Genomic DNA, 144179 nt, shown 5'->3' on the forward strand with positions numbered 1-144179 from the left:
TAATCCAGGATGAGAGTAGAGGACAACTCAGTTAACAAATACAAATATAAATTAGTATTCTCCATACTGTGATTAATTTAACATACTGTGAAAATAAACATGCTGTTAAATGAAGAAAAGGCAATATTATTAAAATTAAAATTTGTTATGGTTTTGTGATTTTTGTTGTCGGTATTCCACATCATTACATCATGTAAAGCACGGGCAGTTAAAGAGTTAATTCCCTGGTTACTGCAAACTGCCTTTTTTGGTGTGTGTCCCTGGAGGGGGAAGGGAGGAGGTGCACTCCCCAGGGGTGTTTGCATTGGAGGGGGCGAGGGGTGAAGCCGCCTGGGAGACGTGGGGTGTGTTTCTTCCTGCCCAGTGGAGAAAGGACGTGGTCCTCCTGCAGTTCACTGTGTAAGATTTTCAGCCTGTAAACTCTCTGTTACAATTCTACTAGCCTCATTTTTGATTTATTTATTAAAATTACTTGTTCCTCCTCAGATTGGTGCTGCTGTTTTTGTGTTAGATCCGCCTAGGAGATAAATTATCTGTCTCTATCAGTATTCTCATTGGGTTATTTACCCACCTTGAATGGGGAAAAATCTAAGCAAGAAAACAAGAAACTATTCAAACAAATATATTTAATCACACTGTGTAAAGAGCTTTAGCATTGTACTTTCTGTTTTAACTGCTTTCTAAGATATTGTACATAGTTCAATCCTAGAGTCTCTGAATCCTGGTATATGGATGGAAGTATGCAGCATCAAGGAGGAAATAGCACTGGATCCTGGTCAAATCTTCTCTTCCTAAACTCTTACAGCAGAAGAACATGAAATGAAAACAAAATGAAAATTAAGTACTGTGATATATGGGGTGTTATGTTGTCCTTCTGGCAGCTACTAGTCGGTCTGATGTTGTGAGAAATGGAGTAAGAGAATACAGGTAGTCCTACACGACAAGGATTGAGCAAGAGTTGGGAAACCAATAACTCTGGGGAAGCTGTGGTCACAAAAATTTTAATGTTGACACTCTGCAACCTTGAAGATTAAGACTAGGGTGTTTTAACAAAGCAGAACATTCTTGAGGGGATGCCTTAGAAGGGGATATATCAAAAACTCAGCCTCGGATAGGCTTTAAATCCCATTGTATGTGGTTTGGGAAACTGGGGTAGGGAACTGTGGTCAATGATAAGGGTATAAATACTTGCTGATTGTTTGTTATGGTATGTGTCTACCCGTTCGGACACTTACTTTTGCAAAAGTTTCTGAATAAAGTATGTTTGACAGAGAATCCTGCCTAAGCCTGGATTATTGGACACAAGCATTGCTCACATTACATTTGATCTTCTACCTTGTAGAAAATAAACAGTAAAAAAATACATACTAAACTATATTTGTAGTAGAAGTTTTTTGTCTTCAGTTGCAAAACAGTAATTTTCTTCTAGTAGCTAGATACATAGAGGTTAGGTTTACAGGGTCTGCCAGAACTACCTTCAGCCTGAAAAATTTGAACTGCTAGACAATACAGGGAGAAAGAATCTGTTATTTGAATGATTCAGAATACAAAACACATCGTAGGGGCCTTGAGTTTTTCTCTGAGGGAATGTCTAAGGAGTCTGAAAGGTCTAGGAAGACTTATTCCCCTAAATTAAAGTAAGTCTTCATTTTTTTTTCCCCACTGAGAATAATCTTAGTAGCAACAAAAGCTTTAATTATTGATTAAACTTCAATCACTAGAAGTATATTCCAAAATCTATTATAATATCCTACACACTGATAAATAATTTAGTAAAAATATTATTTATTGAGATGGGGCTTAGTTTAGTGCAGCAAAGCACATAACCATAAACTTTAAGAGTAAAAGTCAGTAATACTCATGTATGAGAATAAACACAATAATGAATAGTGTATCACAATTATGAATTAAGGGGAAAAATATTTAGAAACTCTTAGAAGGTAATCTTATGAAATGAAAACAAGTGAATATGCATATTTAGATATTTGCTTGAGAAATATCTTCTTTTTTACAACAAGGAACACAATTTTGGACTGACTTATTTAATGTTTTGTACCTTAGAGAAGTTTAATAAATCTATGAAACTTGTTTTAAATGCAAAGTAAATATGATTTCATATACTGTAGCACTTGTTATTCAGATGACATATAAAAAAAGTAAATATTAGGTACAATTGTTTGAAAGAATGTGCGTGTTTATAATCTCCCCTTTTCATTCAGCTTGATTAAGTCAAATCTGGATGTTATGAGTTTTAGCTAGATAATACTTTCTAAATTGGAGGAAAATATTTAGTTATATATATGCCTTTATTATTAAATCACATACATTTTCCTATGTAAATATCTGAAGGCAGAGAACAGTGACAGTAACACCAGATTTACAATAACATTTTAATGATGTACAAGCCAGGAACAAGTCTTATCTGTTACAGTTTACTAAACTGAAATGTCCTGTGCACTTTGCAGGAAATTCATATTCAGTGCAGATATAGCTAATATCTCATGCAATCTATTTTAAAAGATTTCACAGAGTAATTGGTGGACTTTTTACCTTTCCTGAAACTCTATTGAAAGACACCAGGTTAAGATTACTTGTCCAAAATATATATTTTTTAAAAAGTTGCATTTCTTCAAGTATGAAAAAAAGCAAAAGTACAACTTGGAATCTGGGTGAGGAAAACTGCTGGAATTTGTAACAAGCATTGGAAACACTACCACAGAGATAAAGTCTATCACTAAAAAGTCCAACCATGCAGCAAAATCAATTCATTTAATAAAGCTATTTCTGAATACTTAAGTCTTCAACTGATCCAATACTGAAAAAAATGTTTTCTTCTCATAACTCTTTTTTTAGTAAGAGCTTTGAGAGATTTAGACAGAATTTTCAACCTCTTATATTGCTTAGTTTTGATCTGTGATGAGAATCTTAAATCAATGTTTTATTAATACGAGGGAGTCACTGTCATGATTTGCCTCTAGAGATAAATATCAGAGCTAATGCATGTGACTGTTATCTTTGTTTTTACATTTAGGATGTGTGATCTTTGAGAAATGTTATTTTCTTCTCCACTGTTATATTGATAACATTCTCAATGAAGTCAATAAGATTTTACTCATTGACTTCAATTACAGAAGACTGAGGTTTGGTTTTTTTCTCCTGTCTGAAATTCTCAGAAGCTTTTGTTGTAGTGTTTACGTATGACATGCAGAATTATCTGCTTACATATTGCATATGTATGAACAACAAACATCAATGTTGGAAAGGAAGGTAAAAATGCAAAAATAAAAAAAAAGCCTTGTTATATTCATGAAACCATAAAATATTCCAAGCTGAAAGCAACTCACAAGGATTACGCAGTCTGTCTCCTATTGTTATATAATGAAAAACCATATTGAATTAAACACATCTGCAGCACTAAAGATATCACAAATAATATTTGCCATGGAAAAAAAATAATAATTTGAAGAAGCTTTCAGAGTCTCTGGAAAGTTTAAAAGCTTTCCTGCACTACATCCAGATAAAAACAAGACATCATTTGGGGGATTGAGGATGAAGGCAGGAGGGGAAGAATAATAAAAAGAAAAAAAAGGAAATAATCTATGCATTATACTAACAACACAAAACACTAAAGCATCAATATGAGGGAACAGACCCAATATGATTCATATCAAAATCCCTCTATTTCTCTTTTTTTCCCCTACTTTCTCAGAGAGTTTCAGGCTTTTCAAAATGAATATCTTTTTTGTTGATATGAGGGGCTCATTTACTCTTAGAGCTCTTCAACAATGCATAAATGATTGGATTTTCTTTGGAGAAAGGAATTGCATCAGTTCCTTGGTCACCAGACCGCCTAATAAATCTCCTTAACTCCTTCTGTCTTTATATATTTAGTAACTGCAGCAGGACATTCATACTAGCATAAGACGTGAGCACAAAATTTGCTAGCACTGTAGATGTTAAATTCAACATACCTGAGTTAGTGAAATAACTTCCTCACTTCCAAATGAGCAATCCAAACTTCTACTACAGCCTCATAGTAGTACTTTTTAGTTCCTAGTGTTTAGATCTGCCATGCCAAGAATGGCAAAGAACATCATCCTTTGAAGCTGTCAGCATTTTACATTAATGTGCAGTCCTTTTCCAATCTTAGTAAACGTATATTAGTCCACTTAGACTGAAGAATTCTGGAGTTTCAGAATCATGCAAGAAATCACAAAAGGTTTTCCTTCCACCGTATGAGAAGAGTAAATATCTTTTCTATTTCTGATCAATATTATTTAATGCATTCTTGTGTTTTCTGGAAAGCGGCAGCCACCCTGCTTCACTCAGCCCCTGCGAGGCAGGCAGCGGTGGGTGATGCTGTGCAGGAAGCTGGTGAACAGCACTATCCACACACTCTGTGTGGTGTTGGTGGATGCGGGCAGAATAGCAGCAAAGTGATGCATCTATGACTGGGTGGCAGCTGTCAGAAACCCCAGCTACAGGAAGAAAGAGTTGCTTTACCCCTAATCTGGATGGACTGAACTAGATCCTTAAGTTCTGTATAATGAACGAGGCTGTTCAAGCTGCAGGACTTCACATAAGACAAGTTGCTGGTCTTTGCATTTCACCACAGAGAGCTACTTTCATTACATGGCGCAAGAGTATAGGGAAATATTTAGTTTTTTTTTTTTTAAAAAAGAAAAAGGATAGGCTGGGTCAATGGAATGAGGCCAATTGTATGAAGTTCAACAAGACCAAGTGTTGGATCCTGCATTTTGATAACAACAAACCCATGCGATACTATAGGCTTGGGGCAGAGTGGCTGGCAAGATGTGTGGAGGAAAAAGACCCAGAGTACTAGTTGACAGCCAGCTGAACATGAGCCAGCAGTGTGCCCAGGTGGCCAAGGAGGACAATGGCATCCTGGCTTGTATCAGAAATAGTACAGCCAGCAGGAGCAGGGAGGTAATCATCCCTCTGTACTAACTACTGGCGAGGCTGTACCTCAAGTACTGTGTTCAGTTTTGGGCCCGCCACTGCCAAAAAGACATTGAGGCTCTGGAGCATGTCCAAAGAAAGACAACAAAACTGGTGATGAGTCTAGAATGCAAATCTTATGAGGAGAAGCTGACAAAACTAGTGCTGATTAATCTGGGCAAGAGGATGCTCAGGGGAGACCTTATTGCTCTCTACATCTACCTGTAAGGAGGTTGTGGCGAGGTGGGGATTAGCCTCTTCTCCCTTGTAATAGTGACTGGACAAGAGGTAATGGCTTCAGGTTGTGCCAAGGGAGGTTCATATTGTATATTAGGAAAAATTTCTTCCCAGAAAAAGTGGTTAAGTATTGGAACAGGCTGCATAAGGAGATGGTGGAGCCATCACCCCTGGGGATCTTCAAGAAGCATTTAGATGCGGCACTTAGGGACATGGTTTAGTGGGCATAGTGGTGATGAGTTGATGACTGGACTAGATTATCAGTGGTGTTTTCCAGCTGTAGTGATTCTTAAAAATCTCCACAACTGCTCAAGCAATTTCTTCTTAAGCCTTACCTACAATACCTACTAGAAAGTTTTACATTTTTTTCCTAATGTTTAACTTACAGGGATTTTTTTGTTACAATTTACTTTTTTTTTGTCTTTTCCACTAAAACATGAAGAAACTATTTTTGTTACTTTTTCAGAAGCCTTTTGGATGTTTCAAAATAGTTATCATATTCCTTCTTGATCTTCTTTAGAACAATGACTGTCGTTCTTTCAGGATTCTGTCAGATGGTGTGTTTTGATTATTATCAGTCTCCTGTGCAATCAGCTTGGTAAGTCCATGACTTTATGTATTTCTCTAGATCAGCCTTAGAGGTGTACAATGAAGTGGAGAGATAATTTTATGTTTCATACTGTTTACATAACCCAGCATGACTTTTCAGCAATATCATTTCATTTGTTGACTTGTTTATAGACTGTGGTCTGCTCTAACATTTGGACTCTATCTTCCTAATTTTTGCCATCTTGTGTTTGTTCAGTCTTCATTCCTATCTTGCTTTTCTGTCTAGTGAATATTATTTTTAAATTTTATTTCTGAGAAAGTACCTTGAATTTTTCAAGATCATTTTGAATTCCCATCTATGCTTGTGGTAATATTCTTTCTGATGAAATTTACTAAACTGATGAACATTATATCCACTTTTATCATTTACCACCAATATTTCTCACTAAAAAAATGTCCCTCAGTACAACAGCTTTTTGAACACTGCCAGGGACGATGACTCTAACACCTTCCTGGGCATCCTGTTCCAGAGCCTGACCACTCTCCTGGAGATTTCCTAACATCCAACCTGAATCTCCTCTGGCGCAACTTGAGGTCATTCCCTCTAGTCCTATTGCTAGTTACATGGGAGAAGAGGCCAACTCCCACCTTGCCACAACCTCCCTTCAGGTAGTTGCGGAGAGTGATAAGGTCACCCCTGAGCCTCCTCTTCTCCAGACTGAACAATCCCAGTTCCGTCAGCAGCTCCTCATAAGGCTGTGCTCCAAACCCTTTACCAGCTTCGTTGCCCTTCTCTGAACACACTTCAAAGATATTCAATGATAAACTGCTATTTCATCATCTATACTCCAAATTGCTGTAAAATGAAATCTTTGAGGCCTAGTCAACTTGATTACATTGGATCTATCAAACTAACCAAGATTGTACCAGGCTGATGTATTGTCTCTCTGTCAATGATAATAACGGTCATAATTGACAGTTATCTTTTTAAGTAAATATATATATATATGAAAAATGAGTTCATACCTTTGGCATTAACTATCAATAGCTTTCCTTCTCCACTGAGTGGCACATCAGCCTAGCTTTCCCTCATGCTACTTAATTGCCTTCAGGTTACAATTATATCTTTTGTTTGTCTCTCAGAGCTTGTAGTAAACATCTTAATTCACTTCCATGATATATTATACATGTTGCGATTAAGATGTATATTGAGCTCATCTTTTAACCTGAATGTTCTTTACTATCTTACTAAATCGATCCGTTATTGCTAACTGGAAATAAACATAGTTTGTTGAGACATACTATCTAAAATATTATTTTTTATTATTTTACATAATTCTTATTTCTGGATAAAATTTCATGTAAACTCTTATTTTGTTGTTGTATTTATCCAAGTTACAATTCACTCCGACATTCACTAAGCTCTTTTGCTTTGTAAAAGCTATGTTTTCATCAAACTACTTTAGCCATAGCAAAGATCAAGAAGTATTTCAAGAATGCCCTCCCAAAGTTGCTGGACTGTCTGTTCTCTTTTGGTTCTCCTTTGAGTAGATGCTTAGGTAAAGTTCTTTCTCTGTATATCTCTCTTTGTTTAAATCAATTTCTACCTTCAAGCTCAGAAATCGTAAATCTGGATATTGTTCAGTAGTTTGGATGACTACCATTTTTAGAGAGATTTAATATATGACATACTAGATGTTTGGAATAAGATGTATGCTATTTTTCTATCAAAGTTGCCAGACATCATACCTGAGATATGTTGATCTGTAATATAAAGGAGATATCAGGTAAGGATTGAAATACCTAGACAGTCAGTTTGGAAAAAATCGGAAAATTCTATGTTTCAGGATAGCTTGCCATTGGTCTAATTGTAGTATAATCTCCCTTAAATGTGCTAACAACATTGACTTTTTTTTACAAGAAGGAAGGAATGCTAACATTAATACTAAAGCAGACCCAGTATTTCCTTTTATTGCTGAAGGAGACAAATTTGGAATCTGAACCCAGCACAGAGATTGTGGCTTAATTCTTTTTCTGTAGGGAGATTAATAAGGTAACTTATGACAGTTAAGGCATCCACTGTTCAATATTCCTTCCCACAAAAGGAAAAGAGAAAGAAAACTGACTCAAACAGACAATAATGGAAATGAAAAGAGTATTCTTTCTGAGACTAGTCCTCACCTGTTTTTGTCTTTGTGGGTAAGTGTCAAGACTACAAATGAAAAAACACAAAATGAAACCTGCATGCAGAAAAAAAAAAAAGAATGAGGATATAGAATCAATCTTTATCCTCAAGTAGCCATTTAAATGTTTTTTTATAGACTTAAATAGCTCCAGGAAGGCCAAGAACTTTTTACAGTTCTGAAATCTGGATATTTCACTGAGAGGTAAGTGATTCAAATTTGAATTTTTCCCACACTTGAATTCATATATCAAAACGAAGTTGCAGAAGTACTGATCTTATTGATACATCAGTATGTGATCTGTTGTGCTGATGCGCACTCTATGATTCTAAATTTTTCTTTCTTCTTCCCTGGTGAAAAGATAAATGCCTCTACTTTATTCAAAATTACATAAAAAACAAATTGCAATACTTCAGAATTGTTTAAGAAACAGGATTCTTATCCTCTAATCAACTGTTTAGAATTCTCAAGTTGTTTATATTATTTAATGTCCTCTTAGGTTTCTTATCATATTTTGAAACAGGTTTATTTTCTGTATTATTTTCCTAGGATGAAAATAATAGGAAATTTGAACAAAGAAAGTTAAGAAAAGGGCATGGACAGCTCGTTGGCAAATTGGTTTAGCACTACATTTTTTCAAGAAGGCTTGACAAGAAGCATTTTTTACTACAGTAAGCCATTGCCAAATCCTGTCTGTTCTCAGATCTGTGGATGCAATAAGAGGTTTTTGGCAACCTGACAACTAAAAATTAAAGTAGTAGCAGAACAAATTCCTTTCTTAGACACTTACTGCTTCCAACTGGCAAGGAATTGTAGTCCTAATGAGAAAACAGGTCTTAAAAGTAATGAAGCTTCTTGATTTCAGTTGTTTACTTTAAAAAAGTCTCATTCTATGGAGTGCTTATTTTCAGTTCCAAGTTTTAAAAAATACCGTTTGTATCACTGTTGGACTTGTACCATTATTTAAAAAGATAAACATTAAATGATATTAGCTTTAGAGAGGAAGATTATCTCAGTTCTTAAATTACATCTGCTCCTAAATCTTGATATTAAGGTAGACAGTAGTTACAAGGAAAATAAGCATGCTTCATACCCACTCTTTTCTGTCTTTGAAAGGAAATATGTCTTCTGTGGAAATGCTGACATACTGGCATTAATAGAAACTATCATATAATTAAAATAACACACTAAATCTTATACATGAATTTATTTAAACACACGGAATGATTTGTTTTCATTTGAACAGTTATATTTAAAGATAGCTGACATTTTATCTTCCTTAGTATGGTAATGTGCTAAAATTGCAACATAAAAAAGTGGGTTTTGTTGTTTTTCATTTCTTCAACCAACAACACAGATAATTGATCTTTTATAAATTGACTTAAAACAAGTTTCAGTGACAGCATACTAAAAGTATCAACTTCTGAAAAACAATAAAGCAAAACGAATAGAGGAAATGATTTGAAATAGTATTTCTCACTTTTATCGCTTTTTGTTAACTTCACAATGTTGTTTATCTTCACTTTACTAAATCTTTCAACACTGTCTTCCATAACATCTTCATAAACCTACTGATGAAGTACAGACTATATAAATGAACGATAAGGTGGAATGAAAACAGACTACTGCTGGATTCATAGGATTCAGAAAAGCAGCATGAATTGCAGCAGGAAGCCAAACACCAGTGGGGTATATCTGTAACATGGAATCCTTTGACTGACAACTTATTTCAGGAGTGAAGGTTTCTGGGATTGTGGAAGGAAATATTATGGAGGGCTTGTGATCCTTCTACTAACTTATGACTGCTTGTTCATAAACTCGTGAATTGTTCTATCTCCTAAGTAAAATCTTCTTGTATTTCCAATCTATGGAATAACTAGGATTTTTTCACTACAATTGTGGCCAACCAAAGTTTTTTTGAGTTTCTAAGGGGGACAAAAATTTTAATGAATAGGACCTAGGAGAGCCAGATTTTCTTCTTTGCTGATTAAGAATCTCATCCAAAGTCTATTTTGTATGGGCTATTGGACAACTGACTCCAGTGTCCTTCAGATCTTATTTTAATTTCTTTTATTCCTCCATTCCTCATCTACTCATTATATATTCACTCTCTTCCTTAACTGTTTCCAGTCTTGTTCACTTAGGGGTCAAGCTGTTTAGAGATTTTGTTCTAGCACGACATGTGTTCTCTTTAAGTGTCTGTATGGTGCCTGAGACAACATTGTTTGCCATACATTACAGCATTATTTAAGTGTTCCAAACAAATAAGCTCTTATTATAATAAGAACCACACAAACAAGGAAGAATGCAGTGTCGTGGCTCAGAACATTGTATAGTTGAATGAGATAAGATGCACAAAAGGTGAAAAGTGAAATATTCAGAGATAAACCTAAGCAAGACGATTTACACAAGACAACAGGAAAGCCAGAAAGATAGTCCTATCTGCTGGAGCATACTCCAGCTAATTCTGTATTTTCAGGTCAAATATTATTGATACCGTGTAGGCTACTGTAAACTTTCATTATGTTCAAACTGGTGATAATAGCAGTATAATAGCATCTTTTGGTACAAAAACTTTTTGCAATTTAAAAAAAAAAAAAGCAACTATTAAGTTACTGAAATATGAAGAATGTTTTATAGAAACTTGTAATGAGATAGCTGAAAATTTACTGTAGCAAGAAACTTTAATTTGGCTCATTTTTTGAGTCTCCATAAAGAAATAGCCTTCAGGTTTTTTATCATAGATTTTTTTCAAGTTATCATGAGAAACATTTAATGTTGTCAACTTCCAACATGTGCAATGAGATCTTTAATGACTCTTTCTAGCTTGAGATGCAGTCTTGGGTTTCAGAGTTTAGAGTTTTAAAACTTTTAACTCCATCAACTTAATTCAGACTTTTGCCAGATTATTAGAAGATTTCAACTCATGAGACAAACTTGAATCAGCCATCCTTGACACAAGTTTCAGAACTGATGTGGTATCAACAGTTTACGGGCCTGTTCGGCCCAGTTCCTTGACTAATGGGGTGGGGGGACCCACAGACCCACGCACCGGGAAAGGGGAGAATGGAAAAGGGTAGAGATGTGGGCCTAAAAACAAAACAGCAGCAACGATCTGAGGAGGAAAGCTAATTTACTAAATAAGATATTGGAATGCAAGATAACACAATATAATAAAATATAATTGGAATTGAGTCTAATAAATCAAATAAAATGAGAGGTGTCCAAAAAACCAAAGGCCTTACTCTAATGCTGAAGACTAGATGTCCAGAGAACAGACACTCAGCCAAGATGAGCAGAAAAGAAAAAGGGCACGTCTCGTGATCCACAAACAGTTTTATCTTTCCCTCTGAGCGGGAAAAGGAAACAGAACAACACGAAGTCCTCTGGGGTATGTATTCTTCTTGTATTCTTCTTCTGAGAACCAGGTACCTGGAACTATCCATGACCCATGGTACTGGAGCATTAACTCTTTAACTCCCAGAACACTACATGATGTTATGATGTGGAATACTGATAAGAAAAATCATAAAACCATGACACCACTTTACCCACTGAGGGCTGCCTCTTGAACCTTTTCTTTGATGAGGAACTCAGATGTTGCCACTCCATGGACTGTCATTTTGATTCCTGCTTGTAGTGATGACTCTACATCTCATCATCAGTGAAGATTAAATCCAAGGTACAGTAACCTCCAGCCTCATATTAATTCAATTGGCTAACAAAATTGCATACAATTTTCTTTCTGCTCCTGTGTGAGCTTTTGTAGGATCAATGTGAAGCTTCGCAGCATTCCAACACTGCCACCATATTTTCCAATGTATTGAAGTTGATATTCATCTCTATACACAGTTCCCTGATTGTAACCCACAGATTTGTGCAGGTGAACTGATTGAGAATCTCTTCACTTTGTGGTGTGACAGCTGCTCATGGCCATCCAGAATATGTCTTATCTTTCACATCACTGGTGTCACTGCTGGAATGCACCACCCACCACCTCACTATGCTGACATCTACTGTTTGATCTCAACAAATGTTCAGCAAGCACTGATGAATATCAGTAGGCACAGTTTTTTCCACATAGAAGAATTCAATTATACATTTTTGCTTTGTACACAATTCCATGTGAGACATCATTTTGTCAGACTGTCCCCCTACATCTAGATCAGGTTGTTCAGAGCCCCACCAAACCTGACCTTGAGTGTCTCCACCAGCTCTAAGAGTAACCTGTTCTAGTGCTTCACCTGCTTTATCATAAAAATGTTTTCCTTCTATCCAACCTAAATCTCCCCTCTTTTAGTTTGAAACCACTTCGCCTTATCCTACCACAACAGACTGCTAAAGAGTCAGGTTAATGTAAATGCATGTTTATGATTCCAGAAGGATAAATTACTGGGCAGCACAAAGGACCCTTAGCTGCTGGTGCCATAGCTTGTAAGGTGATATAGTAGTAACTTGGGCAGCATCTGGGACTTCATCTTGCAGCTCTTTACCCAAATAAGTAATCTATAGTATTTTTTGGCTTGTCATTGTGGGCTGGAATAGAATTATCCCACTGATACACATAAATCAAACTCAAACTGAGTGTTTCTCAACTAGAATTTGTAAATTGACCTGTCATTAGCATCACCCATATCACAGACCATTAAATAAATAAATAAATAAATAAATAAATAAATAAATAAATAAATAAATAAATAAATACAGGCAACTTAAAAAAACTTATTTTCTGGCCTTTCTTCCAATAGAACATCATACAGTAGTAAGTGACTAGAAATCCTCTTCTTTGGCAGTGCTCTTGCAGTTACTAAGGATATGAAAACTTGAACATAATTCTACTCCTCGTGTACAAAGACTGTAATAGTGAAAGTCTTTTATTATGCCAAAATAGTAACTATCAAGAAAGGATAAAAATCCACAATGATAAACCACTGAAAGTAAAAATAATAATTAAAAAAAAGAAAGATGGAAATTCTGTAAAATCATGAACAAAATAATACCAGTTAAAAAATAATTATTTTTATATGATCAACTCTATGGGTTACATCATTCCTAGAGCCTTCCAGACTCTAGTTTTGCCCTATAGCACATGTTGCAATCTTCAGAGAAGCCTCTACTAATTCACACAACCCATCACAGGTATGATATGAAATTTGCTGCCATTTCTAAAATGTAACATCTATGTTTGCAAAAAAAGGCTACATCTTACTGTCTCAGCTTTGATCCTGGGAGGGCCTAAAATCAATAGAGACAGATACTCAGTTATTTCTATGATTACTACCTGATCTTTCGATAAGCCTCATATGTCTCATATGCTCTTATGTGCATAACCTCACCTGATTCTTGCTATTGTTGTTAGCATCAGGAAAATTATCTACTTTAGAAGATAATCAGTTCTACTTTCAGCTAAGTACACAATAAGTCTTTGTTTGAAGAACTGATTTTATTCTATCACATTCCTTACTAGAATTGACACTTCATTTGCATAATAGTTTTTTTTTTCTTATCAAATATACTGATAGTGCTGCTACCTACGTATTTGTAAGGCTGTCAAGATGATACAGTCCTGTAATGTGCAAAGGCAGTGAAGAATATAAAGTTTTCCTCTTGAACAATTGACATTTGAGAAAAAAATAAAATTTCATAATCTTATTTATAATAGAATTTTCACTATTTTTGCTCTCACATTACCAAATATTACCATTGCCAAATACCAAAAGTGAAAATATTAAGAGAAGAAAAGCCTTCACTGTAAGTCATGTTACGCACTGTTTTCTGTTCTTCAACAGACAAATTTTTTAAAGAATTTTATACTCCAGGTTGGAAAAGTAAATTTTGGGAGTGTTTGACAGGGATGTGAATTTCTTTCAGATTCCTGCTTGATGATAGAAAAAATTGTTTGGGGAATATTTCTCATTCAAAATTCAGAACTCGAATTTCAAACGAGAAATCAGAATTCAACTTCAAAAAACAGCAATATTATACCTATCTGTGAAAAGCAAAGTGCAAATCGTAATCTTTGATGACTGTTATTGCTTACAGCAAATACATCCTTAGAAGTGGCAGGGCAATTTGAAACCTCCAGTTTAATTGCTGCCTTACTCAATTACTGACCTACTTTGGAGTTAAGCAGACACAAATACCTTCTTAGCTAAAATGCTACATCACAGGAACTCTCCAATCCCTGAAATGAAGTATAATCTGGGCTGAGGAATGCTATGTGCATTAAATAAATAACTGTCCTATAGAAGACGTCTATCAAAGGAAAATCAATGTGACATTAGCCAATGAAAGTCAATTTAGGCAATATTTAGAGTACGATTGTTACATTGTTTTCTAGCAGTTTGTTAAAAACCCAGCTTGAACTGAATGTGGCTAGGGATGCCAAGAAGAACAAGAAAGGCTTCTACAGGTACCTCAGGCAGAAAACGAAAGTCCAGGAGGGCGTACCCCCACTAGTGAGTGACACAGGCAAGCTGATAACCACAGACAAGGAGAAGGCTGAGGTACTTAATGACTTTTTTCTTCAATCTTCTCTGATGACTGCTCACAACACAGCCCTCAAATGTTTGGTTTGGTAGGAGGGGATTGGAGAAGCAATGTCCCTCCCTCTGTAAGTGAAGATCAGGTTCGTGACAGCCTGAGGAACCTGAACATCCACAAGTCTATGGGTCCCAACAAGATGCATCCCAGAATCCTGAGGGAAATAGCTGTTGTAGATGCCAAGCCATTCTCAAAGATATTTGAAAAGTTGTGGCAAACAGGTGAAGTCCCTGGTGATTGGAGAAAAAGCAACATCACACTTATTTTTAAAAAGGGTAAAAAGTACGACTCTAGGAACTACCGACCTTTCAGTCTCACCTCTGTGCCAGGGAAGATCATGGAACACATCCTCCTGGAAGGTATCTTAAGGCACATGTAAGGCAGGGAGGTGATATGGGAGAACCAGCACGGCTTCATTTATGGCAAATCCTGCTTGACCAACCTAGTGGCCTTCTATGATGGTGTCACTGCACCGATGGACAGGAGAAGAGCCACTGATGCCGTCTATCTCAACTTCAGTAAGGCCTTTGATGTGGTACCCCACAGCATCCTTCTCTTCAAATTGGAAAGATATTGCTTTGATATTTGGACTGTTCAATGGATGAAGAACTGTCTTCAGAATCGAGTCCAGAGAAAAGTACTCAATAGCTCAATGTCTGGATGGAGATCAGTGATGAGTGGTATCTCCAAGAGGTCAGTGCTGGGGCCGAAACTCTTTAATATCTTCATCAGTGACACTGACAGTGATGTCAAGTGCACCCTCAGCAAGTTTGCGATAATGACAAGCTGTGGGGTTCACTCAGCACACCAGAGGGACGGGATGCCATCCAGAGGGACCTAGACAGGACTGAGCAGTGGGCTGAGGTGAACGTCATGAGGTTCAACAAATCCAAACACAAGATCTTGCACCTGGGTTGAGGCAATCCTCATCACCAATACAAGCTGGGGTATGAAAGGACTGAGCTCAGCCCTGTCGAAAAAGACCTGGGGGAACTGATGGATGGGAAGCTAGACATGAGACAGCAATGTGTCCTTGCAGCCCTGAAAGCCAGCTGTATCCTGGGCTGCAACAAAAGAAGTGTGGCCAGCAGAATGAGGGAGGTGATCCTGCCCCTCTACTCTACGCTGGTGAGGCCTCACCTGGAGTACCGAGTCCAGATGTGGAGCCCTCAGTACAGGAGAGACATAGACCTGTTGGAGTGTGTCCAGAGAAGGGCGACAAAAATGATCAAGGGGATGGAACACCTCTCCTATGAGGACAGGCTGAGAGAGCTGGGGCTGTTCAGCCTGGAGAAGAGAAGGCTGCGAGGTGACCTGATAGTGGCCTTTCAGTATTTAAGAGGGAGCTACAGGAAAGGAGGGGACAGGCTCTTTAGCAGGGTCTGTGGTGATAGAACAAGGGGAAATGGCTTCAAGCTCAAAGAGAGTAGATTTAGATTAGATATAAGGAAAAAATCTTTTACAGTGAGGGTGGTGAGTAACTGCAACATGTTGCCTGGAGATGTGATTGATGCCGTCTCCCTGAAGACTTTGAAGGAGAGGCTGAATCAGGCCCTGGGCTACCCGATCTAGCTGTGCATGTCCCTGCAGGGGACCACAGGGAACCACAGGAGGTTCGGACTTGACATAATGAAAAATCTGTTTACTCTGAGGATGGGCAAACACGCAGCAGGTTTCTAAAGATGTGTCTGATTCCCCATACCCCGTGTACAAGAGGCCTTTGGATAATATCCTCATTAATATGATTGAACTTTTGGTTAGTCCTGAAGTGATCGGTCTTGGTGATCTTTGAATGTCTTATCCAACTGAACTAAACTGTTTTATTCTATTCTGTTCTGTTTTACTGTAGGAAGAAGAATGTTCTGATGTCCCAATTGATCTTACTAGCAAAGCAGTAGTAATTCAGAAAGAGGAACACTATGAAATTCAAGGCATAAATTCCAGCTTCTTACTAGGCTTCCTGATTTTTCCTGTGGTGTCACTGAACAAAGTAAATCAATTTTTCTCTTACTAAATTCATGTTTTATATATAATTTTATTTCATTTTATTAGAAAATCTTTCTAGTAAAAAAAAATAATTCTGAATTTCATTTCTTTTTTTTTTTCCATATAATAAAACTTCAGTCTTCATGTTCTCCTTTGCTTTTCTTGTTAAATGTTATTTTGAACAAATATTTGAATTCCTAGACACCACTGAAGATAAGAGATGCAATTCTTTTTATCCAGGATAACATTTGAAAGCTCTATACAATTAATTTAATCAAAGTTCAAACAAATTTAATTAGACTTTGGCACTCTTGTGCCTACATTAAGAGTGGAACAAAAGACATATTCGGAAAATGTTTGATAAAGAGGTCTAGAAAAACTTTTAATATATCAATATACCCCACATTAGTTTCACAAAAAATGATATGGTGAAAGTCTTGGTTAGAAAGCGAGATTGCCAAGTAAGTTTGAGTAGTAGTTTTCTTTCCCTGGTGTACACCTACAATGTATTTTCTTAACTGCTTATAGTTGCCAGACTTGCACAGATAATTCACTGCTGCAAAATGAGATACATGTTAGTTAAATTTTATTAATTAATTAATTTATGTAAGGTACCTAGATTAAGGAGACTAATTCTTTCAAAAGGACTAAGAAGAAGGACTACTCCCAACAAAATATTTTCATCAAGCTTTCTAGCTATCTGATAATCTATTTCAGCTCCTGAAGACAGTTTCTAGATGTGATCAGTTTTGCTGTTGGTTTCCTAAATAAACTTTTAAGTACAGATATAAGACAAAGTAAACGATATATCAGGAAGTTTGCTCCTTGTTTAGTAATGGAAGCTGGAGGATGGAGACAGATCTCAGTATTTCAGATCTACCTGGGTCTGAGTTAGCTCATCCATACCTGCAGAATTCATCAAAACCATGTTAAGCAGATTGGAAAAACTCAAGCTCTATATGCAAAATTTAGTTTTCTCAAATAGCTGTAGATAATCAGAAAAGTGAAGGTAGATTGTTTAATGAAATACATTTAGTGGATAGTATTGTACAGAATTGTTCACATGGAGATTTGAAAATAAATATGCTTTGAAGTTTAAATATAAAATTGCAGAGATGAGCAGTGGATTTATAATTACAATGCCAATGTACTTGCATGTCTTTGATCTATAGATAGAATAATAAATATTGATAATAAAACATGCAAGGTTAACATACTCCATACTCACCTACAAATAATTCTATGTAAATCTGGGCTGCTTTTATCAGAAAAATGATATTAATATCATACATGTTAGTATCTCAGATAGAGACACTGTTAATGTCACACAGATTAGGGGGAAGTATTAGGATGGTAGAAAATGAGTGTTAAATGATATAAAACCAAATGAGAAGACACCGAATTTCAGTTTTGATTCTAGGTAGTTTATGCTGTCTCATACATTTCTTAATTCCATGAAGTTTGTTGTGGTTTAGTCCTGCAGGCAGCTAAGCACCACATTGCCTAGTGGGATGGGGGAGACAAATCAGAAAAAAAAAAAAAAAAGAAAAAGTAGAACTCATAGACTGAGGTAAAAACTATTTACTAAGACAGAAAATGAAGAGAAAAATAATAATAATGACAATAATATAAATGTAGCTAACTTTGAAAAATAATGCCTCCTACTTATTTCCATGGAAATTGCAACTGATACAAAGAGCAAAACAACACTGTCCAGTTGAGAAAATTCTCAGCTATACATTGGAGTAAAAAGCTTTAAAAATAGAACAATTAAAAATGAACTGTAATAAAATTCATATGACGTGTAAATTATTAAGCTTTTTCTACTTTCTATAAAATACTTAAAGAAATGTAAAAAGGAATGTGAAGAAGAAATGCAGTTCTTGCATGATGACTTCCCATTCATTGCATTTTCTGCACTTCCTGACTCCCATATTCCTGTTTATTCAGCATTTTCATTAATTAGGCATTGACAGAGCTGACCTACGCATTATTATTCTAGACTATATTGCTATGAGTGCTCAAAGTCTATTCTGTTATTGAGGTTTCTGGCTTTAAAACAAATGTCCAGCCATCTGGGGGATAATATTAATATCCCTTCCTTAATGCAGGAAATAAGTCTATAATGTTTCTAATTTCAAAGGATATAAAGTGGCTTATAATAGGTGTTTCATTGGTTTTATGCCATTCTACCCAGTATGCTTCTCAACACTCCATGATCATAATTAGTTTTGCATTTTGCAGTTTTATGTTTGTACAAGGCTAGCAATTACTGAATCTAATTGACTTTACTCATGTCTGCAACCTTTTCAATGACGGTTGCTGCTAACATAAATATAAACAAAGAGTTTTAGGAAACAGAAGTTTGTCTTTCTATCTTTTCATTCAAGTTCAAGGTAAAGCAATCTTTGCTGTTGATGTTCTCATTATGTGTTGAGTAGATGTGATCTTGAAAAAAAAAGACCTTGTATCATCCAACCACATTATTTTCATATATTATTTAAAATAATAATGTAATAATCACAGAATCATACAATGGTTTGGCCTGGAAGGGACCTTTAAGATCATCTAGTTCCAAGTCCCCTGCTATAGGCAGGGACACCTCCCTCTAGACCAGGTTGCTTAAAGCCCCATCCAGCCTGGCCTTGAATGCTTGAATGGGAGAGGGCATCCACAACCTCACTGGGCAACATGTTCCAATATTTCACCACCCTCACAGTAAATAATTTCTTCCTAATATCTATTCTAAATCTACCCTCTTCTAGTTTAAAATCATTTTCCCCTGTCCTGTTGCTACATGCGCTTATAAAAAGTTCCTCCACAGCATTCCTGTAGGACCCCTTCAGGTACTGGAAGGCCTCTATAAGTTCTCCTCAGAGCCTTCCCTTCTCCAGGCTGAAGAACCCCAGCTCTTTCAGCCTGTCCTTGTAGGGGAGGTACTCCATCCCTCTGATCATTTTCATGGCCCTCCTCTGGACCTGCTCCAACAACTCCATGTCCTTCTTGTGTTGAGGGCTCCAGAACTGGACACAAAACTCCAGGGAGGGTCTCACAAGAGCAGAGTAGTGGGACAGGATCACCTCCCTCAACCCACTGGTCATACTTGTCTTGATGCAACCCAGGATACAGTTGGCCTTCTGGACTGCAAGCACACATTGCTGGTTCATGTTGAATCTTTTACCAATCAATATGCCCAAATCCTTCTCCTCAGGGCTGCTCTCAAGCCATCCTCTGTCCAACCTGTATCTGTGCTTGAGATTGTGCCTACCCAGATGCAGGACCTTGCACTTGCCTTGTTGAACTTCATGAGACTGGCATGGGCCCACCTCTCAAGCCTGTCCAGGTCCCTCTGGGTAGCATCCCTCCCTCCTTGCCCTGTAGAGAAGGACTTGGGGGTCCTGGTGGACGAGAAGCTGGACATGAGCCAGCAGTGTGCACTTGCAGCCTGGAAGACCAACCATGTTCTGGGCTGCATTTAAAGAGGAGTGGCCAGCAGGGAGAGGGAGGTGGTGGTCCCCCTCTACTCGGCTCTTGTGAGGCCCCATCTGGAGTACTGCGTCCAGGCCTGGGGGCCCCAGCACAAGAAAGACGTGGACCTCTTGGATCGAGTTCAGAGGAGGGCGACTAAGATGATCAGAGGGCTGGAGCACCTCTCCTATGAAGAAAGGTTGAGGGAAATGGGCTTGTAATAACACCAAACAGTAAACAAATAAATACAGGAATTTCTAATTCAACTTTACCCTTCTTCTCCTGGGAATTTTCCTTCTAATACTGGCCAGAACCAGACGTAGTATATCATTCTTATATATTCTTAGGTGCTGCTACCCAACAAATGTAAATGAGAACCAGATGATGCAAATTGTGGTGGTGATGGTCTTGCTAGGCACTCAGTATTTCCTTGACAAACACAATGGGAATTTGAAATGGAGGCAGGATTTTACTGGAGAAACCTAATAATTAGACCTTACTGAGTAGTCCAAATCTCCATCTTCTGCCTGAATACCTTTTCATGAATAAAAGTCAGAACAATTCTTTAAATCTGTTAATTTTCCTTAAAGACTTTCCTTATTTTTAAAAGTTTGATTTAGAACATTATATATAAATGCTGAAGCTATCATAACTATTTATGTGTGTATAGTTAAGTGAAAATTATTCAGAAAAAAAGGTATTAAATGTAGTAACAGTTAAAAGAAATTCTGAATATCAAGCAAGAGTAGATCACATATTTCTAAATGTCTTTGTTAATTAGCATAAAACAGTTTTCAGCATTGCCTAGTTAAAAATTCAGAAGCTCTGCACTTTCATGTTGTTGAATGAAAAAACTTTCTTACTAAAAATATTTGTGAAGTGCTCACAGTTCACCTTTGAAATCTCTGGGATTTTTTTACAAATTCCTAAAGCGTAGCCTTGGAAATTCTCTTGGAGGTTTCTTTCACTACTCTTCCAAAATATTTCAAGGTGTTGGACTACAGTCTTGAGCTTGCTTGTGGCAGTCATGTCAGAGATAATTCAGTTTCAAATGTTCTGACATTGTTTTCTTCAATGACATAAAATAAAATTGGAGAAAAGGAGAATTTTAAGATCTATATGTTTCTTACACATTTATTTTTTCATCTTATGACTAAACTAGTTCTAAATGGATTTACTCTGAAATAAAATGTTTCCATTACTCACTGCTGATATCCCAAATACTCATTGCTATTTAATGTGTTGAGCAGCATTCAATGTACAATGCATCCTACAAGCACTGGAAAAAAAGAAAAATGACCAAATAGTTACCAGTATCTAAAGTTGTGTCATAAAGTTGTGATTATAAGTTCAAAACAGATCTACTGATTGTTCCCAGTTATTGGATTTCAGATTGAACCACAAAGATGGCTTGAGGCTCACAAATTACATTTCCCTTAGATGAAACTAGACTAGATGATGCATCCCAGAAGCATACCTAATGTATTCTTGGCATTAATGATCATTTATCTCTTTAGATCAGACAAGGGCTAATCTGATGACACCCCCCCCCCCCTTGAAATGCAGATGTTAAATATTGGATCTTCAGTAGAATCTGTTTTGCTCTATAGATTTTTTTTCTCTAAGGATGAAATAAGTTAAAATGTAGACATATTCTAAGATTTTTGTTTTCTTCTCCTTCTGTTCCTTTGGCATGGTCCCTTAACATCTGTTTCCATCATTCCACAAATTAGATAGAGGTATAGTCTCTGTGTTACATAACTTACAAACTGTATCCAGGCATGAAGGATTTAGTGGCCAAAAGATGGCTAAGAGATCATATGTACTGTTTGGAGTATTTAGCATCTTGGAGGTAGCTCTGACCTATCAGCTGGCTAGTTGTTGTTAGGAGTTAATCATGCAACACTCCTCTCTCCTCTTAGGAGAAAGGCTAGGGGAAAGAAAAAGGGAAAAACCCGACTGAGATAGGATAAGTTAATTTATTAAAAGGAATGTGAGATAATAGAGAATAATTAAGAGTAATGAATCAAAGCAAACCAAAAATAAAATTGGAGAAGAGAGAGAGGCCATCTGAATCTTTATCAACTCCAGTCCACTGTTCACCTTCCAGAAAAAGACCAGAGAGCTCTTCCCCTGTCACCCGGAATCAGAAATCATGTATAGGCTCCTGGGAAATGCAGTACATCCCAGTGTATCTTCCCCTTGGAGAGGCAGAACTCACGTGAGACCACTAGAGACAAACAGGAAGCACTGCTCTGCAGTGCACCATGTTTTCTGCACCCAACAACCTGTCGCATGATGTTATGATATAGAATACTGATAAAACCAGGACACTAGTTGAGAAACCTATGTAATCCTGCTGGTTGGAGATATAATTACTTTAACAAGTACTGATAACTCATCACTACAATCACAGTTTTTAAGTGCATACAGAAAAAAAAAACTGTGATCTTTGAATTCCTATGCAGTGTAAGTGGAAAGGTTTGTGACATCCCCAAGCATTTTGTCAGTTTGTGATTTACTCCATATAATTAAATACAATAAAATGTTTCCCTTTTTTTTTGAAGACACCATGGGTGATTTTTTAGCATATTAATAACCTTCTCTAAGATGCCTATCAGCTTAGAAAAGAGTAGTGAAGAATTTAATACCAAAGGAAGGAGAAGAATAAATGGAGGTTATCAGGAGCAGTCAACATGAGTTCACCAAGGGTAAAACAAGTTTGACCAACCTGGTAGCTTTCTGTGATGTCATGACCAGCTGAACAGATAAGGAGAGAGCAGTAGATGTTGTGTGCCTTGACTTCTGCAAGGGTTTTTACATAACATTCTCATAGGTAACCTTAGGAAATGTGGCATAGACTAATGTACAGTGAGGTGAATTGAGAACTGGCTGTCTGGCAGAGCTTAGAGGGTTGTCATCAGTGGCATAGCCCAGTTAGAGCCTGTAACTAGCAGTGTTTCCCAGGGTTTAGTACTGGGTCCAGTCTTGTTTAACATCTTCATCAATGACCTAGATGAAGGGTTGGAGTGCACCCTCAGCAAATTTGCTGATGATACAAAGCTAGGAGGAGTGGCTGATACACCAGAAGGCTGTGCTGCCATTCAGCAAGACCTGGACCGGCTGGAGAGTTGGGCAGAGAGGAATTTGATGAGGTTCAACAAGGGAAAATGTAGAGTCTCCACCTGGGGAGAAAAAAACACATGCGTTGGTACAGGTTAGGAGCTGACCTGCTGAAAACAAGCTCTGCAGCAAAGGACTTGGAGGTCTTGGTGGACAGCAGGTTGGCCATGAGACAGCAGTGTGCTCTTGTGTTGAAGAAGAACAGTGGTATCCTGGGGGTGCATTAAAAACAGTGTGGTGGTCAGCAGGGCAAGGGAAGTGATCCTCTCCCTCTATTCTGTCCCAGTGAGGCCACATGTGGAGAACTGTGCCCAGTTCTGGGCTCTCCAGTTCAAGAAAGACAGTGATTTTATAGAGAAAGTCCAGCGGAGGACCACAAAGATGATTTGGGGCCTGGAGTATCTCCTTCATGAAGAAAGGATGAGAGACCTGGGACTGTTCAGCCTGGAGAAGACTGCAAGGAGATCTTATTAACACTTTTGCATATCTAAAGGATGGATGCCAAGAGGGTGAGGCCAGGATATTTTCAGTGGTGCCCTGACAGAACAAAGGGCAATGGACACAAACAGAAACACAGGAAGTTCCATCTGAATGTAAGAAATAACCTACTTACTTTGAGGATTACAGAGCACTGGAACAAACTGCCATCCACTGGTGATAGTCAAAACTAATCTGGACACTTTTCTGTGTAACCTACTCTAAGGAATATCCTTTTAGCTGTGGGTTGGACTAGGTGATCTCCGGAGATCTCTTCCAACCCCTTTGCTTCCATGGTTCTGTGATTCTATATAGCAGAATACAAAATAATAGTAAAAAAAAAAAGCACGTCAGTATTTAGATGCAGACTGTGCATTGTAAACTAAATATTAATTCCATCTGTATACCCTGAACACAAAGGTGGCGTGTTCAGCTAGTATTATTGGCCATTTTAAACACCTCTTCTATGAAGAAAGGTTGAGGAAACTGGGCTTGTTTAGTTTGGAGAAGAGAAGGCTCCAGGGATACCTCATTGTGGCCTTCCAATACATGAAGGGAGAGTGTAAACAGGAGGGGAACAATTGTTTAGAAGGATGGATAGCGACAGGACAAGGGGGAATGGTTTTAAACTGAGACAGGGGAGATGTAGGTTAGATATTAGGAGGAAGTATTTCACGCAGAGGGTGGTGACGCACTGGAACAGGTTGCCCAAGGAGGTTGTGGATGCCCCATCCCTGGAGGTATTCAAGGCAAGCCTGGACATGGCTCTGGGCAGCCTGGTCTAGTGGTTGGCAACCCTGCATTCAGTAGGGGCATTGAAACTCGATGATCTTTGAGGTCCTTTTCAACCCAGGCCATCCTATGATTCTATGACAAATAGCATCGACTTGGTCTTTTTTCACAAACATACATCGAGGATTTTGTAGACAACTATTCCCAATCTCATTACTGATGTGCTCATTAGGTTGCAGGAGGTGGTACAAAAAGGCTGTAAACCTTGTGATTACACCTTTTCCAGCTCTTCCTGCATGGCCATATTTTTCCGCTCTGAGTACAAGGCAAAGGATAAAGGAAAGGTATAAAAACAATGGATTAATCAAATAATGTTATCATTATTTGGTCTCTAGACACAGCTCAATCTGCAGCTGTATGAGATTCGTAAAAAGTATAGGCAACAGGTAAGAGAACTTTGCAGGAATTGACAGTTATCTAGGCTTTTGTTTGGTGGTTAATGTTAACATCTTTTTTGCCATTGTCAGTTTACTCTATGAAGTCAGCATTACTTTCTGTTATACTTCCATGGAAAAGTAATGGTTGACTTCCTAATGTTCATCTTCTCATAATCATCAGTACTGGGATCTTCTGTAGAAAAAAACTTGGCTTATAACATTCTAACTGTGTTATTACATTGAGGTGAATTACAAAGGAATACCACTGCAAATTTTCCACCTGAAGCTGTTATGTGTAATATTGTGTCCTGATACAACAATTGAAAACTTTTTCTCTCATTTTTCCATTTATCCTCACATTCTTATTTATTCTGCACTACAAAAAGTGGCTTTGAAAAACAGGTAAGGAGACAAAAGCTCTGAAATTCCATAAAGAAATGAAAAGATCTTCATAGATTTGAATGATAGAATCACTGAATCATGTTGGACAAGACCTCCAAGATCATCTAGTCCAACTGCAGACCTATTTGACTTGTCAGATAAAGAAATAAAATTAAAAAAAATTAATTCCTGAAGAAAAAAATATGTCTAAGTAAATCTTCGAGAGTTGATATTGCAAATGAAGGAGCAAGAATAAGTCTCCGACAAGATGTTTCAGTAGATTACTAGGTAGAAAAGAGTTTAGTGAGATGAATAAAATCACAATGAAATGTAAATTGAAATTTTTAAAAAACACTTTTAAAAATATTTTTTTTTGCCTTTTTTGTTCAAATTTATTTGCTACCTAACATGCTCAAAACAGACTTCCGTTAACAAAAGGAACAGTGACACTTCCAGAGCTTTATTCTAGACCCTAGTGGAAACAGAATTATGAAATTTTCACCAGTACAGGCAATTGAGTGAAGCAGTTGCGAAGGCTGTATTTGGAAAGAAAAGCAGCTTCAAAACTGGCTGAATATATAAAAAAAAAAAAAACTTAATTCCCGTAGAGAAGGAGTTTCTTGTGGCAAAGTACCAAGGATGAGAAAGAGGAGAAAACCATATCTACCTGCAGTTTTGATAGAAACAGTATAAAAAGAAAGGACCAATTTGAAAAGCTACAGAAGTAGTGTTTCGTATTTGCTTTCATAGAAACTACAGCAGATACAAATAATACAATAATGTTATTTGATAGAACAAATTCCCATCTACGAAACACTATTTTTCAACATAGTAACCACAATTAGCTATGCATTTTTGCCAACACTGAACAAGAGTCCGAATGCCATGCCCATAAAAATCTGCATGGCCATCTGGAACAAAATGTGTCTTTCATATCTTTGTCACCACTGCTGAAACATACAACCCACATCTTCACTGTGTTCGCATCCACTGTTTGGTCTCCATAATCATTCAGCAAACATCAACAAATGTCAATGGTTGTAATATTTTCCACATGGAGGAATTTAATTCCACACCTTTGCTCATACACATTTCCACGTCAGAATCCAATTTTTCAGACTGCCCCTTTGCTGCCATCTGTCACCTGGCAATGAAATGTAACAGAATATTGTTGGTAAGGTTCAAACCTTACGGTCATACCACCAACATCTGCCTCTAATATTGGTGGACCAACACAGTAAAATAGGAGGCATTACTTTTGGAGCATCCCTTATATCACTTAGGCCTCTAATATTATTGACTGGTAATTCACCTCCCTTAATGTATAAAACCTGTCACTAGGGAGCAGAGCAACCCAGTACTGGTGCAAACAGGATGGGCAAATAGAGCCTTGACAGTGGGGCTGAGTATATCCTCAGCAAGTTTGCGATAATGACAAGCTGTGGGGTTCACTCAGCACACCAGAGGGACGGGATGCCATCCAGAGGGACCTAGACAGGACTGAGCAGTGGGCTGAGGTGAACGTCATGAGGTTCAACAAATCCAAACACAAGATCTTGCACCTGGGTTGAGGCAATCCTCATCACCAATACAAGCTGGGGTATGAAAGGACTGAGCTCAGCCCTGTCGAAAAAGACCTGGGGGAACTGATGGATGGGAAGCTAGACATGAGACAGCAATGTGTCCTTGCAGCCCTGAAAGCCAGCTGTATCCTGGGCTGCAACAAAAGAAGTGTGGCCAGCAGAATGAGGGAGGTGATCCTGCCCCTCTACTCTACGCTGGTGAGGCCTCACCTGGAGTACTGAGTCCAGATGTGGAGCCCTCAGTACAGGAGAGACATAGACCTGTTGGAGTGTGTCCAGAGAAGGGCGACAAAAATGATCAAGGGGATGGAACACCTCTCCTATGAGGACAGGCTGAGAGAGCTGGGGCTGTTCAGCCTGGAGAAGAGAAGGCTGCGAGGTGACCTGATAGTGGCCTTTCAGTATTTAAGAGGGAGCTACAGGAAAGGAGGGGACAGGCTCTTTAGCAGGGTCTGTGGTGATAGAACAAGGGGAAATGGCTTCAAGCTCAAAGAGAGTAGATTTAGATTAGATATAAGGAAAAAATCTTTTACAGTGAGGGTGGTGAGTCACTGGAACTTGTTGCCTAGTTGTGTGGTTGATACTTTGTCCCTGAAAACTTTCAAGGCAAGACTGGATCAGGCCCTGGGCTACCTGATCTAGCTGTGCATGTCCCTGTTCATTGCAGGGGAGTTGGACTAGATGGCCTTCAGAGATCCCTTCCAACTCTAAAGATTCTATGATTCTATGATTATATGTGATGCTTATACTGGATAACAATACTATGGGAAATTTTTACTTATGTTTAAAAGCATCAGTTTCCAAATATATTCCCAGAATATTCTTCTTGAAGAAAAGACCGTATGGCATAAGTGTTTGACACACTGTCCCTAGAATTTTTGAGAGCCTCAAAAATATGATTTTAGATTAACTTAGATTCACACAACTGAAGCAGCAGGAGAATACTTCAAATACTTTATTCCCCCAATGCATACTGGAGGACATTTCCAGCCCTTTAACTTTCATTTGCTCTTCGTCAAACCACAGAGCAGAGAGAAGCATATTATCCAGTGTTCATGATAAAAAGCCTAATTTGGAATTCACAGCATTCACTTACAATATGTTTGATACTTTAGTCAGGATAGAGGTGTCTAGAGATTAAATCTACAGCTGTTGGAACATTTTGGAATACTGGGTGAAAACAAATTATTAAATACAGCTCGAAAGTAGAACTAAGCCTCTCATGTTTAAGGCTTTCCTACTGTGGTAATCTATATTTGCATATGAAACAAATCAGATGATAATTTAACTATTAAAGCCATCAACTAGTTTTGCCTTTTTTATCTTTGCAACGGCATATGGATAGACTGGCTTCTGGTTTCCTGATTTTAGCTGAGGGTAATTGTAGAGTCACTGGACAATTTTTTTAAAAACTCCTTTTGAGTATACTTAATCATTCCACTGTAGTAGTGTCAACCGAAATCCAGAATAGAGGTAGAAACAAACAAAAAGGTACATTGACTTAGAAGTTCTAGGAGCAGATTTTTTTCAATTTAATAACTGACTACAAAATTAAAAAAAAAAATTCTGGCTTTTGTTTTACATGGTGACCTCCTCTGTTTAAATTAAAAAATAATTTGGAATATCATTTCAAGGATAGCTTTTTCTTGCACTCTAATTCCTACACATGCAAAGTAAAGAAGGAGCAAGCTTCCTACTAGTTAACATTGCTTCAGGCTTTTACTTTCAGATAAAATATGTATGAGAAGATCACACATGCCTAAGAGCTAACTTGTTTTCTCAGACTCTGAAACTGTTTTTCAGTGGGTTGGGGTTTTTTTGTGTTTTTTTTTTTTTTTTTGTAAGTGTATTTTCTTCATAGGGAATGCTAATTTATTCTCATTATCTGAAATAAATAAATGAATAAATAAAACAGAAAAAAAAGGGTGTAAAATGTTCCTCTCAAATGCAATATCTTAATATTTTTACCACTCATTATAGAGTTTTAAAATTCCAATAAACACAATTGCCTTCTTATTTGATTACATAATTTCTAATTTCTTATATTGTATGCTTTGTTTAAATATTTTTGTTGTAATAGTCATACAAAGTAATTTTTCAACTTTACCCAGACTGCCATCTAATGGTACTGTTGTCTCAAATGGAGAGGGAAAAAGAAAAAGAACAGCTTATATTTAATACAAATAATAATTGTCAAAGTAAATAATCATCAGTTATCAAATAATTATCAATAAATTGGATTAGTGTGTGCTAGAATGAAGCCACTGATTTGTTCAGCCAGTAGAACAGATCAAACTGTAGTGACTATTCTCCATACTGTTTTCTCATGGGATTTAATTATCAACACAACATAGAATATCTTATTTTAGTGAAACAGTAAGACCATAATATTTAGGAGGAGGTGAAAAGTGAAAAGCAGTGCTAAAATAATCTCATTGTCTTTCCCTGCATCCTCCTTTTCTCTTCTCTTTTAGGTTACTATCATTTTCTTTAATTCTGATTGTCATTTGACTCTAATCCAGCAAAGTGTTTAATGCTAAGCACAAACTTAAATTCAGCTCCTAGAGTCTATGTAACTGAAGCCACTAGAATTTAAACTTTGGTAATTCATTTTTTTTTTCTGTGGATTTCAAATATGTGGACTCTTTAATTTTTAGTATTAATGATGACTTATAGCTTCAGCTGGTGCTTATAATGGAGACCAAATGAATTTCCTCAGTTTTGCACAGATTCCCTTGGCTTGACCTTCGATGTCTTGTTAGGGCTTGCATTGACTGTAAGTTTTAAATATACTAACTCTCATGGTAACATGTCAAGCTCACTTGACTTTGAGACAAAATTTAGCTTGAAAAGCCCTGTAACCTGCATAAAACTTTGGCCCATTATACTCCATTTACTTTTATTGCAGTCAGAGAGAGCTGAATTCAGCTCACAACTGGCATTGGCTTCAAAGAAAAAGTGCAGTGCTAATACTGCATTTTACATTTGTCCCCAGATAATGGTTTAAAAATTGAATTGATTTTTTTATCACATGCAATTTTATTATTCTCAATATAAGATGTACATTGTTGAGACTGAAAAGGTACAGCAGAGGGCAAACAAAACTATTCAGGTTCTGAAGTCCTGAATTACAAAGAAAGGTTTGCCTACTTAGTTTAGAAAACAGAAGTCTAAGCAGAGATATTGTAGAGAAGGAAAGAATTCAAGAGAAAGGAACACAATGACTCTGACATACACACAGAGGTTAATAATGAGAGAGAAAAAAAAAAAAGGCCCAAATGGCAGAAGACAGCAAAGAAATTATATGATTCAGAAGTTGTACCAAATACTTACATCTGTTGAGTAAAATAAATTAGTTCACTGAAGTAACTGACATCTAGAAGAGTCAAAAATGGAAGGTGCTCTGTTAATGGAGTAATATAAAAATACACTAAGCTGTTGTATACCAGGTTGTCATGAAGATGATTACATAGATGCCAACAGCAGTTGGACAAGAAATTCTGTACATGTGGTAATCTTAAGCTTCTTTCACTAACTTATCATGCCTTTCATAGGTACTCAGAAAGCAAACTAGATGAATTTTTCAAGTGCATGCCGTTTACCTAAGTCCAAATGTAATCTTAATTTTATATTTGTATGTATATTGAAGCATATTTAATCCCTGAAGGATTCATATTCATTTTATTATCAGCATTTTGAGCTAGAAAAAGACAGGTGACAAACAAACAAACATTCCACCCTCATCCTTTTCCTTCATAGTAATTCAGTTTGAGTCTCAATAGTTTTCTTATATATGAGTATAACCATTACAAGCTTTTCTCTTTGCCCACGGGTGCACTTATAAAATGGAGAGTACTTTTCAGATTCAACATAAACATTTTAGGAAAAACACTATTCCAGGAACAACAACAACAAAATCCAGCTGTCCTACAAGAGGAACATATCCTAAGCTTTGTTTTGGATAGTTGTGCAGACTGAAAATTTCCTACAGGACAAGGGAAATTTTACAGCTCTTGGACTGTATTTCCAAAACTGCATCGTGTAATAGATAAAGCCATATTTTGAGCTTACTGTACACTTTCAAATCCATTAGATTTAGTTGCATTTTTCTCAGTGAAAAACAAAAAAACAAACAAACAACAAGAAAAACAACAACAACAAAAACAGAAGGAATAAGAAAAAGATGCAATGAATTTACCCATGGATAATTTTGTGACAGGGTGATTTTATTTTTTTTCTTCAAGAAAGATATCCTTGCTGCATAAGACTGCAGAGTGATTTTTCATCTTCACCTCAAAGTGTAACAAGGGCTTGAATAATGATCATAACTTATTCCAGAAATGTATAGCTAGTTGTCCTGGACTACTGCTTGTTATTTTGCTTATCTTTTGATTGAAAAAGCTCTTAGAGGAAATGGCCCATTACCTTATTGTGACATCTGTTGAAGTTTTTTTTTTCCACGTTATTTTTTAAAATTAATCATCATAGACTTAGTTAAATATAATAGTGCTAGATACCTATTTATATGCAGTTCACTGTTAAAAATCTGACAATTTGGATGCAGAGCTGGTCACTAATTCTCCCCTCATAAAAATAAAAAAAGGACAGTTTTTTTTTCTCAAGATGATTTTAACCTTACACTTTAAGGATGACTGAGACTAATTTCACACTTTCTTCATCTGGTGTCAGCTGTTTGCCATTTAATGTAACACTAGTTACTCTGTTGAGCACAGGTGGGAAGTGAAATGGAAAATGCTCTTGCATGAAACAAGAATTCTTGCATTCATACAAGAATTTCCATGTCTCTGCTGTTTGTTTGATTACTATATCTCTGTTTTTTTTTTCTTTTCCCTCACGTATAATTGAAACCTGTTGCTCTTATGGGTTGAATGTCCATTAAGCACAAAGAAACAATCAAAAAACTAATTTGTTGGGATCTTTTGAAGTGGGTAGATCTTTTGAAGTGGGCAATTCTTCCTTGCTTAGGGAATTGAATCTCTGTAACAGGATGGATGATCAGAGTGATAGGAATTTGTTGCAAGAGTCCTTGCAGTGGCATTCAGCTGGATTGGGTTAAACTACATACTACATCACTAAAGAATCTCATCTATGTACACAGAATTGTCGAAAGAGAGCATTTCTGCATCTGCAAGAACTATTTCTACTGATTATTTATAAATACATTATTTATGTGCAATTTCATCTGTTTTACATGAGGAACTGTCTATCAAAGCCTTTGGGGTGGCTAGATACTCCAACCAGGAGGTCAGTCAACAATTTCAACTCACAAAAAGTGCTTGCCTGTTGTTCCAGGTGCAACAGAAGCTGCTTTGAGGTATTTTTGAGGCATCTGAATCTCATGATTGTAGAGGAGTCCTTTGTTTCAGGTCAGTTCATTCATATATTCTATGTAGAAAGGCAGGTTGCTCCTAGATCATCCAGGAAATCAATAACCAAGTGTACTGATTGCACACAGGCACTGCCCTGGTAACTCACTGCACCACAGTTATCACTCAAATTCTGTAAGTTTTGACAAAAGATCACTCAGTTCTAGAAGGCTGAGGAAGATAGTAATAAGAGATCAGAAAAAAAAAACAGATGAAATTTTTGTATCAGAGATGCCACTATTAACCCTCATTTCTGACTCATTCCTATGCACTAATCTCCTTTGCTTCCTTTGTCCTTCAAGAAAATCAGATAGATTCATAGTTGTTTGTGCTGAACAACAAATCAGAGCAATGTATTTCTTTTTAACATTTTCCCAGTGTGAACAGTATGAAATTCGAAACTTTGATTCAATGGCAAAGTTTCTACCAAAAAAAAAATCTTCCTATTTAACATAAAGGCAATTATTTCTGAGAAAGGATTCTTTAGGAAATCTTTTCTACTGTTTCCACTGTTGAACATAGATAACTTAAGTATTGTCTTTAACAGCAAGCAACAGAGATATTTTGCTATAAATCCTTTGATAAGAAACTTCAGAAACTCTAAATAAGCTTCAGAAATACTAGTATGTGAATATATATCATCTCAGGTTATAAAAATAGGTGTGTACAGAAATAAATGAATCAATAAGTTAAAACGGGATTGAAAGGCTATAAATTCCAATACTTCTTATGTTTACAGGCTGATTTACATTGATGCCATAAACAGCTTTATTTCATATTTTGTAGCTCCTTTAAACCATAGGATGCTATAAATGCATATAAAAGAAACTGCAAGTAGAGTCAAAATCCCAAAAAGACACGTCCTAAATATGTTGAAATAAAAGCTGGAAATTCCATTTGAGCTCAGAAGGATAGCCATATAAACTGCTCACAGCTCTGAGAAGTGAAGTCAGGGCATGAGATGAAAACTGTGAGCTCTGAGCAATTACAAACCCTGATAAGGTGTTTGCCTCAAAAGAATATGAAATTACTCTTCACTGTAATCATTGTTTTTACATGCCTCACCTGCCAGCTGAACATGGTATTGTTTTTTGTTGATGTTCTCCATTCTGTGAATACTTCATACTGTTGCAATGTAGACTGAAGAACGTATTCAATACGAAAAACATGAATAAACTATTTTGGATGGACGAGCAGTTACCATAAAGCTCCATCATAAATTATGTGGGTTATTAAATGCAGTAGGTCAAATTTATCTATGGTATAACATCTTTAGTACGATAAACTATTATGACACCAATGTAAGTATTTATTAAGTCAGTACTATTCCATCTGCATCTTACTATAGATTTTACATTGGATACATACCCAAGTGTTCACAGATTCTTAAAATTATAGTGAGTTACAGAAAAAAATGTACTATAACTGTCCATTAAAAATGACTGAATCTGCAAAGGACTGAGAGATCATGTTTTCATCAAGCCAATAAGAACCTTATGAGAACCTAACACTCAGCTATCAGTTTCATTTATTTCTGTTTTAAATTTTGAGTTTGTAGACCTTTATCCAAACCTACTCACTGTTTACTTTTATTTCTTGTTAATGTCTTTGTTATTTCTACTCTTATTTTTTTTCTGTCAGTACTTCTAAGATGCACACAGACATAAAAGATATTGCATTTTTAAAAAATATTTAATATTGATCAGTACACTTTGGTATCAGTCGCACTATGATTACAACACATATGACAGCAGATGAGGAGCAAAAGAAGAGCAGATTTTAAAAAATATCATTATAGGAAATAAGGTGATGCTTCTGTGAACATAATGCATTGATTCCCAGGCACACTGTTATATATTCATCTATTATATGCTTAGACTGGACTTCTTCGTAGTTTGTGTGATTAAAATTATTAAGGAGGTAATGGTTACCATTTTTCTTGCAGATGCTTGCAAAGATCATTTTGTCTGCTGGATTTTCATTTTTTCTCTCCTGCATATTAATACTCTGAAAAGAGATGGATAGACGAGCAATTCAGATCTTTGCCACAGAATTTGTCTGACTTCTTGGTGCAGATAATTTCCCATTGACATTTTTTTCCGTCATATTTTTCTCTCCATAGTGAACCTCTTACATTGATTCAAATTACAAATCTTCATTGTTTTCACAATGTTATTTTAACATTCCTGTTTAACTGCACCCCTTACAAAGCAGTCTGCATTATTCTTCTTGCATCTTAAATATTTCTGGAAAAAAATATTTTTTTCTGTATTTTAAAGACAGCTGAGGAAAAACATTGATTTGTTTTGTTTACATTTGTTGTATATATTTGTTGCATACATTTGTTGCATATAATGTTAATTGCTTTAAGTATAAAAAGAGAAACTAATATCATCTTGAGTAGTTACTGTACTTACAATGAGACTAATTCTGAGCTTAATTTTGGTTTGGTCTAATTGATAACACTATAACCTCACTAATTTTCTTGGAATAATTACTGACCTGTGATTTATATAAAATTGGAATTAAGCTTCAGAATGCAATATTAATGATACTGATAAAGAAAGTCATTGTGTTTTGGATTTATTTTTCAAAAAGAATCCCAACAAAAAGTATTCTCACCTCCACCTAACAAGGCTATGAAATCTTAATGACAGCTTATCCAACCATTTTATCAGTTACATGTTCTGTTCACTTTGTTACCAAATTACCACTTCAAATCTCAATTCCCTAATCTCTAATAATCATTTATAGGTTGAATTAAAAGGTTGATTTAAAAGGCAGATACTGTTTATTCCTGATTCCAGGCCTAATAATATTCTCCTTTGTAGGTAGTTGATTTTTGTTTCATTACTCTAGCTATTTGTTTGTCATTATTTATTTCCCATTCTCACTCAGAGTAACTCTCTGCTGAGATTTTGTTATCTATCTGTTTAGATATCTAAAACATTTTCTAATGAAAATTGCATGACAATTTAGCATCCTTCTGAAAGTGTTTTCTGCTAAACTTGACCAAATGCCCAATTACACAAGCATTCGGAGATATGCTCTGGCATCTTTTCATTACATAGTTTCTTACTCATAAAGATGCCCAGTTCAATGCAAATAGAATGAAGAATATACCCGCTCATTTTGAACAAGAGAAACAGAATGCTGCTTCAGTAGAACATGTGAATTATCATCAAGGAAAATATTTGATAAATATTTGAGTTGTTAAAAACTGAATATAATGAAATGAATGATAATTAATATTTTCAAATGGATCTGAAAACAATTAACAATGTTTTTTTCTCATAAAGTAGTTGGATATTTGTGTTTTAAACCAAGAATATTTACCTAGTTGCAACTGTCTCTGTAAATATCATTTGTATTTTATTATAATTATTAATTTATGTATAAGTAAAATATTTTGTTGTTCATTCACATAACTTTCAAAATTAGTGTTTTCCTATCTGATTTAAACTAGCATAGCTCAGATGACTTAAATGCTGATTTAATCTCTTTAGTCAGCTATGTCTAATAATACTGTGATCACCAGTAAAGTGCGACATATATGAAGAAGTGCTTCCAATAAGAAAAAATAAAAATAAAAAATAAAATAAATAATGAGAGAAGTAAGTAGTATGTCTGGAAAATTCCTGCAGTTTTCAAGGTGAAAATTTAAAAATATAAAATAAAAATACACCTCAATCACACATGAGATTTCGAAACAGAATGTACAACAGATTTTATGTTCTGCATAAACTTTTCCTTCAGACAGGCGAATGTCATTCTCTGTCCTCAGACATACAAAATTACTATGAAGTTGGAAATCTGTACTGATTGAATATATGTGGTTTATTTTTGTAGTTTAAACTGAGAGATAATGGTAAAGCATATATATATATAATATAATCAGTACTTCTAAGGATATATTCTAAATCTTTAGTGAACTGAGTGATTCTCTTTCCCCATGAGATTCACTTTCTTGCTAAAGAAATCTCCCTAAACAAGTTCATCGAACCCAAAGCTGAACCACTCAGCTCAGCTCTTTTCCCTCCCAGAATAATTCATACAAAAAATTCATTATAGCTTCGCAATTTAAAATGCTTACAGATCCACTTGTAAAATATACTGTTGACAGTCTTAATTTTCAACTTATCAATTCTATGCCACACAGCATATTAAAAAAGACTGAAAGTTTTGTAACATTCCCCTTTCTTCTCAAAGAGGAATCATAATTATACACTATTAGAATGTAAAGGGTTCTGTATTCACTCCATGCTGCTGTAACAATAGTAGAGTATGTTAAGAAAAGCAGATTTATAGATCATTCTAAAATGAAAATATTTGTGTTATATTGCATTTCCAGTTGCATCTTTATGGTGCAGGGTCCAGTTCTGTATGTTAGTGTTTGCCAGTTATAAAATACATTTGTAAGGTATAAAATGATCAGATAACAATAGCACTTACAATATGTTGTAGTTTATTAAAGTGTGTTGGCATCACAGCATTTAAATCAGCAGTCTCTGGCAAGAAACCCCAGAGTAGTTCATTGTCCTCTACTGTCTTAACTGTGTAAGAAAAATAATTCTGCAGCAAACTTCACAGTTATATTTAGTTCTAGGCAGCATGTTGAGATAAAGGATTGGAGCGCTACTTAGCTTCAGTTACTCCAAAAAAGCACTTAGAAATAAAGCATTTTACAGTTGTGACACAATCCCAGAATTACACTGCTAGCACCAATGCCAGTGAAAAAAGGATTGATCTAGGTACCAAGCTGAAGTATAGCTGTCCTTTAAGTTGTGACCTGTCCTAGGTGACTAATCTAAAGACTAAGAGAAGCACGAAATCTTGTGAGCATTTGCAAGGAACAGTATGAAAGAGACCCCCTACTGCTTTTCTTTCATGAGGACTTTATAGCTGTTCTTCAGAAGACTCATTACAGACTAGGAAATTAACACAAGGTATAATCATAGATTCATAGAATCACCAAGGCTGGAAAAGACAAACAAGATCATCCAGTCCAGCTCTCCACCTATCGCCCATAGTTCTTAATAAACCATGTCCCTCAACGCAATATCTAAACTTTCCTTGAACATCTCCAGGGTCAGTGACTCCACCACCTCCCTGGGCAGCCCATTTCAGTGCCTGACCACTCTTTCAGAGAAGACGTATTTTCTGATGTCCAGCCTCAATCTCCTCTGGTGCAACTTGAGGCCATTCCCTCTCATCCTATTATTGTTTACAAGAGAGAAGAGGCCGACCCCCAGCTCACTACAATCTCCCTTCAGGCAGTTATAGAGAGCGATAAGGTCTCCCCTGAGCCTCCTCTTCTCCAGACTGAACAATCCCAGCTCCCTCAGCCGCTCCTCATAAGGCCTGTGCTCCAGACCCCTCACCAGCTTTGTCGCCCTTCTCTGGAGACGCTCCAGGGCCTCAATGTCTTTCTTGTAGTGAGGGGCCCAAAACTGAACACAGTACTTGAGGTGGGGCCTCACCAGGGCTGAGTACAGAGGGACAGTTACTTCCCTGCTCCTGCTAGCAACACTATTTCTGATATAAGCCAGGATGCCATTGGCCTTGGCCACCTGGGCACACTGTTGGCTGACGTTCAGCCGAGCATTGACCAATACCCCCAGGTCTGTTTCCTCTACACTGTCTTCCAGCCACTCTGCCCCAAGCCTGTAACATTGCCTGGGGTAAAGCAACAAGAAGGTAAACAAGAAAACAGATTTATTGCTTTTGGTAGTTTTTCTCTTCCTTCTCTTGGAGAAATGCAACAGCATACTGTGTAGTTATTTAATTTTTAACAATTAATTCAGTTACTTAACTTTAAGGCACCTCACTCTAAATTGATTTATTTGCTGGACGTCATATGTATTTACAAAATCTCCGACACCAAGCTACACTTCATCCTCATTCTGCACAAAACCCAAAACTGGCAGCATCAATACCCTTTGCAAACATACACATTGTCACTGTTCCAAAGGCCAATCTGATGATGAATATATTATCAGAGATGAAATGGTGTCTACTATAAAAAGGGTATCAGCAGTGCTAAGCACTTCACACTGTCATACCAGCATGCCTTCATCCTGACATTGGTCAGTGATGGAGCACTGAAACTCTTCTCCCTCACGGTGTTTAAATCCATTCCAATTAGGCAGATAGTGGGAACTTTAGCAAGATTTTACATTATTATAGACTTTTACTGCTTATAGCTCATTGACAACACACAGACTGCCAAGCACTGGCAGGTATTTAATGTTGCCCTTGACACAGTTTTAAATAAAAACTGATTATTATCATAAGCAGAAAACAGGATGTCCAGAATGGAATCCAAGTGCCAGGTATTAAATGGTGCTTTTTCACCTTGCAAGAAAATGCCAGTAACAGTGGTTTTCCTTAAGATTAAAAAAAAAAAACCTGTTCAACAAGAAAAATCTCAGTGATGCTCACTAATGACTTTCAGGCTGTGCACATTATTTAGACACTTTTTGCTACCTGCAATTGACTGCTTTGAAATGGTAGGTGGTTAAGTGTGTTCTGATCTCTCCCTATTCCTTTTCAATTTATTTCCCCAGAGAGTATGGGTTAGGCACAGCAGCTGGCTGTCACTGTGACTTGCTTTATACTCAACTGTGCAGCTGAGCTGAATAAGGAACAAGGAGAGAAAGTCAGCAAAGTTGTCCAAAGTCAGTCAGAGCCAAGCTGTGACCGGAACATGGAATCTTCTCGACTTCTAGCTTAAATGCTGCAGGAGTTGTCTGGTTTTAATTGTGTTGTACACTTTAGAAACTTTTTGTTATTGTCTTCCCTTATAAGTAATACTTCGGAAAGAATGCATGTCTGTGCATGAGAGGGAAGCACAAAGACTCAGTGTTTGGGGCTAGATATTTTAAGTTATGTTTTGTAGCAATTCTATAACTGTATATACAAGACTGTTCACTTTTTCTGGAATACAAGTTTTTTTGAAAACAAGAAAATTGATCGAACATGGCAATGAAAGAATGGAATATGGGGCAGCATGGGGCATATTTTTTAATGTTTTCCTCATTGAACAACAGTCTTTTCACATTATTTCTATTGATTTACTTTAAACAATATGATTTCAAAAATCCTTGTCATATGTTTAATGAAAAATCTTTTTCAAATAAGGTCATATATTTATTTTAAAATAATGTGAAAACAGATAATCTCACAGAAGTCATAGATTGTGATGAATTCTCATGATCATATCATGACATCAAGTGATATGATGATATTTCACTTCTTACTTTAATTTTGTAGATTTATTTATATGACTGTGGCTTAAACATTATCACCATGGCATACACTATCTGCTTAAGATGCTTTTTTACACAAAAAATAATAAATGTTTCTCCCAGTTTTACCTGCAGACTTGACGAGAGTGCACTACATAGTCTCCTCATAGACATAGTCATTGATATGGATGTCAAATGGGACAGGACGCAGGATAGACACTTTTGTTTTCCTACATTTTACCCACCTTGACATACAGTATGAATCAAAAATCATTACATTCTGCATCTGAACATGCAGCTAGTTATTTACCCATCTGGACCAAAACGTCTTGACATGGACTCAAGCATACTGTACAAGGCAGTGTAGAAACCCTTACTAGATGAGATCCAATGTTCTCCTTCAATCTGTGGACTTGACTATTTTGTCGTAAGAGGCAATCAAATTGGTCGAAGATAATTTAGCCACTGGAAGTCCATGTTAACATTCACAATTATCTTTGTTTTATGGTCATAAGTTTATTCAAAGAGGATTTTCTCCATGTTTTTCATAGAGAGCAAATTGATTCTGACTGGCCTCTAATTCCACAGATTACTCTTTGACATTTTTAAAAGATAGGTGTACCATTTGCCTTTCTCCCATCACTGAGAACTGTCCCTCTATCTCTATGACCTGTTAAAGACAAGAGCAGACATATCTCCCAGCACAATTGGATGCTGAGTCCCAGGTACTTGTATGAATTGAGCCCTCACATAATCCCTGTCTCATCCTTACCTGGTACAGGTAATTCTCAAACTTGAACACTTCTAATAAGCACAGGAGCCTTGGAGATCTTCTTGATAAAGACTAAAGCAAAGAAGATATTAAATGACTTCAGTATTATGTGTGTCCACTGTCACTAAATCATCTGCAGTCCAGGTATTTATTATCTGAATACATTAAGAGTTCTAGTGGTGAAGAGAATGTAATCTATGTACAGTATGTGCAGAGATTATTAATGAAAGCATATTGCAAGAACCACTCAAATGCCATATTTGCAACCAGGCTATCAGACTAGAGGTTAATTCAGTTATACCTGTAATCCAAGCAATGCTGCAAAATAGCAATATTAATTTCAACCTAATGGAACAAATATGTTTTCTGTCTTCTAATGATTCTAATCTTGAAGACAATGAGCAAATATAAGATGTCCAGTATGAAACACACACAAGAATGTTTTACTCTGAGTTACAGTTGCTGGGCAACAAAGCAGTTGCAATAAATAGATATGACCACAGATAATTTGAAGCTGTCCTCAGAATGGGAAATGGAAATCAGAAAGAATTGCAGCAAACTATAAAATATCCATGTGCTTAATGATGTATCCAAAATGAAGATTTTTTATAATGCAGAAGGAACTGAGAACTATCAAAAATAAGACTTCAGTGTCCCTTATACAACTGATACAGGGAAGCCTAGAAATCTAGTAGTGAGGGAGAATGTTCTGATTAATTCATACAAAACCACTCAACAAACAATAAAAAAGAATCAGTAATCTTTACCAGTTATTAAGAACATGCTACACGATTTACCATGTTAAATTGCAAAATGATTGTTTTTACGTGCAAAGTCTTGCTGTCGTTGGAACAGCCTGGCAATGTTTCTCATGTCTCTTGGCAAGTACTGTTAGGTATGAAGGGCTGTGAGTATGAGCAGAGCTTGTTAGTTTTTGGTTATCTTTTTTTTTTTACTTTAGTAATGTAAAGTAAACTAGAATTTGAAGGGCAGTACAAGCAAGTTGATTATAACAGACTATACTTTTTAAGCAAATTCATAACAATGTTATGGAGAAGCAATTGTACAAAGCAGCTTTTCAGAAAACATTTAACTGAAGTTAAAAAGACCTACTGCTTCCTTCTTGAGATATCTTTTGACTCTGAAAAACTCTCTGATATAGAAAGCCAGGAAGACATTGCAAACATAACTAGACTAGAGTCTGAAATGAAGCCAGTAATTAACTTTACAAAGTCAGAAGTCTGAGAGTATTCAAACAAAAACAAGTAGCACAAAAAAGTGAGCAACAGGAATCACTGAAAAACAGGATCTAATCTTTAATGAAGTAATGAAATACATAGGTGAGTCACTGATCCTGGAGTACTCTAATCCAATGCGTTAGTCTACAATGTAATCATACTATGCTGCTGCTTAAGGAATGTTCTTAGACATTTTCTAGACACAAACAAGGGCAGAAATGTTCAGGAAAGTAGATCCCAACAGCATTCTTAGAAATGAAATGATTCAACCTTTGGATACAGTATAGTTGTAAGAAAGAAAGAAAGAGAGAGAAAGAGAGAGAGAGAGAAAGAAGGAAAGCAAGAAAGAAGGAAAGCAAGCAAGAAAGAAAAGAATCAAATACCTCAGTTCCCTACTCAAAATAAAATAATAATAACCACAAAAATCAGAAGATTGCTAGGAAATATTAGGAAGGGAATGGGAACAAAATAGAAAATGTGGCTGATGTGGTTATGCCAGTCTGTAAATCCATAGTGTTGTTTAAATGTTGTTCACAGTTCAGGTGAAATGATATCAAAAAGACAATGCAATAGTGGAAACAGAAAACATTTTGGCATAGGCTACAACAGATCAGAGGCATAGAAAATCAAATAATATTTTAAAGTTCAAAAATCTTGCTCAATATAAAATCATGAATGACAGGCAGATATGAGTAGAGAATTATTTTTTTTCTTAGAAGATCTAAGAAGAACCAAATAAATTGCAAAATACCAGTGTTAAAGAAAATGAGTGTAAAATGCTTCAGTAGGTCAGAAGCTTGACCTGAAACTGCCCCTGAATAATAATAATGAAAGACATCAGTTTCCTTACATTTAAGGTTCGTAAAAGATCAAAAATACACAAACTACTGTGATAGAGTTGTTAAGAAAACAGAGATGATTCCAGTTTATAGAGAAACATGAACTTGCTTTCAGAGTCTGGTTTACTAGAAAACACAGTATTACCTTACTTCTTTTCTCATTTTTATCTTTACCGAGAGATCAATTGTTTCAAAAACTAATCTGACTGTAGTAATTACATATTTCTAAACCAGGGTTAGATATATGAACAAGAAGAGGATGTGGACGTTCATTTTACACTACTGCTGTTGCTAGGGAAAGCACTCCACTGGGATTCCTTGCTAAGTTTGTTTGTCTCACTCTAGCTGGGATTTTCAGAGCGATTGCACTGTGACATAGTAGAAACCAAGAGTGATTCAGGTTTTTCTGTTTGTTTTTCCACCATCTCTAATTCTGCAGCTGTGGAATTTCAAAATAATAGGTCGAATCCCCAGAGGATAGTAAGTAGTTTTCAGTTTTTCAAAACATATGAAGCTACAGCAATTTGACAGCCCCAGCTTGGTAGCCTGTTAGTGTCTACAGAGAACTTAAAAAATCCCAGCAAATCTAGAAACAGTCAGTTATCTGATTTAGGATTCTTTCTAAACTCATTGTCAAGTTCATGAGTGACTTGAAGAAAATTAGAAGCAGTTCAAAAACTATTCAAACTATTCACTTTTTTTTCCTTGAGTTTCTGAAATTTAAGGTTTTAGATTCAGGTCTTGATCCATTTTTTTCTCTCTTATTTTTTTAGCATTCTTCTCTTTCTTCCATTAAGTTATGAAATCAAAAATACTTTAATGTTATCAAAACACAATGTGAGAAACTATAAAACAACCTAAATATTTTAAAACTGGGTATATTAGCTCAATAACTGTAAAATGTTAGTATAACTACATACCACATGACTTTTTTCCATTAACCATAGAATTTGACAGAACCTTCATGTCACAATTTCTATGAAGAATGGCAAACTCAAGGAGCATCCAACATGTTTCATATTTTGTCTTGTTCTGTGCTTTTACTTACGTTTTCATTATACAGATTTCTGTACGTAGTTGGTTGGTTTGCAAAATGACAAAGCAGGAAGTGTTTGCTCAGAAAGAACACCTTTAATTAACGTGGAAACAGTGAATACAGTTCCCTGAAAAAAAGCATGAAATAACTCAGATTCTCAAAAGGTTTAGATTCATATATTCTTTTACGTTGCTGAGCTCCTTCATTCCAGGTAAAAATCTAACTTTCAGAAAAAAATTCTGTGTTTGTTAGAGTATCTCAAGAGGAGGCACTCCTTCACAGCTTCAATTACTCTGAAATGTGCTTTGCTCGATGTGTTTCTTAAACATAGTACCTCTCCTTGTCTTTCTTCATCTTTCTTCAGTTAAATTTAGTTTGGTTCACCGCCCTTCACATTACATGCTGTAGCATCCTTGATAAGACACATAAAATCTAACTTTTATGGGCTTTCTTATTCTTAAATGATCTCATGGGATGTATAAACTTAAAATACTCAGAGATGAAATGAAGTATATATGCAAATAAGTTTTCCAAAATGCTGTAATCTGAGGAGCTAATCACTGCATTGATTTATCCCTGAAACTTTTCTAATTTTTTTCCCTTTCCTTTTCAAGTTGACTGTTGATTTGACATTTGTTGCTGTCTGTATAGAATCTGCAATTTAGTAAAAAAAAAAAAAAAGTAATGCCTCCTATTTATTTCCATGGAAACTAAGATATAAATAATACAATAACACTTTTCAACAGAGCAAATTCTCATCTACAAAAATCTAGTTTTCAACATAGACACCACCATCAGCGATACATTTTCACCAGTGATGAACAAGAGCCTGCATTCCACACTAATAAAAATTTTCATGGCTGACCAGAGCATGGTTTTCCTTTCACATTGCAGTCACCAATGCTGAAATACACCACTCATCACCTCACTTTGCTAATATCCACCGTTTTGTCACCACAAACATTCAGCAAACATCAATGAATATCAGTGGGTGCAATTTTTTCCACATGGAGGAATTCATTGACATGCTTTTGCTTCCTATGCACTTCCATGTCAAGACACCATTTTGTCAGACTGCCCCTCTGCTGCCATATGTCAAATGGCAACAAAATGTAATGGGATATGGGTGGGAAGGTTCAACCTCTGTTGCCATAGCACTGACATGAACTTACTCTAACACTGTTGAACAATATAATAAGATACAAAGCATTACTTTCAGAGCAGCTCTCATATCAAGGGCTTTTTATCCTACAAAATACCTCAGCATTTAAAAGGTTCCCTGAACTTCTTAGAATAAGTTTACAGTCAGACTATAGATCTTTTTCCTAATTTCTTTATACTTTCAATAGCAATACTCTTTAAAAAAAATCATTATTATATTCACTGTTCAATTCCATCTGTAGAAAATAATCAAAAATAGATAATTTTACTCTTGTTCCTAGACAAAAAGTTTTATTTGTGATATCTTCCTGGAACCAGAATAGCATTAATATATCAAACAGTGTTTTCTTTTCATGAGAGAATGAATTCAAATGGCTTCAGTGAGTAAAAGGCTCCCAGTTAATGGAGAGGTCTTTGTATCAGTGAAGAGTGCAGATGTTCTGACAAGAAGATGTATGATGACATTCCTATCACTACAGCTTCACTATAAGAGATTTTTCAGGTTATTTTATTGTATTCTACAGCAGTGTGATCTTCTGGGCATTTTTCTCTAGAAACTGATACATAAAAAGATGATTTCTTACTTTTGGTATAGAAATACATAAATAGCATAGAAAAAATATAATGAATTTTTAAATAAAATTAACCGCGCCATATGTAAGTGAAAGCTAATGAGTATATGTAACTGGCAACCTAATAAACATCTCCTCTCTAATTGCAGTGGAGGTAGAGAAAATAATCTAAATTGTTTGATTATGGAACAATGGAAAAATGTAATTAAATCTTTTTAAGGAAATAAAAACCAGAAATCTTATAGCTTTTAGACTCCCCTTATACCATAGGATTTCCCACTTTTCAGCCTCAAACATCATATCCCTTATTAACTAAGAAAAAAAAAAGCATTATTTTTTCGTGATTTTCTGACTCAGCTCAGAAGAGTTAAAATAGTAAAAATAATGTAAATGAAGGAAGGAACAGAAATGAGGAAAAGACAAAGCAGGAAAAGAAACATTTCCTGTGATTTTGGTACTGTTTATCATAGTTTAAAAGAAGACAAGAAGGATCCTAAAACGTGGCAAGTGGAAGAGAAAACAGTTTTTTAACAAAACAAGTTGAGAGCTACTGCTAATGGTTTTCTTTCACAGTTACTAAAATTACTTCTGGTAATTTTAAAAATGGCAAATCTGTATTATCCACATTGATAATTCCTGATGAAATAGTTATATACTTTGGTGTTTGCTAACAGTTACCTCAGTTCAAAAGGCCACATAGCCTTTGCACTCAGGCTCATACTCTCTCTCTGGTTTCACTAACAGAGTAGTTGCTGGAACTATAAGTAAGAATTGCAATAAAACATGTTGAAAACTATGTAGGTGAGGTAGTCAATAGTGTCAAAGGCAAGGAGAGCCTCTGAATAGTCTTTTTTACTAGATTAGACAAGTAATCAATGCAGTAAAACAAAGAAAAAACACACACACACACACACAAAAGTCAAAAACTGATTGCACAGGCAAAAAGGAACAATTTCTAAATTGGTTAATTTTGCATTTTCATTTTGTTCTCCTGCTATGCCATTTCACTGATTACTTGTAAATTTTGTTTTTCATGTACTAAAGGATGTATAGTAACAGCATTGTGGCCTTTCACACATCTCCTGTTAAGTATGACTTAACAATATTTTATAAAACCAGGAGCTGTAGAAGATTTCCATTAGAAGTATGGATGTTATGCTGTTGACATTACTTAAAGGAATGTTTTTGCAGATTCTTTAGCAATTCTTAATGTTTCAGAAATATTTATGTTTCCTATTTTGTATGATTAATTCCAATGTTTTAGACTTTTGAGCTATTTCTGTTTAGAAATCCACTCTTCTCCTGTAAGACTATAAGCAAGGCATATTTTCTTTGAAGCTATGCCTGTAAGATTGTTTTTTTTTTCCAGATTAGAGCCAATTTGCACGATGAAGAGGAGAAGGGGGAAGACATAGTACTGACTGCAGCCACATGAAATTTTTATTGATGTAGAAAGTAGCATTCTAAAGAAAAGATAGTCTTATTTATACAATTCATATTGAAAAGAATTTTGGAGGAGGATACAGCATATTCTTCCCTCATTCCTAACTGCGTGGCTTCCTTCCTTTCTTTCCTTTCCCTTCTTCAACTTAAATAGATAGTATCTTTTTTTCCTTGAGCTGGTAGCCAATATATGGGGGTTTACACATTGTTTTTGTTCCTAAGAACAACTACTGATGATGAAGAACCTGCCCAGTGTGTTTCTGGATTCCCCACATCTGGAGGCATTCAAGACCAGGTTGGATGGGGCCTTGGGTTGCCTGATCTAGTGGGTGGCAGCCCTGCCCATGGCAGGGGGGTTGGAACTACGTGATCTTTAAGGTCCTCTCAAACACATGCCATTCTGTGATTCTATGATGTTACTTATTTTCAGTTTATCCCTCTTTATTTCCATGAGAATCAAACAAGAGGAAACAATTTTTTTTTGTCTCAGTTTTCTAACCCATCTTTTCAGCTAGAACAAGCACTTGTCCACTGTTGTTTTGGCCCTCATGGATCTTTCAGTTTTTCTGACTTCCGGCTGCATTTTTCCTGTCTTCAGATAAAAGCACACAACATTATGCGTGAGACAGAACCCAGATATAATATACATCTCCAGAGAACATATCTGGAATTTGTCTTTCTTAGATCTTGCACTGAACTCCTGCTTGGAAGAGTGACTTTATTTTTTTTGACACACTTCACACCTTCATGTTGTTTTGAATGCCTCTTCCTTTTATTCAGACTGAGAAGTGGATCCACAGATGCTGGCAGTTTCCATTCATTACTCATTTAGTAAAAGCAAGAGGACAGGCATCTTTCAGCTTTCTTCAGAGTCACCATTGTCAGATCCTACTATAAAAAGTAACATAAAGGCAGTGAGGCTATGCACACTAATACTGTTCAAGGAGGTACAGCATGCATGCTTGCCAGAACAGAAGGACTGAGCCTTGGGGTCCTTCCCTGTCATATATGTTTGGAGTGGGAGATTTGCAGTTGTATGCAGGAAACTCTCCTTCCTTGAAACATGGTACAAACATAACTGAAATGTGGGGAGGAGGAGAAGAGGAATATTTGCTATCTTCTAATATTTTTTCACATGCAAAGTGACTTCCGGCTCTTTGTATCTAGGAAATCTGGAAGGTCTTTCTCTTTACTGTAGGTACAACTCAATGCTTAAAAGTTTAGTGTGATTCTTCCAAAACTGAAAAACGTAATTAATATTGATAAACAACTTTAAAATAAGATGTGCTGGTGGAACTATAACTCGTTTGAAAAGCATGTTTTAAGTTAATATATCACAGTATGTCTACACCTTGAAGTTACCCTGGAGACAAGTATTGCATTTAATGTGGATGATCCACAGCTTATGTTCTAAAACATGAAGTCTGAATATCTGAAGCTCAGGAGCACTTGTTTCTGGAATTTAAGATAGGGTTTCTGGGCCTTTTTTTTTTTAATTGTTGTATTGTTGTTATAGCAGTGGAGGGTTGTCAGGGTTTGCCTCCGATAAGGGACAAAGCACTGCACTGTGCCACTTGCAGCTGGTCCCAGCCAGTTCCAGCCACAACAAGTCAAAGCTGATCAGGTGAACAACAAGGACAAAGTCAAAATACTGTGTAGCTGCATGAGAGACAAGACTAAGAGGGATAAGAAGAAACAGCTGTTAGACAAGGAGGTCAGAGAAGAGGGAGGGGGAGGAAGTGCTTCAGGCACTGGAGTGGAGATTTCCCTGCAACCTGTGGAGGAGGCCATGATGGAGCAGGTATTTGCCTGCAACCTATGGACCCAGCCAGTGTAGGACAATATTTCCTGTAGGAGGAGTATGCATGCCTATGCTGAAGTAGGTTCTCCTGAGCCATAGAGGACTCATTTTGAAGCAGGTGTTTCCTGAAAGACTGCTGACCATGGAGAGTCCCTGTGCTGGAGTAGTTCTTGAAGGATGGTGTGTTCTGAGAAGTACCAAATACCTTTTTAGTACCTCTGGGCATACATTTTCATACCAAAGGATAGAAATAGGCTCCTATAGAATGAAATACATCTGAAAGATGAGCTGAACTGAATGTTACCTCGGCTACAAAGAGACACTGCAGTGATTGACTCAGGCTTATGTATCAAGCTTTTGGACATTTTGTTTTGTATCCTTATTTCATTCTTCTAAGTTCTGGATACCATCTTTGATGTCCTGTCAGAGAATATAGAGTCTCTAGACTTTACTAGCCTTGCTTCCTGTAATAGTTATTAGGAATATAATAGCTGTATTTCATTTGCAATTCATTTTCACACAACTTTTTTTTACTTTTTATTTCAGAGGAAAGACAGATCCAAATGACCACTAAAGGAGTTTGGGAAAGTATTAATCTATTGGATTATATATATTATCTTCGGGTGTTACTACACTTTTCATACTGATCTCAGTAATGTTAGCATCCAAAGGAGAAATATATTTTTGACCCCTCTTATAAAAGTGAATTGTTTTATTCCTTTGAGTGTTTATGAACACTTATCAAACAATAACTGCCGAGTCACAAGAATTTCATTTGGTGTCTTATGTAATCTGTGAATTATAATACTATGTCTCACTCGTTATGTATGACATACCTTGAATTTTGACTGGCTAGCCATACAGCTTCTCTTTTGAGATTTAGATTGCCAGAAATGTAGTAGAGGAAAACTAGAATGGCTTCCTGCCAATCAAATTATGGAACACTGAAAAGGTCACAGTTATGCAGTATATTACTGTCTTTCAAAGATTGTTCTGGGTATTAAAATTCTCTGATGTCTCATTTCACTGACAAAGACTGTAATGAGAATAGGAAACAGCACAAGATGTATCAGGCTTTGTGACAATTTTTATGAGGATGATAAAAGGATGGGGGGGTTGGGAGTTAACCCATTCTTATTCTGTTTCAACTTTTAATATCTAGGGTTTTTCAATTAGGAAAATTGAAAGACCAACACTATTCAGGAGTCTTTAGATTGGGGAAAGAGCATAGTAATTCCATCTAAGAAGTATAATGTGAAATGGAATGTGAGAAAAAATAAATATAAATGGTAGGTGCATTGCATCAGATGTTTTCCTGCTGTAATTTACTGTGTGATCTACAAAATTCTAAGTAAGTATTCCTAGTACCACTTTAAGGTAGAGTGAAATTAAAGCTCAAAGCCACTTCCATGCTGCCTGGATTAGTAAGATGTAGGAAACTGAAAATAAATAGGAAAGTAGCATCTGTGAGGAAAGTCGACATTCCAGAACTAAAGGATGCTTCACAAAATCAGTCTTTAAGCTTATTAGTATTTTGTCATTTGGGTCTTAGTCCACCACTATTATTTAGCTTGTATCTCTGTTATCACACACAAATAATACCATAGCATAACTTTCTAACTTTAAGGTGATTTAACTCCAGAGTGGTTTATTATTTCTTTAAGCTACATAAGGAAATGGATAAGCTGTATTTAAATTAATTTGTGTCATATATTTGTGTCTCATATAAGTGGGTGTAACTAGGAAAAAGTGATAGAGCTTTAAGATGCCTTTCTCCCTAGGCATCTTTTTCTGTAGTGAAGAAATGGGTCAGATAATGATCACATAGTGTAGAGTTAAGATATGACCATAATAATAATAATAATTTTTTTAAAAGGAGAGAAAAAAGAAAGAGCAGCAACAAAAAAAGTTTAGGAAAAACTTTTTCCAGAAAGGCCCAGCAGAGAAGGTATGAACCCCAAGGAGCTTACTATCACAATTTACTTTTCCTTAAGGAAATTAATTCTTCAGAATAAATATTTTTTGGGTAGGAAGGAGCATTCATATTTAGACTTTCCTGAACCTTATTTATTTACGTGCTTTCCTTGCTGTAAGTCCTGCAAAAATACAGTTTTACAATATCATCATTTACCTTATGTCTCTCTGCACTGTAAATACATTTTGGTGGTATCTTCATATATGCAAAAATATGACAAGTACAAGTATCAACAAATAATTGTTCCTAGATCCGCTGAAGTGTGATGAATTCTATAATTCAGCTTATGCAAACACACATATGTCTGAAGACCTATGACAGAGAGTGGGAGACCTAGATTCATTTATTTTTTTTCCTAGTTTTCTTGAAAGTTCGTGCATTTGTGTGAAATGCAGTATTTAAGTGGGGAATTTAATGATTTTAGTGGCTTTTACTATTACTATAGTGGTAAGTGTGTTCATACTTTCAAGTCCCACAGGTGTTGTTACCACGAGAGGGGTACTGCATTTACCTAGATTTCAAACTGCTGATAACTGCTGTGGAAGTCTATACTGCTTTTTAGAGTATGAATGTTGATGGTACATTCTGGTTTTTCTTTACTGTCCCTAGTAATTTGATTGGAAATACCACATTTAAAAGCATTATTAAAACACATTTATTCCTCATTATCCACCAAATTTATGACAGCATAACCCTCTTCAAAACATTGCTAACTCTGCAGTAGAATGGATACTTTCAGATGGATGTAAAAGAATGACCATTTCATTGGAGTACAAGTACTTGAACTAATTGTGATTTTGGAATCAGTTTCATTAAAGGAATATGACATAATGTGCAGTAGATTTGAGAAACTTGCCCAGATCCTTAAGGTTCATTATTTCAGTAAACACTTTGACTACATGCTAAAGTAAACTTACAAATTCTAAAAAATTGCTATTTTTATAATTTATGTGTGTTTAAATTTTATAAATGTCACTATGCTAATATTCACTACCATTAAAACTGGCATTACTGCTGTTCTTGCCTTAATTTTAAAATAAATTTTATCTCATTGCAGGTAACTTTTCAGTCTTTAGTACAGCAGCTTTAATAGCAGCCGATAGACAAAACATTGGCCAACACAGAGTGGTTTCTATTGCAAAATAAAGTTTCTATTTCAGTAATCCTCTCTCCCTCTTGCTCTGTTTTAGAAAAATTACTGGAACATACTCAAATTACAGAGATACCCATACATTTCTCTTATAGAACAGCTAGAGAAGGAAAATGTACAGCTTTGATTAAATATAAAAACAGAAATAATGTTAGACAACATTTTGATTTAAGAGTTTTCAGGAGTAAAAAGGAGGTACAAAACAACTGAGATATATTCTCATTTAATTCCTTCTCTAAACTATGAACAAAGCTTTTGTTACTATGTTCAGATAATATGAATCCTATGATTGTGTAGGGAAGATATTGCATGAAATTTACCAGTCAGATGACAGTTTGCAACAGGATTTGATAGTAGTGATAACCATAGTCTAGCATATGCATGTGAGTCAAACTATTAATGCATTTGACTATGCTTCTTATTTGGATTATTTTAGCCTTTTACAAGGAAATCAAACTCTTGGATACAAGATTTTATCATTTTCCATTTCCCAGAGCTGACCTGAAATCCTTACATACGAAGTGTCTCTACAAAATCATTTTAGAGCGGTAATGCACAGGCTGGAGCATGAGAAGAGACTGATCTTTGACTGATGAAAAGAGAAGGAGAGAGAATAAGGTTTCAGTGGTATCACCACATAGTGAATGTAACAGATAACTGTCTGAGAAAAAACTTGTTTTTTTCTTACTTGGCTGTAGTTATCTTCTTTTACTGCATCTTGGAAGTTGTAGGAGGAAGGTGCTGAAATATTGGAATGAATTCAGTGGAGGTCCACTGAAATGCAAAAGAAGCTGGAGAACTTGCCATAAAAGAAAGTCTAAGAAAGCTGTGTTTGTTCACTTTCAAGAAGGAATTGCTAGTAAAGATTCACTGTTGTCTCCAATTTGTTAATAAGAGGTTGTAGAACAGAAACAGAGTTTTTGAAGGTGTGCAGTAATATCATGATAGGTAACAAGTTGCAACAAGGGATGTTATGATTAATTACTAGGGGAAAATATATATGGTGATGGTAAAACACTGGAGCATGTCATCCAGAAGGTTGTGGAATCTCAGTCCTTGTAGATATTCAAAACCCAGCTGTGCAAGGCCCTGGACAACCTGAGGTAAGTAGATTCTGTTGTAAATGAGGACTTGAATTTGTTGAGATCCAATGGCCCTTTCCAATCTGCATTATTCTATAATTCTATAGTTTCACACCTCATTCACAGGCAATATTGTAACATTTATTTGTCAGTGATAAAACATAGAGTATTTCTCAGTGCAATATCAGAGTCAAGAAAGTCAGAGAAAGCCCGTAATGGTCTGTAGTAATTACTGTTTGCATTAAAAAAAAAAAAAAAAAAAAAAAAAAAAAAAAAAAAAAAACAGAAAAAATATATACTTATGGAAATTGAAAAAGCATGAATTCCAACAAAGGTTTGAAAAAAGTCTTCACTTATTCTGTAGAATACATGAAAAACATCACGCATGTTTTTGTTTGGTGTTCCTTATCATAGCCTGTGACTTAGGTTATGATGTTTCTTGGCACAATCATTATGAAAAGAGAGAATTCAGTTAAAATGTTCCAGATAATCTGGGAGTGATTGATACAAACTATACAACTCTTTAACATTTCTAATATTCTGACAGTCAATTTGCTAGCCTTTTTTAATTTCCCTTCAGAGCACCAATCAATTCTGAAAAGAAGAAGTATTAAAAAAATATAAAATTGTGACTATCCAAATGAACAAAAATTGCATGGACGGAGCTGATTTTGACTCAATGGATTTACGAGTGTTATGTGACTGCTAAAAGCTTTAACAATCGATTGCTCATTTAACAACACTAAAACCTACCTTGGAGTACAGCTCAAATCTGTACTTAAAATTAAAGCTATCTTGCACCATATGCTCTTGAAAGTGGACTGCTTGAAATGTGTATAACTTTGATGAGTTGTTCTATGAGAGCCAATTAGAAGTTTGCATTTTAAACATTACAATCTAAATCTAATGTAATTTAAAACAAAGACAAAACAAAACCAGCAACACCGCATTACCAAGTGGGTTGTAATGGGTCAATGTGGGTTTCTAAATTCTGTTGAAGCAATGATAAGTCATATATAATAGATTATAATGCCAGAAGAAATATCAAATGTGACCTGCTAGGATTTGCATTCTGAATGGAAAGGCATAACAGGGGAACTAGAGGAACTATTAATCTAGCTTTTAATGTTGCCTTTGATGAACAGTCAGAATCCTCTGTAAGCTATCATATTGGATAATTATCTCATAATAAAAAAAAAATAATTATGTATCATGGTTTTATGATTTTTTGTTATCGGTATTTCACATCATGACATCATGAAGTGCACTGGGAGTTAAAGAGTTAATGCTCCAGTTCCATGGATCATGAATAGTTCCAGGTACCTGGTTCTCAGAAGAGAAGAACTACATACCCCAGAGGATTTTGCATTGTTCTGTTTTCCATTCAGAGAGAAAGATAAAACTGTTTGCAGATCACGAGACACCCTCTTTTTCCTTTCTGTTTGTCCCAGCAGTGTGTGTGCTCCATAATCATCTCACCTTCATGCTGAAGCACATGGAAGGCAGAGAGGTGATAAGGGAGAACCACCACGTCTTCACCAACGGCAAATCCTGCTTGACCAACCTAGTGGCCTTCTGTGATGGTGTCACTGCATCAACAGGCAGGAGAAGAGCCATTGATGCCATCTGTCTTGAATTCAGTAAGGCCTTTGATGTGGTACTCCACAACATCCTTCTCTTCAAATTGGAAAGATATGGATTTGATGGGTGGACTGTTCAATGGACAAAGAACTGTCTGCAGGATCAAGTCCAGAGAGCGGTGGTCAATAGCTCAATGTCTGGATGGAGATCAATGATGAGTGGTGTCCCCCAGGTGTCAGTGCTTGGGCTAATATCTTCATCACATAAATTGACTGTGGGGTAGAGTGCACCCTCAGCAAGTTTCCTGATGACACAAAGCTGTGAGGTGCATTCAACACACAAGTGGGATAAGATGCCATCCAAAGGGAGCTAGACAGGACTGAGCAGTGGGCTGAGGTGAACGTCATGAGGTTCAACAAATCCAAACACAAGATCTTGCCCTTGGACTGGGGCAACCCCGTTCACCAGTACAAGCTGGGGTATGAAAGGACTGAGCTCAGCCCTGCTGAAAAAGACCTGGGGAAACTGGTGGATGGGAAACGGGATATGAGCCAGCAATGCTTCCTCACAACCCAGAAAGCCAACTGCATCCTAGGCTGCAACAAAAGAAGTGTGGCCAGCAGGTCGAGGGAGGTAATCCTGCCCCTCTACTCTACGCTGGTGAGGCCTCACCTGGAGTACTGAGTCCAGATGTGGAGCCCTCAGTACAGGAGAGACATAGACCTGTTGGAGTGTGTCCAGAGAAGGGCAACAAAAATGATCAAGGGGATGGAACACCTCTCCTATGAGGACAGGCTGAGAGAGCTGGGGCTGTTCAGCCTGGAGAAGAGAATGCTGCGAGGTGACCTGATAGTGGCCTTTCAGTATTTAAGAGGGAGCTACAGGAAAGGAGGGGACAGGCTCTTTAGCAGGGTCTGTGGTGATAGAACAAGGGGAAATGGCTTCAAGCTCAAAGAGAGTAGATTTAGATTAGATATAAGGAAAAAATCTTTTACAGTGAGGGTGGTGAGTCACTGGAACTTGTTGCCTAGTTGTGTGGTTGATACTTTGTCCCTGAAAACTTTCAAGGCAAGACTGGATCAGGCCCTGGGCAACCTGATCTAGCTCTGGTGTCCCTGTTCACTGCAGGGAAGTTGGACTGGTTGGCCTTCAGAGGTCTCTTCCACCACTAAGGATTCTATGATTCTATTAACCTATACTATATGTCAAAACCCACTTTTTGACAGAAAGGCACTTGAAGTTTCAACAGCACAGAGATTAGACATCTGAAAAGCATCACAGAACTCAGTCATAAATTTCTCAAGCATCTGTTAAGATTTAGGAACTTTTATTTAAAGTCAACATGCCAACTTGAATGCTGAAAGTTAAGCAGATGGTTAAGCTCTCTTTGGGACCCCAGTCATAGCTTACACTGCAGAGCATATGTGGACTTATGAAAAATGGACTAAAAATTAAATGACTGCAATTAAATTTCTGTTTATATGTTGTCTCTTTTTTTGTTTAATCTACCTTTGTACTTTTCAGATCTTGAGGGCTGCCCATAGCATCTGGTCTACCGTATGCATCTTGTATAGAGATTCAAAATATGCTTGCTAATATGCTTCCACATATTAACTGATTAACACATAGAAGTTCAAGAACCTTTTGAAAGAGCCACAAAATTGTTGTGAAGTTCAAAACTAACGCTAATGAATGACATTAAGCTGTGTAATTATGTTTCTGTCTCCAAATATTTCAATGAGAGTACCTTTTACTTTCCTGACTGAGGAAAGGAGGTGAGGGTAGTGTCTGAACCCTTCTTTTATTTTGGCTCAAAGCTTGCTTTCTGAGGTATGTTTTGTGAGGAGGCAAGGATGTTTTGCCAAGGAGGCAAATGGTGGGTGTTGCTGTGTGGCAATCAACATCACCGTGTGAACATTTGAAAGCATTTCCTTCAGAGCTGTTTGCCCCAGAAGAGAGTGCTCAGGAGTGTTTACTGGTGGAAGATCTGGCCAAGTAGCGCCAGCTTGGTATGGGAGACTGGGGGAATGATACCATAGTATCCTGTGAAAAACAGGATGCAGGTGGGCACCTCCCTGTTCCCTCTTACCTGCTGGCAAGGCCCAGGAGATGGGAACAAAGGAGTTTTCTGCAGAGATCCCAAAGCCAGAAGCTGCCACTCCAGAGAGAGCTGACTCAACCACTTTGGATTTGAACTGTCACTCCAAAGAGAGCTGACTCAACCAATTTGGACTTATAAATAAGTTCATACTGCTGTTGGAGGTTGTCGTTGACCAAAGGGGTCGTCGACCAAAGGGGTCATCGACCAAAGTGGTTGTCAACCAAAAGCGGTTGGCAACCGAACAAGCCCTGATGACCCCTCACCCAAGAAGATCAACGTCTGCGCTACAAACAACGCTGGACCCCTGGTGGTGACCATCTCTCTTGCTTTCTACAAAGACTCCTTGCTTTTTTTAATCTCTTTTCTATCACTCACCTTCCCTTCCCCATCTCCCTAAGCTACTAGGATTTGTAATAAACTGGTCGGGCTAACATTTGACCCATTGTGTCTTAATCTCGCCGTCGGGTATACATATATTAAAAGAACCCCTTCTCCCTCCTGTAAATTGGAGTGAGACACGTAGGAGGACGCATAATGTCAAGAAGGAAAATGAGAAAGATTTGTTTGTTTGCATGTTTAATTAAGAAATTGATTTTTTCAAGAGTGTGGTGCAATCAGACTGCACTTACCAGAGAAGAGAGGTGGTGCCAAGGTCTTGCTTTGTTTCAGTGTGTATCATAAATAGGGATGAAGGCCAGACTATGCTTACAGAAGAAAGGTTGCCAAGGATAGAAACGGAACTGACCCTCTTCTCTCTATACATTCTCAAAGTAGAAAATACAAGTTTCATATTTATTTCAATAATTTTTATATTTGCAAAGGAGACAAGAAATTGCCTATGCTACTCTGTCTATATAATATGTCCAGATTTAAATGGATGTAGATGATTTTATATTCCAACACTGATGCAGCAAAGAAATTATCTCCAGAACTCCAAGACACATGCATAAATTTAATTATGAAACTAAATCAACACAAATAATATGTCAGATTTGTCAAATTCTCAAAAAAAGAAAGAAGTAAATAGGGATTCACTGGATGCTATTCCTGGTGGGGTCCCAGAACTATTATTTTTTTTGTAGCGATTTCATTTATGTAGGTGTTGCAGTCACTGGTAAATTATTTAGATGTGCAAACTATGAGGATAGATAAGCAGTAAACATTACTGTTCACCAACAATGCTTTTGTGCATTGCTTTGTAAAAACAACAGATAATGCATATTTTACTGTGGGTACATGTATTTCGTTTATGTAAGAACAAATGATATGGGACAAATTATATGGGTGAAGTGGCAATTCGTTGCCATCTTGGCCATGTGACCATGAGGTGATCAAATTTGGTGGTTCTGATGAATCACCAAAATCTTTGGTGATGGGAGGAAAACTGTCACCAAAGCCTCAGCTCTGGGTATGAGAAGAGCAGATTTCAGGCTGCTCATGTAACTAGTTAGTAAGGTCCCCTGGTGAACTGCTTTTGAAGGCACTGAGGTCCCTCAGTGCTATTCACTTTTTAAGTATCACCTCCTGAGTGCAAAGGAACAGGCAATTCCAAAATGTTGGAGGTCAAGAGGTGGGGTAGAAAGCCAGCTCGGCTGAACAGAGATCTTCTTCTAAAGCTTAGGTGGAAAAAAAAAGTGTATGACTTCTGGAAGGAAGGTCAGACAACATGAGAAGGCTACAGGGCTGTTGTTCACCTTCACAGGGAGAAAATTCTTACAGCCAAAGCTGAGTTAGAGCTGAAGCTGGCCAGTAATGAGTGATGTTATACAGGGTTTAAAAAAAAGTTAACAACAAAAAGAAGGACCAGAGAGAACACTGATTTGTGATGAGAACAGTCACCTTACAAATGAGGACATAGACAAAACAGTGACATTTAATGCCTGTTTTGTCTCTGTCTCCAACAGTGATAGCAGGCTCTTGGACCTCATGTGCCTCCAGTTGGAGGACCTTCAATGCAGTAACAATCAACTCCTGGCCAATCCTGAACTTGTGTGGGATTTGCTGCTCCACCTGGATATTTATAAGTCTACAGAAACTAATGCGATTCATCACAGGGCACTCAGAGACATGGCATCAAGAGACCTCTCTCAATTATTTTTCAATAGTCTTGGGAATCTGGAGAGGTCCCAGTTGACTGGAAGCTGGCAAACATTGTTCCAATTTTCAAGAAGGGCAGGAAATAAGACCCTGGTAATAGCCGGCCTGTCATTTTCACTTCGGTGCCTGGTATAACTATGCAGAAGGTTATGCAGGGAGGTAGTGAAAAACACCTGAAGGATTGCAGAGCTGGGCAATCACCAGCCACATGAAGTTTAACAAGAGCAAGTGCTGGATTCTGCATCTGGAAAGGGGCAACCTTGGCTATACATGTAGACTGGGGAATAAGATGGTGGAGAACAGCCCTGTTGAAAGAAATCTGGGGGTCATGGTCAAGAGCAAGAGCAAGTCAACAGTGTTCCCAGGCAGCCAGGAAGGCCAAACTGTATCCAGGGGTGCATCAAGGACAGCATTGTTAGTCAGTTGAGGGAAATGACTGTCCCACTCTACACTGCACTGATGTGGCCTCACCTTGTGTACAGTGTGCAGTTTGAGGCATCACAGTACAAAAAGGACATAAAACTATTAGAGAGTGTACAAAGGGTGGCTTCAGAGATTGTGAAGGATCTAAAGTGGAAGACATATGAGAAGCAGCTGAAGTCCCTTGGTTTGTTCAGCCTAGAGAAGAGGATTCTGAGGGGAGACCTCTTTACTGTCATAGCTTCCTCAAGGAGAGTGGAGGGGCAAGAGCTGATCTTCTTTCTTTTGTGATCAGTAAACCCAAGGGAATTGCATGAATCAGCAAGAAGGGAGGTTTATGTTGGAGATCAGGGAAAGGTTTTTCACTGAGATGAAGGCTGGGCACTGGAACAGGATCCCCAAGGAAGTGGTCACAGCACTGATCTTGCTGGAGTTCAAGGAGCATCAGGACAGCACTCTCAGACATATCGTCTGACTTTTGGCTGGTCCTTGGTGGAGCCAGGAGCTGGACTCAATGATCCTTATGGGTTTCTTCCAACTCAGGATATTCTAGGATTCTATGATTCTGTGAATTCACAAGGTGAAATATTTTCAAAGGATGTGGGGATAATGGCAGACAATCTGTTGAACATGGTCTTCCAAAACCTCATCTTTGACTAAAAGAGGTAGACATAATGCTCCAGTGAATGAAAAGCAGAGTCTCACACATTTAGGAACAAATGTAATAGTGAGGGAAGGGGTTAGAGAGGTAGTGAATTTATCTAGTTTGCAGTGGCATTGCTGGCATTGATGCAGCTTCTGGACAAGAAAAGGATTTATACTTGCAGATCCTTTGAAGAAACTTTTAAAAAGAATTGTAATACCAGGGTAGGAGGGAATGCTGGAAGGAAAACACACCTGAAGCCTCAAGTAGTCTTACTTCCACTCTAACCAAAAGAATTTTTGACCTAGTAATTGAATTTTTTTTTCAGTTCTCTCTCCCCTAATGTTAGTCAAGCTATTCGAGATGCCTTGAACTCTTCTTACAGTAAGGTATTCAAGTTGTGTAAATTGAAATGCCTTATTGGAATTCTACAGATTTCTGAAATATGGGAAATAGCACTTAACAAAGTCTATTTTACTGTTATGGTGATTGAGCACTGGAACAGTTTGCCCAGAAAGGCTGTGGGTAGACTGTACTAACTCCAAAGCTACCTGTCACCCTCAACTATGCTAGAAGTAGATGTAGTCTCTGTTTACCAACTAAACACCCTCTTATGTATTATTAGTAGGTTAAACTGGGAATATCACCATTGGCAGAACATTGTTGGTGACAGGACACTGAAATAAATTCTGTCTGAAGGATTAACCAACCAACCAAACAAACAAATAACAATAGTGCCCTCTTTAGCATTTAAACAACAAAGCAATAAACAAGTGACAGCTATAGAGGGTGCTCCATCGCTTTCCCAAGGATCAAGGTGAGGCTGACCAGCCTGTGGTTCTTGGAATCTTCCTTCCTTTTTTCTGTAGGTAGAAGTTTCCTCCAGTCCTGAAGTGTCTCTCCCAATCACCGTGATCATTCCAAGATTATTCAAATTGGCCTTAACAGTGATATCTGCCAGCTCCCTCAGAGCACACCGATGCATCACACAAGGATCCATGGACTTAAACTTGCCTAAGTGTTCTTAAGACGAATCACCTTCAGCCATGTTTGTTCTTTGCTCCAGACTTTTCACCTGGTCTCTGGAGCATGAAATTCTTAAGAAGGCATTAGTATTTCATTTTTTTTTTCATTTCCTGTATCACTAGGTCCCATAGACTATTCAGCAGCTGACCTGCATTTTCTCCAGTCTTCCTTTGTCACTTATGCGCTTATTGAAAACCTTTCTGTACCTCCTATTCCTTGCCAGCTTCAATTCTGTTTGAGCTCCAAATTCCTTAACGTCATCCTTGCATACTTGGACAATGCCTCTGTATTCCTACCAGCTTCCTATCCTTCCTCCAGTTTTCTGTCCCACCTTCCACCTTCCAGTATGCTTCCATTTTGTGTTTGAGTTGGGGCCAGGAGTTCTTTGTCTATCCATGCAGACCGCATGACGTTTTTGCCTGACTTTCTACTCAGTGGGATGGACAATTCTTGAGCCTGGAGGAGGATCCTTCAACATTAACCAGCTTTCTTGGGTCCCCCCTTCCCCTAGGGCTTTATCCCAGGCAGACTCCGCCAAGCAAATCTTTGAAGACGCCAAAGTCTGCTGTCCTGAAGACTACTGAAGTTATCTTGTTTATAATTTTGTATATAATCTTGTATATAATTTTACCTTTGATTTAATTGAAATGTGTTTAATAATTTGAACTCAATGAAGTGTTTCTGACCAGAATAGGAACAAAGTAAAAAAAGCCAGAGCAGCACTAGTCTGAAAATGAGGGATGTGAACAAAGAGAATTTTTTATCATTCTTATTTAGCACAGCACAGAGCCTGAATATTTCCACATAGACTTACTCATCTCATTTACATCACTGACAATAGATGAATGAGTATAATGAGTGTAATAAAAGCCTTGTTTCATTTCCTCTTCACTTTTATTTTTCTCTCTTATGCTGAGAAGTGTAAGTAAGTAATTGGAACATATACTGGAAAAAATATACCAGGAATGCATTTTGGGCCCATATCATGAAATGTGATTTCTTCTGCACGCCACAGGTACTAAAGAGCAGGAATAAACAGTGCGTAATGCTGTATCAGAGCTTCAGAGCAATGTACTACTACTGGCATACTTTGTTTAACACTATGTTTACTCTGCCAAAGTTTTACCTATAGTGTATGCCATCCATACCTGCTTTGAACACCAGAAGGAGAATCTTTCGTTTTGCCTTTTTTTTTTAACAGACACTTCAATTTATTATCTGCCAAGGTTATCTTAAATCTTGCTTAAGTGATACCATCTTTGATCCGTATCAAAGGAAACCTCTTACAGGTGTAACAGCTCTGTATTTCAACCATGGTATCGTGTTTCTAATTTATGAGAAATAAGCAAAGAATGCAAATGCTATGCTGATTCTCAGAAAGTAGTAGATATCAGGAATTCTTATTACGATATCATAATCAATAAACATTGGAAATGTTTCTCAGACAGAGGTCTTTCAATCAATTATTGTCTTTTTAAATATTGAAATTAATGGAATATTTTTAATTGTTCAAAACAATGAATGAAAAGGGGAAGCTGGCAACTGACTTACTTTTCTGACTTTCATTTGTAGGAATCCTAGCCCATTTTCAGAAGCAATTGTTTAATACAGATGAATGAGACAAAAATGTTCCATATTTACCAATAGCCCTTGAAGAAGGATCTTTGAATGCATTTATTATATCTTTTTTATTCCAATTAAAAAAATAAGGAAAAGGTATTAGACCAAATTTTCTGTCTGACTAAAAGTTAAATTTTATTTTTCTGTCCCTGAGTTGGCTATTACCCTGGCCACATAAAACATAGCTTCCAGTCACTGATTTTAGAAGTTTTCAATTTGAAGATTTCATTGTAGCAAGTAAATGCCAGTAACTACAGGATTTGTTTCTTTATTTTTACTTTCTACATGAATATCTAAATAATTCACACATTAATCACTCTGTCAGGAGGAACGTAGAGAATCATATATTAAAAAAAAAAAACAAAAAAAAAAACAACAACAACACTAGCCAGATGCACAACACACTTACACACTTCGGAAAGTTAGTATGTTGTTATCAGTATCTTAATTTTTTGAGACTAAATATGTCTCAAATATATCCATGGTTTTTTTTTTTCAAATCACTTTCCAAATTTGCACATGAAATTCTCAAGTACTAAGTGTGTTATATTTAACAATAAACTATGTGTTTTCTTAGTATTGATCAGAAAAAATGCAATCCAGTGTGAATTTCCATAATTCTGCCCAGATCAACCTCATATAGATTAAAGTTGGATAAATATTTATTTTAGTATCAGATATGAACACACCATCACTTATTCTTAGTTGAACATTGTAAGTACTCCAGACTTATCTTTGCTACAGGCAACTTAACTGGTAGAAATTGAGTCTTTTATTCTATTACAGATGAATGTCTTGAGTGTTCCTTCTGATGTCTAAACAAACAATCAAACAAACAAACAAAAATAAAATGAAAAAAAAAAATTCCATTTTTTTTCTCAAAGACTTAAAAAAAAACTTTAAGGAAATTATAAATGTTGCAGTTTCTAATCATTGAAAGAATAAAAAAAAACTGAGAACAGATTATAATAAATTCTGGTTAGACTGTAAGAATTCTGGTCTGTGGAGAAGTATGTGGAGAATAATCCTTAATTTCCTTCCAAATGGGCTGTGAAGGTAGAACTTAATACCGTGAATAAGAAACAGAGAACTGCTTGGCTACTGATTCACTTGAGCATTCCAGAATGAAGTCCAGTGATGTGGTCTATCTGATTATAGCAGAGGTCAACACGTATGTTGTCTTGTTGATTTATTATGTAATTACAACGTTATTCAATGGCAAAATAAATCACTATGAGTCTTTCAGTTGATTGCAATGGAAGTAGAATAGTAACCTAAGGCATTTGCTTTTTAATGCACCTTTCCAGATTCAATGGAACATAATTTTTTAAATTATGTCTGAGGACATGGGGAGAAAAAAAACAACATAAAACAAAACAAAACCAATAAAGTACAACCTGAATAACATCTTAAGAAGTAACGTTAATTCATTGTCTGAATCATTATTTAAAGCTGTTTCTTTCTTCCTTTTTTTTTTTTTAAATTACGTTCTCACGTTTCTGCTCTTTCTACCATCTCAAATCAGTTATATTATCACAAACAAACATTTATTTCTTAGTGCACTCTTACACAGACAAAAATTCAATTGCCTTCAGTAAGATATACATGAACAAGGCAAAATATGCAGTGGATTTTACAATGGCTTTGTAAAATATATCATCTGTTGGCTCTTTTGTACAGACTGAGATATCTTCTTTTAACATCCCATTGTATGTATGTTAATAAAAAAAACCATTTACTATACAGTTTCCCCAAATGTCCTACAAGCCTGATATCTTTTACAAATTCTCTTTTACAAAAAATATATTAACATTTATGCTGGTAAATGTAAGTACATTTTAATGCTCATGGCTTAGCACAGAATGATTATTATTTAAAACTGATGTAAAATAGATCTATAATTTGGGGAAATATGTATTATTGTGATTTTCCATCTACAACAGCTGCAATTTGATGAAAATCTGTCCTAAGGTAATTATGCTTGCCTTAAATAATTTCTCTGTTAATATCTCATAAGAAGTTGTTTTCAAGGGAGGGCACTGTTATTGTGTGTTCTGGTAACAATTTGAGATATCTGACACCTGTAACTATCTACATCTACATATTACCTTAATTGGACAGTTATTCTACTTGAACATATTCAAAATTACCCTGATCTTGTTGACAGTTTTACAAGTGTAGCAAGAACAAATAAATTTTGTTTTCTTTTTTGCATTACTACTAAAAGCGAGTTACATTTTCTATATTCAAGTCAATTTGTTCAGAATAAACCTGGGCACATTTCAATGTGAACTTTGAAAAACTCTCCCTTAGTTTATCTCTGTGGAGAGTCATGTGTCTATTAGCACTAAGTTTGCTTAACATAAGCCAATTGAATGATACCAGTAAAAATATTTAAGAGATATACAATATAATTTGGGCCACGTGGGTTCATTAGATTGAACAGAGTCAGTATTAAACCCAGTTGTTGTTGCCTAACAAGATCATATTTAGAAACTGATTTTGAATTTTCTTTTATCTTCTGCTGAAACATTAAGAAAGCAACCTGAAGAGCCTTTTTATGGTCTGTGTTGCAATAAATGAGGACACTATCATTTTGTTTTTCAGTGGAAAGGAGAATTGACTCTTTTGTTTTTGTCATTGACATGTATCTTTTTTTTCTCTTGGTCCTTCTGAAAAGAGTGTTGCAGGGAATTTCACCCTACAGCTGATGCAGCAGCTGTCAATGTCTCTTAGTTTCCATCACTGCAAATGTGATAGTGTTGGCAGTAGTTGCTTATAAGCTCTTACTGTAGTTGATTTATAAATTATTCTGTCACTAATGCCTAATGTGCCTGTTCTGTTATTGTAATTTAGGACAATGATGACTTTCCTTGCCAAATCAAATAGTTTTAGGCAAGATCTGACCAGAAACCAGCAACAAAAATAAATATTACTGTAAATTTATTTGCAAGATCACAAAACACTTCCTTTTCTCTTCCCTTCCAATACTTGTTTAATTTTTGGAAAGTAGCTATGTTTGCATAGGCATATATTTCACTGTGGAAGTATTTCAGGTATCTCCAGATATGAGACTGTCTTACATCTCCTAAGGCAGTTTAATGCTTTATAAAATTTATTAGCCATCAGATAATGCTATTCATTTGGTAAACTGCTAGCACAAGAATTTGTCTCTTCGGGTAATGTCAAAGTCCATATGCAGGTTTTATCTTGAGATACCGCTATGCTAGATCATACTTTGGCTGAATTATTTTTCTTCCTGACTGTATCACTGGTATAGATGCACTTTAAGTTGAACAGCAATAGAATCTCAGAAATATTCATTCAGAATCATGATGCAACTCATCCCTTAATAACACAGAAGGGTTAAAACCTTGCTTTAGTGTTCAAGCTGCTGTAGGTACTCTTGAGATAAACAGATTAAACACTTGTGCAGGAACAACTTCTAGAGTAGTGATGGCTCAAGCAATTGTTACGAACGCTTCTGAGAGATTTTTCAATTGTGAGATGTAAACAATGTCACAAGAAGAATTTGAAATGTGGAAATTTCATGGGGTTTCCCCGCTGTATTTTTCTTTATCCTGGTACACATAAAATATGGAAACATAGTTGTTCATGCGTTCAGTTAAATTTCATCATCATTTATATTGTGTTACCATATAAAAATAAAAATAAAAATAAAAACAATAAGGCTGTTCTGATTATTTTTAAAAGTAAAATACAATGTGTTTTAGTATGTCATCAGGCTACTTACTATTGTAAAACTACATACAACTGCATTTTAACATTAGTGAAATATCCAAGTTCTGCTGCTACTTACTTACACGGTAATTTAACCCTGTCAGCATAATTTGCAGTAAAAAATATTTTTAGAGGAGCCTGTAAAAGCTTTATGAACATAATGTTTCTTTTTTTTTTTCTCCTTTTTCTTGTGGAAGTGTGTAGTGATCATATTAAAAGAATGATTATATGAATTTTACACAGAGTCACTTTTGCATCATGACTTCTGAAAGCAGGTTGTGGAATTTGAGAGTGCTGAAGTGAGAAAACTGTGCACGTAGATGTGAGCACATGAACCTTGTTTTATTTTTTCAGGAGAGATTATTTTGGTTTACTTTTCTGTACATGGATTTAAGGTCATGATTAATCAATATAGTTTAATCAGTTTCAGCAAAGTTATATTATTACACAGCATTAAGACCTGTTAAAACTGTTAAGAAGACAAACACACAATGAATAACAAAAACAAGTCATCTGTGCTGCTACCAAAATCAATTTCAATAGCAATCACTTACATTAGAGTGATCTGCTCATAATACAGTGAAAAGGTCAGTACAATTTCTTGTCTAGTTAGCAATGTAACTTTCAAGCTTTCATGGGTAGGAGTTGTGATCACAGTGTCTGGCAAAATCATTTTTTCCACAGACCTTGTATTTGTGATATTATTCTTCAGAGCCCAACAGTTTCTCTGTGATATTCTTGTCTTCACAACCTGCTTTCTCTTCTTTTATATCTTTTAGCAAAATTGTCAACAACTGCATACTTCTTGTTGTTAAGAGACAACACTGAAAGGCATCAGTAGTAATGCCTGATTTTCATGTTAGTCCTCTCAAACTTTTCATCCTTACATTGTCTGCAGCTTTGTTACTGCAATTGAAGGATGCTATTATTGTATGTTTGCACCATTGCAGCAAAATATAATGTGATCTGAACAGTCAGATCGTAGACTATAATTAGGTAATATACTAACTGATACCAACTTACCTCTTGGTTGTGCTATAGTGTAGAAGTGAAATAAATCAGTTGAGGTCCAAATAATCTCTTTCTCAACAAGTCCAAAGGATTGTCATTGTGATGAAGAATACTCGCTAGTGCAAGTATATTTTTCTTTTTTTTTTTTTTTTGCCATGACATAAGTTAATAATAGAAGCCTTTAACCTAATACAAAATCATTTTATTTTCTTGTTTTTATATAGGCTAACTTCTGAATGTTCTTCTGATTTAATGTTTGTTATTTATACAGATGTTCACTCAATTTCTACAGCTACCAGTTAAGTGCTGAAACAGTGTCTCATTCCTGAGAGATTTTTGGTGCCCATTAAAGTCATACTTCCTATCAATGTCAAAGTAAACAGATAAGGTCATTAATTTACTAACATAAAAGCTAGAGGTAGAGTTGCTGAAACGGAATTTAATTTGAAAAAACAGTGCATTTTGATAATGAAATTTCAAATTTTTTATGAAGACCTTTCAGAAATAAAGGCTGAGAATGTTGATCTACTTTGTCTACTAAACTTATGGCTCATTCTGATTTTAGAGTGGTAGTTTTATATTCAGCTTTACTAAGTTGTTTAAAATTATGTGCCATGCATTGCATATAAAACCTGTACTCTTTTCAGAGGGTGCACCCTCTATCCATTAGGCACTTTAGCGAGTGTTTCTGTAAGAATGTGGCACAAAGTTATGTCAAAATCACCACTATACCAGTGCTGATAGAGTATTTTTTTTATCCCCCAAAAGTATAAAACCTCTAAGAAGAGCTCCTCACATTCTTTCTTCTCCCTAAATGTGTTGAAATCAAATCTACAAAGAAAAACTAAGAGAAAGTCTCCAAAATAAGACTAGTAGAAGGAAAAAAAAGTAGGATGAAAATAAATGTGAAGAAAGCATGTGGGAAAAGAAACATTTCTTGTATAAAAAATGTATCACATGCTTGGGTACTAGAAATATTAGAATTTTCAACATTCTTAACCCATTTTGTATCACTATATGCAGCAGAAATTGTAGTCCCAAATGAGTTATGAACTTCAAAAAATTTCACCTATTTCGTATTTTTTCTTCATGTTTTAGTTACATAAAAGGATATTGCAAAATGAAAAAAACATTTGTGAAATAAATATAATTTCCGTACTTTGTTTCTGGAAAATTGATCTGTGATTTTTGTCTCACTGGTCTATGATTTGCAATTACAAGTTATGTCACTGCATCCAGTACTTTTTATTACACCCCTATTTCTCTTATTTTTCTTCCTTTCCTGTAATCTTTTACCATCTCCTGTTGTTTTGGAGAGTAAACTGTCAGTTCTCCTGCCTATTTGCCTTTAAATTACATCCATTTGATTGGGTTATTTTCCCTTGAATTGCTTTTGCCACTTGGGGTCTTAGGAGAAGAAAACTGTCTCCAAGAGGATATTTCAAAAACAATTTAGCCAGCCTTCATGTATTGTTTTCTGAAGTAACAGTAGAATCATTAAATGATACAGTATCATCATTGGCTTCTCAGAAGTGACGTGTCCCATGCCAACAACAATTTTTAATCAAAACCATGCAGACATCCTTAAAAATTTCACTCTACTTGTGGTCCTTTCTGTTGCTTTGCAACCTGCAAAAATGTGGTATTTTTCATTTTTTTCCAAAGCAAATTTATTCTACATTGTTCAGTTCCTGTCTATAGTCACAAAATTATTGTACAGTGAGGCCCCCATCCAAGCAAATAATTCTACAGCTGTTACAATGTTCAAAACAGACAACACAACATTGGTTATAGACAAACTAAGTTGCCCTAAGATTTATTAATTCTTGGTAACAGTTTACTTTGGTATTTTCTCTAGAAATTATTCTCTATTTTCTGTAAACATTTGACATTTACAGAAGTAAATAAAAAAAAAAGCAAAATAACAGCAACAAAGAAAGAAAAACAAAACACAGAAAAACAAGCGGGAAAAACTCCAACTAAATCCTTGATCTCTGGGGAAAAACAAACAAACAAACAAACAGGCTAACATGTGCCATGAGCTCAGGCCATTGAGCTGGGTTAGCCAAAAAGGTGCCCTAAGAGTCCTTCTAATAGATTCAGAAGGAAAAAGTTCCTGTAGACTTTCAGGCGTCGCGAGCCATGACCCCGAAGGATGCTAGGGTTAGTTTTTTAGCTCCATCTAGTGGAGTTTTGAAAGGTCTTATATGCAAGTTTAGGTCATCTCGGGGACTTTTGCAGGTTGAACTACTGGGAAATTTGTTTAGCACTGATCATTCTTCGACCACTTGTAATATTTGTGGTGCCAAGACACCTCTCTCTCTGTCTCTCTGAGACAGAGGCCTATCAGTCTCCCACACTGAGGGCTCAGTAATTTCATTGTCAAAGTTGACTAATGTTCAAAACAATATGTTTGTATTGTTTTGAAAGTTTAGAGTTCATAGACTCAGTAGTATAAATCTAGGTAAAAGAGTCCTGTAATACAAGAATCTGGGAAGAGAAAAATAAGCAGCTCTGTCATGGGCCAAAAAAATCTTCCTCAAACAATAGGCTAAATCTGTCTGAGATCATATCCCCACTATGCAAAAAAGCGCAATTTAAAATGATAGCCTTCAAACAGGTAGACTTTCTTGCTGTGTGTGCATATAATCTTCCAGATTAGGAGGATTACAATGTGCGTGGATAGACTGAATTGCAGAGAAATTATTTTTAACTGTCAAATTTTCTAATATTTGTAAATAAATGTTAGGTACCTTCTGGAGTTATGCAGTTTACATTTTACTTTATCTGTGAAGAGTGCAGATCAAAGCTGGCCTTCTTCAGTAATTCAAGTGATGCATTCTTCCTACCAGAACAGATTTCTTTCTACAGATAAGTGTGAAGAATGCAGCAGGTCAAGGGAAATTGAAAGTTATATGAGCACTTTGGAAAAGGGGTTTTCTTTCTGATGCTAATTTGTTAGGGCTTTGAAATCTCTCTGTGTACCTTGGAAGTCCTGTACTTTTGTGTAAGAAGCAAATGGATATACTCAGAGTATGCAGGGAGCAAAAAAATTAGTGCAAAGGAAGTCACACTTCTCAGATCTATGGTTTCAGACTGCCTTCATGTTTCTGGGATGATTTAATTGAGCTGAAAATGTTGATAAGATCTCCACTGTAGTAACATATATATATATATATACACAAATGTATTTTATTGAAATTTTATATATTTCATGCCTAAGATTAAATATCCAAAGCAGGTCATTTGACACAGCATTTTGGAAATAGAACCAGTGATTCCTATTATAAGCATGTTCTTTTATCCTGATGTGTTCAAGTTAGAGGTAAAAATGCTTAGGAGTCAAACTGCAAACAGAATCTTTACCTAGGTATGGCTGTATCTCAACTTCAGCCTAGCTAATACTGTTAACTATGTAAAGAACTATCAGTTCCTACAAATAAATAAATAAATAAATAAATAAATAAATAAATAAATAAATAAATAAGATCTCAGTTCTATAAAAAGCAAATCAAACAAAGTTCCCCAAATAAATTAACTGCAAATTAAAAATACCAGTCCTTAGTCAACACAGACTTACAGTTTCTGGGTGGTATCTTGGTGTGTGACACAAAGATTCAGTTCATTAAAATTCAAATTTATGAAAATAAAGTCAAAATGATTACAGTCAAATCTGAGAAATACTACTGCCTTATTTTGTCCTTACCAGGAAATGCCTCTGATACAGTAAACTATACACATGTATTTTCTGTCTTTGAACTCTAGTGAAAGTGCAGCTACTTAGAATTGCCTGATAGTCAAACACTTAGGATAAACATATACCATGCAAATCTACTAAGGCTTGCAGAAATCAGAGCCAGTATACCTGCATAACCACTGCAGTCTGGAGAGGAAAAATGTATTTTTTTGATGCACAGTTGCATGAGTAAAGCTGGCTTAAAGTCTGTCTTGTATCTTGCTCTTTCAAGCCCACTGTACACTCTAGAAATTTGTATTGCCTCATTAGTGAATGTAAAGGTCCCACAGATATCTCTTTCATTTTCTCCACATGTATATAAAAACTCTTTCCTAACAAAGTAATTTTGTATCTTAATTCTGCTTATCCTTAGAGATTACAACTTTTCTTTCACCTAAACACAATGTAGTGGAAAAGCGCAAGGTACCACTTACTAAACTTGATCTGAACTAAAGAACGATATCATTTTGTCCCTTAAAATCATTATGAATACACTATGCAGAAATGCCTCTATGTATTCTATATGTTATATATGTCAACTTCCTGAAGAGAATCAATATGATAAGACTGAGTTGATCAAATTCAGTTCTATTTATTTAGATTTTATAAAACTACTAAAATGCAATGTTGAATTTCCCACAATGGTGAAGTCTGACTTAAGTCATCAGAAGACCAGGGAAGAGTGCTAACAGTAATTAAGTAATATATTCTGTAGCTACCACTGGATAGAATCTTCTCTTTGTGAGACTGTAAGGTTAATAAATTAAAAGTAAAAAAAATATTCCTGTTAGTATCTTGGACTTTAAGAATTAAAAAATCAAGGTGTAGAAGTGCGGGATTAAATGGGATGGGTGGTGCCTCCGAGCACCTGGGGAGGATCTGGGGGGGTCACGGGTATATGGGGCAGTCATGTGTACGGGTATAAGTAGCCTTGTTGCGCAGCATTCGGCGCTACATACCGTGTATGTGTCCCGTATGCCCCTGCACGTGGAGGTGCGGACGGAAGGGAAGCCTTAGTACGTTGTCGCAGCCGACATAGAAGTAGGGCTTTTCTTGCTTTATACTGTGAGCACACTAGCAAGGGCCTGCTATACAACCACTCTGAAGTCTGCGTAACTATAGAAACTGTTGACATAGATTATGAATAATCAAGAATGGAATTTAATGCATGTTCATGTTTCAGATTGACTATGTTCATAACATTTATGAACATTTAATGTAAATTAATGTAAATTCACTACTCTATAATTGAGTATTTTTCCTTAAGCTTACTGATGAGTTATTGCAATACACAGAATAAACTAATATTTAGCTTTTAAACCTTTCCTAATACAGTATATATTAGAACTTGTTTTGCAAAACAATGGAAGCACTTATATGTAACATTTATCTATACACTTTGGCTTTAACAACAGAGTGATATGAAAACATTAGGAAACAGAGTATAAAAATAACCTGATTCAAATTCAAAGTTCAAGTGCAAAGTTAAGGCATCTGATGAATTGGTAATAGTTAAGGGAATGTTGAAATGACAGAGCAAACCACAAGACTATCCGGGAAGATTTGGCTGAGGAAAAGGCATCTGAATACTTACTACAGCCTTCTTTAGTTAGTAGATGTTTGCTTTATTTGGTTACTGCTTGCTGTGGAAAAAAAATCTTGTATTACAATCCCTAGGGCTAGTGACAGCATTTTCAGAGCCTTTTGATGTATTAATTCTAAAGTTTGGCTGAGACACTCACCTTCAGGCAGTTCCTTCAGCAGGGACTGTTCAAGGAGTTTGTGCTTCTCAAGCCTCTGCAGAGGGACTGACAGTAGATCTGTTTTCCTTCCTACCTCTGGCCAAATCCTGTAAAGCACAGTGCATACGTTCAAGGAAACAACTGATGTCCCCACTGCCTCTGCAGACTGTGCTAGTTGACAGATTCATTATCTGTGTCTGTATGTTCTGCATATCTCCAACTACTCTTTCTTATTTGTTTTCAAGAGTAGATTCAAATGGGTAGCTCAGCCTTGTCACATCTCTGGCTCATCCTTGGCTGAAGGATGCTTGAGAGCTCAGTCACTTCAGAGAGGTATTACTATTAGCAGTGCATGTTTATATCAATTTTTGCAGTTAAAGGCAAGGGAGTAAAGGTCATGATAATCTGTGATGCCTCTAATCTATTTGTTAGCCTTCTGTGGTTCAAAAAGCTTTGTCATCTTATACACTGAATTTCCATTAGGTGATTGGTATTTCTTTCTGTCATGGATATTCCCAACTGTAACCTATTCATAGTTACTCATTGAGTTTTAAACTGAGTAGTTAAAATGTTCACATATATTGTTTTTACATGGTCTGTACAGTTCTCCATGGAATTAATTACCACACTGAAAGCAGGGAAGCATGTGGGTTAATAGAAATTTCTAGAGATTCTAATTAATCTTGTATGAAATTTAAGAGAAATAATACAACCTGCACTTTACTGCTTCTTTACCAACTAATCCAAACAAACAAACAAAAACCAATCATTACATTGTACATTTCATTTTCAGCAGTAATTCAGTTGTAAGAACTTACAACTTGAATTGAGTTCACAAGACTCCATTCCTGTAAGTGAAGTTCTATAGGATCCATTGTTTAGCATCTCTTACACATCAGCATTTTCAAAATAGCCACTTGGTTGCAGCCTAACCTCATGGGCTCTAAAATCTTCCAGATACCTAAAATCCTCACTGCTATCTTTCATAAAGTTATGTAAATTGAGGTGGTTCCTGGAGCAAAAAGGCTACTATTCGTTCAAATCGAAGACCAGGGAATCCATGAATTTATCAAGTCTAAATCGCAGAAAATCCCTGTTCAATTGGGATAATCAGTGTTTGATTAACCTATCTTAACCATCAGTCTCAGCATCAGAAAAACTGAAGGTGGCTACTAAGCAGTAGATATCCTACATATGCATAATAATGATGGAGGAGGGGCAAGAAGAGGGAATAAAACACAAAACACAAGGAAACAAACAAAAACCCGCAAAGGACAGAAGGGAACTAAGTTATCTATCAGGTGTAGAAAGTAGGAACAATATAATAATATGATATAATAATATAATATAATATAATTTAATATAATTTGTCCTACAAAATTATGGTCTGGTTGTCCAGCTTAGACTCTTAAATCCACAAGAGAGTTCATAGCTTTCATAGCTGAGGAACAGGGAGTTACCAAGTCAAGAAAACAGGAAATGAACAGAGGAGACTGCAAGATTTTTCATGTAGGAAAGATTTATTTCCAGTCTCTTTTACTCCTTTTATCTGTCATATAAGGATGCTTAACCTTTTCTCCAAGTCCTCTCTCTTCTTCTATTTGTACCTTGTCCTGTCCTTGGTATCATCATGTCAGGAGCTAAGCTCTTCCTCTCTACATGTTCACCCAACTGTTTCTGAGATTACTAAAAATCAGATGCTGATTTTATGTCCAAATTTGCTCTAATTTTATTTCAAGTAATAAGCTGAAGTTCAAACAATAATGGCCTAAAATGAGTTTTCCCTTTAATTCTGTCCCACAGAAAAATAAAGTATTTTGAACCTTGCCTTTTCTTGACATTGGAATCACAGCAAAACCTTTAAACATCTCAGAAGAGATCACAGTGCACTCTATCGTCGTTTCAAAATCTGAGACATCTTTATTGTGCCAAACATAATGTAAATCAAAAGAACTGCAAAATAAATTGCAGCAAAAGGTTTTGATGATACTGGAGTAAAATATTTAGATTTTTCTTTCATATGAACTATGTATCATGTGATTTTTCTTCCATGTTGTCAAAATTTGGCATATGCCTGCAAAAAAAGGAAGCTCTATGAAAAACAGCTTTTCTTTATGAACAGCTGCTTCCTCAAAAAGACTCTTTTACCTGTAGAAGTAGTGCACTTACATAATCTCAGAACTAGGAATAAATATTTATTATTGTTAAATATGAGATCAGAGCAAATATCTGTTTCAAAAATAGAAGTAAATCATTGTGGCAAAATATCAAACATTACTGTTACTTGTTCTTTATCCCATTGGGTATGTGTTAAGCATTACCCCATGTTATGTTAAGCATAAATACTTTCCTGCAATCTCTGTTTCTTTAAATATGATATGTAGCACTGAAAAAAAATCGACTTTTTATAAACTTCCTTAAATTGTGTCATTGTAGATATATACTGGAACAAAGAATCCAAGAAAGTGTAATTTATCAACATTAACATCTTTTGTAAGATAGAACATACTGTGGGGCACTGCTTGCGTTTTGCTCCATTTTATCCCAGCTCAGTAAGAATAGCAAATATGAGCACATGATATTTTGATTTTCTTAATTAAAAAAAAAAAAGGTTCCTCTTCTAATTTCATTACTGATAGCTACAATATCTATAATGGCAGAACTCAGAGTAACTTCAATATTGGCACGCCTAGAATGTAAACCAATGAGATTTTTTTTTTATTCTGTTATTTTAGAAGATTTTAATTGATTTATCTCCTGATCAACACAGAAGAACTCCCAGAGAAAAGAAACCTTTGATGAAGGAATTCCCTAAGAGAAAAAAACATCTTAGGAAAGAACCCCCGGGGCCTGCTTGCTGGGAAGCTTCCTGGCTTTCTCCCACCCCCTGCAGTGATTGGATGAGTTCCTGAGATCAACAGAGACAATATGAACAACACTGGATCCACGATGGTGACTATTCTCTCTCTTGCTTTCTACAAGGACTCCTTGCTTTTATTTCCTATCACTTTTCTATCGCCCACCTTCCCTTCCCCATCTCCCTGAGCAATTAGGATTTGTAATAAACTGATCGGGCTAACATTTGACCCGTTCTGTCTTAATCTTGCCGTCAAGTACACATAGATTAAAAGAATCTCCTCTCCCTCCTATAAATTGGAGCGAGACAGGCTTATGTTCTAATTTTATTTGTTTAGTGATTGATTCATAAGTGAGAAGATGGGAAGTGTACGTTTCCCATTCATTCCATTTCTATTATGACAGTGTCATTGTTTAAGCATTAGTATTTTGCCAGTCCAAGTATTCTCAAATCAAGATATAAAAATATATTGTATTGATCACTCCAAAAGTAATGCCTCCTTTTTATTTCCATGGAAATCACAATGCTGTACGGTAGAGCAAATTCTCAGCTACAAAACATAATTTTTCAACATAGCCATCACCATTAGCAGATTTGCACAGATGTGGTGATCAAGACACATTGTTTCATAGTGTGACAGCTGTGCATGGCCCTCCAAAATGTGTCTTGTCTTTCATGTCGCTGTCACCACTGTTGAAATGCACCACCCACCACCTCACTGCACTCACATCTTCTATTTGGTCTCCATAAACATCCAGCAAGTATTGATAAATGTCAATAGGTGCTATTTTTTCTGCATGAAGGAAATCACTTCCACACCTTTGCATCATACACACTCCATGTCAGGGGCTAATTTGTCAGACTGCCCCTCTGCTGCCATCTGTTTCATGCCAGCAAAATTTAACAGAATGTCGGTGGGAAAGTTCAAACTCTACTACCATACCCTCAATATCTGCCTCTGATGTCATAGGCCAACCTAATAAAAGAGGAGGCATTACTTTCAAAGCAGCCCTTGTATTTTTAAAACTCGTAGAGACACAGTTTAGAAGATGAAGGATAACTTGCATCAGAATTTTTCCTTGAGCTTGTATAAGCAGAAGAAAAATATGGCACATGAATTTAATTTCTACTGCCATAAGTGGGAAAAAAATATTCACTGTAACTGAAACCATTGCTTTAGTGCAATGGCATGAAATCAAATCAAGAGACATCAAGTTCATTTTTCTGCTTTGACAACAAATATTTACATAACATCTCTTTTACTCAGTAAAAGAGTAAAAGATCAGTAAAAGATCAGTCTGCTCCTGCAGATTTTTCTTTCTTTCCATTCATGTTTGACGGATGTTAGAAGTTTGATCTTGGTGGTGAAATGTTTTCCAGTTTCCATTTTAAGTTTTGATTATGCATATTTATCTCATGAAGTTATTATTCCTTGCTTTCTTCTTCCTGGAACACTCCAAAAGAATCGAACTATATTCAACCTTTACCTTCTTTTGCTGAACTACACAAACCAATTCCTTTTTGTTTCCATAAAAATTAAAAAATAATAATACAAAAGACTGTGTTCCTGATCATCTTAGTAGCTATCCTTTTTATCTGCTGCAGTTCAAATTATTGGTAGGGAAGAATGAGCACACATTCTTACCTGCTTCATTTACAGTGGCCAGAAACACTAGAAAGCTGAAGCATAATGAAAATGAGAAGAATTAATATAAAATTCAGAGGCAAGTATCCATACTGAGCTCACAGGGGCTGAAAAAATTCACCTGTTTTTGTTGCTAACTAAATTAAGATTGTGGGCAACAGACATGCTCACAAGCCAGCCCCCCAAAATTTAAATTTCACCAGCAACTAAAAACTAAATGTCGTAAGTATCAGAAACTGTGTGGAGTAATTAACAAATTCTCCAGCAGCACTCTACCCCCCTATTCCTGAAAATAACCTAATGCATAGTTTATGATGAAAAACTACATTTAAACATTTGTTTTCTTTAGGCATTTATATATAAATCTGTTTTTATATAAAATATATTATACATATTATATTTATATTTATATTTTTATATGATATATGGTATATATATAAATATATATAAATACAGATTTATATATAAATAATTTATATTTATATTTATATATAATTTATATAATATAATTATATATATAATATTATATATATATATAATTTATATATTTATATAATATATAATATTAATAATAATAATAATATATTATATATTATTATTATATTATATAATATATTATTATTATTATTATTATATTATATATATATAATATATATATTTATATATATTTATATATTATATAAATATATAAATTATATATATATAATATAATATTATATATAATAATAATAATATATAATATATATTATATTATATTATATATATATATATATAATTTATATATTTATATATAAATCTGTATTTTTGATCCTGACAAAAAACTTCCTATTAATGTGCAAATGATAAATATTGCTGTGTTAAACTTGAAATTCCTCTGTGCAACATCAGCTCTGCTCAGTAATGTAATTGCAGTAATTGACAATAATGTAATAAAGTAATATAATAATATAGTAATAAGATAATTAGCATGGATGTTCCGAATTACTAAGTTGATTCTCCTATCTATAATAATTATTAACATTAATTTTCCCTGTACTCAAGGAATATGAAGTGCACTGAAATATCAAGATATGAAGAATGGAAATACAGACTAGTTTGTAACTGATAAAAATATTATACACACATACATGTATAGGTACTTGAAAATGTAAGCATATATTTCACTACTGGCATATCATTTTAATGTAGGCATACACACATGTACAATAATGTATTTCTTCCCAAATGAAATGTTCCCATAGGTGTCCCTTTTATCATTGTAATAGTCTGTTGTTGGAAATATTTTAGAGAAACCGCTCTTTCCATGTTGTCTTAAAATAAACAGTAAAACTTGTGAGGATAATTTACAATAAACTGCTGTGAAGCATTTACACAGGAATTCATTTCCTTAATATTGTTAGTGTTGTAATTGTGAGATACAGTTCAAAGAAATACCAACACTATCATAAAAACACATTCATCAGACTTTCTCACCGGATAGAAATGACTACTGAGGAAATATCCATTCAAGAAATTCGCTTACAATGAATAATATGAATACTTTGATATTTTCAGTGAGGGAGGGGACGGTGTCTTTTTACACAAGAAAGCAGAATCAATTTGCATCCCATGTTTCTCTAGGTACATTAGAAAGCCATGCTACATTACCACAGAGAGGCGCAAAGAAAGCAGTGGGTAGGAAGGTATAGACTTCTTACAGAACAGCATTTTGGATTCTGGGATTTTCTGATTGTGTAAAGAAACTTTCCACTAGAAACTCTAGATGTGAAAACTGTGAAAAGGTTATATCTGTGGAAAAATGGATTTTTTTTTGTCTTGATTGGGGATGGTATTCTTGCAGTTTTTAATCACTCACAAATGATATTCTCAAGTGTGTCTACTGCTTAGTCATTAAAATAATACAGGCAAGTCAGGTAACCTTGGTGCCTCTGACCAAATGGCTTTCACACTAGGCTGCCAAAAAATTATGTCATGTCTTAGTGAATACGTTTTACTTCACCCTATCATGACTCAAATGAACTGATCCTCTGCCAGTCCTTAGAAGGTTATTTTGGCGAGATTTTGCAGGTGTTTCTGATATCCATAGACACCTGCACTAGTAAAAAGTCCTTTCTCAAATTTTCTTAAATTGTCTTGTTTTTCTGTCTCAAACTTTCTAAATTTATGCCTACCAAATTTGATCCAAGGCTCAGTTTATCATATCAGTATTATCTCTCATTCTCATGGAATAATGTAAGATGTCAGATTCAACTTGACTCCCTGTCTAAGAACAAGACTTATATTTAAAGGTAAGTTTCTAACTTCCTGTTAATATTAGCAACATGTATCTGAGTAGAAGTTACCCATTTTCTACAAAATGAAAAAAGAATATTAGTAAAATTTGCCCTCTGAAGATGCTTATTTGTTTAGAGAGCCTGGTAGCTAAACTAATAGCTTGTCTTGTAGCTTAAAACTTTCTTACAGCTGTAAGAATCCTACCCTAGCACTTTAAGTTTGGAGGCATGTATTTTCTCAGCAGAAAATCTAGTATACAGTCAGAAAAATGAGAGAAAGAAAAACAGAAAGGGTCCAAGGGAACTTCCAGTGAATGCTTCCTTGAATGAGAATGAATATAGAAAATCAGGCAGTGATATACTCAAAACAGGAGTGAGTGCAGCATGAGCAAGAGGTTGAATCTGCTTTTGAAAAAGTGAAAAGAAAATAAGGAGTACATTAAAAACTGTCTGAAAGGAAAACAGTCATACTCTTGTATAATAAAATGAATGGGAGATAGAAGTTAATAGAAATTGCTTGTACAGAAATGGGTTTTCCAGAGATGGAGTATGAAAGAAATTGATACTATCCCATTTAACTGATAGAAAATTCATTTTTTTCTGATTCTCTGCTACTAATACTCAGTCTGACACACAGTACCACAGGATGAGATTCATCTCATCCAACCTCATCCATCTAAAATTAGACATCTAGTTTAAGCAAGTGCTGTTTATTTTAGTGGCATCAGAAACTCCAAAGAGCTATCTGTCATATTTTAGTTCAGCTGGTCTTAGGAAAGATGAATTCCATTTCCTATGGAGAGATTTCAGACATACATCTTGCTTCTTGGAGTACATGTGATGAACAAAAATTAATTATCTCCTATTGTTATATAATATGTAGGTTTGTGATTTCCCCTCTAATGCTGATAGGATGTAGTTCAGTTGTAACTAATATAGAAAAAAAAAACTCTTAGGGAAGAAAAAAATGTTTTATGAAGTTCTTTTGTATAAGCACATACTCAGTAAGAAATCTTTTCAAGCAAAAATATGTTGATGAAATTTCACACCTAGAAAATTCACTCCATCTTATTTACAAACTTCTGTCCTCATGTCTTTTTTACTCTGACTGAATTCTCACAGTCATAACAGACCAGCTACAGTGCAGATTAGATCCAAAGACATTTATATAGTAAAGACCAATTTGCATAAATCGCAGTGCAAACAATTTACAATGAGAACAGAAAAGAGACAGACATACAAGATTTAAAATAGTTATGTGCTCTCACTGTTACTGTTAAGGAAGAGTGGAGATGAGTCTACATCTTGCAATAGAGTATTCTGTCAGTGACAAGTTGCATAAAAGTTAGCTGCAAATTAGCTGATATATCCCAAAAGGATGCTATTTTAACTTAAATGGGGAGCATGGGAGAAATAAGAAGAAAGATCGGTAGTGGTGTGTATGCCACTGTAACAGTGATACAAAGATGTTAGCTAAGATAACTATGCAGCACAACACTGTTTCAGGTAATTAGTGATGTGCCCCATAATAGCTATGTCACTTTTGATTTTCAAGTTAGCTTAATTATGTCTTGATATTACTTAGTGCAGGTATGTCCAACCTGCGGCCCGCAGGCAGCATGTGGCCCAGCACAGCTTGCAATGCAGTACACGCACACATTGCTCAGCAACAAACCATCAGTGTGCTGTTAACACTGTGTTGGCTGAAACCAGGGCTTGGGGAGGGCAATGCTGCACAGTGCTGATTCAAGTGGTGGCAAATAATTGTGTGCATTTTGGTACACTGGCTAAATAAATTGCTCTGAACTGCAAAGAATAGGCAGCCATGCTTTCTGGTTTGATAAAGGATTTTGAGAATATGTTTCAAGGTTGCAAAAAAAATCATCAATTTATGTTTATGATACCATTTTCAGTTGATATAAATACATTACCTGCAAATTTTCAAATGGACTGTATAGAGTTGCAATCAGATATTCAACTCAAAAATCTGATAATATCTGATTACCAGGCTTTCATAAAACCTCGCTTCCCAGAGAAAAATATCCTTCACTTTACAATCACATCTTATTCATGTCATTGCTTTTTTTGCAGTACTCACATTTGTGAGCAATTGTCAAGGATTAAGTACAAGAAGAGTAAAAAATTATTAAAAATCTCTGATGAACACTTTGAGAGCTCAATAGGAATTGCAAGCATTGCCATTGAACAAGACTGATGCATTAGTTTTGCAAAAACAAGGTCAAATATTCCATTAGTTTTATGTTTTTGTTTCTCTCTTTTTAAATATTTTAAGGAAAATATTAAAAAATGGAATTTTTTGTTACTTCTACATTACAATATTGTATATTTTACAAGAGCAGCTCCAATAGTAATGCCTCTTATTTTCTTATACTGGTCCACAATATCAGAGGGGGATGTTGCTAGTATGGGAGTAAAGGTTGAATCTGTCCACCAATATTCTATTGCATTTTGTTGCTGTGCAACAGATGGCAGCAGAGGGGCAGCCTAACAAAGTGGCGTCTGACAAGAAAGTGAGTATGAAGCAAAGGTGCCACTGAATTCCTCTATGAGGAAAAAATGGCACCCATTGATGCTTGCTGAATGTTTAAGCAGACTAAACAATGGATGTAAGCACAATGAGGCAGTGGGTGGTGTGTTTCAGTAGTGGCGACAGCGGGTCACCTTCGCTGGTGCAAATTTTTATGAGTGCACCATGCAGGCTCTTGTTCATCACTGGCAAAAATGTATAGTTAATGATGGTGACTGTATTGAAAAATAGTGTTTTGTAGCTGAGTCCTACCAAAGAGTGTTGTTATGCTTTTTGTATCTGTTGTAGTTTCCATAGAAATAAATTGGAGGCATTAGTGTTGGAGTAAATCATGCAAACTAAGGCAATTCCTCTTTACTCAATGCGACTCAGGCAAACCAAAAGGTTGGACACCCATGGCTTGGTACATGTGTCCTCTAAGTGTCTCATTCAAGATCGTGTCAGAATACTGTGACAAAGATTATGGCTGATCCCATTTATGCAACTCTGTGCGATTCCGCAGTCACAAGACCTTTGTGATCTCTCAGAGATGTTGGCATATTAAAATGCTATTCAAATTCAAGGATGTCATTTCTTTTTTAATGAGTACAGAAAAGATATAATCTAATTTTAACACAGAAAATTTTCTAAGTTCTCATGTTGTTTACTCTCAAGATAAGAATTATTTAAAGATATTTATGCAAACACAAATTCAGGAATGGCTACTTAGATTAAGCTTTTTCCAAATGACTGTCTGTAAAAATTCAGAAACTTTGAGAGGTTTCTGAATTTCTTTTTTGATATCAGCCACTTTGGTTTCCAGCAGACATCCTTATCAATGTGAAGTTCAGAGGTTAAATTCACATTTTTTACTTTATAGGTACTCTTAAAACAAAAACAAGCAAACAAAAAATCATAAACATCAAATTCTCTGCTCTTCATCTTCTTTCTTAATGTGTATCTTCTTTCTTATTTTTTTTAAATCTGTTTAATACTGGAAGGCATCAAGTACGACTTTCAAATAGAGAAGTTTGGTTTTTTTGCATATAATTGATGTGTTGCCTATTGTTAATTTACTGCCATAAATCTTTTTCTACAATGACATATGGATGGATCTTTAATATATATATATTTTTTGTACAGATTCACAAGTTTCTATGATAAATGTCAGGCTATACCTGAGAACTCTCCATTTTCTCTCCTCTCTCTTATTTGTTCCTTCTTTCTCAAACACTGCTTTCAACAAAATAAAACTTGGCCATGGAAATGTAAATCAGCTATATTGAATTTCTTAATCTTATTAAAGCCATGATATGGTAAATAATTTTCTGAAAGATAACACTGGCTAAGTCAAGTCTTCATTTGGCAGACTCTCAAATTGCTCATCTGAGAACCGTCTATCAACTCTGAAATAGCTTAGGGAGAAAACAACTCAAGTAAATTTGAGAACAGTAGGAATGGATATTAAACACTGAGTAATACACTGCAAACATAAAATGCTAATGGAAAAGTTTTGAAATGTCTGTTTTTCTATTCACAGGTACTGATAAAACTTCTTAAATGTCTATAATCTGATTAGTAAATTGATTTTGAAATGTCTCTCATGTTATTGTTTTGATTTTTTCAGTACTAATTTGCCAACATTTATCAATTACATGATGTGGAAAACCTGAAAGTAGCTGTGAACAGGGCTCTGTAATTATGCAAGATATTTATGTATATATAGATTTACATATGTAAAACAATATGCTCCTTTCTGAAGCCATATTTCAGCTGGAACAGTTACAAATGCCAGCTTATTAAATTTAATACTATTTGATCATGTTTAAATGAGTTACTGAGCAACTTCAGCTCAGTGAAGTCAGTGTAGCATGCAAAAAAAAGAGACGGAGATTTTTGATTCTAGTTTTGTTTTTGTTTTTCTCTAACTACAGATCAAACCAATGAGACGCACAGTGGAATCATTGTATGCAGTAAGATTATTAGTGTACTACAAGAAAACTTGAAGTCGCTGATTTTCTAGTATCCTTCTCTCTTATAAGATTACAGACAGACTCTAAGAGTGGTCTATGGGGTTGACCCAGAGTGGCTACTTAGTAAACTCCAGTCAGATGGTAACATGGAAATATTGGACTAACACAGAATTGTTAGAATGACAGAAGCGTTTGAGTTGAAAGGGATCCTTTGAGGTCATCTAGTCCAACTCCACTGCAATAAACAGACACCTACAGCTAGATCAGTGTGCTCGGAGCCCCGTCCGGTCTGACCTTGAATGTCTCCAGGGACAAGGCATGCACCACATCTCTGAGCAACCTGTTCCAGTGTTTCACTTTCCTTATTCTAAAAACTTTTTTTTATATCCAGTCTAAATCTTTCCTCCTTTAGTTTGAAATCATTTCCCCTTGTCCTATCACAATAGGCCCTGATAAATTCTGTCCCCTTCTTTCTTACAGACCCCCTCTAGATACTGAACAGCACTCACAGGTCTCCCTCGAGCCTTCTCTTCTCCAGGCTGAACAGCCCCAGCTCTCTCAGCCTGTCCTCATAGGAGAGGTGTTCCATCCCCTTGATCATTTTCGTCACCCTCCTCTGGACACACTCCATCACATTTCATATGTCTCTCCAGTACTGAGGACTCCACATCCGGACAGAGTACTGCAGGTCATGTCTCACCAGTGCCGAGTAGAGGGGCAGGATCACCACCCTCAACCTGCTAGCCACACTTCTTTTGTGGCAGCTGGGATTACAGTTGGCTTTCAGGCATATGAGGGCACATTGCTGGCTCATGTCCAGCTTGTCATCCACTAGAATCCTCGTGTCCTTTTTCGCAGGGCTTTGCTCAATTCTTTTATCCTCCAGCTTGTATTGATGTTGAGGGTTGCCTTGACCCAGGTGCAAGACCTTGTACTAGGTTTTGTTGAAGCTCATGATATTGTCCTGGGCCAGCTGCATGCCATTCTTCAGGCATGATGACCACATGACACAGCTTGGTGTCATCCACAAACTTGCTGAGGATATGCTCGATCCCACTGTTGAAGTTATGGAGGATGTTAAAGAGCACTGGTCTCAGTACCGATCTCTGAGGGACACCACTCTTACATACTCTTTGTCTTCTTTGGAAGTCAAAACCTACCACCCATAATAACCCCACACGTGATCAGTTTAATTAGTTTAGCTAAGAGAAGTTTTGAGATGTATTTACTCTTTCTGGTTAGAATGGAGTTAATTTTCTTCAAAGTGGCCTGCAGGGTGCTGTGTTAAATTTGAGATCAAACCAGAGTTTTGACTACTGCAGAGTAGCACTTACACAGCATCAAGACTTTCTCTGTTCCTCCCACTATCTCCCCAACAAGTAGGCTGGGAATGAGCAAGAAAGTGGAAAGAGACACAGCTGGGACAACTGACTCAAACTTGATGAAAGAGATATGTCATACTATACAATTTCTTGGAGTTTTTTTCTAAATTTTCTTCTCTTCAGGATCTGACTGAACACTGATTTGGTGGTGTCTCACTCCAATTTATAGGAGGACAGGAGGTTCTTTTAATATATGTATATCTGATAGCAAGATTAAGACACAACGGGTCAAATTTTCGCCTGATCAGTTTATCAAAAATCCTCGTTGCTTAGGGAGATGAGGAAGGGAAGGTGGGTGATAGAAAAGGGATAGGAAATAAAAGCAAGGAGTCTTTGTAGAAAGCAAGAGAGATAGTCACCATCCTGGGTCCAGTGTTGTTTGTAGTGCAGACACTGATTTTCAGTAGTGATGGGTCGTCAGGGGTTGTTGTTCAGTTGACGACCACTTCCAACAACAGTACAAACTTATAAATAAGTCCAAAGTGGTCAACTCAGCTCTCTTTGGAGCAGCAGCTTCTGGCTTTGGGATCTCAGCAGAAACTCCTTTATTCCCATCTTCTGGGCCTTGCCAGCAGATAAGAGGGAGCAGGGAGTTGCCCACCTGCATCCTGTTTTTCACAGGATATGATGGTATCATTCCCCAATCTCTCCATACCAAGCTGGAGTTATTTGGTCACAGGCCAGATCTTTTGCCAGTAAACACTCATGAGCACTCTCTTCTGGAGGCAAACAGTTCTGAAGGAAATGCTTTCAAATGTCCTCAAGGTGGTGTTGATTGCCACATGGCGACACTCGCCACTTGCCTCCTTGGTAAGTCAGTTAGAGTCTTATCACAAAAGATACCTTAGAAAGCTTTGAGCCATGGGGAAAAAAAAAAAAAAAAAAAAAAAGGGGTTCAGACAGGTGGGAAGTGATCAACTTTGCAATTTTTTTCCCTTTCACACTGGAGAGAGGTGGTGAGCAAGAGATTTGATGGGGGCTCAGTTGCCAGCTCGGGTCAATTCACCACAGGTGACAAGGAGAAGGTGTACTTCTTCAATATTTTGATGAAACAAAATATGTTTTAAAATTAATGGAAGGTGAAGTTGGACTTTACAAGAAATAAAGAAAGAGAGGCATTCCTCCTGAGAGACACATGACTTTTGAGAAGTGAGACAATAAGGTTTGAGTTTTCCACACCAGTGGTGCTAACTAATGAAATAGTTTTGCTAGGAATATACTGGATTTCTCATCATATACATTTTCTGGATCCAGATTTAATAATTGTGTAATACAGCACTCATATCTCTAGCAGAGACATGGGACTGATGTTAGAATCACTTGTCAAAACTGTGCAGCATGTACTTAGCAGGAAATTAAAACAAATTCTTTCTTTTATTAGTAGCTACTGAGTCTAGGCTTTCTCAAGCGTATCTCAAGACTAGGTGTGAATAGTTTTGAGACATTTCAGGTCAGTCAGACAGTTATGCTCTTAATCACAATAACATATCAAATTTTTCTGCGGCTGTTCACAAAATTTCATTTATCTTTTGACAGAATTTTAGAAGAGTGATCTGAAACAAGGTAATGAATTTTTCCTCCTTTGAACTCTATAAAGGTTCTGACAAGCCTTTTCTAGTTTTTGCTTAGACCCTCATTGTGTGTGAATGACGATATTTATTTTAAAATTTCTTGTTAAATCTAAAGATTAAGCTGAAATTAATGAGACCTTATAAGAGATTTTTTTATGACACGGTTATGAAAGTATCATTTAACTTTGTTTCCTCAGCTGATAAAGAGAAGGATATTGTTTTAGTGACTCCAATGTGTCTTTTAACATTATTCAGCTGGAGAAGATCATGGCATGAAATGTTTCAGAGAACCTGTATGCAGGCACAAGTATGTTTGATACTATGGAGGTTTAAAAGAATAATGGTGTACGTAAAAATAATAAAAGTAATTATCAGATATTCAGTGGGCTAGGGACAAGGAGAAGGTAGAAGAACAGGGAATTAAGGAGTGACGTGGAGCCTGGGAAAAAAAAAGTGGCATGGAGGGTAGGTGTCAGTTTCTTTCCTTGTTTTTCAGCATCTGATTCTACTTTTAATTGGCCAAAAAAATTCCTAAGCTGAGTCTGTTTTGCTCATGATGGTAGTCAGTAAATTATCTACCTTTCTTTACCTCATGAACAAATGAACATTTTCATCTTATTTTCCTTCCTCCTCCTGTAGAAGAAGGTAATGAGAGAGTGGCTGGGTAAGGGTCTGGAAGCCAAAAAAAAAAAAAAATAACCCACCACAATGAGTGACATGGATGAGAAACTGCTAAGTCAAACTCAGAAGACATAAATACAAAAATAAATTCAAGTAAGGTGGAGGAAATATTTAGTAGTATCTTCTCCCTCAGAACAATCACCATATCATTGACAGAATATTTTTGTATAGCTTGAAAATGTAATACCACAAAGAAATAAAAATAAGGCTACCTTTAGTACTTTTTTTCTTGTACAAAATTCTAGTTTACTTTCCTGTAAGAAATACAAATAATCTCCTTTTCAGAGTAGGGATACTAAATGAATATGAATGACAGTATAGGTCATTATTTTAACTGTATTAGTAATTCCTTTGACTTCACCTTCTCATCTTCATCAGTATCTCACTGGATTACACCACAGATTCTTGATGAATTAATATTATGAAAATTTTATCTCATAACCTTTTTTAAATATCAAGTGATTCTGCAAAATCTCTTAATATTATAACTGCTCTGTTTACATCCCTTCCAGAAATGATAGTCTCAAAAATTTAGTTCAGTTAGCTTTTGGAAGGTACCATTTACTTCTTTGTCACAGTTTCACACCCAAAAGCAGTTAGAGAGAAACTTAAGCTGACTGCCTATGCTAATGACATGTAACAGCATAATATTTGGCACAGGTCAATAAGTTTCCACTAAGAACCATGTATGAACATCAAGCACATTTTGACGCAATATAAATGACAGAATAATGTTTTCCTTGTTATTATCATATTAGTCATTTTAATCTTCTGCAAGTCAATCACTTAATGCTAATCCAGTACTTTTCTCCCTCTTCCAGCTGTGATCTTATAGTGTTTTTACTAAGTATAAGCCTCCTGTACATTCTCATTAGAATTCATCTTTCTTTTTTTTTCTTTCCTACTCTGTAATTGCCAAGAAATTTAGTTGCTGGAGTATTAAAAATTCATTAACTGACCTAGAGGAATCATCAAGTATATCACTTGACATGCAGAAAACAATTGTGCTGGGAAAGAATACTACAGCAGAACTGAAGTTATCCTATAAAAAATGTAAATTTAGCTCTGAAGAGAACAAACATTATGGTTAAAAGATCTAATATAAAATTTGTGAGCAAGGAATTAATAAGATATATGACTGTATATGAGTGAGATATTTATAAGATTTATGTGAAAATAAAAGCTGCATTTAGGAAATCACGATAATTTATCTGAACTATATTTTGTGATCTTTCCTCACGTTCTTTCCTCAAGGCCAAAAAGGAGTTAGGAGTACTCTTAATGTAACAAATCAGTAAAATTGTATTCATCCTGAGTATGGGCAGCAAGTTATATGCGTGTCATATCTGCTGCTTCTTATGCATAAGTGGTTATTTTGGCTTTGACAAGTCAATGAGACAGTCTGAATTTCTCTAGAAATTTTTTTTCTATTGGTAAATAAATTTTGTTGTATTCAGTCTGGTTCTTCCATGAACTAGAATCTCTCCTCTGAGTACCCTAGTTTCTCTCTATTAAGATAAGACTATTTTCACTTCACAAGACAATTGTGCAACTACTTTAGTTCAAATTTCCTAGCATTACAGAGAATATATTTTTTGTCAACATATTCAAAGCAATATTGAATATCTATCAATCATATTAATATATTCATATAACATTAACATATGAATCTAACATATTCAGTGTCAGCGTCTGACCCGTCTTTTTGTTGCCTTCCATTTTTCTTCCCTTTCTCTTAGTTTATTCTCCACTAATAACTTCACTAGAGTAAAAACAGTGGTTTTTTTTTTTCATGAGACTGAAACAAAAGTGATCTGCACAGTACAGTACTTCTTTTTATTTAAAATTGTACTATCAAAGGAATAAACATTTAAATCATATGATTACTGTAAATCAACAAATTATTCATCAAGTCCTTGTCAAGGAAAGGAAAAAATATTGAAAGTTTCAGTAAAGATCAGATTCCCTGCAGCTTTTCTAAATATTCTGTGATTTTAGAGCTCAAGAAAATACACAATGAAACATGATTACTAAGTAAAATGAAACATATTTTTGTTGGTCCTGCCTCCATGACTAACAATCTCTAAATTGTGATTAACTCTACTTCTCATCAAATCCTTAACATGGTATAGTACTGTTTCTATCCTCTGTAACTATTTTTGAAGTTCTCAGCCTGAAGTCTGGTTTAAGTTCCTAAAATGTCCTCTTGGACACATTTAAAAAAATGTTGTTAGGAGATTACCCCTGGCAAAATGCAGGCTACTGTCGTCAGCTGTGATAATCAGACCAGTTTTTCACATCCTTTATACAATGGATGTATTAGGGAAGATAATACTAAATTTGCAGTGTGTTTCTCATGAGACAAGACACTTGAAAGAAGATATTTTTTCAAGCCTATGAGCAAATATTATAGACAATAACAGGTCTGATGTCTGGTGTTCAGCCTTATCAATTTATATAAAGAAATATAAAAATGTAAGTGTGCACTGTACATCTACTGTTTTTTTTTTTTTTACTCTTTGAGAAGTCAGAGAAAGAAAGATATATGATTATTTTAACCATCTATGCCTGCGTATTGCATGTTTCATAGAATCATAGGATCATAGAATATCCTGAGTTGGAAAGGACTCACAAGAATCACAGAGTCCAACTCCCATCTCCATACAGGACCACCCAGAATTCAAACCCCATGTCTGAGACTGTTGTCCAAATGGTCCTTAAACTCTGGCACCTTGAGGCCATTACCACTGCCCTGGAGGAGCCTATTCCAGTGCCTGATCATCTTCTTGGTGAAGAACCATTCACTAATACTCAGCTTTACCTTCCCCTGGTGTAGCTTCATGCCTTTCCCTTGGGCAACAATGGCTGTTACCAGAGAGCAGAGCTCAACTCTGCCCCTCTGCTCTCTATGAGGAGCTATAGGCCTACAGTCAGCCTCCTCTGCTCTGGTCTGAACAAACCAAGGGACTTTAGCAGCTCCTCATATAGCTTGCCCCCGGACCCTTTACCATCTTTGTAACTTACCTTAGGATGCTCTCTAATAGTTTTATGTCCTTCTTATATTGCGGCATAGAAAACTGCACACAGTACTTGAGGTGTGACTGCACCAGCACAGAGCAAGTTTGCCTGATCCTAGATGCAGAATCTGATCCTTTTCGGGTCTTTCTGAATCTTGACTTTTGGATCAATTTTTTTCCACTGTGATTTAAGATTATTACATATGTTTTGGAAAAGTTTTGAGGTGGCTTCTGTTGTACCAAACTCTTACTATGTAACTGGATAGTTAAATTGATTGATCTAGTCTTAGAAAAGAAACGTGCAGCTGTTTTTCAACAAGATCAATTCTAAGTAGGAAGTACTGAAAACCTTTTGTAAATAAATTAAAAATACTTGTCTTGGTTTGTTCAGTTTTAGGGAAACAGGGAAAAGACTACAAGCTGGGCATCACCCTAATAGATGCTTTAGAAAAGTGAAGTAAGAGGAAAAAGCTAAGATTTAGTGATTCTGTGCTTACCCAGTAATGCTACCTCTTTGAAATGAATAAGCTGTCAGAGGAAATAAAGGTACAGACAGGCTCCCTATGTCCCAGGAATGAACAGCTTTCAGAAAAAATAAGAATGAAAGAAATTGACTAAGTACATGGGAATGGTGAAAAAGGGTTGATTTGATCACAAAGAAATAATTATACTAACAAGGATAGTTAGTAGGATACAGATCAGTAGCAGAAGTCTGTAGCAAGAAATCAAGAAAGTGAGACATCTAAATACAAATAATAAAAATTTTAAAGCTAAAGTTGAGTGACTATTTATTTTAAAATTGTTAGAATTAGAAGGAAATTGCACACATCTTCTACAGGTTACCCCATCTGGCTTGTATGTAAATCAAATACTCCATGGTGCCCTATAGAGTGAGAGAAAGTCTTAAGTGCTTTGCCCTTATGTTTTGGGCTGTCTTAGAAATATTTTAAGATCTCAGCAAACTAACAGCATTTACAGCAAAAGGAGAACTTATTTCTGTTATCTACACAGAATTTTCACTAGGGGCATGAAAATCAATATTGCCTAGCTTGATTATATTTGGACTTTAATTAACCTTTTGAACTTTAAGTTACTAGATTTGGAATGAATCCTTATCACAATTTCTATATATTTATAAATTTAATACATTTATTACTGCTTATGTATAGTGCAGGAATGCTTAATACACTTAATATTAGACTTTATTTGCCTTACGATATTAAGCAATCTTCTGAAAGTAAATAAATACACTTCTTCTCTCAAAGTGTTTTCAAATTTAATAGAGATCTCAAACAGTTGTTAGGGTGACATCTGTAGGTTGATCCAAAAGTCTCCTATTTATTTCCATGGAAACTACAGCAGATACAAAGGGCACAATAACACTATTTGATACAGTAAATTCTCAGCTACAAAATACTTTTTTTTTTTATATATAGTCACCACCATCAGCTACATATTTTCACCAGTGAGGAGCCTGCATGCCTCACTCATAAAAATCAGCACCAGCAGAGGTAACCCACTGTTGCTGTTGCGACTGCTGAAACAAACCACCCCGTGCCTCACGTTGCTAACATCCATTTTGGTCTCCAAAACTGCTCAATAAGCACTGATGAATGTCAGTAAGTGCAATTTTTTTCCACATGGAGGAATTGACTTCAACACCTTTGTTTCATATGACACTTCCATGTCAGATGCCATTTTGTCACACTCCTCCCCTGCTGCCATCTGTCATTTGGCCACGCAATATAACAGAATATTGGCAGGAAGGTTCAATCTCTACTGCCATACCACCAACATCTGCCTCTGACATCATGAGCCAACATACTAAAACTGCAGGCATTACTTTTGAAGCTGCCCTCATAATATTTGTAAACTAGAATGCAGGGAATTGTAACTATGCCTCCCTATGAACCCCTGTCTTTCAAAACTGTCAGAGAGAAAAGCTGCTCTGTTCAGGTGTTTAAAATCAAATCAAGATCAAAATGATTTACAGATTGATTAATATCACAATTTATTCAAGGATCAATATCAGCATCATGACAGATGAAATGGCATACTAGAAATTTATAAAATTATTACACACCCTTCTCTATCAATTTCAAAATGCTTTAACCTTATGCCTAGCCATGTGCAGACACAGAATTATGTGCACAAATGGACAGACCACATTCATACATACATGCCAGGATTCAAGCTTGTTTATCATCTATCTGGGCAGTACAGAGGTCTTGATGCCAGTAGAGACTTTTGGCATTGCCTAAAAAAAGCTTTGATTAATGCTGATTGCCCTCCAAAGACTTTCCCTCCAAAATTTTGCAACTTCAAATGTGGAAAATTCTCATACTTCTTTTACACTCCTGTTCCAGCTGAGTTCTTGTTTCTACATCCTCTCTGGAATTCCCATGTTACTATTTGGGTAGTCTGACAATCAACATAATCTGAAATTCAGCAAGTTTTCAGTAAAGACTCTTTCTACATTAGTTTTGGGTGTTCTTTTCACATCCACTGTTTACATTCACGTATATGTCACCACCCTTCACTCAAAGGGTGGTGACACACTGGAACAGGTTGCCCAAGGAGGTTGTGGATGCCCCGTCCCTGGAGGGATACAAGGCCAGGCTGGACGTGGCTCTAGGCAACCTAGTCTAGTGGTGGCTAGACAGGAAATCTGTCTCATCTCAGAGAATATGATTTTGATTAAGCAATGAACTGAGTTGAGAAAAAAAGTATGACAAGAAGATCCATACAATCTTTCTAACAGATTCCACAATTCTATTACCACTTCCAAATTGTCTGGACTTCTTTAGCCTTCATGATAGTTTCCAACTATGTTATAGTAACAGTCAGCTCAAATGAACTACTACTATGTAGAGAACTCTACTTTATGTAGTTCATCCTAACTCCAAAATGTCTCAAAAGTCCATATACTCAATTTAATGACCTACACTGGAAAACAGTGCTTAAAGTTTACTCAGCAGAAAGATTGTATTAAAAACTAAAACCCTTAATTCATACTTGTTCATACTTTCTGTGAATGAATACAAAGAAAACGATTAAAAGATTTTGTTTGTTCACAGATTTTATTGAAAATAATATAAGATTTTCAAGCCCATAAAAAACTGGTGGTACAGAGATCTTAAAATGAATTCTTCAGGCATGAAGATAAAATGTTTTTTCCTCCTGACATGCACCACTATTAGCAATAATTTAGGAAAGCTCAGATGTCACACAGAGAATTTGTATGTAGCTATATGAGAACCATTAATCACATAGTAATGTATTTCCAGTTTCAAGTACCCTTCACTCATTGTGAGAATATATGAATTCTATAAAATATACTAATTCTATGCCAAATCACATTGCATGTCCATTTTCAGTTTCAATGTAATAGCATCTGCCTATTTTCTTTTTTTAATGAGATGTCATTGAAAGTAGAATGGAGAATAGTAACTGAATATTGAACCTTTGCTACTGCTTACATTTCCTTGCAGATAGATAGAAATTATAGTAGGTATGTTACAATGAAGTAGCATTGTTAGAATGGAAGCAGATTTCATTTAAAGATTTAATAATCTAAGAGTGAGGTACATCAAGTGAATAAAATAAGAAATGCAGATGAATATACAAAGCTATCTGCAGGTACTGGATTTGGAAAAGACATTTGAAAAAAATATATAGAAAGTTTCATATCTGTTCCAAATTTTAGTGAAAATATTTCTCAAAATACGAAGATACAAAACACATCTGGAAGACAAATAACCTATTTTAATTTTTTTTCCCATAACTTGTCTTTCTAAATGTAGAATTCTGGAGTAATTTTTTCACAACAATACTGCCATATCTTTTTTACAAATATCTATTTCTTAGTCTTCCGTAATTCATGTCAACAAAGATTAAGTTAATTAATAAAATAAGGTTCAGTATAATGTGATCTTACATTGATATTTCAATGAAAATGTCTGTGATTGTAGCACTGTTCATTTATATCACTAGAAATCTCATTGCAATTGTCATTGTTATGCAATGAAAGATCGATGACATCCTAAAAACCAAACTGCAGTACTTACAGCAATATTGGCATTACCAGTTTCTTTCTTTCCTATCTATCTTGGTGTGTATCTTTTTTTTTTTTTTTTTAACTTTTGGTGATAAAATGGACAGTGATACAATGATCTAATGCATGCAATGTTTCTTTTCTTCAAGTAGGCCTAAGCAAATTAAAACAACTGATATGACCATATTGCACGTATGAACAGATTTGCTAGCAAGTAGAAAATTCTGAACAAGTCCTCATGATAAAACTAGTAATTTCTGCTCATCTCATTTAGAATATCATCTAAAGTTAAACTGGTCAGGAAATGCAACATATTCTAAGTGCTGTTGTCTGCAACATTTTATCACCTTGGCTGCAGACAATAAAGGATGATACAATATGCTGCCACTGACATAAGGAGTTTTCTGGATGACAGCTAGTCCAAATGTCAGTTTAAATGATACACTTTCTCTTATTCCAAACTGTGAAGCAGTTTCTGTTTCACAAGCAGTATGTTTTCGTTTTGCAGATTGTTAATGTTTCAAAAATATGCTTACAGTGGTATAGCATGATGTATTGTGGTTTCAAATGCTACATAACCTTAGTTAACCCTACATGTTCTTCTATCATGTATGGCAATAAATCAAAAGGCAGTGACTCTCTAAGCTTCCTCTCTTTCCCAAAATAATCTTATTCTTGCTATTAAATCCTCCATGGCCTTTTGTCTACTTCATTTTTCTCTCCCACTTTATTCTTCCTCCTCTTCTACCTGACAATATGCCACAGTTAATTTTAAGTTTTTATTTTTAATTCTATTCTCCTGAAGTGTGTAGCAGACAGTTAATTTTTCTAACTGTATATGGAATAACAATTAATGAACATGCCACAAAACACACTTATGTAAAATAATCTTATCAAGATTTTGTTTTACCAAAAAGTTACTTTTTATCATATCAAATTGTATGCAGTTTTATTTGTAGATATGAACCTTTTGAGCACGCTTTGAGAACTGATTCTATATCAGAAACTTTTATACTACACATCTCCAAGAAACTAATCCAAAATGTTACCTACATTTTTGAGGCAGCATGTTACACCTTGAGATGGCTCTATTTTACCAATATGCTCATTCCGATGAAAAACATATAATTGCATAAGAATCATTATACTCACAAGCTGCTGACAGAGTTGCAATAACAAGGCCTCAAAAATCCAAATTTACAAGTAACCTTCTGTCAGTGGTTTACGGACATTTGGCCTGGTTCCGTGACGAATGGGGTGGGGGACCCATGGACCCACACCCGGGAAAGGGAAAAGGGAAAAAGGGTAGGGAGATGGGCCTAAGAGCAAAAACAGCAGCAACGATCTGAGGAGAAACAAACTAATTTACTAAATAAGATATCAGAATGCAAAACAACACACTATAATACAATATAATTACAATTTAAGCTAATAAATCCAATACAATGAGAGAAAATGTCCAAAAATCAAGGTAGGCCTTAATCTAATACCGATGATAAGACAGCTGGGGAGCGAGATGCTGCCAGGACGAGCGACAGGCGGAAAGAGAGCAAGTCTCATGACATGCGAGTTTTTATCTTTCCTTCTAACCAGAAAATGGTAACAGGGGAGCAAAGTACCCTGGGGAATGTAGTAGTCCTCTTCTGAGAACCAGGTACATTCACTACATGATGTTATGATGTGGAATACCAATAACCGAAAATCACAAAACCATGACACCTTCACATGCAAGTCCAATATTTTCTTGTTCAGTCACAAGATGACATGTTGCTCTTCAGTTACCTATAAATATATCTCTATGTATGTAGAAACTTTTAAAAGAAGAAAACACTTTTTAGTCACGAAACAATAAGAATAGCCAGTATACATTCACTGAGATGAATTCTCTGAATATGAAGTGAAAGTGGATGGAGTGGCCTCTGTGAAGGACTGTCATGCTGCCATACAGAGTGACCTGAAAAGGCAAGATAAATGGGCTGTCTGGAACATCACGAAGTTCAACAAGAGTAATTGCAAAGTTCTGGACCTGGAGAGAAATAAACCCAGACATCAGATATAGAATCATAAAATCCTTAGTGAAGGAAGGAACACTTAAAAGTCAACTAGTCCAATTCTCCCGCAATGGAAAGGAACATCTGCAGCTAGATCATGTAGCTCAGGGCCTGATCCAAACACTCCTTGAAAGCCTCCAGGAACAGGACAACAACCACATCACTAGGTAACGCGTTCAAGTGCCTCACCACCCTCACTGTAAAAGACTTTTTCCTTATATCCAATCTAAATCTACCCTCTAAAGAGAGCTTGAAGACATTTCCTACCACCACAGACCCTGCTATAGAGTCTGTCCCCTCCTTTCCTGTAGTTCACCTTTAGATATTGAAAGGCCACTATCAGATCACCTCACAGACTTCTGTTCTCCAGGCTGAACAGCCCCAGCTCCCTGTCCTTGTAGGGGAAGTGTTCCATTCTGTGGATTGTTTTTGTGGCCCTACTCCGGACACTCTTCAATGGGCCTCTGTCTCTCCTGTACTGAGGACTCCACATCTGGACTCAGTACTCCAGGTGAGGCCTCACCAGTGCAGAGTAGAGGGGCAGGATCACCTCCCTTGACCTGCTGGCCATGCTTCTTTTGATGCAGCCCAGGATACAGTTGGCTTCCTGTGCTGTTAGGGCACATTGCTGGCTCATGTCCAGTTCCCCGTCCACCATGACCCCCAGGTCTCCTTCGGCAGGGCTGCTCTCAATCTTTTCATCCCCCAGCTTGTACTCGTAGTGGATGTTGCCTTGATCTAGGTGCAAGCTCTTGCATTTGGATTTGCTGAACTTTTCCAGCAGATGTCTGGATGTTTTAAGTCCCCCAGCAAGACAAGAGCATGTGATTGTGATGCCTCCTGTAGCTGCAGGTAGAAGGTGAAGATAGATATGCTGAGGGTCATGCAGCTGGAATGCAGCTTTGCAGAAGACTAGGAGTCCTGGTGGATGGGAGACAGCACTGTGCCCTTGCCCCTAAGAAGGCTGATGTTATGCTGGGCTACATTAGCTAGAGAGTCAGGAGAGGTGATCCTTCGCCTCTATTCAGCACAGTAGTACTGTGTCCAGTGCTAGACCCCATTCCATGGGCGTACTTGAGAGAGTCCAATGAAGTGAAAAGTCACCAAGATTATCAAGGGGCTGGAGAACCACTCGTACAAGAAAAGAATGAGAGAGTTGGGATTGTTTAGACTGGAGAAGAGGTGGCTCAGAAGAGATTTCATCAATTTATCTAAGTATCCGGAGGGAGAATGCAATGAAGACCAATAATTCAGTTTCTTTTAAGTGGGTCTCAGTGACAGGACAAAAGGCAGTTGGCAAAAAATGGATCACAAAGTGACATCTTAACATCAAGAAACACTTATTTGACTAAGCACTGGAATAGGTTTCCCAGGGAGGTAGTGAAGTCTCCCTCATTGGAGATCTTCAAGTCATGTGGACATGGTCCTGGGCAATCTGCTCTAGGTGTCCCTGCTTGTGCAGGGGCATTGGATAAGAAGACTTCCAGAGATCCCTTCCAACTTCAGCTATTCTGTGAGTTACAAAAAGGTTTCTGCTGAGGTCTTACCTTCCAGTGCTTATATTGCTGGCACCTCAAGAGTTAGCTTTCCCAGTTAATTTTTTGGGAGTATGTTTATACACTCTGAGCTGCTGATATTATGATATCAAAGTAGACAGAAAATTAAGATTGAGTTGGTGTAACAGAAACAAATCATAAATAGTTTAAGCTTCACAGTGGAACAGGCTTACTATTATTAATCATTCAGTTGAGAGGCATTAACTAACATTCAGGAGCTGAAGTAATAACCAATGCCAAGCACTGCATGCATGCCAGACTTGTTATCTATCCTGAAGTGTAAAAAGCATTTTGGAGCAGAACTGCTAGCAGAATCCTATGTTTTTATAGTAATTGAAAATTTTAATTTTGGGTGCCCAGCATTAAATTTGTTTATATATTTTTGTTTAATTAATTGTTATTTTTGTTTGAAAAAATAAACAAAAAAGATGTTATATGCACAGACGTACATGTTAGTGAAGGGAATTGTTTGAAATAGAGTGCATTTACTGTGAACCTTCCCACCAAAATCATACCGGAATGAAATCATGACACAAATGTTGGATAGATGGATAGGAATATGACCAAATAAGAAAGTGAGAAGTAGTTCTTTGTATCAAAGGGCAAAATATCTGAGATTTTGCAAATCAAGTCTGAATACAAGGATAACTACAAATACGTGGGAATTCTAAATCACAGACAGAACAAAGTTTATGAAGGTGTTACAGAATCAAGATTATGAAGAGAATAGAGATGCTGTTGAATGAAAGCCAGAAGCAGAATCAGATCTTAGAAAGTATCTCAGAACAGGACAATCAGAAATGTATATAAATATGCAAAAGTGGACCAGCCAAAGACAAAAAAAAAAAAAAAAAGGCAACATAGATGCAAACACACTATTAATTATTAAAAAAAATCAAATAATTAGTAAAGGATCAAGAGGAGAAAAAGCTGCCAAAGAATCAGTCATTAAAGAGTGCATACATAAGTGACGGTTAAGATCAAATCTTGGGTACAAACAATGACAGTTGCTCCAAAAGTAATGTCAGCATGATGAGGTGGTGGGTGGTGCATTTCAGCAGTGGTGACAACACCAGTGGGTAACAATCACTGGTGCTGATTTTCATGAGTGTGAATGAGGCTCTTGACCATTGCTGGTGAAAATGCATAGCTAATGGTCATGACTACGCTGCAAAAAATAGTGCTTTGTAGCTAAGAATTTGTTCTATCAAGTAATGTTACCTTGCTCTTTGTATCTGTTATGGTTTCCATGGAAATAAATAGCAGACATTACTTTCAGAGTAACCTATATACATAGCAGCAAGGTCTGCTTTTTATTACTTGATAATCATTATGTGAAAGAGAAAATAGCAACACACTACAGAAACTTAATAGGTTAAACACTGAAAGCATTTGGAGGGTGTACCAGAAAGTTAGTCCAAGTACAGAAATCTAAATACATGTATATAGATTTATGTAATCAGCATCTACTACCTTCATAACTTTACTGGTAAAAGGAGATTTTGTAATCTTTACTAGTGATGTTGCAATGCTTAACTTCAGTTCCTGGTTTAGAACTTTCCATCATAGAATCGTAGAATGGCTTGGGTTGGAAGGGACCCCAAGGATCATCAGGTTCCAACCCCTCTGCCACAGGCTGAGCCACCAACTTCCAGAAATATTATATTTTCAGACTTCCTTTTGCCCTGAAAAATGTTCTCCTTGGCATAACTTTTTGTTCCTTCTTTTTCTTTTTTTTTTCCATTTTATTTTTGTCCCTTTCATAGGCAAAGAGCTGTGATTAATATCCTTGTGCAGGCACTATTAGTTAGGGAAAACTCTCTTGCTCACTGATATTAACATTTAACTGATGGTTTCTTCTGGGAAATGAATTTCATTTTGAAAATATGAGAATGTTACAAAGCAGCCCATTGTCCCCTTTGTTTAGCCTGAATGACTGCAGCTGAAACCTCAGAATCATAGAATGCCTTGCGTTGGAAGGGACTTCAAGGATCATCAAGTTCCTATCCCCCTGCCACAGGCAAAGTTACCAACTGCTAGATCAAGTACCAGATCTGATTGCCAAGGGCCTCATCCAACCTGGCCTTAAACACCTCCAGGGACAGGGCATATACAATCTCTCTGGGCAACCTGTTCCAGCACTTCACCGCCCTCTCACTAAAAACTTCCCTCTGATATCTAATCTAAATCTTCTCTCCTTTAATTTAGTACAGAACTATCTACCCATGTAAAAAGTTGATTTCTCTCACGTTAATTACCTCCCTTTAAATACTGGAAGGCCACAATGAGGTCCCCTCACAGCCTTCTCTTTTCCAGGCTGAAGAAGCCCAGTTCCTTCAGTCTGTCTTCACAGGAGAGATGCTCCAGACCTTCACTCATCTTCATGGCTCTCCTCTGGACCCTCTTCAAAAGCTCCACATCTTTCCTGTGATGAGGGCCCCAGACTTGGATGCGGTACTCCAGCTGGGGCCTCACAAGGGCAGAACAGCGGGGAACAATCACATCCCTTGCCCTGCTTGCTGGCCACCCCTCTTCTAGAATTGTTCAGGTTGGAAAAGACCTTCAAGATCATCAAGTCCAACCACAACCTAACCATCCTACCCTAACAATCCACCACTAAATCATGTCCCTGAGCATCACATCCAAACGGTTTTTATACACATTCAGGGATGGTGACTCAACCACCTCCTTGGGGAGCCTATTAACAACCCTTTCAGTAAAGAAGTTTTTCCCGATATCCAACCTAAACCTCCCCTGGCACAGCGTGAGGCCATTTTCCCTTGTCCTGTCATCTGTCACCAGTGAGGAGAGACCAACCCCACTCTCACTGCAATCACCCTGCAGGTATTTGAAGAGAGCAATAAGGTCTCCCCTCAGCCTCCTCTTCCCCAGACTAAACAGCCCCAGTTCCTTTAGCCTCTCCTCACAGGGCCTATTCTCCAAGCCCTTCACAAGCCTTGTTGCCCTGCTTTGGACCTCCTCCAGCACCTCAGTGTCCTTTCTGTATTGAGGCACCCAAAACTGAACACAGGGTTACTTCCCTAGTCCTGCTCACCACACCATTCCTGATACAAGCCAGGATGCCGTTGGCCTTCTTGGCCACCTGGGCACACTGCTGGCTCATATTCAGCTGACTGTCCATCAGCACACCAAGGTCCCTTTCCGTCAGGCAGCTTTCCAGCCACTCCTCCCCAGGCCAGTAGGGTTGCCTAGCATTGCTGTGACCAAAATGCAGGACCTGTCACTTGGCCCTATTGAAACTCACACAGTTTACCTTGGCCCATCAATCCCATCATTCTGATGGAATCCAGGATATCATTGGCCTTCTGGGCTGCAAGCATACACTGCTGGCATATGTTAAGTTTCTCATCTGCCAGGACCCCCAGCTGACCTATTCATCAGTTTTATTCTGCTGCCATTGATGCCAAGTATTACGTTCTTGCTGCAGAGTACCTTCCTTGTCTTCTGACATTGGCATTTTTTCTGAACAGAGACTGAGTGGATTCTTGTATACATTTTAATGATAATATTTCCACGGACTTTACTGAGGTCAGGACCTTCCTCCAGACAGAGATAATGCAGTGGGAGCATTTGCAAGATAATAATATATGTCAGTCTGTTTACCATACTTAACTTCTGTGGTTTTACAGAAAAAGTAGATTAATGTTTTCCTTTTTTCTTGGTGCTGGAATGATTCTATCCGGTTCTGTTCAAAGAGTGCTCAGTGATAACTGTGATAAGACTTCTGAGTGCAGAATGATGTAATATTCACAGGTATAAACATTATATGTAATAGCTTTTGTTCCATAATGTGCCTCAACTTTATCTAAACAGACATCTGTTCTCTAGAGGTCAGCCTCAAACATTAGTGATTTGTCATGCTCGTAATCTGACTCAGTAGTTTCAATTGTTTAGCAATATAATTCCAATAGACTCTGAAAAAATTCTCATTTAAGGTCAAAAACATTTCACCAGTGACTTCACCCTTTCCTTCAAGGTAATACTACTTCTCACTTCTGGATTCTAAGAGATGCTCTTTATTTGCTTAATATGCTGAGATCTGAAGAAAAAAATGCTTCATAATAAAGAAATGGTAGTTCTGGTGGTGAAAGACACAGATCTGCCAGTTAGGACTGAAGAGAAGTGTTGAATCTCCATAGAGTCACTCCATAGAGAAAGTAGCTGTGGTAGATTCCTAGTCATCCAGGTATGAGTTCTAGGCCATATACAGTCTTCTAATTAGGACATGGACATTTGTCTTAACTAAGCATTGGTAGGTACTGACATGTGGTAGTTAGGATTTCTATTAGACTTTTGAAGCTTCAATATTCCTCTCCTGTGGACTAACATTAAATTTTGAACATAGGTGATTTTAGTTAATATATTTATATTTGAATTAGAAGGTAGGTAGAAGAAGGTAGAAGAAGAATTTACATATGTAGCCTAGAGGGAAGTGTAAAGAGCTTATCTCAGACCAAGGTCTGTCTCAGAGGGAGTCTTCACTCCAATGCCATCTTTCATCTGAGGACGCAGGAAGACCAGCAACAAACTAAAATGTCCTTCCTGCAACTATCTTCACTAGAAGTGACAAATAATGGCACTGCTACTGTCTGGAATTCCCACGTGCTCAGCCTAGAACAAGTAAAACAGTGGTATCACAGGACCACAAAAGCACTGAATGGTTTGGTTTGGAAGGGACCTCTGAAGGTCCTCTGGTCTAAGCTCCCTGCTTAAGTAGAGCCTACAGCAGCTATGTATCAGACCACATGTTCACCAGGCAGATACATGAGTGGTTGGTAGACATTTAACGCAGGATGCTCCAAAATTAATGCTGAGTAAATGAAAGTTAGCTTGGATTATAGAAAAGGGGATAGAATAGGTGAAAGTTATCTTAGTGAGTAGCTTAGGTTTGCAAAGTAAAATTTTGTGCTAAAAAGACAGACAAGGAGACAGCCTGGGGCATGTAGTCCTTGTCAAAACAGTGGTATACAGTACTAGGTGAAACAGTTAGGGGATGGCCCCCCCAAGAGGTCCCCAACTGCAGGTGCTTTTTATATGTAAGCAGTTATTCTACAGACAGCAGGTCTCCTATTTTTCCAAATAAAACTGATAGCTGCCCAATTTCTGGAATGCAAGGCAACCAGCTAGAACAGTACACCACAAGAATTAACAGAGAAGCAATGGATTGGTGGACACAGTTGCAGCCAGTAAGACAGCTAGCTAGAGCAAGTCAGCGTTTTCCAACTCGATCCAGGCCAGGAGTACACAGCAAGGGATACTGCGACCTTTCATCAGAAAAAGACCACCACACAACCACTGAGGATATACCATGCATGCATAACAGGACTGGGACCCAGGGCGGGGAAGTCATTGCAATAACCCAACTTTTCCTTGGAAATCTAATGCATATGTAAGCTGCTTGTTCTTTAAACATCTGCTTTTCTTGTCATTTGGTGTACAAGTTAGGAGGAGCGATCCCCCTTGCACCCAGCGCTGAATAAACATACCTGCTTTATAACCTTACGTGGGTTATAGAGTCTGATTCCGTGCATCAATGCTTCCTATTTGTTTCCATGGACACTGCAACAGATGCAAAAATTTCAATAACACTATTTGATAGAGCAAATTATCAGCTACAAAGCATTGTTTTTCAATGTAGTAACTTACAATAGGCATGCATTTTCACCAACACTGAACAGGAGCCACGTGCAGTGCTGGTAAAAATCTGCATGGCCATGTGGAATTTGGTTTGTTTTTCACTTCACCTTTCCCACTGTTGAAACATACCACCCACTGCCTCACTGCGCTGACATCTACTGTTTGGTCTCCCAAAGTGCTCAGCAAGAATCAATGAATGTCAGTGGGTGTATTTTTTTCTGCATGAAGGAATTCAATTGCACACTTTTGCTTTATGTATGTGTTTCCATGTCAGGCGCCATTTTGTCAAACTGCCCCTCTGCTGCCATCTGTCACATGGCAACAAAATGTAATGGAATATTGATGGGAAGGTTCAGTCTCTACTGCCATGACTCCAACAGTTACCATTCATGTTGTGGGCCAACATAATGAAATAGGAGGAATTACTTTTGGAGCAGTCAATATAGTTTCTGTGTTGCAGAACAAGCTCAAAACAATGGTTCCTTGCATTGCACCTCTTTTGTCCATTTTCCTAAATACCATTGCTCTTTTGAACAAATTCATACTTATAATACTGGATATGCCCATGAAACAAATAAATTTTAATTTCAGGTTTGCGCAAGTTCAGTCTGATCTTCTGTTTAAGTTCCCATATCTTTCACATTAATATACTTTACAAATTGATTTATATATTTGACACTCACAACACTCTAAATATGTGAAGCATGTGTCCTATGAAGAAATGCTCCCTTTAAAATTTCTTCCTGCAAATTTCACTGGATGTGTGCTGGTTCTTCCATTTTAAGAAATATTATTTCTATTTCAAATTTTCTGTAACCTGATTTTGCAGACCAGAATCACACCTCTGTTTATGCTTATCTTTTTTTTTTTTTTTTAGGCTACACTATTTAATCTTTACTTCATCGTTACTTATTCTATACATCCAGTAATCTGCTTTGCTCTTCTCTTTGGCTTTTGCACTTGCATTATCTCTCTATCCTTGGGTGACCTTGGGACATAGGTCCATGGTACCCCTGGGAGATGAGGCAGCCAGAATTACATTTGATATTCAAGATGTTGATGCATTATAGGCTTATATACAAGGAAATAATGTTTTTATTTTAATTTTTTCTTCAATGTACATAGAGAGATGCATAATGGGAGCCAATTTTCTTCTCACAAGGTCATCAATTTATGTCAGAATAAAGGAGGAGAATATATGGTAATTTTAAAGGCAAGTTCTCATTTCCTATCAGATCTTGGAGTTTTAAAAGTAGAATTTCTTGTGAAATAGAAGTGAGAGAAGGAAGTCAATGAGAAACGTTAACAATAGTCTCATCATTTTATTCTCAAGAAAAATCTATCACAAACAAAATAACAGTCACTAACCTGAATGCATCCAATTTTTTAAAAAAGCAACCATCTGAGAAGATTCCCCATGAGGTCCATTGGTGAAAGAGAACAAGAACATATAGACCAGCAGAGCTTCTTAGCTAAGGAGATATAAAAAAAGAGATTAAAATACATCTGAGGAACAGAACTGACTTTTAGTTACTGCAAATCCAATATGAGCCAATCTCTAGGAACTGCTTAACAAGTCCATATCTTTCATAAAATGTTTTTATTTTCTCCAGAAGTGCATATATGAATATGTAATATTCATAAATATTAATAATATACATGTATACCAGAAATATGTGATATTTTTATACGTAGCTTATTGCTCTATAATTATTATATAATTTTTACTTAATATTTATTCTATATTTGCACAAAGAGTGTATATTTGTTCATATATATATGCAATATATTCTTGGGCATTCTTAACTAGAATTACAGATTCTCATGTAATGCTTTACTCAGAATTTATGCGAAACATAGCAGTAAAAGTTCTCTAATTATCAGTAAACTGTTTTTACCCAATGTTGACTACATGGTGGCAGCTCCAATGCTTTTCAGATGGTAAAAATCCCAGCTGGCAACATCTTTCCTGACTCAGCAAGTACTTTCTCTTTGGTATGTGGCGCCAGCTTGGTACTGACTTTTGAGCTGTCTGTTCTTAGTGCAAGAGAAAAATGAGACTAAGGAAGATTTTGCAGAATGTTACAATATTATGGTAGTGATTTCTCTGTTCCCAAGGAAAAAAAGTAACCTCAGCAATCGCGGATAAGTAAAAGGAAACTAGCTTGTCTCAAAGATCTAAGGATGAATTTTGTAAGGCCATAACAGCATGTTTTCATTATTTTTGTTTATGTTTATTTGGCTTCTATTCAGAATTTGATTTATATTGATTTGAGAAAGTCAAATTACATCTTTGCAGAATTTGCATCCAGAACAGAAGAGGAAAGAAGGAAAAGGAAACAAAAGACAGAAAGAATCATAGAATCATGGAATGGTTTGGACTGAAATACATCTTAAGTTCCAACCCTCCTGCCATAGACAGGGACACCTCCTGCTAGACCAGGCTGCTCAAAATGAAGGAAAATTCAGTAGCTTACTGGAGCTGATATTTGTGAGCAAAGCTCATTTACAGGGAAAACAACTGTTGAACATGCTACATGGCATAAAACCATGCTAAACATTATGTTCTACTTAAGTTTCATTTCTGACGTAATTTATCATCAAGCTGTCATTACAATAGATAATAAAATTCCCAAACAGAACTGATAATATTGGTTAGGTGGTTGGCAGTTTTATTTCAAAGCAAATTCTGGGGTGTTCATCTTGTTACTGGAACATCAGAAAACAAAACTTTCCATTGTTTTTGAAAATATTTATTGTACATTTGCTTTGCTAAATGAATATCATTAACATAGTAATTTATTTTGGTAAAAATATTTTTTTCCAATGTTTTCCTCCCCCTCTTACTCTGCCCTGTCCTAATCAAATCTCCATGAAGATCTAGAGTTATCATAAATGATCTAAAAATCAATGGAACATATGGGATTGTGATGGAATATTCAGAAAAATGTTAAAATGTAATTTCTTTTATATTTTTACTTTCCTTATTCTCCTTACTTACTTTACCTTACTATCCTCCTGTTTCCCCTCAGATACGGAATTACAGTCTACTGACATTCTAGCTTCAAGTTCAGGAGAGCAATAGCAATGTATCAGTGACAGGTTGAGAATATGAAGTCTTGTAATATGCAGTTGTGACCTTCATGTTCTGGAAAAGGGGGAGCTACCACTTTCCAGCGAGACTCAGCACTGTCACTATGAAAGCTATCCTCTCCGAATCCTCCATCACCACAGGAAGAGGATATAATGGGGGTACAGAGTGGGGCAGGGAATTATTATTTGGCTCAAGGTAGCAGGGAAATAAATTTTCCAGGAGAAAGATAGAAAAATACATAGAGGCATAGCAAGCGATACTCTACAACAGCTTAAATAGGTCCCCCACACACCACACCACTACATCCTTGAAAAATATGTGGTAATTGTGACTACATGAGAGCTACGCATTTGGTAGAGTCGGTGGCAGATGTTTTCAGATGACCTGAATAACTCACTTAAGAGTTTTGATCTGTGAAACAGCCAAAGTCTTCTTAAGCCCACACAGATCATTAGGCAATGAAGCTAAAAAATGCCAGGGTCTATAGCCAAGGACACAGAGGGGAATTATGTTTGCACTCCTTACCCCTACAGCTCAGCAGTCACAGGTTTGTGTTAATCTTTGTGACAAACACAGCAGGAGGCTCAAGCTCACTACTGTGGATTGATGTCCTACTCTTACAGGCTGTTTAAATAATATGGCTATATCAAAGTCAGAAGCTTTCAGTCTTACTGTCTTTAAAGTTTTTCTAGCAACTCTTTTGTGCATGTGTGTATTGTGCCTGTGGCTAGCTTGTAGCAACAGAGGGCTGAAGGGATGGCCTCTCTGAGGAGAGGCCAAGGTATGCCCTGTGCCAGTCACAAAAAGTTCCACTTGGTTCCAGTTAGCTTGAAAACAGGCACACCAGAGTACAAGACGGAGCCTGTCAGCCAAGATGATGGAAAAAAAATGTTTTCCCAAGCTCTGGGAAAATACATTTTTTAAGAAAGGGCAAAAACACTGGAGAGCAGAGTACACAAGAAGCATTAGAAATGACAAGGAAAACATGAAGGATCAGAGAAGGAGATGAAGGATGTACTTCATACAAAGGAACACATTCCCCGACCATTCATACAAGACATTGTGGTGGACCAAGTATTTCACTAAAAGTCGTGGAGAGGGCCATGTGTAGCAGTTATCCACACTGCAACAGGTAGGTCCTTCCTGACAAAACAGAGGCTGATGGAGAATGCGCTGTGCAAAAAGTTTATCCTGAGGGACTGCATCCTGTTGGAAGGACCCACACTGGAATTGGGAAAAGTGCAAAAAGAAGGAAGTAGCAGAGAGGAACTGATCACATCCACAACCTCCCATGCTGCTCATGTTCTGGGGTGGACATAGATGATCTGAGAATGAAGAAGTGAAGTAGAACATGACATAAAGTGGGAGCAGGCATAGAGTGCTGTTTTAGTATGTCTTTATTTGTAACCCTCCAGTTCTATTTTAATTGGCAATCAATTAAGTTAATTTTCCCATGGTCAAGTCTGTTTTGCACATGATGGTGAGTAACATTCCCTTCTTACTTTTTCCCCTCTTCTGTTGAGGAGTAGGAGTGAGAGAGCAGCTGGGTAGGCAGTTGGCCAAGGTTAACTCACTACAACGTGCAAACAAGACTTAAAAAAGTCTGAGAAATATGGCTTATGTGTATCAAGGAAGGCCAAATACTCATAGTAAAATTTTCAGTACTTACATCACTGTTCCACAGTTACAAAGCTCGAGGGGGAAGGAAGTATAATTTTACAAGAAATGATCAGCAGGCAGTTAAAATTCAAAGTTATTAATTATTGGCAGGAAAAGAGACAGCATGATCCTTTAATCTGCTGGGGATTCAGATTTTTATCCTGACCTTGGTATTCAGTGTCTCTAATTGTGAGTTTGATTTTTTTTCAGATTAGCGTATGAATATCTCTAACATTTCTGCCCTTAGCTTTGTGACAAATAAACTCTAGTATATGTGTCACATTACTCAAGGCCAAAAAACAAACAATGTTGAAAAAAAAAAAATACTTTCATTCTAAAACATATGTGGAACAGAACTGAGCATTTTCAGTTGGAAGAGATTTATATTTGCAGGTTGCTCTGAAAGTAAGGGCTCCTATTTATTTCCATGTAAATTACAACAGCTGCAAAGAGCACAGTAACACTACTTGATAGAGCAAATTATCAGCTACAAAGCACTATTCATCAACATAGTCACCACCACTAGCCACGCTTGTAAAAATCTGTACCAGTGGAGGTGACCCACTGTTTCATAGCAGCTATGACGGTATCATTGCTAGGAAAAGCTTTCCTATGCTTTTCAGTTTCCACTGTGCTCACATCCACTGTTTGGTCTCCGGAAACATTCATCAACAAGCACTGAAGAATGTCAGTAGGTACAATTTTTTCCACATGGCGTAATTCAATTCCACACCTTCGTTTCATACGCACTTCCACATCAGATGCCATTTTGTCAGATCACCCCTCTCCTGCCATCTGTCATGTGGCAACACAACGTAACAGAATATTGGCAGGAAGGGTCAGCCTCTACTGCCATATCAGAAGCATCTGCCTCTGACTTAGTAGGCTAAAATAATAAAGGAAACGACATTACTTTTGGAGCAGTTCTTATAGATCATTGTATGGGAACTGTTAAGTCATGGCCTGAGCCAGTGATTGAGAACCTGGTGAAGAGGTGTAACCAACCCTGGGAGCACAGATGGAAGCAATTCACCTGTGTGACTGGAAGGAGTGGACCCTGGGTCTGCACCTCCCTAACCTCATTTAAGGGCTGGCAGCCACAAGGGAAGCATCTTTACTTGGGGATTGCTTTCTTTGGTAAGCCCTGATCTTCAGAACAGGGTAAGTAATTTTTTCTTTATTTACTGAATATTGCCTATATCTTTTGTGGATGATTCTAAACCGGTTTAAAATAGTTGTATCTGCTATCACCTTTCTCTACAATTTTGAAGTCCAACTGTCAGGCTACTTTAGGGCTGGATGAAAGTTAAAATGTACCATTAGGAGTGTTACTGAAGTGTCTCTTAATTATGAACAAGCACAGGGCTTCAACGACCATTCTAAGAACCTTGTTCCTGTGTCTTAACCACTCTTTACGTGAAGAAGTTTTTCCTAATGTCAACCAGTCTGAACCTTCCCTGGCACAGTTTTTAGTTCTGACCATGCATTCTGACACTAGGTAAGTACATCTGTCTCTGCTCCCATTCCTGAGGGAGCTGTGAAGAGCAATGAGTTTACTCTCAAATTCCTTTTCCCTAAGATTAACAAATATGTTATGCTATTGTAACTGCTCCTTGAAGTATGTGCCTTCCAGCCCTTTAACCAGATTTGTTGCTATCATTCGAGTATCTTAACATTCTTTTTAAATTGTCAAACCCAGAATTGCACACAATACTCCAGGTGAGTCTGCAACAATGCTAAATATAGTCAGGGTATCACCTCTTCTGGCAGGTTGGCTATGCTATGTTTAGTGAACCACAAAATGCAGTTTATTTCTAGTGCCAGGATACACTGATCAAACTCATGTTGATCAGCATTTGTTGTTAAATTTCATGCCATTACTGATGATTCAGTGTTCCAGACTAGATCCCTTAACAGCACCTCCCAGTTTAGTGCTGCCAACAAATTTACTGATGCATACAGTGGCTGCACCTGGATTACTGACAAAAGTGTTGCGCAGAACTGGCCCTAGAAGTGAACTGTAGGGGACTACTAGTAAATGACCACAAGGCAGATATAAGCTCATTCACAGTGAGCTTTTGAACCCTATCATTCAGCAAGTTCATCACCCATATAGTGTGTATCTGTTCATTTCACAGCTGCACAGTTTCCCCAGATGGGTACTGTGAGGGATAGTAACAAAAGCCTTGTGAATCCAGAAAAAGTACATATAACACCTTCCCTTCAATCTTGCAATAGAAGAATATCAAACTAGTGAGACAGGGTTTTCCTTTCATAGACTCCTATTATCAGGGCCTGATGACTGGACTGTATGCAAGTGCCTTTCAGTGGTACCCAGAATAATTTCCATAATAATTGTAAGTACTGAAGTTAAACTAATATATTTATAATTTCCAGAGTCTTCTCTTGTGCCTAACTTTTAAATTGGTGTAGCGTTGGTGAGATTTTAGTCAACAAGGACTTCCCCAGACTCGTACTCTAGTTTGAATACTGTTGGGCCTAATGAACTTATAAACCAGTTAATACAACTCGTTCCCTACAGTTTTTTAGCTCAACAAATGGAAAGTTCCTGTTCCCTCAGTCATGCTACTCTATTTCACAGTGCTAGGAAACACAAGGTCCATCACTAATATTAAAAAATTGAGGTTAAAATGGCATTAAATGCCTCTGCTTTTTTTTTCAGCACTATTTGTAAATACTATGAGAGTGAGAATAGTAACCCAAGTATTTAAATAAATTCAAACTCAGTAACAGAAATTGCTTCTCCTGTCATTTGTGTTTATTCAAACCTTTTTATCATGTCCTTTCCTTTGGTTCTTACCAGAAAGTAATAAGAGTAGGAGTATCCCTGAGCTTGTTTAAGCACACAATTTGTAAGTGATGCCTCTATTTCTTGTCCCCAAGAGTTTTCCCCCGGGGCATAAATATGAAAGCAGAAAATGGGAACCTGATGATGATACAGAAGTACAAAAGACTTCTGTACCTGAAAAGAGAATTTGCTTTAGAAGAAATAGGTAAACATTTTGGTTTTGTATTGTGTATATATATTAAGCATGATGTAGTGATGTGGAATAATGAGTGGAATGTCATGGTTTTATGATTTTTTTGTTATTGGTATTCCACATCATAACATCATGTAGAACATCGGGAGTTAAAGAGGTAATGCTCTAGTTCCATGGACTGCTGATTTTCTGGGTACCTGGTTCTCAGAAAAGAAGAACTACATACGCTTGAGGACTTCGTTTTCATTTTCCATTCAGAGGGGAAGATAAAACTGCATGCAAGTCACGAGACTGTCTCTTTTATGCTGTTTGTCTTGGCAGTGCGTGCTCCCTGGCCATCTCGCCTTCAGCTTTAGAGTGAGGCCTTTGGTTTTGAACACTCTCTCTCTCTCTCTCTCATTTTATTTGACTCATTAGCTTCAACTCCAATTATATTTTACTGTATTTCTCCTGGAGAAACTGGCAGCCTGTGGCTTGGACAAGCACACTCTTTGCTGGGTAAGGAGCTGGCTGGAGGGCCAGGCCCAGAGAGTGGTGGTGAATGGAGTTAAATCCAGCTGGCGACCGGTCACGAGTGGTGTTCCCCAGGGGTCAGTGCTGGGGCCTGTCCTCTTCAATATCTTTATTGATGACCTAGATGAGGGCATTGAGAGCACCCTCAGTAAGTCTGCAGACGACAGCAAGCTGGCAGGAAGTGTCGATCTGCCTGGGGGTAGAGAGGCCCTACAGAGAGATCTGGACAGGCTGGATCTCTGGGCTGAAGCCAATGGGATGAGGTTCAACAAGACCAAGTGCCAGGTCCTGCACTTCGGCCGCAACAACCCCAGGCAATGCTACAGGCTTGGAGCAGGGTGGCTGGAAGGTTGTGTGGAGGAAATGGACCTGGGGGTGTTGGTCGATGCTCAGCTGAGCATGAGCCAGCAGTGTGCCTAGGTGGCCAAGAAGGCCAATGGCATCCTGGCTTGTATCAGAAATAGTGTTGCCAGTAGGAGTAGGGAGGTCATTCTCCCTCTGTACTCAGCCCTGGTGAGGCCCCACCTCGAGTACTGTGTCCAGTTTTGGGCCCCTCACTGCAAAAAAGACATTGAGGCCCTGGAGCGTGTTCAGAGGAGGGCGACGAAGCTGGTGAGGGGTCTGGAGCACAGGCCTTATGAGGAGTGGCTGAGGGAGCTGGGATTGTTCAGCCTGGAGAAGAGGAGGCTCAGGGGAGACCTTATCGCTCTCTATAACTACCTGAAGGGAGGTTGTAGTCAGCTGGGGCTCAGCCTCTTCTCTCTTGTAACTAGTGACAGGACAAGGGGGAATGGCCTCAAGTTGCGCCAGGGGAGATTTAGGCTGGACATTAGGAAATACTACTTTTCTGAAGGAGTGGTCAGGTGCTGGAATGGGCTGCCCAGGGAGGTGGTGGAGTCACCGTCCCTGGAGGTGTTCAAGAAACATTTAGATATAGCGTTGGGAGACATGGTTTAGTGGGGTTATTGGTGGTAGGTGGATGGTTGGACTGGATGATCTTGTAGGTCTCTTCCAACCTAGCTGATTCTATGATTCTATACTGTGTTATTGTCATGGTTTTATGATTTCTGGTTACTGGTATTCCACATCATAACACCATGGATTGTACGAGGAATTAAAGAGTTAATGCTCCAGTTTTGTGGATTGCGGATAGTTCTGCGTACCTGGTTCTCAGAAGAGAAGAACTACAATTGCCAGGGGACTTTGCTGCTCTCTTACCATTTTCCATTCAGAGGGAAAGATAAAACTGTTTGCAGATCATGAGACACTCTCTTCTCGTCCCAGCAGCATCTTGCTTCCCAGCAGTCTCATTGTCAGTATTAGAGTAAGGCCTACCTTAATTTTTGGACTCTCTCTCTCATTGTATTGGATTTATTAGCTGAAACTGTAATTATATTGTGTTATTTTGCATTTCGATATCTGAGAAGAAACAAACTAATTTACTAAATAAGATCATTGCTGCTGTTTTGTTCTCAAGCCCATCTCCCTACCCTTTTTCCCTTTTCCCTTTCCCGGGGTGTGGGTCCGCTGCCCCATTAGTCACAGAACCAGGCCAAACCAGCCCGTAAACCATTGACAGTTATCTTGCATTCTGATATTATATTTATTAACTTTCCTCCTCAGTTTGTTGCCACTGTTTTGTTTTTGGCCCATCTCCCTACCTGGGTCAGTGGGTCCCCCTGCCTCATTAGTCACAGAACTGGGCCAAACAGGCCCGTAATCTGTTGACACCTCTGCTCTCCCCCCTGTTGTTTTTTGGGCTGGTGGGCCTGCTGTCTGCCTGTCATGGACACAGATCTAGAGACAACTCTGTGACAGTTATCTACTCACACTACAGCCTATGGGAATCTAAGAATCTGGGTTCCTTCCACTTGATTATTTTATTCTCTGTGGTGAATAGAGTTCTGTCCTCTTCCTCCAGTTTGGCTAAATATGTACAGCATAGTGGAAGTTTACAAAAGACTGCATTGTTGTTTGTACATACTAATCTTTCTTAGTGAAATAGTTAAACTTGTATGTATGCATTTATATAATAGTCTATGTAAACGTGCAAACAGAAGTGTTCCAGACACATTAAGGAGAAGAATATCATCACGTGTCCATGTGTATTCACCAAGGGGAGGTCATACCTGACCAGTGTAATAAGCTGCTACAATGAAATCACTAGCCTGATGAATGTGGGGTGAAATTGTCTTCATGGACTTCTGTGAGGGCTGTTACATTGTCTCCCATACGAACCTCACATAGAATCTTTTGAAGTATGGTCTGGATGAGTTAGTGATGTGAATCAAAAACTGGATGAACGACTGGATCCAGAGAGTAGTGGTCAGTGGTGCAAAGTCTATTTGGAGCCAGGAATGAGTGGAGTATCTCAGGGGTCAATACTGAGTCCACTGTTGTTTAAAATCTTCATTAACAATCTAGACAAGAGGGTAGAGCAAACCCTCAGTAAGTTTGCAGAGAACAGGAAACTGGAGGGAATGGCTGATTCACCAGAGTGCCATGCAGCCATCTGTAGGGCCCTTGACAGGCTGGAGAGGTGGACTGATGAGAAGGACATGAAGTTCTAAAAGGAGAAGTGCAGGGTTCTGCACCCAGGGGAGAACAGTATCAAACGCAAGTAAATGCTGGGAGTTACCCATCCGGGAATCAGCTTTGTAGAAACGAATTAGAAGACCTGGAAGAGACCAAGCTGAACATGAGTCAGTAATGTGCCCTTGCTGCTAAGAAGGCTAATGGTATTGTTGGCTATATTATGCAAAGTATTGCTAGCAGGTCAAGAGAGGTCATCCTTTCCTTCTACTCATAACTGGTGAGGCCACACCTGGACATATAATTCCGGGGCCTCTAGAACAATAAAAAAGTGGAAATTTTGGAGCAGTTCCAGAGGAGGGCCAGAAAGGTGATCAGAAGTCTGGACTGCCTCACCTACAAAAGAAAAAATGGGTGAGATGGGCTTCTTCCTTGTGGAGAAGAGAAGGCTCTAGAAGACCTCGCCATGACCTTTCAGTAGTAAAAGAGATCTTATAAATTTTTAACTTTTTTACGCAGTCTAATAGTGATAGGACAAGGGGGAATTATTTCTTCCTAAAAGAGTGGAGATACATTAAAATATTAGATAAAATGTTAAGAGGAAATTCTTTACTCGTAGGATACTGAAGCTCTGGAACACTTTTCCCAGAGAAGCTGTAGATGGCTCATCCCTGTAGGTAGGCAGCCCTGTCCATGGCAGGGAGGTTGGATCTAGATGATCTTTAAGATCGTTTCCAATCTAAGCATCTCTGTGATTATGATTCCTGTGAGGACTGGCTGAGAGAGCTGGGATATCTCCTCCAAGAGAAGAGCAGGCTCAGAGGGAATCTTACTAATATCTATGAATACGTAGACGGAGGATGCAAAGAGGACAAAGATAGGCTCTTTCAATGATGTCCAGTGTCAGTGGGTATGAACTGGAGCTCAGGAGTTCCATTAAAACATCAGGAAGTACTGCTTTACTGTGTGTGTGGCAAACTACTGGAACAGGTTGCCTCCTCCTTGGAAATCTTCAAAAGCCTGGTCCTGGCTGACCTGTTCTATGCATCTCTGCTTGAGCAGAGGGACTGAGCAAGATGACTTCTAGAAATCCCTTCCAACTTTAATCATTCTGCGATGCTGTCCCAAACAATCAGATTTCTGTCTAGTATATACTTCAGTATGTTTTATTTTGTACTCTGAAACACACTACCCTTATCAATAATTTTGATAAAGGTTAAGTTCTATATGCATGTATTTTTTTCTAAATTATATTCTTTCTGGATATGCATCTATCCACGTAAGATTTCAGTTTTGCTTACTATTACTGTATCACTAATAGTATATTAAATTTTCTAGTATTGAAAAATGCTGGAGAATGACACACGTTTTAAACATACATTTATTGGGAATACAGTTTCTCTATTACAGGGCTTTCTGTTTTGTTTTACCTTTGTATAGATACTAAGGTCACTTGGAATATCTTTAATTGGCCCTAATTACTGTGTATTCATCACATTAATATATTGAAACCACTGTTATTAAAAAAAAGTTTTATTTCATTGGTCCTCTATACAGCAAATCTGTTTTGAATGGGAGAGAATTTTAGAATTATAACAAAGAAAACATTCTTATTCCTACGTAAACATGACATTTACAAAATTAATTTTACTTTCTGAAGTGATTGAACTAGCCTCAGTTTTCTTTTTATCCCTGCAACTGAAATATCCTTTTAAATGAATTTCAATTAGTAAAAATGAATTTATTTTTTTGTAGTACTGAAGTAAGACAATATTGCTGCAACAAAAAAAAAGCAGGAAGTGGTTCAAATATATCTCTTGTGATCAGTTTTCAAAGCATAAGGTACAAACATCTGTACAGTCTGCAAAGTGTACATTTTACTAGTTAACATAGTTCAAAGAAGTGAAAAGTTTGATATTTCCCACGTGCTTATCCCTTGGCGTAATTTAAATATAACGAGTCTTTTAGTTAAGGAATACATTTCATAGCCTGGTTTGTAACGGTAGTGGTATTTAAAAAAAAAAAAAAAAAAACAACAACAAAAAAACAGGGGATAAGAGCTTATTCAGCATGCCATCACATTTCTACGCTATACACCTCTGCAAAGTCTTATAAAATTCTATTACAGGGCTATCAAATTTAATCAACCAGTCAGTTCTGAGCCAAAGTCTTGCACTCCCTACATCTTAAACCTGTCATACTAATACAAAACAGGCACTAGCTGTTTCCATTTTTGAAATCTTATTTTGATCATATAAACAAGTAAAGGAAAAGATTGCCTGAAGCCGAAGTTGTTTTTCTTTCTTTTTATTAAAGCAACCAGTCCCCTCCAATCCTCATTTTCTTTATAGTTCTTCCATTACAGCTACATTGAGACTGAACAAAGATGTGGAATGTTGCACATGACTATAGTACTGAAATGATATAATGATATAGGCTCTTTTAGGAAGGAGAGGCTGAGAATGTTGGGAGGGGGAGTTGCTCTTCATGTGGAGCAGCTGGAATGCATGGACATCTGCCTTAGGATGGTTCAGGAATCAGCCAGGAGCATCTGGGTGGAGACTAGTGGTCAGATACACAAGAGCTCTTGTATCTGCTGTAGACTTCTTGATCAGGAAGAATTACATGTGGCCTTCCACTTGCTGGAAGAAGGCCACATGTTCACAGGCCTTAGTTTTCATAGGAGCTGTCTCTGAAAAGAGATTTTAAAAAAAAAAAAAAAAAGGAAAAAAGCAAGGAGTCTTTGTAGAAAGCAAGAGAGATAGTCACCACCAGGGGTCCAGTGTTGTTTGTAGTGCCGACGTTGATCTTCTCAGGTGATGGGTCATCAGGGCTTGTTGTTCGGTTGCCAACCCCTTTGGTCGACGACCCCTTTGGTCAACGACAACCTCCAACAGCAGTACGAACTTATTTATAAGTCCAAATTGGTCCAGTCAGCTCTCTTTGGAGTGACAGTTAGTGGTTGAGTCAGCTCTCTCTGGAGTGGCAGCTTCCAGCTTTGGGATCTCAGCAGAAAACCCATCTTCCGGGCCTTGCCAGCAGATAAGAGGGAGCACGGAGGTGCCCACCCGCATCCTGTTTTTCACAGGATACGATGGTAGCATTCCCCAGTCTCCCATACTAAGCTGGCGCTACTTTGTCACAGGCCAGATCTTCTGCCAGTAAACACTCCTGAGCACTCTCTTCCTGGGGCAAACAGCCCTGAAGGAAATGCTTTCGAATGTTCACACGGTGATGTTGATTGCCACACGGCAACACCCACCATTTGTCTCCTTGGTAAGTAAGTTAGAGTCTTATCACAAAACATACCTCAGAAAGCAAGCTTTGAGCCAAAAGAAAAGAAGGGTTCAGACAGGAGCTTTTAACAACCCTTACATTTTTTTTTTTTTTTACCTGGATGATACAACAGGGCTCATGCAATTTGAGAGATTTTTAAGAGTGTCTTCAGGACAACTTCCTGGAACAGGAAACTGTACAGCCAGGAAGCAGAGGTGTTCTGCTGGACCCAATACTGACAAAATAGAAAAAATTCTTCAAAGAAGTGAAGGAGAAGCTGCCTCTTTTACGGAGATCTGGAGATAATGGAGTTCAGGATCCAAAGAGGATAAAGGAGGGCAAAGCTACCACTTGGATTTCAGGGGAGAAGACTTTTATATCTTCGGAGATCTTGGAAGAATCCTTTATGGTAAGGTCCTGGAGACCTGGGGTTGAAAGAGATGTGATTGATAACCAAGGATTACCTCCTCCAAGCTCAAAAAAGGTCCATCCCAACAAGTAGGAAATCAAGAAAAAGCAGCTGGAAGCCTGCATGAATAAACAAGAACCTTCTAACTGAACTCAGACATTAAAGGCAACTCTTCAAAAGGTAAAAGCAGAGGCAGGTGAAACATGAATAGTATAGAGCTGTAGCCCAATTGTGAGGGAATGTCAATGCCCAGCTGGAATTGAATCTTGAAAGGGATGTGAAAGCTAGAAAGAAAGGACATGAACAGCAAAAGAAATACTAGGGAAATGTGGGTCCACTATGAAACGGGAAAGTGGAACTGGTGACAAATGACATGGAAAATGTAGGGGAACTCAGTTTCTTCTTTCCGTTATTATTAAGACCAACCTGCGGGAATCTTGAGTCACTGATAACACAGGTGGCAGGGCCTCAGCCCAGTGAGCGTTATTCAACTTGTGGGTGTCTAAAAGTAGCAGTTGTGGGTTTGTAAGATTCTGTAATAGAGAAAGACATCAAGGTTCAGTTCCCATGATTTTCTTTATTACAACTTGCTACAAATTACTGCTAGTAAAGCAAATATATACTCTACAAGTTGGTACAGAATTACTGCTAATAAAGCCAAGTATATACATATCATTTACGTATATGCACACATACATATATTTGTTGTGTGAGATGTTAACAGTACAACATGTATTGAACTGCTTCCCAGGAGTAGGACTACTTGAGGATGGAACTGTTCTTTTCATAGATGTTCCATGTCACAGTGTGTGGAGTCAGCCATCCTGTTTGTGCATGACACTTCATGAGGAGAAGCTCTCGCAAATAATTTGGGTTGTTTTTTTTGATAGTGAATTAATTTTTGTACCTTTTTGGTGTAGATACATAAGTGGGCATCAAACAGTTGTTGCTGACTCCAGTTTTCCTGGAACATCAGTTCATTATGACAGTTTTTTGCTCTGTGAAAAGTACCTCAGCAATGAAAGTTCCACTGAGTTCATCAGGGTTCTCTCAACTCCCAGCTAAGCAGACATATTTCCTCAGTATGTTTACTGAGGCACCTCTATGTCAGGTCAGTAAGACAGAAAATCTGGAATAACGATGACTTTCCCTAAATGGATGAGGACTAGGTTAGGGGGAATCTACCAGCTTGCACCCATGAGTGCTGAGGGAATTGACTGATGTCATTCCAATATCCAGGCCACTCTTAATTTATCTCTGAATGGCCATGATGGGTGGGAGAAGTACCTGAAGATTAAAAGAGTAAATATCATTCCTATTTTCAAGAAGGAGGACAAGGAAGATCCAGGGAATGACAGACTGGTTAGCGTCACCTCAGTTCCTGGGAAAATGATAGAGAAAATCATCCTGAAAAGTATTTCCAAACCCATGAAAGACAAGAAGGTCACTGAAAGTAGTCAGAAAGGATTCACAAAGGAGAAATCATGTTTGAACAATTGCATTCCCTTCTTCAATGAGGTGACTGGTTTGGTGGACAAAGGAAGAACAGTTTGTGTCAGTCACTTCAACATTAGCAAAGGTTTTGACACTCTCCCACCACACTGAGAAAATCTGATGAAGGATGGGTTAAATAAGTGGACAGTAACATGGACTGAAAACTGAAAAACTGTCTAAAGAGTTGTGATTGATGACGCAGACTCAAGCTCCAGACAGTCTCTGGTGGTGTACTCAAGGGGTCTTTACTGGGGCCAGTGCTGTTCAGCCTTTTCATTAATGACCTAGATGATGAGATGGAGTGCACCTTCAACAGTTTCACAGCTAATACAGAGCAGTGTACGCTGGCAGACATATCAGGGATTTGTGCTGCCCTACAGACAGGCTTGAACATGTTGGGGAAATGAGTATAGAGAAAAGGTTCAAAGTTCTTCAGTGAGAAATGCAAAGTCCTGCTAATAACTCCTGCTACTAGTAAACAGCAGGGACTGGAAAACAACCTTGCCAAGAAGGATCTGTGAGTCTTGTTGGACAACAAGCTGGCTGTGGGCCATCAATATTCCATTGTAGAAAAAAGCCAACAGTTTCCTGGCTTTAATTAGACAGACAATGCCAGCATCTTACCTCATTACTGGTGAGTCTGCATCTGGAGTACTGCATCCAGTTCTGGGTTGTCTGGTTTGAGAACAGTGTGGACCTACTGAAGTAAGTCACAGGACCACAGAGATAATTAAGGATCTGGAGTGAAAAAATGTTGAGAGAACTGGGACTGTTCAGCCTGGAGAAGAGAAAGCTCAGTACAGTGATCTTGTCACCATCTGTATTACCTGATGGGAGGGAATGAAGGCAAGGGAGTGAGACTATTCTTGGCAGTTACCAGGGACAGGACAAGAGACAATTGCCATAAATAAAAAAGTAAAAAATTCCATCTGAACTCAAGAAAACACTTTTTTTATTATGAGGCTGGCCAAATGTTGGAAGACAACTAGGGAGACTGTAGAATCTCCATCTCATCTGTGGAGAATTTCATACCCAACTGAACATGCTTCTGGACAGCTTCCTCTGACTCTGCTTGAGCTGTCTAGGAGTGGGGGTGCTTGGACTAGATGACCTGCAGTGGTCCCTTCCAACCTAAACGATTCTGTGATTCTCTTAACATCTAATTAAGATGCAAATTATTCTTATTTTTTAATGTACTGTGTTAAAGAAGGAGGGAAAATTTAGTCATTATTTAATAAGAAAAGAATAATTACCACTTCTGGTTAATCACTGCTCAGAGTATTAAAACAATGCAAAACAGATTTCAGTTACAGCAGCCAATAAGAAGCCTTTGAGTACATCATTTATTTTGGTAGCGTGCAGTTGTAACAAACAAATTTTACACAGTGCAGTCAATAGTTGTCAATGCCAAATATGCTTTTAACAAAGAAAAATGTTATGAAAATTATTAAGAACAGCATCCATTTTCACATAAATTATTTTGTATCTATTAACTATTGATCTTTGCTTGTCTGGTCCTGTATTCTGACCTGAGTAGCTGAGAACAGTCTGGCTCTGTCTATATTCCCAATAATTTCCTGAAGTCCTCTTGTACTTTTAGAATTCAACTTAAAACAAGATTAATTTACTTACACTGAGGGGGTAATGTAAGATAGGAGTGTTGTGTCCTGGTTCTCAATTCCCTGTTTGTCATTTAAAGCTAGACTGCAAAATATGAAATTTTGCTCTTGGATAAATTTGAATAACTTCTATAGGATCACTCAAGCAACAGGGCAGATTCTAACTCTGATACAGTTCCACATTTTTTTCCCTGGTTAATTTTTTAGATCAGGGTGCGCTGCTTTTATTTATTTCAGTTTTGTCTTTCCAAATAACTAGAATTACATCTAGAATCATAGAATTGTTCAGGTTGGAAAAGACCTTCAAGATCATCAAGTCTAACCACAACCTAACCATACTGCTCTAAGAACCCACCACTAAATCATGTCCCTGAGCACCACATCCAGATGGTTTTTAAACACATTCAGGGATGGCGACTCAACCACCTCCTCGGGGAACCTGTTCCAGTGCTTAACAACCCTTTCAGTAAAGAAGTTTTTCCCGATATCCAACCTAACCCTCCCCTAGCACAACTTGAGGCCATTTTCCCCTTTTTCTGTCACCAGCGAGGAGAGACCAACCCCGCTCTCACTGCAATCACCCTGCAGGTATTTGAAGAGAGTAATAAGGTCTCCCCTCAGCCTCCTCTTCCCCAGACTAAACAGCCCCAGTTCCTTTAGCCTCTCCTCACAGGGCCTATTCTCCAAGCCCTTCACAAGCCTTGTTGCCCTGCTTTGGACCTGCTCCAGCACCTCAGTGTCCTTTCTGTATTGAGGCATCCAAAACTGAACGCAGTACTCGAGGTAAAACAGTACTCTAGTACATTCAGAGGCAGTATATAATCCTTAGTTAATTATTCAAAGAATTCTATAATTTAAAAAAAAAAAAAGATATCAAAAGAGAAAAGCCTGAGCTGGAACAAAAAGATTATTAGGTGCAGTAGTTAGGCAAGAGAAACAGATACCATTTTTTTTCTTTTCAGAATTTCTAAACAATGAGCTGCTGAAGGGTGCACAGAAAGAACAAATGAGCTAAGGGGAAAAGAAGGAAGAAGTAAGAAAAAATCGTTGAATAATAAAATTGGAAAGTATGTTTTATTGTCTGCTAAGCACTGAAACCTCAGAAACCTATCAAATAAACTTAAACAACAGCTGTTCCTAATCTTAGTAATTCTGCTGTTACTCAGGCTAAATTTAAACCTGTAGGTTATCACACACTATAACATCCCCACCCAAACCTTAAAAAAAAATGCAAATCTGTAGATGATGCCTTGTATCATGCTATAATGTGTAAATGGAAGGTAGGAAAGATGAAACTGAAAGTCTTTACATTCTCAAAGTAAACCATAAATCTGACCTGAATATTATCAATAAAAAAAAGATTTGTTCTTATATCTGTTCCTTTGGCACTATTTTTCAGCCAAAAATAAATATTCCCAGAGTACCTATTTTAAAATAGGTATCTGTTTTTTTTTTTACGTAAAATGAACACTTATAAACTGTTTTGGGTATCTACGATCCTTTAAAGTCATACAGTACTAGCTACCAGAGCTCTAGGGAAAAAAAATTACTAGCTGACAACATCATATATCAGATCAGTAATGGTTCAAGAAAATGAATTTTCATAACCAAACAAGATACGGTAATCATACATTTATTCTGCTACTGTTTGATATTCCATGTCTTATTTCTACCTCTATAGATATTTCTTAAAGATATATGGGAATGAAGATCTTCTTTTGTTTTCAAAATAAAAATTATCTTTTTAAATATGTTACAGAAACACTGATTATTTAAACTGATTTTATGTCTCCTGTAGTACCGTCACCACCTAAACATACAAAGTAAAAAGCACATTTCTTCTTCATGGAGAAGCATAACAGTACCAAGGAACTAATCCAGAGTCACAGAATGGCTTGGTGTGGAAGGGACCTCAAAGATTGTCTATTTCCAACTCCCTTGCCATAGGCAGGCTTGCCAGTCACTAAATCAGGCACTAGATCAGTCTACTCGGGGTCCTATCCAACCTAGCCTTGAATGTCTCCAGGGATGGGGCATACATAGCTTCTCTGGGCAGCCTGTGCCAGTGCCTCACCACCCTCTGAGTGAAGAATTTCCACTGAACATCGTAATCTACGCTCTTTTAGTTTAAAAGCATTTTCTCTAGTTCTATACTATCTACCAGTGTAAAAAGTTTATTTCCCTCCTGCTTATAAGCTCCCTTTAGTTTTTGGAAGGCTGCAGTGAGGTCTGCCCCGAGCCTTCTCTTTTTCAGGCTGAACAAGCCAATCTCCCTCAGCCTGTCTTCACAGGAGAAGTGCTCCAGCCCTCTGAACTTCTTCCTGACTCTCCTCTGGGTCCACTCCAAAAACTCCAATTCTTTCTTGTGCTGGGGATCCCAGACCTGGATGCAATGCTCCAGCTAGTGCCTAATGAGTGCAGAGTAGAGAGGAACAATCACCTCTCATCCTGCAGGCATTTCCTCTTCTGATGCAACCCATGATGCCATTGGCCTTCTGGACTGCAAGTACACGCTGCTGGCTCATGTAAAGTTTTTCATCTACCTGGACCACTTAGTCATCAGCAGGGCTACTCTCCAAGTTCTTTTCCCACTCTGTACACATATTTGAGATTGTCCCAGCCCAAGTGCAACACCTGATTAGGTGTCAAACCTCATTAGGTTCACATAGGCCCGTCTTTTGAGCTTGGTTAGGTCCCTTTGGATGACATTCTTTCCTTCTGCCATATCAACTGCCCCAGTCAGTTTGATGTCATCCACAAACTTGCTGAGGGTGCACTCGATCCCATCCTGTATGTCATTGATAAGGATGTTAAAGTGTACAAGTCCCAGGATGGACCCCTGATGAACACCAACCATCACCAGCCTCCACCTCAACACAGAAACATGGACAACAACCCTCTGCCTGTGACCATCAAACCAATTCCTTATACACTGAATAATCACAAACAATCCAGCCTTCAAACTCATATTTCTCCAATTTAGAGATAAGGACATGGTATGGGACTGTGTAAAAGACTTGCACAAGTCCAGGTAGGCAGCACCATTTTGTCCACTCCTTTGTAGAAGGCCACCAGATTGATGAGGCCCCTGAGGGACATCACTTGTCACCAATCTCCATCCAGACATTGAGCTATTGATCACTACCTAGACCAGACCTAGAGAAGGTTTGATCTCACAATCAGTTCCATGTCCATTGAACAGATCTCTCATGAAGTCCCAGTTTGGAGAGAGGGATGTTATGAGGGACCATGTCAAAGGCCTGTGTATGACAAACATTACAGTAAATAAATTTTTCCTAAAGTCCATTCCGAAACTCCCCTGGCAGAGTTTTGTTTTGTTCCGTTGTTTCCTGTCATTGGTTACCACAAGAGACCAGCACCTGCCTCTGTGCTTCTTCTCCTCAGGAAGTTGTGGTTACCTCTCAGACTCATTTTCTCTGGGCTAGCCAACCCAAGTGTCCTCAGTCTCTCCTCATACGACAAGCTTGCCAGTCCTTTAATCACCTTTGGTGCCCTGGTCTGGACAATGTCAAGTAGTATAACATCGTTTTTGTATTGTGGAACTCAAAAACCATCTTTTTAAACAGTTTTCTCTTAGATTTAGAGCAAAGCTTCCGAATAAGTTCTTCCTGTGTTTTACGTAGGGCACTAATATCCCAGTGATAAATTGTTTCTCATTCTTGTCTTTCCAGTTGCCATTTATATTTAAGTGCATGTCACTATACTGATAAACATTCTTTGAAACCACTCTGATGGCAGGGGTAACAGCAAGAGCCTTCCTGTTAGTACCTCAGTACTTCTGTTCCCAAAGAATTTGAAATAATAATAAAAAAAAACGCACAAAACTTTGCTTCCAGTGCATTCATTAATTCCACCAGTGATACATTCTGCCAGAAAGAATATAATACTTTCTCAGCATCCCTTAGTAAGAGATGGTTTAGTGATTATTCTAAAAATATACTGGGAAAAAAATAATTAAAACCAATACTTAAAACCAGTAAGATTTCTAAAAAATTGAGATTTTCTCTGATAAAGTTTAAAGTTAAATTATCTAATATCATGCCTTTTTTTTTTCATCAGTAGAAGATCAGGACAGTCAAACTGATATCAGAGGAAAATGTAATGTGTTTCTTGAATTGCTTTCCAGAAATGAAGATGGAGAAGCAAAAAAAAAAAAAAAAAAAAAGAGCGAGGAACAGGATATTAAATGCTAACTATTCTTCCAATAGTCCAGATAGTTGACTAACTAGCAACAACTATTGTACTGCTCCAAAAGTAATGCCTACTATTTTCTTTTGTATCCATCATAATATTTTTCCTTTTTTCTCCCAGTAATATTTTTCATTTTAAATTAAAAATAAAAATAAAAAAATCCCTGCTGATGATTCATGAATTTTCTAGAAATACTTCCTTAAAGTCAGCACAGTTTAAATTATAATAATAATGCAAAATTATTATTCCACTGATCCAGCTCCAGATCATTTGGCTGAGAGTCAAATTAACAATAAGTACATAAAACAGAAGTCATTAGAAAAGAAATATGAAAGTTTGTCCATAATGCAATAAAAATAGATAAATTTGATATATGTCAAAGTAACTTAAGATACAACCTCTGGATTATATAAAACATAAACTTTATTTAAATATATATTATTATGTAATACATTTCTTATGAGATCATTAAAACATCTATCAAATTTTCTGCCTTCAGTCAGTTCTGCAAAAACAGATTTTTCCATTTTTTAATGTACTTAGAAATGATTGATGTGTATGAAACATTCAGAAAAAAAAAGTAATGCTATGTGTAAAGACTTTTAATAATACTTAAATGAATTACAGTGTTCCCTTCTCTGAACATTTCCTTCTGAGCACTTCTTAAAACATTAGTGAGGAAAGCAAAAGACGGATTTGATTTTCAAAGAATTTCACTTTGTCCATTCAAAAATGAATTGGCCTATTTTCTGTGTTTTGTAAGCAAATAGATAACTTGGAAGGGCTGATTTCCAAATAGAACTCCAAATTTTCATTTGCATTTTTGATACTGCAAGTAATTATATTTGCAAATAATAGTAGATGTTCTCAAGCACTTAGATGTCTAAATACCAAATTGGCCCCACCAAAGAAGTAATTAGACTCAAATGTAGAATAAAATGAGCCCTTGATTAATTTCAGATTTAAAAATACAAGCACTGAAGAGGAAATCGAGCTACAATACTAGAAAAAAACGAGAGCAAAAAAATATATATCCTTATATGGTAAATCGCATATTCTATTATTTCTGTCTAGCTGCAATACTTTTATTTAGATGCTCCAGTTAACAAATTCCATCCTAAATTTCTTCCAAGAAAATAATAATCCTGCATATTATAATTATAATGCTTAAAACACAAATAGTCTTGGCATTCCCATAGGACTGTGCAAGATTCTAACTTGAAATAATTTTCCCACAGATGAGCAAAGTGAGCAAGAAATTAGATTGAGAAGTTGCATGTGATGTTTTTATTGCCTTAAACCTGTAAATTGGCATTTCTGTAAAGTGATTTTGAAAATTTCCTTTCAATCTCAATAGCATTTTATTCATGTGATTAGTATACCAAAGATAAAGAGAAGAAATCAAAACACTGTACATACCTCCCATTTAGTTGTTTTCTCAGACAGAGATTATCTCTGCAGGTTAATCCTTCGATCTCCAAATGTTTCTCTTGTATGTTATCCACTTTCTTCTCTGAATTGTCTGCTATATGAGCCAACATATTAATTTCTCTGCCAGTGTTTCAGATGTTTCATCCTCTGTAATCATTTTGCAAGAAAATGTTCCAGTTTCTCATTCTGGAGATTAATTTCTCAGGCTTTTATATTACTGCATGATCACAGATCTGCCATGCAAACAGACAATATTAGCTCATTTGAATATCAAACTTCAAGGAAGTGATCATAAGTTTTTTGTTGTTTTATATCATCCTGGTTACTACATTTACTTCCTAGCAACAGAGTAATATTTCTTAGTGAAGTCATCATTGGTCGTGACAACATTCAGATGACAGAAAGCTGATCTGAAGAAAGATTTAAGACAGCAATATCAAGCAGACTAAAAAATCTGGAGAAGTTACACTGACATCTTATTGATTATTTCAGAAAAACCTCCCTTGCTTGCTATTTTCCTTACATTAAGGTCTCATTTCAATGATTTTCCTCTGATCATTTCCTGAATTTGCTGTCATGCTACCCCAGCTACTTACTCTCACAGTTTAAAAGTATAATGTGCAAGCATAAAGGAATTTTCTTTCTAATTTCTTTCATTGAGAAGCAATGAATTGTTAACTGTAACTTTTAGTGGCAATATGATAATTTTCATGAAAATGTCACTAGAATACTTCACAGTCAAATCTCAGAGCAAAGGCAGATGAGATAGGACTCATTGTTTCAGACAATGCAACCACTTAATGATCTGAGCTAACATGAATTTATTAAAGCGGGCATCGGTGTTAGCCTGCCGTGGATTTTCCAGGGATTTAAAGCCGAACGCTACACGTTGCGGGAAGCACGACAATCTCAATATGAGTACGCAGGCTTCAACTTTAATGGAGTACTTCACAACATATATAGAAACTGAGTTACACCTGGAAAACTGCCATTGGTGGGGCTACCCCAGCCCCATCCTCTGATTGGTGATTACAACTTGTTGAACAAACAAAGCCAAGCAGCAACCGCCCCCCTGTGCCCAACAGTTAACTTCCTGATACTTCTGTCCTTGGACTCCGCCCCACGCAAGGACCCCTAGGCCCTGACGACTGTCCACCCAGAACTACTCCATACACACACACTGCAGTACTTACTTGCTTGTACAGTCGCTCAAGTGATCCGTGGCCACCCTAATCCTGCAACACACACCAACCCGGCATCTGCCCCCCGTCACACCAGCCCTTGGAACAGGAGAGAAGCTGCCTGCTGCAGCGTTGCCTTCCCACTCCCTAGAAGCTGTTCTGGGGGTATGAGGGTGGTGTGAATGAAGGGAGGGGAAAAATGGAAATTGTGACTCCTGAAGGTTTTTGTTTTGTTTTACTCCATGAAAGAGCATTCCTGCTATCTCACCGGATGATATGAAAGATATACTGACAGCCAGTACTTCTAAACATTCAAATCCCAAATGTAACACCTCATGCAGTATGATACACTGAAAACATATCTCTGAACTTGTGAAACATTTGCATGCTGCCATAATCTGACACAGAACAAGGAATTACTATATCTGATTTGGGTGATGGATACAGTATTTAGAGATCCATCTACAGCCCTCCTAACTTCCTAAAACTATCCTAGCTTACCTTCTCACCCTCCGCAGTGTACTGTGGCTGGTGAATTCAAATTTCAAATGTGTTTCTATTCACTAGCTGATGGTTGCACTCAATTAGGAGATTACCCTACTGCCTGCAAGAGCAATTTGTAAGGTATACAGGCCTTGATCCAAAGACAGAAATACAAAGTACATTTTCCACTGAATTTGACAGGCTTTAGATAGAACATTCATTGCTGACTGACAGTCTGGCACAATGAGTTCAAATGGAAATGGAAAGTACAACAGGGCCTGGTTAGCAGTATGTGAATAACCTGTGGAAAATGCAAAAGGTTCCAACTAACTGTGCCAATAATCCAGATGCTTAAGTCAGAATAAATGTCGTTATAACAACTAAAAGAAGAAATTAAGGAAGAGTATTGCTATGAATCCAAAAAAGTACTTTAAAAGTTCAACAAAATTTTCTATTAAATTTGTTTTCAAAATGTTTCTATAAATAACCACTATTTTTATTTATATATTGTGAAAGTTAATTATCTTCCCTGTATTTTCATTTTACACAATACTTGAAGGCTTTGTCAATGCAAGACCAAAACTTCTCACTATGAAAACTGCACTGAAACATGAAGGCTTTTTGTTTCAAGGGCACATTGATGCAGAAGCCTAGCACAGCATGATTATGAGATAAAGGAATTTGATGAGGTCATTCACCTTGGCACAACATTATCCAGTAAACAGGGAAACATGAATAATTTACTTATGTCTGAAGTAGCTGATAACCTATAACTATAGACGTAAATAGAAATACGTCTCTGATGCCATCTGTTACTAAACACTGAATGGAATTATTATTGGAAGGTCATTCTAAAAGGAATGCTCAGTACTTTTTTGAACTGTAAGATCATACACTTCACTAAACATTTCTCTTCAGAATGAGCTAATGATAGTAACCTTCCTAAAACACTGAGTGTTTATGTGATTGCATGTGTGTTTTGTGTGTAGAACATCCATACTACGCTATAACTTAAAATTTTATAGCACTATAAATCTATGAACAATTATTTTTCCAAGAATACAATTTTCAAATCTCAGAAACACCCATAGAGAATATTGAATCTGATCTTTCCTTGGAACAGAGAACATAAAGATTTATTCAGAGTCCTTTATGTTTGTATGTATATAAATACATATGCATGTATGTATATATAGGAGTATATATGTACATGTAAAATTATTCATGTACAATCATTTATTATAAATTTAAACACAATGGAAAGCATAAGAATGTTCTGTTACAACTCACTATCATATAGAGGTACAAGCTCCACTTATCCAGGGTGATATTCTAATTTATATCAATTTTGGCTCTCTATATTTTGTTTCCACATTAACTGTAGTTCATAGCAGAACTCTGTACATCTTAGATATTGCTCCTCTAAGCTAGGGTTAGACAGATACTCACTGTGCAAATACTTTGATATGGAATCTCAAAGGAAGTCCTGAGCTGCAGGAGCAAAGATGATTTAGATTTTTGGAGGAGAGGTACTAACAGATGGAAGAAAGAGTAGGCATAACAACAGGAGTAGCAGAAGGAAGAACAAACTGTCATTACGAGTAACTTCTTTTTTTCTCTCATCTTTGATATAGCAACATTTCATTTGACTAACATCTCAGAAGACTTAAGTGTTGAAGAAAAACAGAACCAAAATAACTTCTATCAGATATATTTTCATCTTTACATGCTGAGATTTTTTAATTAAAATTAGTACTTAATTTCACCAGCATAATGTTAGCATGAGTAGCGGAAAAGTAGCATTAATGTTATTGTACACAGTTCTGCACACAGAAAGGTTGGTGCTTTTTTTGTACAAAGAATTACTAAAACTATTTAAAAAAAACAACTCACATCTTGCAGAGAACAAATTCCCTACTCTTTAGAAAACAAGCAATATATGCATAAGATAACTGGTGTCATGAAATCAGATCTTTGGAATAAGTTTTATGCTCAATTTTTACTGAATCCATAGCAATGAACGACTATTTTGTGAGTGCAGCACAAGTATTTTGTAAAGAGATTTTAAAAGGAATCGCATAATTATCTTGGATATTTTTTTCATATAATGAGAATCCTTCCGAAAAGATATGGAAATATACATAATACTGTTTCTCAAAAAATGAAGAATCAAGGACTACTCCTGTCAGAGAGGAGACAGAAACCATAGCTATGTAATGTATAAATGAGACAATGAACTGATTATGCTATTCAAAGTCTTAAGGTTAAAAATCATGAAAAACAAAAGGGATATGCTGCCTAGCCCAAGGTGCAGAAACTTTTTACCTTTTCTGTCCTATTTGCTCGATTTAAACTATGAGCTTTACTTAGACAAAGACAATTTTTCTGCACAATAGCAAAACACATTCATGGGTATAGTTTTGTCCTGGGAAAGCCTGCTTGAGTATAACATTATATTTTTAGGGACTGAAATACTCAAAGGAATTCTTAAACAGAACTAAAATTTTGTCATATGCCATTAGGCATGCCAACATCAACAATATATTTCTAGTTTACAGCAGTGCTGAGCCCAGGATTTGGGCCAAAAGTTTTAGGTGCTTTTGCTCAGTATATTTGTTCAGGGCTTTTGTTCAGACTGTTGGCTATTTTCTTCTTTATTTTGTGTAACAGTAAAAACCTGTATATACATTCACCTAGTCAGAAGAGATTAACATTCCAAAGAGAGATAAATACAGGTGGAAAAGACTAATAAAGTGAAAAACAAATTACTTCAGAGAGGCTATATGTATTTTTCACTTTTGCTGATTATTTATAAAAGCAAGCTTGCCAAGTGGAAAGTGTTAAAAGGAAAAGGAGGGGTTGCTGTCCTTGGAGAACAAAGGAATGCCTCCACAAGATGCTTTTGTCACATGAAATGTACAAGCAATAAGCAAGAAAATATCATAATGTTATAGCTTATAAAGAAGCACTCACTGCTGGCATGTTCACTGATGTTGAAAATGTCATTCAGTGCAGCTCTGATTCAAGAAGCTGGTAGTCTCAAGGTTTCTCAGGTTTCCATTACTAGCAGAGTGATGGCAATTTGACGACAGAAAGGTCCTTACAACTGTTCTCAGATGCCATTTCTCTCCAAGGTTGCCTGTAGTAATTATGTCCTTATCTCTTTGCTGTGCTTCTGCTCTCTCCTACACTGCCATCACAGTGTTGCAGTTTTTCTCCAGTTTTTGAAGATGTAGTGTGAGATGCAGAAGATCAGCTAGCTCATGAACTGTACAGGCATGGGAACTTTCAGAGCAGGAAAAATACAGCATCATTTACAGACAGGAAGCATTTCTCTCTCCACTTGAGGTCCCGTGTTTCATTTTCCATCTATTTGTGACCCCAAGAGGAAAATTTGGCCACTAATATGTGAAACAGTAAGGTTGCAAAGAGTTCCTTTCTTTAGTCCCTCTAGGATACTTCTCAAATTAGCTTTCTTGCAGAATCAGTTGTACTCCTGGGAAACCCAGAGTGCAATAGACACTAGCTTAGCTTAAATTTGGGTAGCATTGTGCAGCATTTTAGATTTACATTGGAGTTAGTGTTTATTCTTGTTTAATTTTTCTTGGAATCAGATGTGGTTTCTTCTTTATATTACTTTTTTTTTTTTATAACTCACCCTGTGTAAATTTGTAGTAGCACTATTTATTATAGTTAGATTCAGGAAGAGGAATATTCGACTATTTTCTTCAAACTAAATTTATTTCCTGTTGTACTTCATGTCATTCCATATTATGCAGAATTTTAGGTGAATGTCATAGGTAAATTGTCAGATTCATAGGGCAGGAACTGCATTTTCTGTCTTTCCCATAAAATATTTAACACAATGGAAGTCAGTGCATCTTGAGACTCTACTAGGAAACAAAAACTAGGTAATTATATGTGGCATGTTCAAAATATCTCTGTAGCCAGTGAAAACACTCATACTAACTTCAAGAACCATTGTTCACATTTTTGTTTTTCATTAAGGTAAACTAATCTTTGTATTGACTTGTATTCACTTAAAATACAGTGTACAGTGTTTCTGGCTGTTTCAATTTTTTTTTTTTTTTTACTTTCAGATTCTGTAATTGTCTACAAATCTTATTGTATGTTAATAGTGATAAAATGTTAACAAATACAACATAAACTCCTTTCACCTCCCTTTTCTCCGTTGTTTAATTTACTTTAATTTTATAGTTTTAAAAACAAACTCAAATAAATGTGATTATCCTTCAATAAATATCAAAATTTACTAAGGACTGGCTTTCTTATGACTGTTTTGAATTGTATATTGTGGAAATTGTCTACAACCTTTAATTTAAATGGCTTGCTGCAGAAGATATTCATGTTATAAAGTGTGCTTGATTTGCTTTTAATGGATGCAGCTTGTTTTGTATGATGTTAAATCAGACCACAAATAAAGATTTAACTTTCTGACATAAAATATTTTTTAAGAGAAAAAGAATATAGATGAAAACGAAAGAAGCTTTGATCCCAGCTCAGAATTTAATTTGTTGAGAGTAATAGCTAACCATGAGGTTAGTAGTGTTCCAAGTAATCCAGCAAAACACTGTATTAAAACACTTGAGATTCAAAGATCCAAAGAAAAGCACACAGTACTGTTGTGTAAATGGAGGAAAAAAAAAAAAAAGCGCACTTTGGAAGTTATGGTGACCCTCTAAATTACTGAAGATCTGGTGACTTATGAAAGTACAAAATATGATGAGCTTTCATCTCCTATATAGTCTAACTCTTTGCTAGGGAACACTTTGTCTACCTGGGAAGGAAATTTAAAGAGAAAATATAGTGTCCAGATTCCTCTGCGCTTTTACAGTGTATGTATTGCTCTTCCACAAAATAAGCTCCTCCATTTTTACTCATTAATATATAAAGAGTTCATAATCTGATAAAGTACAGATTTTTTCCTTTTCATTTGTTCCTTCCTCTCTTAATCTCTCCTTACACAGAAAATGGAAACTTATCCCCTCTGTAATCTTTTTGATTTTGCTGGAGGTGTTGGAAGGTTAGCAGAGCAGAAAGCATGCCTTAACTCCAGTTGCATCCACTTGGAAAAAGAAGCAACATTTTTGAATGTGTTGACATTTCTGTGCTTTTGGTCTGAGCAAGATTTTAGGCAAGACTATGAGGGATAAATTCTTTGTTGTGAGGGGTCTTAATCTTTCTTGAAAGCCCTCTGCTAAGCTGTTCTTCAGCATGGATGTCTAGTTTTTTGAGGAGACTATAGTATTTTCCCAAAGTAGTGCAGAGAAGTAGATTTTGGTATGTTCTCCAACTGCCTAATACGTAGAAAGTAGCTGGTTAGTTTGTCTTGCATTTAAACATAATATGGATGTTTTGCTTGAGGAAAGAATTTGTTTGGAGCCATATGAGAGAGCTGGGCAGAATTCAGCTCTGGTTCCCATCAACTTCTTATAATCTTTCGAGTCTATATCACATTGAGTCCTGAATGTACTCCTTTCCCTGGAATATAAACAAAAGCCAAAAGACATCTTTAGGCTAATTGCTGTCCTAGACAAATTAGGATAGATTTAGGTTTTGTTCAAACCAAAATATGCTCCTGTTCGTCTTTATTAAGTGACTTTCAGCCTTAGCAATTTGCAACTCACTAGTCTTCACTGCATGTCTTGCAAATCAAACTTTGCCTAATATATTATGTAACTCACATAATTTTGTACAAAAAGTCTATATAACATATAGGAAATAATACATAGGAGTATAAAAATAGGAATTCAAGTTTCCATTACCTCTGGTATACAGTGAGAAAGTTAGAACATATTGTTTCAAAAATCTTAATTTAGTGATCAGTTTGTAATGCTTGCTTATTAAGATAACATCATTTTATTTAATTTTTTCATAGAAATAGTTTCAGTAGTATGTCAATATCATAAAAGGGATGAAGTAAAATTAGCAGTCAAGGTCTACAGGCTTTTCAGAAGAGACAGTCAGAGAGGAGATAGGTGAGGGTGTTCCTCGCTATTAAGAAATGGATAGACTGTGAAGAGCTGCCCTAGAAAAAGCCACAAAGAGGTTGAGAGCTTGTGGGTAAAAATGAAGGACTGGACCAATAAAGGACATATGGTGCTTGGACTGAAAGGGTGCACATTGATGATGACTTCTTGCTTTAACTACGATCTCAGTAGGATGAAGAGAGTTTTCAACCACCCCAGTGTCTGCTGGGAAAGCAACAAGGCAGGCTGTGAGCAGTTATGAAAACTCCTCACATACATTAATGTCCAAATGTATTTTGAGTATCCCCACAGCCTTTCTGGGCAACCTGTTTCAGTGCTCTGCTATCCATGCAGTAAAGAAGTTTGTGATATTTAGATGGAGACTGAAAATTTTTGGTTCCAGTTCATGTTCCTTGCCTCTTGTCTTGGCACGGGCATCACTGAAAAGAGCCTGGCTCTTTTTTACATTCTCTATTCAGGTACTTATAAGATTCCTCCTGAGCTTCCTCTTCTCCAGGCTGAACAGGCCCAGGTCTCAGACTCTCCTCACAGGAGAGATGCTCCAGTCCCTTGAACATATTTGTGTTCCCCTGTTGAATTCTCTCCAGTACGTCAATCAACCCCATTTTCATTTTGTCTACTGATATATTGAGGATGCACTCTACCTTCTCATCTAGATTGTTAATGAATACATAAAACAAGACTGTTGTTAATGAATATGTAAAACAAGACTGGCCTGGTATTGACTCCTGGGGTACTCATTACTGGCTTCCAATTCACTATTTTATCTCCACTCCCGTCAGAGATTTGCAAGTCTATTCTATAGTGTTTTGTTCTTTGTTTCATTTTTCTCACACTCTTATCAACAGTCTGAAAACCAAGATATCATGATTTTCTAAGACTTCATCATTATTGACAAATCCATAATTTATGAAAAAGATATACACTGAGGGAGAGATTTTCATATGTTGTTTTTCTCATACATGTTGTTTGAGCAAATTGTTCAAATATTGTATGAAGAGACCTGAGACCTTCTACTCAGAACTTTTATGGAATCTTCTCAATTTTAAACTTCAAGCTTGTCTGTTGTAGGGAAAAAGGACTCATGTAGGTTTGCACAGATTTTATGTGCACAATACAATACAGTATACTCTTCATTGGACATCTTCAAGGAGAGATTTGCAATGTCTCAGTTCTGGGTTTTTTTTTTCATATTGGATTTATGTGCCTTATTTGGTAAATCCTGTGCTAGAGAAGAAAAATAAGAATTAAATGTTTATTTGCGTGTATGAATTTGAAAACAACAGACTTGGTTCTTGAAAAAATCTAGCTAGTGCTATTAAGCCTCTCCCCTTGCAGCCTGAGAAGCACTGTAGGATCAAATATTTTCCTTTCAGGACACACAGTTCAGCCAAGATAAGTTCTTCTGTTCATCATTAGCACGAAACAGAAGTGGATATGAATCACTGAATTAAATCTTATGAAATTCTAAAAGCTTTTCTTCCAATAACACTTACACAGCAATTCTTAATGCATAATCCAAAAGAAGTAGAATAATTGCATTGGTTTAGAGTGTCTGATGCTTTGAAACCATCTAAACATCAGTAATACTGTCAGAATTTTGAAATTCAAGAAGGTGTCTGGGATTCCCTTGGGATAAAATCTTAAAAACATATTAACTTCCTTTATTTTTTTTAAAGCTTTTATGATTGTGTACAGTTTCTACTTTGGTGTTTAAAACCTGATTTCAAAACAACTTTACAAATTAAAAATCACAGCAGTATATAGTAGTCCCATACCTGGTTTTATTTATTAACATTTAATTCGATTGTAGCATTTAATAAATTTTCAAAGAAGATGACAGAAAACAGTTGTTTTCAGTAGGCTGTAAACTGAACTCAAATTTGCACGGGTGTTTTGTGGTTTTTTTTGTTTGTTTTTTGTTAAGTTATAAACCACTGATAAAAATTATGTAAGCACTATATATAACATTTATTATTCACTCTTCATCTATTCATTTACTTTTCCCCACTTATACCAAACCATTTTTGGTGTCTTCTGAAGAGCTCAAGAAAATATCCAAAATACATTCATGTGATAAAATGCTAAATAATTAGGATCTACGTATCAAAGTCCAAAAAGCTGACTAGTAGCCCTCAACTTAGGTTCCTAAGAGAATCATAGAATCACAAGGTTGGAAAGGACCTACAAGATCATCTAGTCCAATCATCCTCCTATCACCATTGCTACCCACTAAGCTACTAAGAGTCTGCAGGCAATCAAAGTTATACCAGAAAACATGATAATGATTTGGCAATGTGCATTCTAAGAGGCTCTGCCATCTTGTCCTGAACCCATCACCTCAGGACCCCATCCAGCCTTAAATATCCAGAATTCACAAAATCAATGTCACTGGGCTAGTTCCCAAGGGAACAAATCTAATATGCACATTCTTTGCATGTTTAACACCCTAGGACATCTTAAATCACAGTCAAAATGATTTTAAATTGAAAACACATACCCTGGAGGGAAGGTTGCTGTCTACCTTTGCAGTTGTAGCTTAGATATTAGCAGGGAATTAGCAGGGAACGTAATAAGGCTTCCCTTCCGTCCACACTGCGTGCGGGGCATACGGGACGCACACACAGTGTATAACGCTGAAATGCCAATTTAATGCTGCGCAACAAGGCTATTTATACCCGTACATGCAACCACCCTGGATACCCGTGACCCTAGAGCCCTCCCCTGGTGCACGCAGGCACTGCCCATTTCATCCCACAACTCCCCCCTCTTTAGCAGCCCCTTTTATATGTTCCCCTTTTGGTTCCCAGTTTCCCCAACTATCCCTACAAGGCCTAAGTGCGTCTTATATACATATATACTAGGCAGGGGAGGTCCTGTCGCGTCACATCCCGCACACTTGGTCACCGCCTACTACATTCTCTCCTCCCATGCTTGGAAAAGCCTTGCCCCGTTACAGCGCGATCGCAAAACCCCTTATAACCTATCTCCCAACTAACTTATCTACTGCTCAAGCTCTAATGTTCGTTCATTATACGAGTGCGTACTTCATCATTAACTACTTAAGGCTTATCACAAGCGTTCGCGTAGCCTATGGTATTCCATGCGCCAATCAAAAGCTCGTTCCATCATTCTCTGTAAGCACTGGTGCAAACATCCCATCAAGCACAGTAAGCAAAATGCAATGCAGATAAACACTAAGAGCACTACACCGACTACTTTAAGTATCTGGGTGACCCACGGCCCAAGTCCGCCAAACACGTTCTTCAGCCAATCGCCAAACGGATCATGGTCAACCATTATCTTCTGTGTAGACTTAACCCCTGCTCGCAGGGGCCACACGCTGGCCCAGGTGAGGACTGTGGGAGGTGCAAGTGCAAGGAGTGCATGTATTCAAGGACCCTCCCATCGTGTTGGATCTGTGACAAACAATGTCTTTGCTCAGCCTGGAACGTGGTCACGCTGCGTGAAGGGCCTCTTCTATCATTGCTCCAACGGTGACAAGGACAACTGCGCTGACGACCCCTCTTTGAGGGCACGGAGCCGCCCTTTCAGGAGCTGATGTGCACGCTCCACTATTGCTTGCCCTCGGGAGATATGAGGGATCCCAAACACATGCCGGATGCCCCAAGTGCGGCACCAGGCCTCAAAACAATGGCTCTTGTAGCCCAGTCCATTGTCCGTTTTTAACTCTGTGGGAACCCCCATTATCGCGACTGCAAGGCATAATGCCTTGACACAGTCGCACCCTTTCTGTCTTGTCTGGGCGGAAGTCCATAGCATACAGTGACAGCAGATGCCTTCATTCACTGCGACAAAGCCTGTGTTATTTGTTTTCTTCTTTTATACGGCTTATGTGGATATCCACCATTTTATGAGCAAATACTCAACTATCTCTGAAAGACCAAATCACTCGTGGAGAATACACATTCATTTCAAAAGAATGAAAACACGTACCCTGTACGTGGCATCTGTGGAGAATGCCATAAAAGGCGATGAGAAATGAGACCTTTGATTCTGCAGCTTCTTGGGAATAACAGCTGTTGCTTTCGATCCACCAGTTTGTAGGCTGCTCATGACAGCATCCAGCAGAAGAGCAACTGCTGGTTTGTGCTTCCCGTGAGTGGGTGCTGCTGCCTGCCTGCTGGCCAAACTTTTCTGCTGGCTGCTGTAGGACTGGAGGGATCCTGATGCCTATTTGCTAAAACCTGGATGTCAGGCTCTATGACAACTCTTGCCCCGGCGAGGGCTAAGAGGTCACGTCCCAGCAACGAGAGCGGGATGTCAAGGACATAAGGCCGAATCGGCCCTGCCATCCGCTCCTGCCCATTGTCCTTCCACAAAAAGAGGATGGGGTAGTGACTGTGGTGGCCCGTCACAAAACCCCCCACCCCACTAACTGAGTGTGGGAGTATTTCCAGGGCCCAAGAGGAGGGCCACACAGCTGTTGAAATAGTGGTGACATCTGCTCCGGAATTGATTAGAAAGGAGATGGTTTTCTGGTTCGGATTTGGCTGTGTCAGGCCTTGAATCAAGACTTGTGCTTTAAGTATGGGTCTGTCTCCTAAGTCAAAACTAACTTGAACCGATGGTACATCAGCCTGGCTGGCAGATTGTCCCTCTTCTATGCTCGATTCCCCCACTAGGCGGAACGTAGCTGGCTCCTTCCCCGGTGCACAGTATTGGAGGGGCACCTCAAGACCCTGCTCCAGGGCCTTGGAGCCAGCAACTCAAACCGTCGCCGGTGACTTTATTCGTGTTCCTGGTCTGGTCCGGGCCACAGTGCGGCCCACGCCTGCGGATTTTGCTTGACAGTCAGGGGGACCCACTGCTGTTGTCGAGGGGTCGGTCCCCCATCCCCCCCGACCTTCCCGTTTCCCGACGGCCACTTTGTAGCTGATGCTCCGGTCTTCTTTTGTGTGCAGTCTTTTGCCCTATGCCCTTCTCTCCCGCACACCCAACACCGAATGGTACTTCCCCCTCCTGTTTGTCCCCGGCCCTGCGATCAGTTGCGAGCAAGATGCCTTCCCTTTCCACAGCGGAAGCAGACGTCTGGTGCAGTTTGGACTGCCATCGCTTGCAAAGCTGCTGTTATCCCAGCAACCTGCTCAGACAAAACCGCAGCCAGTGGCTGCACGTCTTGAGCTCGACCAAAAGCGCAACCACGCACTATGAGTTCCCCTGCTGTGGCTGTGGCAGGAAGGGCTGCAAGAGCAGCCTTGTACTCTGGAGCTGCGCTCGAACGTAAACATTCTCACAGCACTATTTCCTGAGTTTCCGGGGGCAGGTTGCTACTCGAGATAGCTGTCTGTACTTGGTCTGCAAAGGAGCCGAAATGCTCCCCAGGTTTTTGTCTAATATGAAGATAACTTGGCGACCCACCAGTGAGCGTATGCATCTGCTCAAGCGCTCGCCTACCCAAATCTGCCACTGCAACAAGTACGGTGGCTGGCAAGATCAGTTGTTCCTGAGGGGTACTCCAATTACCCTTTCCTGCGATGGCATCCACTGGGATGTTGTGTAGAGGATGAGCTGGGTCTGCCTGCGCACGAGCTCGCAAGCTGTCTACCTCCTCCTGAATGTATGCCTCAAAAATCGGTACCTGCACCGGGGTGAGGCACGCCCGTGCACACTGTCGCCAATCGAAAATCAGCGGGCCACTAAGACTAATAGCGTCCAACAGGACCTGCGCCTGTGACCCGGTAAGACCTCCCTCTTGAACCGCTTTTCTCAACTGCATTAGCATTTTGTAATCTACAGGTTGCCATTGGGGACCCTGTGGTCCGCCAACAAAAACAGGATAGCAAGAGCACGGCATGGGCTCAAGCTCACATCTGGAGAGCATGCACTCCTGAGCACGAATAACCCAGCACTCACTGGCCCTGCGAACTTGGTCCCGTGCCCGCCCCCGCCGTCTCCTTTCCCCCTCAGATGGCAGGTCTATGCAAAAGCGACCCTCCTCCTCCCCTGAGGAACTGGTCTCGTCATCCACCCCACGCCTTTGGGACCCCTCTACCCTATCTTTGGAGCTAGTAACCCGCCTCGAGGTTGAGGGGAGAGGCTGCTCCACAAGGCTAGATCCCGGCATCCTCCCTTCACCTACGCCCGGCGCAGCTGCACCACGGGGAGCTGCACCATAGGGCGGAGGCGCCACTGTAAAAGTGGGCGTCCCTGCCTGGACCAGCCAGGGGGCTGAAGGAACGGGAGCCCTCGGGAAACGTGTCAGTGTTCCCTTCGGGTTCATAGACCAAAACTGCCCATCGTCTGAGGTCTGAACCCCTGTGGTCACCTGCCCTTGCCTTGGCGCCCCTAAAGGGGCTAAAAGCGGAGCTTCTGTCCCCGTCTCTTCTCCTGACTTGTCCGTCTTGTTTTCCTCTCCCTCCGATCGTTCCCTTCCCTGCTCTCCATCAGTTTTGGCTGTCTCAGTGTCATCAGGCGTCCCCGATAACACTTGACGTGCCGTGGCATTGAGATGCCGCTCGTCTTTCACTTTCTGTATCACACTTTTCACCGTCTCCAGCACAGGGATAAGTCCCAGTGCCTCCTTATTTCCCGCACTTGCCCCTTCCCATAGCTCCTGACCCGCCTTCTCTAAAACCACTTTCTGCAGACAGTCTGTCGGGGACTCCGCACACTGCTTGCGCAGCATCCACTGAAGGAGTGCAAGGCACTCCTTCTTATGTAGTGTTATCCCTACTTCCTTGGCCAAGGATTTCAGCATACTCACCACCTCCTGCATGCCAAATCCCATCACGGCTCTGGCTTCTCGGCGCCTTGCTCACACCCAATATCACGTCGGGGTCACCAGATGTTGTCTACGACAACGTAATAAGGCTTCCCTTCCGTCCGCACCTCCGCGTGCGGGGCATACGGGACGCACACGCAGTGTATAACACCGAAATGCCAATTTAATGCTGCGCAACAAGGCTATTTATACCCGTACACGTGACCGCCCTGGATACCTGTGACCCTAGAGCCCTCCCCTGGTGCACGCAGGCACTGCCCATTTCATCCCACAGGGAAGGTCATGAGAAGAGTGGTCCAGATTCTAGGCCAACTTCAGCCTACAAGACTAAAGCATTTACTCAAGAGAACACCTCCTGCAACCATCACATTGTTTACAAACCAGGAACAGAAACACTTCCCATGTTCTTATTGAAGCTATGCCACTATTCAGTTAACTAAATAAAATTCAGTAAGTGTAAACAAAAGAAGCATAACTTTGAAGCCTAGTGGATACTGCATTTCTTTGTAAGTTTCTGTCAAAATAAAGAGCAATCATTGTGTCGGTCTCCTGTGGGATCTGGGCTTCAGTTTCATACATCTAGATTCAACTAGGTTATTGTTCCTGGGAAACACTGAGCTTTTAGGCTTCAAACTAAAAAATAAGGGATTAAAAGTAACAACTGGTCCTCATTACAAGTGTAGAACATTAAACTTGGCTAGCTGCTAGGTATTCACCAAGCTGTTTTCTCACTCCCTCTTTGCAGCAGGACAGGGAGAAAAAATAAGATTAAAATCCTACGGAGATAAGAACAGGGAGCTATCACTTTGGGAAGATTAGTTTAATTTATTACCAATTAAAAATAGAGTAGGATATTGAGAAACAAAACTAAAACTAAACTAACAGCATAAGTCCTTCAGAGGTCACAATTCTTGCCAGATAACCTACTCTGGCATGGGTTTCTTTCTGTAGGCTACGGTTCCAGTCAGAAATCTCCTGTGTGGAATTTCCCAAGAGCTGCAGTGTGGATATCTGTTCCAACATGGTCCTCCATAGGCTGCAGGGGAATCTCTGCTCTGGTGCCTAGAGAACCTCTCTCTGTCTTTCTTCCGTGACTTTGGTGTTTGCAGGGTTGCTGCTCTCATTTTTTTCCTCAGTCCTTTCTCTCACAGCTGCTGCACAGTACTTCATACACATTTCTAAACATATTCTCACAGAGGTTCCACCAGCTTCATTGATTGCCTCAGCTTTGGCCAGAAGTGGATCCATTTTGGAACCAGCTGGAACTGACTCTGTCTGACATGAGGGCAGTCCCATGTCTATTCTCATGGAGGACCTCTCCAGCTCTGCTACCAAAGCTTTTTCACATAAACCCAATATATTAAGAATGGACTTTTGAAAATTCGATTCCTTTAATAACAAGGAGTTTCCTCCTCAAAAAACTGGCAGGAAATTGCTATATAGTAACAGCAAAGGTTAAAAACTTTGTTTCACCGCTTCTTAGTGTATTTCTTGTTTAGGATAATCTGGTTTACATGCCATAAACATAAATGGAGCACCACTTATTCAGATTAATCACATAAATATTGTGGCAATGAAACCTGCATCTCTGTTTTGTGTCTTTTTTTTTTTCCAATATTTGTGCTATTCATATTGCCTGTAAGAAATCCACTAGTAAGTACTGCACTCAATTATCTGTTTCTCACTAGCAACTCTGACTAGAATTAGCCTTTATAGATAAACTCATTGCACATGACTTTGAGCCCATTAATCTAATCTATCCTAAGAGCACATACAAAAGCACACTGGTATTTTCCACTTACAAGTCTGTAATATCCAGTAGTTTCTGTGCAGTTTAGACCTCAGATTAGAAAAGGTAAGGTGTCTTTTAGACTGCTTGTAGCAAAACAATGAGATGGAATTTGTAAAATAATTATATACATATGTTTAAGTAGTTTTTCCACATGTAATCTTGGATTTGTCCTTATCTACATTATAAAATACTATATGAACACACACTATTCACTCTTTTGCTTAGGTTTTAGACTCTTACAAACTACTCTCTGTTGTTGGCAGATAATATTGTTTCAGTGATGTACGTTTTTCTCTCTCTCAATGTTTAGCAATCTTATGACATGTGCTAGTCACCTGGGACATGCATTGTCTAACAGACAAATATTCCATGTACTGCCACAAGCAGGTGGCAAACCTAATCATGAGAAAAATTCCTTCCTTCCAGCAGCTGTTGTTAACACAGGGCATCATAAACATTTTTACAATTGTTAAGACCTGATGCACACCACAGAAAACCAGACTTTTTAGGAAGCTACCTCATAGCACCTTTCTTCTGCATGTTGCCATCAGAAAGCTCTTTGACAACAAGTGAACAAAGAGTATTTATTGAAGCAGAAAATCTTAATCATCAGCATTTGATCTTGGATTATTGCCATTGCAGAGAGCAGGAAAGTAAATTGTAAGCTTATCTTGGAGACTAGAGACTATGCCCCACGTCTTGTGATGTGGAAAGAAATCACAACATCCAATTTTCATGAGGAAAACAAAAGGATGAAATATGTCAACATAGAATACATACCACCCAACTGGAAGACAAATATAATCCTAGAATGATAGTTGAACTTTAGAAAAACATTTGTTTACATAAAATGAAGTTATCTAACTGGTAAAGTGTAACCAAATGGCATAAATGCTCTCCAGAGATCTACAGTTCTTCTATCTGCAAATCAAACACCAAGGCAAAAATGACTGTTAGCTCAGACATCACTCATCACTGCCATGCAAGACAACATTTACTTGTTACAGATTTGGATATTGGATAAATAAATACAATTTTCAAGCCTGAATCTAGTAGTGAATTACTGTCATGGTAATATCTAACAATCAAACAATTGCTCAGAGGTAAATAGGAAATGATGTCTATATCAGAAAGCTGTTAAAGAAAGGAAAAATATCTGAACAAATTAATATAGATTTTCTCATGTTCCTCTTAGAATCAAATGTGCTCAGCACTTTTTGAGAGTACACTTGGGTAATAATAATAATAAAGTGAAATTCATATTTAGAGTTTTAATGGCTTCATATATAAAATAAAGGAGAAAGATCCAGTGTTACACAATGATAAGGTACTATGATTTCTTTTCTTATGTATTGTCACTGTGGAATAACTTCATTATGCTTTAAATATTATGATTTGACTA

The sequence above is a fragment of the Numida meleagris genome, chromosome 2 (genome assembly GCF_002078875.1).
Source record: "Numida meleagris isolate 19003 breed g44 Domestic line chromosome 2, NumMel1.0, whole genome shotgun sequence".
NCBI lineage: Eukaryota > Metazoa > Chordata > Aves > Galliformes > Numididae > Numida > Numida meleagris.